The sequence below is a fragment of the Python bivittatus genome, unplaced genomic scaffold, assembly GCF_059951505.1.
Source record: "Python bivittatus isolate LINGU-HERP-01145 unplaced genomic scaffold, Pbiv_v1 ctg000610_np1212, whole genome shotgun sequence".
NCBI lineage: Eukaryota > Metazoa > Chordata > Lepidosauria > Squamata > Pythonidae > Python > Python bivittatus.
Genome location: NW_028277088.1, coordinates 60,534,370 through 60,678,548, shown reverse-complemented (window position 1 = coordinate 60,678,548; position 144,179 = coordinate 60,534,370). Strand labels below are relative to the sequence as shown.

The following is a 144,179-nucleotide window of genomic DNA, read 5'->3' as shown; positions in this document are numbered from 1 at the left end:
TGCCTGAAGAGTGATCCCAAGAAGTAAAATAGAAGAAACGGCCTATTACCGCAATTGCTCAAATGGCCTATTCTTGCAATGGCAAAACTGCCCTTTCACAACTCAGGTTCCCGGCTCAGACAAACACCAGATTTGGAAACGGGCTGATGATTCATGTTCTCCCGAGGTAGTAGAATCAGAAAAACATCGTGGTTTCATGAATCTCTCCTTGCCTGAAGAGTGATCCCAAGAAGTAAAATAGAAGAAACGGCCTATTACCGCAATTGCTCAAATGGCCTATTCTTGCAATGGCAAAACTGCCCTTTCACAACTCAGGTTCCCGGCTCAGACAAACACCAGATTTGAAAAGGGCTGATGATTCATGTTCTCCCGAGGTAGTAGAATCAGAAAAACATCGTGGTTTCATGAATCTCTCCTTGCCTGAAGAGTGATCCCAAGAAGTAAAATAGAAGAAACGGCCTATTACCGCAATTGCTCAAATGGCCTATTCTTGCAATGGCAAAACTGCCCTTTCACAACTCAGGTTCCCGGCTCAGACAAACACCAGATTTGAAAAAGAGCTGATGATTCATGTTCTCCCGAGGTAGTAGAATCAGAAAAACATCGTGGTTTCATGAATCTCTCCTTGCCTGAAGAGTGATCCCAAGAAGTAAAATAGAAGAAACGGCCTATTACCGCAATTGCTCAAATGGCCTATTCTTGCAATGGCAAAACTGCCCTTTCACAACTCAGGTTCCCGGCTCAGACAAACACCAGATTTGAAAAGAGCTGATGATTCATGTTCTCCCGAGGTAGTAGAATCAGAAAAACATCGTGGTTTCATGAATCTCTCCTTGCCTGAAGAGTGATCCCAAGAAGTAAAATAGAAGAAACGGCCTATTACCGCAATTGCTCAAATGGCCTATTCTTGCAATGGCAAAACTGCCCTTTCACAACTCAGGTTCCCGGCTCAGACAAACACCAGATTTGAAAAGAGCTGATGATTCATGTTCTCCCGAGGTAGTAGAATCAGAAAAACATCGTGGTTTCATGAATCTCTCCTTGCCTGAAGAGTGATCCCAAGAAGTAAAATAGAAGAAACGGCCTATTACCGCAATTGCTCAAATGGCCTATTCTTGCAATGGCAAAACTGCCCTTTCACAACTCAGGTTCCCGGCTCAGACAAACACCAGATTTGAAAAGAGCTGATGATTCATGTTCTCCCGAGGTAGTAGAATCAGAAAAACATCGTGGTTTCATGAATCTCTCCTTGCCTGAAGAGTGATCCCAAGAAGTAAAATAGAAGAAACGGCCTATTACCGCAATTGCTCAAATGGCCTATTCTTGCAATGGCAAAACTGCCCTTTCACAACTCAGGTTCCCGGCTCAGACAAACACCAGATTTGAAAAAGAGCTGATGATTCATGTTCTCCCGAGGTAGTAGAATCAGAAAAACATCGTGGTTTCATGAATCTCTCCTTGCCTGAAGAGTGATCCCAAGAAGTAAAATAGAAGAAACGGCCTATTACCGCAATTGCTCAAATGGCCTATTCTTGCAATGGCAAAACTGCCCTTTCACAACTCAGGTTCCCGGCTCAGACAAACACCAGATTTGAAAAAGAGCTGATGATTCATGTTCTCCCGAGGTAGTAGAATCAGAAAAACATCGTGGTTTCATGAATCTCTCCTTGCCTGAAGAGTGATCCCAAGAAGTAAAATAGAAGAAACGGCCTATTACCGCAATTGCTCAAATGGCCTATTCTTGCAATGGCAAAACTGCCCTTTCACAACTCAGGTTCCCGGCTCAGACAAACACCAGATTTGAAAAGAGCTGATGATTCATGTTCTCCCGAGGTAGTAGAATCAGAAAAACATCGTGGTTTCATGAATCTCTCCTTGCCTGAAGAGTGATCCCAAGAAGTAAAATAGAAGAAACGGCCTATTACCGCAATTGCTCAAATGGCCTATTCTTGCAATGGCAAAACTGCCCTTTCACAACTCAGGTTCCCGGCTCAGACAAACACCAGATTTGAAAAGAGCTGATGATTCATGTTCTCCCGAGGTAGTAGAATCAGAAAAACATCGTGGTTTCATGAATCTCTCCTTGCCTGAAGAGTGATCCCAAGAAGTAAAATAGAAGAAACGGCCTATTACCGCAATTGCTCAAATGGCCTATTCTTGCAATGGCAAAACTGCCCTTTCACAACTCAGGTTCCCGGCTCAGACAAACACCAGATTTGAAAAGAGCTGATGATTCATGTTCTCCCGAGGTAGTAGAATCAGAAAAACATCGTGGTTTCATGAATCTCTCCTTGCCTGAAGAGTGATCCCAAGAAGTAAAATAGAAGAAACGGCCTATTACCGCAATTGCTCAAATGGCCTATTCTTGCAATGGCAAAACTGCCCTTTCACAACTCAGGTTCCCGGCTCAGACAAACACCAGATTTGAAAAAGAGCTGATGATTCATGTTCTCCCGAGGTAGTAGAATCAGAAAAACATCGTGGTTTCATGAATCTCTCCTTGCCTGAAGAGTGATCCCAAGAAGTAAAATAGAAGAAACGGCCTATTACCGCAATTGCTCAAATGGCCTATTCTTGCAATGGCAAAACTGCCCTTTCACAACTCAGGTTCCCGGCTCAGACAAACACCAGATTTGAAAAAGAGCTGATGATTCATGTTCTCCCGAGGTAGTAGAATCAGAAAAACATCGTGGTTTCATGAATCTCTCCTTGCCTGAAGAGTGATCCCAAGAAGTAAAATAGAAGAAACGGCCTATTACCGCAATTGCTCAAATGGCCTATTCTTGCAATGGCAAAACTGCCCTTTCACAACTCAGGTTCCCGGCTCAGACAAACACCAGATTTGAAAAGAGCTGATGATTCATGTTCTCCCGAGGTAGTAGAATCAGAAAAACATCGTGGTTTCATGAATCTCTCCTTGCCTGAAGAGTGATCCCAAGAAGTAAAATAGAAGAAACGGCCTATTACCGCAATTGCTCAAATGGCCTATTCTTGCAATGGCAAAACTGCCCTTTCACAACTCAGGTTCCCGGCTCAGACAAACACCAGATTTGAAAAAGAGCTGATGATTCATGTTCTCCCGAGGTAGTAGAATCAGAAAAACATCGTGGTTTCATGAATCTCTCCTTGCCTGAAGAGTGATCCCAAGAAGTAAAATAGAAGAAACGGCCTATTACCGCAATTGCTCAAATGGCCTATTCTTGCAATGGCAAAACTGCCCTTTCACAACTCAGGTTCCCGGCTCAGACAAACACCAGATTTGAAAAGAGCTGATGATTCATGTTCTCCCGAGGTAGTAGAATCAGAAAAACATCGTGGTTTCATGAATCTCTCCTTGCCTGAAGAGTGATCCCAAGAAGTAAAATAGAAGAAACGGCCTATTACCGCAATTGCTCAAATGGCCTATTCTTGCAATGGCAAAACTGCCCTTTCACAACTCAGGTTCCCGGCTCAGACAAACACCAGATTTGAAAAGAGCTGATGATTCATGTTCTCCCGAGGTAGTAGAATCAGAAAAACATCGTGGTTTCATGAATCTCTCCTTGCCTGAAGAGTGATCCCAAGAAGTAAAATAGAAGAAACGGCCTATTACCGCAATTGCTCAAATGGCCTATTCTTGCAATGGCAAAACTGCCCTTTCACAACTCAGGTTCCCGGCTCAGACAAACACCAGATTTGAAAAAGAGCTGATGATTCATGTTCTCCCGAGGTAGTAGAATCAGAAAAACATCGTGGTTTCATGAATCTCTCCTTGCCTGAAGAGTGATCCCAAGAAGTAAAATAGAAGAAACGGCCTATTACCGCAATTGCTCAAATGGCCTATTCTTGCAATGGCAAAACTGCCCTTTCACAACTCAGGTTCCCGGCTCAGACAAACACCAGATTTGAAAAGAGCTGATGATTCATGTTCTCCCGAGGTAGTAGAATCAGAAAAACATCGTGGTTTCATGAATCTCTCCTTGCCTGAAGAGTGATCCCAAGAAGTAAAATAGAAGAAACGGCCTATTACCGCAATTGCTCAAATGGCCTATTCTTGCAATGGCAAAACTGCCCTTTCACAACTCAGGTTCCCGGCTCAGACAAACACCAGATTTGAAAAGAGCTGATGATTCATGTTCTCCCGAGGTAGTAGAATCAGAAAAACATCGTGGTTTCATGAATCTCTCCTTGCCTGAAGAGTGATCCCAAGAAGTAAAATAGAAGAAACGGCCTATTACCGCAATTGCTCAAATGGCCTATTCTTGCAATGGCAAAACTGCCCTTTCACAACTCAGGTTCCCGGCTCAGACAAACACCAGATTTGAAAAAGAGCTGATGATTCATGTTCTCCCGAGGTAGTAGAATCAGAAAAACATCGTGGTTTCATGAATCTCTCCTTGCCTGAAGAGTGATCCCAAGAAGTAAAATAGAAGAAACGGCCTATTACCGCAATTGCTCAAATGGCCTATTCTTGCAATGGCAAAACTGCCCTTTCACAACTCAGGTTCCCGGCTCAGACAAACACCAGATTTGAAAAAGAGCTGATGATTCATGTTCTCCCGAGGTAGTAGAATCAGAAAAACATCGTGGTTTCATGAATCTCTCCTTGCCTGAAGAGTGATCCCAAGAAGTAAAATAGAAGAAACGGCCTATTACCGCAATTGCTCAAATGGCCTATTCTTGCAATGGCAAAACTGCCCTTTCACAACTCAGGTTCCCGGCTCAGACAAACACCAGATTTGAAAAAGAGCTGATGATTCATGTTCTCCCGAGGTAGTAGAATCAGAAAAACATCGTGGTTTCATGAATCTCTCCTTGCCTGAAGAGTGATCCCAAGAAGTAAAATAGAAGAAACGGCCTATTACCGCAATTGCTCAAATGGCCTATTCTTGCAATGGCAAAACTGCCCTTTCACAACTCAGGTTCCCGGCTCAGACAAACACCAGATTTGAAAAGAGCTGATGATTCATGTTCTCCCGAGGTAGTAGAATCAGAAAAACATCGTGGTTTCATGAATCTCTCCTTGCCTGAAGAGTGATCCCAAGAAGTAAAATAGAAGAAACGGCCTATTACCGCAATTGCTCAAATGGCCTATTCTTGCAATGGCAAAACTGCCCTTTCACAACTCAGGTTCCCGGCTCAGACAAACACCAGATTTGAAAAAGAGCTGATGATTCATGTTCTCCCGAGGTAGTAGAATCAGAAAAACATCGTGGTTTCATGAATCTCTCCTTGCCTGAAGAGTGATCCCAAGAAGTAAAATAGAAGAAACGGCCTATTACCGCAATTGCTCAAATGGCCTATTCTTGCAATGGCAAAACTGCCCTTTCACAACTCAGGTTCCCGGCTCAGACAAACACCAGATTTGAAAAAGAGCTGATGATTCATGTTCTCCCGAGGTAGTAGAATCAGAAAAACATCGTGGTTTCATGAATCTCTCCTTGCCTGAAGAGTGATCCCAAGAAGTAAAATAGAAGAAACGGCCTATTACCGCAATTGCTCAAATGGCCTATTCTTGCAATGGCAAAACTGCCCTTTCACAACTCAGGTTCCCGGCTCAGACAAACACCAGATTTGAAAAGAGCTGATGATTCATGTTCTCCCGAGGTAGTAGAATCAGAAAAACATCGTGGTTTCATGAATCTCTCCTTGCCTGAAGAGTGATCCCAAGAAGTAAAATAGAAGAAACGGCCTATTACCGCAATTGCTCAAATGGCCTATTCTTGCAATGGCAAAACTGCCCTTTCACAACTCAGGTTCCCGGCTCAGACAAACACCAGATTTGAAAAAGAGCTGATGATTCATGTTCTCCCGAGGTAGTAGAATCAGAAAAACATCGTGGTTTCATGAATCTCTCCTTGCCTGAAGAGTGATCCCAAGAAGTAAAATAGAAGAAACGGCCTATTACCGCAATTGCTCAAATGGCCTATTCTTGCAATGGCAAAACTGCCCTTTCACAACTCAGGTTCCCGGCTCAGACAAACACCAGATTTGAAAAAGAGCTGATGATTCATGTTCTCCCGAGGTAGTAGAATCAGAAAAACATCGTGGTTTCATGAATCTCTCCTTGCCTGAAGAGTGATCCCAAGAAGTAAAATAGAAGAAACGGCCTATTACCGCAATTGCTCAAATGGCCTATTCTTGCAATGGCAAAACTGCCCTTTCACAACTCAGGTTCCCGGCTCAGACAAACACCAGATTTGAAAAGAGCTGATGATTCATGTTCTCCCGAGGTAGTAGAATCAGAAAAACATCGTGGTTTCATGAATCTCTCCTTGCCTGAAGAGTGATCCCAAGAAGTAAAATAGAAGAAACGGCCTATTACCGCAATTGCTCAAATGGCCTATTCTTGCAATGGCAAAACTGCCCTTTCACAACTCAGGTTCCCGGCTCAGACAAACACCAGATTTGAAAAGAGCTGATGATTCATGTTCTCCCGAGGTAGTAGAATCAGAAAAACATCGTGGTTTCATGAATCTCTCCTTGCCTGAAGAGTGATCCCAAGAAGTAAAATAGAAGAAACGGCCTATTACCGCAATTGCTCAAATGGCCTATTCTTGCAATGGCAAAACTGCCCTTTCACAACTCAGGTTCCCGGCTCAGACAAACACCAGATTTGAAAAGAGCTGATGATTCATGTTCTCCCGAGGTAGTAGAATCAGAAAAACATCGTGGTTTCATGAATCTCTCCTTGCCTGAAGAGTGATCCCAAGAAGTAAAATAGAAGAAACGGCCTATTACCGCAATTGCTCAAATGGCCTATTCTTGCAATGGCAAAACTGCCCTTTCACAACTCAGGTTCCCGGCTCAGACAAACACCAGATTTGAAAAGAGCTGATGATTCATGTTCTCCCGAGGTAGTAGAATCAGAAAAACATCGTGGTTTCATGAATCTCTCCTTGCCTGAAGAGTGATCCCAAGAAGTAAAATAGAAGAAACGGCCTATTACCGCAATTGCTCAAATGGCCTATTCTTGCAATGGCAAAACTGCCCTTTCACAACTCAGGTTCCCGGCTCAGACAAACACCAGATTTGAAAAAGAGCTGATGATTCATGTTCTCCCGAGGTAGTAGAATCAGAAAAACATCGTGGTTTCATGAATCTCTCCTTGCCTGAAGAGTGATCCCAAGAAGTAAAATAGAAGAAACGGCCTATTACCGCAATTGCTCAAATGGCCTATTCTTGCAATGGCAAAACTGCCCTTTCACAACTCAGGTTCCCGGCTCAGACAAACACCAGATTTGAAAAAGAGCTGATGATTCATGTTCTCCCGAGGTAGTAGAATCAGAAAAACATCGTGGTTTCATGAATCTCTCCTTGCCTGAAGAGTGATCCCAAGAAGTAAAATACAAGAAACGGCCTATTACCGCAATTGCTCAAATGGCCTATTCTTGCAATGGCAAAACTGCCCTTTCACAACTCAGGTTCCCGGCTCAGACAAACACCAGATTTGAAAAAGAGCTGATGATTCATGTTCTCCCGAGGTAGTAGAATCAGAAAAACATCGTGGTTTCATGAATCTCTCCTTGCCTGAAGAGTGATCCCAAGAAGTAAAATAGAAGAAACGGCCTATTACCGCAATTGCTCAAATGGCCTATTCTTGCAATGGCAAAACTGCCCTTTCACAACTCAGGTTCCCGGCTCAGACAAACACCAGATTTGAAAAAGAGCTGATGATTCATGTTCTCCCGAGGTAGTAGAATCAGAAAAACATCGTGGTTTCATGAATCTCTCCTTGCCTGAAGAGTGATCCCAAGAAGTAAAATAGAAGAAACGGCCTATTACCGCAATTGCTCAAATGGCCTATTCTTGCAATGGCAAAACTGCCCTTTCACAACTCAGGTTCCCGGCTCAGACAAACACCAGATTTGAAAAAGAGCTGATGATTCATGTTCTCCCGAGGTAGTAGAATCAGAAAAACATCGTGGTTTCATGAATCTCTCCTTGCCTGAAGAGTGATCCCAAGAAGTAAAATAGAAGAAACGGCCTATTACCGCAATTGCTCAAATGGCCTATTCTTGCAATGGCAAAACTGCCCTTTCACAACTCAGGTTCCCGGCTCAGACAAACACCAGATTTGAAAAAGAGCTGATGATTCATGTTCTCCCGAGGTAGTAGAATCAGAAAAACATCGTGGTTTCATGAATCTCTCCTTGCCTGAAGAGTGATCCCAAGAAGTAAAATAGAAGAAACGGCCTATTACCGCAATTGCTCAAATGGCCTATTCTTGCAATGGCAAAACTGCCCTTTCACAACTCAGGTTCCCGGCTCAGACAAACACCAGATTTGAAAAAGAGCTGATGATTCATGTTCTCCCGAGGTAGTAGAATCAGAAAAACATCGTGGTTTCATGAATCTCTCCTTGCCTGAAGAGTGATCCCAAGAAGTAAAATAGAAGAAACGGCCTATTACCGCAATTGCTCAAATGGCCTATTCTTGCAATGGCAAAACTGCCCTTTCACAACTCAGGTTCCCGGCTCAGACAAACACCAGATTTGAAAAGAGCTGATGATTCATGTTCTCCCGAGGTAGTAGAATCAGAAAAACATCGTGGTTTCATGAATCTCTCCTTGCCTGAAGAGTGATCCCAAGAAGTAAAATAGAAGAAACGGCCTATTACCGCAATTGCTCAAATGGCCTATTCTTGCAATGGCAAAACTGCCCTTTCACAACTCAGGTTCCCGGCTCAGACAAACACCAGATTTGAAAAGAGCTGATGATTCATGTTCTCCCGAGGTAGTAGAATCAGAAAAACATCGTGGTTTCATGAATCTCTCCTTGCCTGAAGAGTGATCCCAAGAAGTAAAATAGAAGAAACGGCCTATTACCGCAATTGCTCAAATGGCCTATTCTTGCAATGGCAAAACTGCCCTTTCACAACTCAGGTTCCCGGCTCAGACAAACACCAGATTTGAAAAGAGCTGATGATTCATGTTCTCCCGAGGTAGTAGAATCAGAAAAACATCGTGGTTTCATGAATCTCTCCTTGCCTGAAGAGTGATCCCAAGAAGTAAAATAGAAGAAACGGCCTATTACCGCAATTGCTCAAATGGCCTATTCTTGCAATGGCAAAACTGCCCTTTCACAACTCAGGTTCCCGGCTCAGACAAACACCAGATTTGAAAAAGAGCTGATGATTCATGTTCTCCCGAGGTAGTAGAATCAGAAAAACATCGTGGTTTCATGAATCTCTCCTTGCCTGAAGAGTGATCCCAAGAAGTAAAATAGAAGAAACGGCCTATTACCGCAATTGCTCAAATGGCCTATTCTTGCAATGGCAAAACTGCCCTTTCACAACTCAGGTTCCCGGCTCAGACAAACACCAGATTTGAAAAGAGCTGATGATTCATGTTCTCCCGAGGTAGTAGAATCAGAAAAACATCGTGGTTTCATGAATCTCTCCTTGCCTGAAGAGTGATCCCAAGAAGTAAAATAGAAGAAACGGCCTATTACCGCAATTGCTCAAATGGCCTATTCTTGCAATGGCAAAACTGCCCTTTCACAACTCAGGTTCCCGGCTCAGACAAACACCAGATTTGAAAAGAGCTGATGATTCATGTTCTCCCGAGGTAGTAGAATCAGAAAAACATCGTGGTTTCATGAATCTCTCCTTGCCTGAAGAGTGATCCCAAGAAGTAAAATAGAAGAAACGGCCTATTACCGCAATTGCTCAAATGGCCTATTCTTGCAATGGCAAAACTGCCCTTTCACAACTCAGGTTCCCGGCTCAGACAAACACCAGATTTGAAAAGAGCTGATGATTCATGTTCTCCCGAGGTAGTAGAATCAGAAAAACATCGTGGTTTCATGAATCTCTCCTTGCCTGAAGAGTGATCCCAAGAAGTAAAATAGAAGAAACGGCCTATTACCGCAATTGCTCAAATGGCCTATTCTTGCAATGGCAAAACTGCCCTTTCACAACTCAGGTTCCCGGCTCAGACAAACACCAGATTTGAAAAGAGCTGATGATTCATGTTCTCCCGAGGTAGTAGAATCAGAAAAACATCGTGGTTTCATGAATCTCTCCTTGCCTGAAGAGTGATCCCAAGAAGTAAAATAGAAGAAACGGCCTATTACCGCAATTGCTCAAATGGCCTATTCTTGCAATGGCAAAACTGCCCTTTCACAACTCAGGTTCCCGGCTCAGACAAACACCAGATTTGAAAAGAGCTGATGATTCATGTTCTCCCGAGGTAGTAGAATCAGAAAAACATCGTGGTTTCATGAATCTCTCCTTGCCTGAAGAGTGATCCCAAGAAGTAAAATAGAAGAAACGGCCTATTACCGCAATTGCTCAAATGGCCTATTCTTGCAATGGCAAAACTGCCCTTTCACAACTCAGGTTCCCGGCTCAGACAAACACCAGATTTGAAAAGAGCTGATGATTCATGTTCTCCCGAGGTAGTAGAATCAGAAAAACATCGTGGTTTCATGAATCTCTCCTTGCCTGAAGAGTGATCCCAAGAAGTAAAATAGAAGAAACGGCCTATTACCGCAATTGCTCAAATGGCCTATTCTTGCAATGGCAAAACTGCCCTTTCACAACTCAGGTTCCCGGCTCAGACAAACACCAGATTTGAAAAGAGCTGATGATTCATGTTCTCCCGAGGTAGTAGAATCAGAAAAACATCGTGGTTTCATGAATCTCTCCTTGCCTGAAGAGTGATCCCAAGAAGTAAAATAGAAGAAACGGCCTATTACCGCAATTGCTCAAATGGCCTATTCTTGCAATGGCAAAACTGCCCTTTCACAACTCAGGTTCCCGGCTCAGACAAACACCAGATTTGAAAAGAGCTGATGATTCATGTTCTCCCGAGGTAGTAGAATCAGAAAAACATCGTGGTTTCATGAATCTCTCCTTGCCTGAAGAGTGATCCCAAGAAGTAAAATAGAAGAAACGGCCTATTACCGCAATTGCTCAAATGGCCTATTCTTGCAATGGCAAAACTGCCCTTTCACAACTCAGGTTCCCGGCTCAGACAAACACCAGATTTGAAAAGAGCTGATGATTCATGTTCTCCCGAGGTAGTAGAATCAGAAAAACATCGTGGTTTCATGAATCTCTCCTTGCCTGAAGAGTGATCCCAAGAAGTAAAATAGAAGAAACGGCCTATTACCGCAATTGCTCAAATGGCCTATTCTTGCAATGGCAAAACTGCCCTTTCACAACTCAGGTTCCCGGCTCAGACAAACACCAGATTTGAAAAGAGCTGATGATTCATGTTCTCCCGAGGTAGTAGAATCAGAAAAACATCGTGGTTTCATGAATCTCTCCTTGCCTGAAGAGTGATCCCAAGAAGTAAAATAGAAGAAACGGCCTATTACCGCAATTGCTCAAATGGCCTATTCTTGCAATGGCAAAACTGCCCTTTCACAACTCAGGTTCCCGGCTCAGACAAACACCAGATTTGAAAAAGAGCTGATGATTCATGTTCTCCCGAGGTAGTAGAATCAGAAAAACATCGTGGTTTCATGAATCTCTCCTTGCCTGAAGAGTGATCCCAAGAAGTAAAATAGAAGAAACGGCCTATTACCGCAATTGCTCAAATGGCCTATTCTTGCAATGGCAAAACTGCCCTTTCACAACTCAGGTTCCCGGCTCAGACAAACACCAGATTTGAAAAAGAGCTGATGATTCATGTTCTCCCGAGGTAGTAGAATCAGAAAAACATCGTGGTTTCATGAATCTCTCCTTGCCTGAAGAGTGATCCCAAGAAGTAAAATAGAAGAAACGGCCTATTACCGCAATTGCTCAAATGGCCTATTCTTGCAATGGCAAAACTGCCCTTTCACAACTCAGGTTCCCGGCTCAGACAAACACCAGATTTGAAAAAGAGCTGATGATTCATGTTCTCCCGAGGTAGTAGAATCAGAAAAACATCGTGGTTTCATGAATCTCTCCTTGCCTGAAGAGTGATCCCAAGAAGTAAAATAGAAGAAACGGCCTATTACCGCAATTGCTCAAATGGCCTATTCTTGCAATGGCAAAACTGCCCTTTCACAACTCAGGTTCCCGGCTCAGACAAACACCAGATTTGAAAAAGAGCTGATGATTCATGTTCTCCCGAGGTAGTAGAATCAGAAAAACATCGTGGTTTCATGAATCTCTCCTTGCCTGAAGAGTGATCCCAAGAAGTAAAATAGAAGAAACGGCCTATTACCGCAATTGCTCAAATGGCCTATTCTTGCAATGGCAAAACTGCCCTTTCACAACTCAGGTTCCCGGCTCAGACAAACACCAGATTTGAAAAGAGCTGATGATTCATGTTCTCCCGAGGTAGTAGAATCAGAAAAACATCGTGGTTTCATGAATCTCTCCTTGCCTGAAGAGTGATCCCAAGAAGTAAAATAGAAGAAACGGCCTATTACCGCAATTGCTCAAATGGCCTATTCTTGCAATGGCAAAACTGCCCTTTCACAACTCAGGTTCCCGGCTCAGACAAACACCAGATTTGAAAAAGAGCTGATGATTCATGTTCTCCCGAGGTAGTAGAATCAGAAAAACATCGTGGTTTCATGAATCTCTCCTTGCCTGAAGAGTGATCCCAAGAAGTAAAATAGAAGAAACGGCCTATTACCGCAATTGCTCAAATGGCCTATTCTTGCAATGGCAAAACTGCCCTTTCACAACTCAGGTTCCCGGCTCAGACAAACACCAGATTTGAAAAGAGCTGATGATTCATGTTCTCCCGAGGTAGTAGAATCAGAAAAACATCGTGGTTTCATGAATCTCTCCTTGCCTGAAGAGTGATCCCAAGAAGTAAAATAGAAGAAACGGCCTATTACCGCAATTGCTCAAATGGCCTATTCTTGCAATGGCAAAACTGCCCTTTCACAACTCAGGTTCCCGGCTCAGACAAACACCAGATTTGAAAAAGAGCTGATGATTCATGTTCTCCCGAGGTAGTAGAATCAGAAAAACATCGTGGTTTCATGAATCTCTCCTTGCCTGAAGAGTGATCCCAAGAAGTAAAATAGAAGAAACGGCCTATTACCGCAATTGCTCAAATGGCCTATTCTTGCAATGGCAAAACTGCCCTTTCACAACTCAGGTTCCCGGCTCAGACAAACACCAGATTTGAAAAAGAGCTGATGATTCATGTTCTCCCGAGGTAGTAGAATCAGAAAAACATCGTGGTTTCATGAATCTCTCCTTGCCTGAAGAGTGATCCCAAGAAGTAAAATAGAAGAAACGGCCTATTACCGCAATTGCTCAAATGGCCTATTCTTGCAATGGCAAAACTGCCCTTTCACAACTCAGGTTCCCGGCTCAGACAAACACCAGATTTGAAAAGAGCTGATGATTCATGTTCTCCCGAGGTAGTAGAATCAGAAAAACATCGTGGTTTCATGAATCTCTCCTTGCCTGAAGAGTGATCCCAAGAAGTAAAATAGAAGAAACGGCCTATTACCGCAATTGCTCAAATGGCCTATTCTTGCAATGGCAAAACTGCCCTTTCACAACTCAGGTTCCCGGCTCAGACAAACACCAGATTTGAAAAAGAGCTGATGATTCATGTTCTCCCGAGGTAGTAGAATCAGAAAAACATCGTGGTTTCATGAATCTCTCCTTGCCTGAAGAGTGATCCCAAGAAGTAAAATAGAAGAAACGGCCTATTACCGCAATTGCTCAAATGGCCTATTCTTGCAATGGCAAAACTGCCCTTTCACAACTCAGGTTCCCGGCTCAGACAAACACCAGATTTGAAAAGAGCTGATGATTCATGTTCTCCCGAGGTAGTAGAATCAGAAAAACATCGTGGTTTCATGAATCTCTCCTTGCCTGAAGAGTGATCCCAAGAAGTAAAATAGAAGAAACGGCCTATTACCGCAATTGCTCAAATGGCCTATTCTTGCAATGGCAAAACTGCCCTTTCACAACTCAGGTTCCCGGCTCAGACAAACACCAGATTTGAAAAAGAGCTGATGATTCATGTTCTCCCGAGGTAGTAGAATCAGAAAAACATCGTGGTTTCATGAATCTCTCCTTGCCTGAAGAGTGATCCCAAGAAGTAAAATAGAAGAAACGGCCTATTACCGCAATTGCTCAAATGGCCTATTCTTGCAATGGCAAAACTGCCCTTTCACAACTCAGGTTCCCGGCTCAGACAAACACCAGATTTGAAAAGAGCTGATGATTCATGTTCTCCCGAGGTAGTAGAATCAGAAAAACATCGTGGTTTCATGAATCTCTCCTTGCCTGAAGAGTGATCCCAAGAAGTAAAATAGAAGAAACGGCCTATTACCGCAATTGCTCAAATGGCCTATTCTTGCAATGGCAAAACTGCCCTTTCACAACTCAGGTTCCCGGCTCAGACAAACACCAGATTTGAAAAGAGCTGATGATTCATGTTCTCCCGAGGTAGTAGAATCAGAAAAACATCGTGGTTTCATGAATCTCTCCTTGCCTGAAGAGTGATCCCAAGAAGTAAAATAGAAGAAACGGCCTATTACCGCAATTGCTCAAATGGCCTATTCTTGCAATGGCAAAACTGCCCTTTCACAACTCAGGTTCCCGGCTCAGACAAACACCAGATTTGAAAAGAGCTGATGATTCATGTTCTCCCGAGGTAGTAGAATCAGAAAAACATCGTGGTTTCATGAATCTCTCCTTGCCTGAAGAGTGATCCCAAGAAGTAAAATAGAAGAAACGGCCTATTACCGCAATTGCTCAAATGGCCTATTCTTGCAATGGCAAAACTGCCCTTTCACAACTCAGGTTCCCGGCTCAGACAAACACCAGATTTGAAAAGAGCTGATGATTCATGTTCTCCCGAGGTAGTAGAATCAGAAAAACATCGTGGTTTCATGAATCTCTCCTTGCCTGAAGAGTGATCCCAAGAAGTAAAATAGAAGAAACGGCCTATTACCGCAATTGCTCAAATGGCCTATTCTTGCAATGGCAAAACTGCCCTTTCACAACTCAGGTTCCCGGCTCAGACAAACACCAGATTTGAAAAGAGCTGATGATTCATGTTCTCCCGAGGTAGTAGAATCAGAAAAACATCGTGGTTTCATGAATCTCTCCTTGCCTGAAGAGTGATCCCAAGAAGTAAAATAGAAGAAACGGCCTATTACCGCAATTGCTCAAATGGCCTATTCTTGCAATGGCAAAACTGCCCTTTCACAACTCAGGTTCCCGGCTCAGACAAACACCAGATTTGAAAAAGAGCTGATGATTCATGTTCTCCCGAGGTAGTAGAATCAGAAAAACATCGTGGTTTCATGAATCTCTCCTTGCCTGAAGAGTGATCCCAAGAAGTAAAATACAAGAAACGGCCTATTACCGCAATTGCTCAAATGGCCTATTCTTGCAATGGCAAAACTGCCCTTTCACAACTCAGGTTCCCGGCTCAGACAAACACCAGATTTGAAAAGAGCTGATGATTCATGTTCTCCCGAGGTAGTAGAATCAGAAAAACATCGTGGTTTCATGAATCTCTCCTTGCCTGAAGAGTGATCCCAAGAAGTAAAATAGAAGAAACGGCCTATTACCGCAATTGCTCAAATGGCCTATTCTTGCAATGGCAAAACTGCCCTTTCACAACTCAGGTTCCCGGCTCAGACAAACACCAGATTTGAAAAGAGCTGATGATTCATGTTCTCCCGAGGTAGTAGAATCAGAAAAACATCGTGGTTTCATGAATCTCTCCTTGCCTGAAGAGTGATCCCAAGAAGTAAAATAGAAGAAACGGCCTATTACCGCAATTGCTCAAATGGCCTATTCTTGCAATGGCAAAACTGCCCTTTCACAACTCAGGTTCCCGGCTCAGACAAACACCAGATTTGAAAGAGCTGATGATTCATGTTCTCCCGAGGTAGTAGAATCAGAAAAACATCGTGGTTTCATGAATCTCTCCTTGCCTGAAGAGTGATCCCAAGAAGTAAAATAGAAGAAACGGCCTATTACCGCAATTGCTCAAATGGCCTATTCTTGCAATGGCAAAACTGCCCTTTCACAACTCAGGTTCCCGGCTCAGACAAACACCAGATTTGAAAAAGAGCTGATGATTCATGTTCTCCCGAGGTAGTAGAATCAGAAAAACATCGTGGTTTCATGAATCTCTCCTTGCCTGAAGAGTGATCCCAAGAAGTAAAATAGAAGAAACGGCCTATTACCGCAATTGCTCAAATGGCCTATTCTTGCAATGGCAAAACTGCCCTTTCACAACTCAGGTTCCCGGCTCAGACAAACACCAGATTTGAAAGAGCTGATGATTCATGTTCTCCCGAGGTAGTAGAATCAGAAAAACATCGTGGTTTCATGAATCTCTCCTTGCCTGAAGAGTGATCCCAAGAAGTAAAATAGAAGAAACGGCCTATTACCGCAATTGCTCAAATGGCCTATTCTTGCAATGGCAAAACTGCCCTTTCACAACTCAGGTTCCCGGCTCAGACAAACACCAGATTTGAAAAGAGCTGATGATTCATGTTCTCCCGAGGTAGTAGAATCAGAAAAACATCGTGGTTTCATGAATCTCTCCTTGCCTGAAGAGTGATCCCAAGAAGTAAAATAGAAGAAACGGCCTATTACCGCAATTGCTCAAATGGCCTATTCTTGCAATGGCAAAACTGCCCTTTCACAACTCAGGTTCCCGGCTCAGACAAACACCAGATTTGAAACGGAGATGATGATTCATGTTGTCCCGAGGTAGTAGAATCAGAAAAACATCGTGGTTTCATGAATCTCTCCTTGCCTGAAGAGTGATCCCAAGAAGTAAAATAGAAGAAACGGCCTATTACCGCAATTGCTCAAATGGCCTATTCTTGCAATGGCAAAACTGCCCTTTCACAACTCAGGTTCCCGGCTCAGACAAACACCAGATTTGAAAAAGAGCTGATGATTCATGTTCTCCCGAGGTAGTAGAATCAGAAAAACATCGTGGTTTCATGAATCTCTCCTTGCCTGAAGAGTGATCCCAAGAAGTAAAATAGAAGAAACGGCCTATTACCGCAATTGCTCAAATGGCCTATTCTTGCAATGGCAAAACTGCCCTTTCACAACTCAGGTTCCCGGCTCAGACAAACACCAGATTTGAAAAGAGCTGATGATTCATGTTCTCCCGAGGTAGTAGAATCAGAAAAACATCGTGGTTTCATGAATCTCTCCTTGCCTGAAGAGTGATCCCAAGAAGTAAAATACAAGAAACGGCCTATTACCGCAATTGCTCAAATGGCCTATTCTTGCAATGGCAAAACTGCCCTTTCACAACTCAGGTTCCCGGCTCAGACAAACACCAGATTTGAAAAGAGCTGATGATTCATGTTCTCCCGAGGTAGTAGAATCAGAAAAACATCGTGGTTTCATGAATCTCTCCTTGCCTGAAGAGTGATCCCAAGAAGTAAAATAGAAGAAACGGCCTATTACCGCAATTGCTCAAATGGCCTATTCTTGCAATGGCAAAACTGCCCTTTCACAACTCAGGTTCCCGGCTCAGACAAACACCAGATTTGAAAAGAGCTGATGATTCATGTTCTCCCGAGGTAGTAGAATCAGAAAAACATCGTGGTTTCATGAATCTCTCCTTGCCTGAAGAGTGATCCCAAGAAGTAAAATACAAGAAACGGCCTATTACCGCAATTGCTCAAATGGCCTATTCTTGCAATGGCAAAACTGCCCTTTCACAACTCAGGTTCCCGGCTCAGACAAACACCAGATTTGAAAAGAGCTGATGATTCATGTTCTCCCGAGGTAGTAGAATCAGAAAAACATCGTGGTTTCATGAATCTCTCCTTGCCTGAAGAGTGATCCCAAGAAGTAAAATAGAAGAAACGGCCTATTACCGCAATTGCTCAAATGGCCTATTCTTGCAATGGCAAAACTGCCCTTTCACAACTCAGGTTCCCGGCTCAGACAAACACCAGATTTGAAAAAGAGCTGATGATTCATGTTCTCCCGAGGTAGTAGAATCAGAAAAACATCGTGGTTTCATGAATCTCTCCTTGCCTGAAGAGTGATCCCAAGAAGTAAAATACAAGAAACGGCCTATTACCGCAATTGCTCAAATGGCCTATTCTTGCAATGGCAAAACTGCCCTTTCACAACTCAGGTTCCCGGCTCAGACAAACACCAGATTTGAAAAAGAGCTGATGATTCATGTTCTCCCGAGGTAGTAGAATCAGAAAAACATCGTGGTTTCATGAATCTCTCCTTGCCTGAAGAGTGATCCCAAGAAGTAAAATAGAAGAAACGGCCTATTACCGCAATTGCTCAAATGGCCTATTCTTGCAATGGCAAAACTGCCCTTTCACAACTCAGGTTCCCGGCTCAGACAAACACCAGATTTGAAAAAGAGCTGATGATTCATGTTCTCCCGAGGTAGTAGAATCAGAAAAACATCGTGGTTTCATGAATCTCTCCTTGCCTGAAGAGTGATCCCAAGAAGTAAAATAGAAGAAACGGCCTATTACCGCAATTGCTCAAATGGCCTATTCTTGCAATGGCAAAACTGCCCTTTCACAACTCAGGTTCCCGGCTCAGACAAACACCAGATTTGAAAAAGAGCTGATGATTCATGTTCTCCCGAGGTAGTAGAATCAGAAAAACATCGTGGTTTCATGAATCTCTCCTTGCCTGAAGAGTGATCCCAAGAAGTAAAATAGAAGAAACGGCCTATTACCGCAATTGCTCAAATGGCCTATTCTTGCAATGGCAAAACTGCCCTTTCACAACTCAGGTTCCCGGCTCAGACAAACACCAGATTTGAAAAAGAGCTGATGATTCATGTTCTCCCGAGGTAGTAGAATCAGAAAAACATCGTGGTTTCATGAATCTCTCCTTGCCTGAAGAGTGATCCCAAGAAGTAAAATACAAGAAACGGCCTATTACCGCAATTGCTCAAATGGCCTATTCTTGCAATGGCAAAACTGCCCTTTCACAACTCAGGTTCCCGGCTCAGACAAACACCAGATTTGAAAGAGCTGATGATTCATGTTCTCCCGAGGTAGTAGAATCAGAAAAACATCGTGGTTTCATGAATCTCTCCTTGCCTGAAGAGTGATCCCAAGAAGTAAAATAGAAGAAACGGCCTATTACCGCAATTGCTCAAATGGCCTATTCTTGCAATGGCAAAACTGCCCTTTCACAACTCAGGTTCCCGGCTCAGACAAACACCAGATTTGAAAGAGCTGATGATTCATGTTCTCCCGAGGTAGTAGAATCAGAAAAACATCGTGGTTTCATGAATCTCTCCTTGCCTGAAGAGTGATCCCAAGAAGTAAAATACAAGAAACGGCCTATTACCGCAATTGCTCAAATGGCCTATTCTTGCAATGGCAAAACTGCCCTTTCACAACTCAGGTTCCCGGCTCAGACAAACACCAGATTTGAAAAGAGCTGATGATTCATGTTCTCCCGAGGTAGTAGAATCAGAAAAACATCGTGGTTTCATGAATCTCTCCTTGCCTGAAGAGTGATCCCAAGAAGTAAAATAGAAGAAACGGCCTATTACCGCAATTGCTCAAATGGCCTATTCTTGCAATGGCAAAACTGCCCTTTCACAACTCAGGTTCCCGGCTCAGACAAACACCAGATTTGAAAAAGAGCTGATGATTCATGTTCTCCCGAGGTAGTAGAATCAGAAAAACATCGTGGTTTCATGAATCTCTCCTTGCCTGAAGAGTGATCCCAAGAAGTAAAATACAAGAAACGGCCTATTACCGCAATTGCTCAAATGGCCTATTCTTGCAATGGCAAAACTGCCCTTTCACAACTCAGGTTCCCGGCTCAGACAAACACCAGATTTGAAAGAGCTGATGATTCATGTTCTCCCGAGGTAGTAGAATCAGAAAAACATCGTGGTTTCATGAATCTCTCCTTGCCTGAAGAGTGATCCCAAGAAGTAAAATACAAGAAACGGCCTATTACCGCAATTGCTCAAATGGCCTATTCTTGCAATGGCAAAACTGCCCTTTCACAACTCAGGTTCCCGGCTCAGACAAACACCAGATTTGAAAAAGAGCTGATGATTCATGTTCTCCCGAGGTAGTAGAATCAGAAAAACATCGTGGTTTCATGAATCTCTCCTTGCCTGAAGAGTGATCCCAAGAAGTAAAATAGAAGAAACGGCCTATTACCGCAATTGCTCAAATGGCCTATTCTTGCAATGGCAAAACTGCCCTTTCACAACTCAGGTTCCCGGCTCAGACAAACACCAGATTTGAAAAGAGCTGATGATTCATGTTCTCCCGAGGTAGTAGAATCAGAAAAACATCGTGGTTTCATGAATCTCTCCTTGCCTGAAGAGTGATCCCAAGAAGTAAAATAGAAGAAACGGCCTATTACCGCAATTGCTCAAATGGCCTATTCTTGCAATGGCAAAACTGCCCTTTCACAACTCAGGTTCCCGGCTCAGACAAACACCAGATTTGAAAGAGCTGATGATTCATGTTCTCCCGAGGTAGTAGAATCAGAAAAACATCGTGGTTTCATGAATCTCTCCTTGCCTGAAGAGTGATCCCAAGAAGTAAAATAGAAGAAACGGCCTATTACCGCAATTGCTCAAATGGCCTATTCTTGCAATGGCAAAACTGCCCTTTCACAACTCAGGTTCCCGGCTCAGACAAACACCAGATTTGAAAAAGAGCTGATGATTCATGTTCTCCCGAGGTAGTAGAATCAGAAAAACATCGTGGTTTCATGAATCTCTCCTTGCCTGAAGAGTGATCCCAAGAAGTAAAATAGAAGAAACGGCCTATTACCGCAATTGCTCAAATGGCCTATTCTTGCAATGGCAAAACTGCCCTTTCACAACTCAGGTTCCCGGCTCAGACAAACACCAGATTTGAAAGAGCTGATGATTCATGTTCTCCCGAGGTAGTAGAATCAGAAAAACATCGTGGTTTCATGAATCTCTCCTTGCCTGAAGAGTGATCCCAAGAAGTAAAATAGAAGAAACGGCCTATTACCGCAATTGCTCAAATGGCCTATTCTTGCAATGGCAAAACTGCCCTTTCACAACTCAGGTTCCCGGCTCAGACAAACACCAGATTTGAAAAAGAGCTGATGATTCATGTTCTCCCGAGGTAGTAGAATCAGAAAAACATCGTGGTTTCATGAATCTCTCCTTGCCTGAAGAGTGATCCCAAGAAGTAAAATACAAGAAACGGCCTATTACCGCAATTGCTCAAATGGCCTATTCTTGCAATGGCAAAACTGCCCTTTCACAACTCAGGTTCCCGGCTCAGACAAACACCAGATTTGAAAAAGAGCTGATGATTCATGTTCTCCCGAGGTAGTAGAATCAGAAAAACATCGTGGTTTCATGAATCTCTCCTTGCCTGAAGAGTGATCCCAAGAAGTAAAATAGAAGAAACGGCCTATTACCGCAATTGCTCAAATGGCCTATTCTTGCAATGGCAAAACTGCCCTTTCACAACTCAGGTTCCCGGCTCAGACAAACACCAGATTTGAAAGAGCTGATGATTCATGTTCTCCCGAGGTAGTAGAATCAGAAAAACATCGTGGTTTCATGAATCTCTCCTTGCCTGAAGAGTGATCCCAAGAAGTAAAATAGAAGAAACGGCCTATTACCGCAATTGCTCAAATGGCCTATTCTTGCAATGGCAAAACTGCCCTTTCACAACTCAGGTTCCCGGCTCAGACAAACACCAGATTTGAAAAGAGCTGATGATTCATGTTCTCCCGAGGTAGTAGAATCAGAAAAACATCGTGGTTTCATGAATCTCTCCTTGCCTGAAGAGTGATCCCAAGAAGTAAAATAGAAGAAACGGCCTATTACCGCAATTGCTCAAATGGCCTATTCTTGCAATGGCAAAACTGCCCTTTCACAACTCAGGTTCCCGGCTCAGACAAACACCAGATTTGAAAGAGCTGATGATTCATGTTCTCCCGAGGTAGTAGAATCAGAAAAACATCGTGGTTTCATGAATCTCTCCTTGCCTGAAGAGTGATCCCAAGAAGTAAAATACAAGAAACGGCCTATTACCGCAATTGCTCAAATGGCCTATTCTTGCAATGGCAAAACTGCCCTTTCACAACTCAGGTTCCCGGCTCAGACAAACACCAGATTTGAAAAGAGCTGATGATTCATGTTCTCCCGAGGTAGTAGAATCAGAAAAACATCGTGGTTTCATGAATCTCTCCTTGCCTGAAGAGTGATCCCAAGAAGTAAAATAGAAGAAACGGCCTATTACCGCAATTGCTCAAATGGCCTATTCTTGCAATGGCAAAACTGCCCTTTCACAACTCAGGTTCCCGGCTCAGACAAACACCAGATTTGAAAAAGAGCTGATGATTCATGTTCTCCCGAGGTAGTAGAATCAGAAAAACATCGTGGTTTCATGAATCTCTCCTTGCCTGAAGAGTGATCCCAAGAAGTAAAATACAAGAAACGGCCTATTACCGCAATTGCTCAAATGGCCTATTCTTGCAATGGCAAAACTGCCCTTTCACAACTCAGGTTCCCGGCTCAGACAAACACCAGATTTGAAAAGAGCTGATGATTCATGTTCTCCCGAGGTAGTAGAATCAGAAAAACATCGTGGTTTCATGAATCTCTCCTTGCCTGAAGAGTGATCCCAAGAAGTAAAATAGAAGAAACGGCCTATTACCGCAATTGCTCAAATGGCCTATTCTTGCAATGGCAAAACTGCCCTTTCACAACTCAGGTTCCCGGCTCAGACAAACACCAGATTTGAAAAAGAGCTGATGATTCATGTTCTCCCGAGGTAGTAGAATCAGAAAAACATCGTGGTTTCATGAATCTCTCCTTGCCTGAAGAGTGATCCCAAGAAGTAAAATACAAGAAACGGCCTATTACCGCAATTGCTCAAATGGCCTATTCTTGCAATGGCAAAACTGCCCTTTCACAACTCAGGTTCCCGGCTCAGACAAACACCAGATTTGAAAGAGCTGATGATTCATGTTCTCCCGAGGTAGTAGAATCAGAAAAACATCGTGGTTTCATGAATCTCTCCTTGCCTGAAGAGTGATCCCAAGAAGTAAAATACAAGAAACGGCCTATTACCGCAATTGCTCAAATGGCCTATTCTTGCAATGGCAAAACTGCCCTTTCACAACTCAGGTTCCCGGCTCAGACAAACACCAGATTTGAAAGAGCTGATGATTCATGTTCTCCCGAGGTAGTAGAATCAGAAAAACATCGTGGTTTCATGAATCTCTCCTTGCCTGAAGAGTGATCCCAAGAAGTAAAATAGAAGAAACGGCCTATTACCGCAATTGCTCAAATGGCCTATTCTTGCAATGGCAAAACTGCCCTTTCACAACTCAGGTTCCCGGCTCAGACAAACACCAGATTTGAAAAGAGCTGATGATTCATGTTCTCCCGAGGTAGTAGAATCAGAAAAACATCGTGGTTTCATGAATCTCTCCTTGCCTGAAGAGTGATCCCAAGAAGTAAAATAGAAGAAACGGCCTATTACCGCAATTGCTCAAATGGCCTATTCTTGCAATGGCAAAACTGCCCTTTCACAACTCAGGTTCCCGGCTCAGACAAACACCAGATTTGAAAAAGAGCTGATGATTCATGTTCTCCCGAGGTAGTAGAATCAGAAAAACATCGTGGTTTCATGAATCTCTCCTTGCCTGAAGAGTGATCCCAAGAAGTAAAATAGAAGAAACGGCCTATTACCGCAATTGCTCAAATGGCCTATTCTTGCAATGGCAAAACTGCCCTTTCACAACTCAGGTTCCCGGCTCAGACAAACACCAGATTTGAAAGAGCTGATGATTCATGTTCTCCCGAGGTAGTAGAATCAGAAAAACATCGTGGTTTCATGAATCTCTCCTTGCCTGAAGAGTGATCCCAAGAAGTAAAATAGAAGAAACGGCCTATTACCGCAATTGCTCAAATGGCCTATTCTTGCAATGGCAAAACTGCCCTTTCACAACTCAGGTTCCCGGCTCAGACAAACACCAGATTTGAAAAGAGCTGATGATTCATGTTCTCCCGAGGTAGTAGAATCAGAAAAACATCGTGGTTTCATGAATCTCTCCTTGCCTGAAGAGTGATCCCAAGAAGTAAAATAGAAGAAACGGCCTATTACCGCAATTGCTCAAATGGCCTATTCTTGCAATGGCAAAACTGCCCTTTCACAACTCAGGTTCCCGGCTCAGACAAACACCAGATTTGAAAAAGAGCTGATGATTCATGTTCTCCCGAGGTAGTAGAATCAGAAAAACATCGTGGTTTCATGAATCTCTCCTTGCCTGAAGAGTGATCCCAAGAAGTAAAATAGAAGAAACGGCCTATTACCGCAATTGCTCAAATGGCCTATTCTTGCAATGGCAAAACTGCCCTTTCACAACTCAGGTTCCCGGCTCAGACAAACACCAGATTGGAAAAGAGCTGATGATTCATGTTCTCCCGAGGTAGTAGAATCAGAAAAACATCGTGGTTTCATGAATCTCTCCTTGCCTGAAGAGTGATCCCAAGAAGTAAAATAGAAGAAACGGCCTATTACCGCAATTGCTCAAATGGCCTATTCTTGCAATGGCAAAACTGCCCTTTCACAACTCAGGTTCCCGGCTCAGACAAACACCAGATTTGAAAAAGAGCTGATGATTCATGTTCTCCCGAGGTAGTAGAATCAGAAAAACATCGTGGTTTCATGAATCTCTCCTTGCCTGAAGAGTGATCCCAAGAAGTAAAATAGAAGAAACGGCCTATTACCGCAATTGCTCAAATGGCCTATTCTTGCAATGGCAAAACTGCCCTTTCACAACTCAGGTTCCCGGCTCAGACAAACACCAGATTTGAAAAGAGCTGATGATTCATGTTCTCCCGAGGTAGTAGAATCAGAAAAACATCGTGGTTTCATGAATCTCTCCTTGCCTGAAGAGTGATCCCAAGAAGTAAAATAGAAGAAACGGCCTATTACCGCAATTGCTCAAATGGCCTATTCTTGCAATGGCAAAACTGCCCTTTCACAACTCAGGTTCCCGGCTCAGACAAACACCAGATTTGAAAAAGAGCTGATGATTCATGTTCTCCCGAGGTAGTAGAATCAGAAAAACATCGTGGTTTCATGAATCTCTCCTTGCCTGAAGAGTGATCCCAAGAAGTAAAATAGAAGAAACGGCCTATTACCGCAATTGCTCAAATGGCCTATTCTTGCAATGGCAAAACTGCCCTTTCACAACTCAGGTTCCCGGCTCAGACAAACACCAGATTTGAAAAGAGCTGATGATTCATGTTCTCCTGAGGTAGTAGAATCAGAAAAACATCGTGGTTTCATGAATCTCTCCTTGCCTGAAGAGTGATCCCAAGAAGTAAAATAGAAGAAACGGCCTATTACCGCAATTGCTCAAATGGCCTATTCTTGCAATGGCAAAACTGCCCTTTCACAACTCAGGTTCCCGGCTCAGACAAACACCAGATTTGAAAAGAGCTGATGATTCATGTTCTCCCGAGGTAGTAGAATCAGAAAAACATCGTGGTTTCATGAATCTCTCCTTGCCTGAAGAGTGATCCCAAGAAGTAAAATAGAAGAAACGGCCTATTACCGCAATTGCTCAAATGGCCTATTCTTGCAATGGCAAAACTGCCCTTTCACAACTCAGGTTCCCGGCTCAGACAAACACCAGATTTGAAAAAGAGCTGATGATTCATGTTCTCCCGAGGTAGTAGAATCAGAAAAACATCGTGGTTTCATGAATCTCTCCTTGCCTGAAGAGTGATCCCAAGAAGTAAAATAGAAGAAACGGCCTATTACCGCAATTGCTCAAATGGCCTATTCTTGCAATGGCAAAACTGCCCTTTCACAACTCAGGTTCCCGGCTCAGACAAACACCAGATTTGAAAAGAGCTGATGATTCATGTTCTCCCGAGGTAGTAGAATCAGAAAAACATCGTGGTTTCATGAATCTCTCCTTGCCTGAAGAGTGATCCCAAGAAGTAAAATACAAGAAACGGCCTATTACCGCAATTGCTCAAATGGCCTATTCTTGCAATGGCAAAACTGCCCTTTCACAACTCAGGTTCCCGGCTCAGACAAACACCAGATTTGAAAAGAGCTGATGATTCATGTTCTCCCGAGGTAGTAGAATCAGAAAAACATCGTGGTTTCATGAATCTCTCCTTGCCTGAAGAGTGATCCCAAGAAGTAAAATACAAGAAACGGCCTATTACCGCAATTGCTCAAATGGCCTATTCTTGCAATGGCAAAACTGCCCTTTCACAACTCAGGTTCCCGGCTCAGACAAACACCAGATTTGAAAAGAGCTGATGATTCATGTTCTCCCGAGGTAGTAGAATCAGAAAAACATCGTGGTTTCATGAATCTCTCCTTGCCTGAAGAGTGATCCCAAGAAGTAAAATACAAGAAACGGCCTATTACCGCAATTGCTCAAATGGCCTATTCTTGCAATGGCAAAACTGCCCTTTCACAACTCAGGTTCCCGGCTCAGACAAACACCAGATTTGAAAAAGAGCTGATGATTCATGTTCTCCCGAGGTAGTAGAATCAGAAAAACATCGTGGTTTCATGAATCTCTCCTTGCCTGAAGAGTGATCCCAAGAAGTAAAATAGAAGAAACGGCCTATTACCGCAATTGCTCAAATGGCCTATTCTTGCAATGGCAAAACTGCCCTTTCACAACTCAGGTTCCCGGCTCAGACAAACACCAGATTTGAAAAAGAGCTGATGATTCATGTTCTCCCGAGGTAGTAGAATCAGAAAAACATCGCGGTTTCATGAATCACTCCTTGCCTGAAGAGTGATCCCAAGAAGTAAAATAGAAGAAACGGCCTATTACCGCAATTGCTCAAATGGCCTATTCTTGCAATGGCAAAACTGCCCTTTCACAACTCAGGTTCCCGGCTCAGACAAACACCAGATTTGAAAAAGAGCTGATGATTCATGTTCTCCCGAGGTAGTAGAATCAGAAAAACATCGTGGTTTCATGAATCTCTCCTTGCCTGAAGAGTGATCCCAAGAAGTAAAATACAAGAAACGGCCTATTACCGCAATTGCTCAAATGGCCTATTCTTGCAATGGCAAAACTGCCCTTTCACAACTCAGGTTCCCGGCTCAGACAAACACCAGATTTGAAAAAGAGCTGATGATTCATGTTCTCCCGAGGTAGTAGAATCAGAAAAACATCGTGGTTTCATGAATCTCTCCTTGCCTGAAGAGTGATCCCAAGAAGTAAAATAGAAGAAACGGCCTATTACCGCAATTGCTCAAATGGCCTATTCTTGCAATGGCAAAACTGCCCTTTCACAACTCAGGTTCCCGGCTCAGACAAACACCAGATTTGAAAAGAGCTGATGATTCATGTTCTCCCGAGGTAGTAGAATCAGAAAAACATCGTGGTTTCATGAATCTCTCCTTGCCTGAAGAGTGATCCCAAGAAGTAAAATAGAAGAAACGGCCTATTACCGCAATTGCTCAAATGGCCTATTCTTGCAATGGCAAAACTGCCCTTTCACAACTCAGGTTCCCGGCTCAGACAAACACCAGATTTGAAAAGAGCTGATGATTCATGTTCTCCCGAGGTAGTAGAATCAGAAAAACATCGTGGTTTCATGAATCTCTCCTTGCCTGAAGAGTGATCCCAAGAAGTAAAATACAAGAAACGGCCTATTACCGCAATTGCTCAAATGGCCTATTCTTGCAATGGCAAAACTGCCCTTTCACAACTCAGGTTCCCGGCTCAGACAAACACCAGATTTGAAAAGAGCTGATGATTCATGTTCTCCCGAGGTAGTAGAATCAGAAAAACATCGTGGTTTCATGAATCTCTCCTTGCCTGAAGAGTGATCCCAAGAAGTAAAATAGAAGAAACGGCCTATTACCGCAATTGCTCAAATGGCCTATTCTTGCAATGGCAAAACTGCCCTTTCACAACTCAGGTTCCCGGCTCAGACAAACACCAGATTTGAAAAGAGCTGATGATTCATGTTCTCCCGAGGTAGTAGAATCAGAAAAACATCGTGGTTTCATGAATCTCTCCTTGCCTGAAGAGTGATCCCAAGAAGTAAAATAGAAGAAACGGCCTATTACCGCAATTGCTCAAATGGCCTATTCTTGCAATGGCAAAACTGCCCTTTCACAACTCAGGTTCCCGGCTCAGACAAACACCAGATTTGAAAAGAGCTGATGATTCATGTTCTCCCGAGGTAGTAGAATCAGAAAAACATCGTGGTTTCATGAATCTCTCCTTGCCTGAAGAGTGATCCCAAGAAGTAAAATACAAGAAACGGCCTATTACCGCAATTGCTCAAATGGCCTATTCTTGCAATGGCAAAACTGCCCTTTCACAACTCAGGTTCCCGGCTCAGACAAACACCAGATTTGAAAAGAGCTGATGATTCATGTTCTCCCGAGGTAGTAGAATCAGAAAAACATCGTGGTTTCATGAATCTCTCCTTGCCTGAAGAGTGATCCCAAGAAGTAAAATAGAAGAAACGGCCTATTACCGCAATTGCTCAAATGGCCTATTCTTGCAATGGCAAAACTGCCCTTTCACAACTCAGGTTCCCGGCTCAGACAAACACCAGATTTGAAAAGAGCTGATGATTCATGTTCTCCCGAGGTAGTAGAATCAGAAAAACATCGTGGTTTCATGAATCTCTCCTTGCCTGAAGAGTGATCCCAAGAAGTAAAATAGAAGAAACGGCCTATTACCGCAATTGCTCAAATGGCCTATTCTTGCAATGGCAAAACTGCCCTTTCACAACTCAGGTTCCCGGCTCAGACAAACACCAGATTTGAAAAGAGCTGATGATTCATGTTCTCCCGAGGTAGTAGAATCAGAAAAACATCGTGGTTTCATGAATCTCTCCTTGCCTGAAGAGTGATCCCAAGAAGTAAAATAGAAGAAACGGCCTATTACCGCAATTGCTCAAATGGCCTATTCTTGCAATGGCAAAACTGCCCTTTCACAACTCAGGTTCCCGGCTCAGACAAACACCAGATTTGAAAAGAGCTGATGATTCATGTTCTCCCGAGGTAGTAGAATCAGAAAAACATCGTGGTTTCATGAATCTCTCCTTGCCTGAAGAGTGATCCCAAGAAGTAAAATAGAAGAAACGGCCTATTACCGCAATTGCTCAAATGGCCTATTCTTGCAATGGCAAAACTGCCCTTTCACAACTCAGGTTCCCGGCTCAGACAAACACCAGATTTGAAAAAGAGCTGATGATTCATGTTCTCCCGAGGTAGTAGAATCAGAAAAACATCGTGGTTTCATGAATCTCTCCTTGCCTGAAGAGTGATCCCAAGAAGTAAAATAGAAGAAACGGCCTATTACCGCAATTGCTCAAATGGCCTATTCTTGCAATGGCAAAACTGCCCTTTCACAACTCAGGTTCCCGGCTCAGACAAACACCAGATTTGAAAAAGAGCTGATGATTCATGTTCTCCCGAGGTAGTAGAATCAGAAAAACATCGTGGTTTCATGAATCTCTCCTTGCCTGAAGAGTGATCCCAAGAAGTAAAATAGAAGAAACGGCCTATTACCGCAATTGCTCAAATGGCCTATTCTTGCAATGGCAAAACTGCCCTTTCACAACTCAGGTTCCCGGCTCAGACAAACACCAGATTTGAAAAGAGCTGATGATTCATGTTCTCCCGAGGTAGTAGAATCAGAAAAACATCGTGGTTTCATGAATCTCTCCTTGCCTGAAGAGTGATCCCAAGAAGTAAAATAGAAGAAACGGCCTATTACCGCAATTGCTCAAATGGCCTATTCTTGCAATGGCAAAACTGCCCTTTCACAACTCAGGTTCCCGGCTCAGACAAACACCAGATTTGAAAAAGAGCTGATGATTCATGTTCTCCCGAGGTAGTAGAATCAGAAAAACATCGTGGTTTCATGAATCTCTCCTTGCCTGAAGAGTGATCCCAAGAAGTAAAATAGAAGAAACGGCCTATTACCGCAATTGCTCAAATGGCCTATTCTTGCAATGGCAAAACTGCCCTTTCACAACTCAGGTTCCCGGCTCAGACAAACACCAGATTTGAAAAGAGCTGATGATTCATGTTCTCCCGAGGTAGTAGAATCAGAAAAACATCGTGGTTTCATGAATCTCTCCTTGCCTGAAGAGTGATCCCAAGAAGTAAAATAGAAGAAACGGCCTATTACCGCAATTGCTCAAATGGCCTATTCTTGCAATGGCAAAACTGCCCTTTCACAACTCAGGTTCCCGGCTCAGACAAACACCAGATTTGAAAAAGAGCTGATGATTCATGTTCTCCCGAGGTAGTAGAATCAGAAAAACATCGTGGTTTCATGAATCTCTCCTTGCCTGAAGAGTGATCCCAAGAAGTAAAATAGAAGAAACGGCCTATTACCGCAATTGCTCAAATGGCCTATTCTTGCAATGGCAAAACTGCCCTTTCACAACTCAGGTTCCCGGCTCAGACAAACACCAGATTTGAAAAAGAGCTGATGATTCATGTTCTCCCGAGGTAGTAGAATCAGAAAAACATCGTGGTTTCATGAATCTCTCCTTGCCTGAAGAGTGATCCCAAGAAGTAAAATAGAAGAAACGGCCTATTACCGCAATTGCTCAAATGGCCTATTCTTGCAATGGCAAAACTGCCCTTTCACAACTCAGGTTCCCGGCTCAGACAAACACCAGATTTGAAAAAGAGCTGATGATTCATGTTCTCCCGAGGTAGTAGAATCAGAAAAACATCGTGGTTTCATGAATCTCTCCTTGCCTGAAGAGTGATCCCAAGAAGTAAAATAGAAGAAACGGCCTATTACCGCAATTGCTCAAATGGCCTATTCTTGCAATGGCAAAACTGCCCTTTCACAACTCAGGTTCCCGGCTCAGACAAACACCAGATTTGAAAAAGAGCTGATGATTCATGTTCTCCCGAGGTAGTAGAATCAGAAAAACATCGTGGTTTCATGAATCTCTCCTTGCCTGAAGAGTGATCCCAAGAAGTAAAATAGAAGAAACGGCCTATTACCGCAATTGCTCAAATGGCCTATTCTTGCAATGGCAAAACTGCCCTTTCACAACTCAGGTTCCCGGCTCAGACAAACACCAGATTTGAAAATAGCTGATGATTCATGTTCTCCCGAGGTAGTAGAATCAGAAAAACATCGTGGTTTCATGAATCTCTCCTTGCCTGAAGAGTGATCCCAAGAAGTAAAATAGAAGAAACGGCCTATTACCGCAATTGCTCAAATGGCCTATTCTTGCAATGGCAAAACTGCCCTTTCACAACTCAGGTTCCCGGCTCAGACAAACACCAGATTTGAAAAGAGCTGATGATTCATGTTCTCCCGAGGTAGTAGAATCAGAAAAACATCGTGGTTTCATGAATCTCTCCTTGCCTGAAGAGTGATCCCAAGAAGTAAAATAGAAGAAACGGCCTATTACCGCAATTGCTCAAATGGCCTATTCTTGCAATGGCAAAACTGCCCTTTCACAACTCAGGTTCCCGGCTCAGACAAACACCAGATTTGAAAAAGAGCTGATGATTCATGTTCTCCCGAGGTAGTAGAATCAGAAAAACATCGTGGTTTCATGAATCTGTCCTTGCCTGAAGAGTGATCCCAAGAAGTAAAATAGAAGAAACGGCCTATTACTGCAATTGCTCAAATGGCCTATTCTTGCAATGGCAAAACTGCCCTTTCACAACTCAGGTTCCCGGCTCAGACAAACACCAGATTTGAAAAAGAGCTGATGATTCATGTTCTCCCGAGGTAGTAGAATCAGAAAAACATCGTGGTTTCATGAATCTCTCCTTGCCTGAAGAGTGATCCCAAGAAGTAAAATAGAAGAAACGGCCTATTACCGCAATTGCTCAAATGGCCTATTCTTGCAATGGCAAAACTGCCCTTTCACAACTCAGGTTCCCGGCTCAGACAAACACCAGATTTGAAAAAGAGCTGATGATTCATGTTCTACTGAGGTAGTAGAATCAGAAAAACATCGTGGTTTCATGAATCTCTCCTTGCCTGAAGAGTGATCCCAAGAAATAAAATAGAAGAAACGGCCTATTACCGCAATTGCTCAAATGGCCTATTCTTGCAATGGCAAAACTGCCCTTTCACAACTCAGGTTCCCGGCTCAGACAAACACCAGATTTGAAAAGAGCTGATGATTCATGTTCTCCCGAGGTAGTAGAATCAGAAAAACATCGTGGTTTCATGAATCTCTCCTTGCCTGAAGAGTGATCCCAAGAAGTAAAATAGAAGAAACGGCCTATTACCGCAATTGCTCAAATGGCCTATTCTTGCAATGGCAAAACTGCCCTTTCACAACTCAGGTTCCCGGCTCAGACAAACACCAGATTTGAAAAAGAGCTGATGATTCATGTTCTCCCGAGGTAGTAGAATCAGAAAAACATCGTGGTTTCATGAATCTCTCCTTGCCTGAAGAGTGATCCCAAAAAGTAAAATAGAAGAAACGGCCTATTACCGCAATTGCTCAAATGGCCTATTCTTGCAATGGCAAAACTGCCCTTTCACAACTCAGGTTCCCGGCTCAGACAAACACCAGATTTGAAAAAGAGCTGATGATTCATGTTCTCCCGAGGTAGTAGAATCAGAAAAACATCGTGGTTTCATGAATCTCTCCTTGCCTGAAGAGTGATCCCAAGAAGTAAAATAGAAGAAACGGCCTATTACCGCAATTGCTCAAATGGCCTATTCTTGCAATGGCAAAACTGCCCTTTCACAACTCAGGTTCCCGGCTCAGACAAACACCAGATTTGAAAAAGAGCTGATGATTCATGTTCTCCCGAGGTAGTAGAATCAGAAAAACATCGTGGTTTCATGAATCTCTCCTTGCCTGAAGAGTGATCCCAAGAAGTAAAATAGAAGAAACGGCCTATTACCGCAATTGCTCAAATGGCCTATTCTTACAATGGGAAAACTGCCCTTTCACAACTCAGGTTCCCGGCTCAGACAAACACCAGATTTGAAAAAGAGCTGATGATTCATGTTCTCCCGAGGTAGTAGAATCAGAAAAACATCGTGGTTTCATGAATCTCTCCTTGCCTGAACAGTGATCCCAAGAAGTAAAATAGAAGAAACGGCCTATTACCGCAATTGCTCAAATGGCCTATTCTTGCAATGGCAAAACTGCCCTTTCACAACTCAGGTTCCCGGCTCCGACAAACACCAGATTTGAAAGAGAGGTGCTGATTCATGTTCTCCCGAGGTAGTAGAATCAGAAAAACATCGTGGTTTCATGAATCTCTCCTTGCCTGAAGAGTGATCCCAAGAAGTAAAATAGAAGAAACGGCCTATTACCGCAATTGCTCAAATGGCCTATTCTAGCAATGGCGAAACTGCCCTTTCACAACTGAGGTTCCCGGCTCAGACAAACACCAGGTAATAGGCTTTTTCTTCCAAATTACTTCTTGGGATCACCCTTCAGGCAAGGAGAGATTCATGAAACCACGATGTTTTTCTGATTCTACTACCTCGGGAGAACATGAATCACCAGCTCTTTTTCAAATCTGGTGTTTGTCTGAGCCGGGAACCTGAGTTGTGAAAGGGCAGTTTCGCCATTCCTAGAATTGGCCATTTGGACCATTGCGGTAATAGGCCGTTTCTTCCAAATTACTTCTTGGGATCACTCTTCAGGCAAGGAGAGATTCATGAAACCACGATGTTTTCCTGATTCTACTACCTCGGGAGAACATGAATCACCAGCTCTTTTTCAAATCTGGTGTTTGTCTGAGCCGGGAACCTGAGTTGTGAAAGGGCAGTTTTGTCATTGCGAGAAGAGACCATTTGATCCATTGCGGTAATAGGCCGTTTCTTCTATTTTACTTCTTGGGATCACTCTTCAGGCAAGGAGAGATTCATGAAACCACGATGTTTTTCTGATTCTACTACCTCGGGAGAACATGAATCATCAGCTCTTTTTCAAATCTGGTGTTTGTCTGAGCCGGGAACCTCAGTTGTGAAAGGGCAGTTTCGCCATTGCTAGAATAGCCCGTTTGAGCAATTGCGGTAATAGGCCGTTTCTTCCAAATTACTTCTTGGGATCACTCTTCAGGCAAGGAGAGATTCATGAAACCGTGATCTTTTTCTGATTCTACTACCTCGGGAGAACATGAATCACCAGCTCTTTTTCAAATCTGGTGTTTGTCTGAGCCGGGAACCTGAGTTGTGAAAGGGCAGTTTTGCCATTGCGAGAATAGGCCATTTGAGCAATTGCGGTAATAGGCCGTTTCTTCCAAATTACTTCTTGGGATCACTCTTCAGGCAAGGAGAGATTCATGAAACCATGATGTTTTTCTGATTCTAATACCTCGGGAGAACATGAATCATGAGGTCTTTTTCGAATCTGGTGTTTGTCTGATCTGGGAGCATCAGTTCTGAATGTGGATTTTTGCACTCACTGTAACAGGGATTAGATGGTTGGTGATATCCAGTATCTATTTCACGTTGCATGGAACCAGATAAGTGTCAGACCTTGTGGTTTCATGATAATTCCGAAGTCTTATTCCATTGGGAACCTAATGATGTAGTTTACTTTTCCCTCGTTTGCAGTTCCGTTGTGGAGAATATTTGAGGATAGTATTAGTATTAGGCCGTTTTTTCCAACTTTTTTCTTTGTATCACTCCTAAGGGAGGGAGAGATTGTTGAAAAATTATGTTTTCCTGATGCTGATACCTAGGGAGAACATGAATCATCAGTTCTTTTTTTTTTGAAATCTGGTGGTTGTCTGACCCGGGGACATCAGTTCTGAAAGTGGGTTTTTGCACTCACTATAATAAGTATTAGAGTGTTGGTGATATGAAGTGTGTATGTCATGTTGCATTGAAGTAGATAAGTTTCAAAGACTGCATTTGCATCATAATTCTTAAGCCTCATTCAACTGCAAACATAATGGTGTTGTTCCGTTTTTACTAATTTTCCCTTCACTTGTGGAATCTGTTTGAGCATATGCGATAATTGGTGATTTGTTCCGAAATTTATGCTTAGGATCACTATTTAAGGCAAGGAGGGATTCATGAAACCATGTTGTTTTTCTGATTCTACTACCTTAGGGAGGACTTGAATTATCAGCTCTTTTTGAAATCTGATGTTTGTGTAACCTGGAAAGATCAGTGCTGGAAGTGGAGTTCTGCCTTCAAATGCTTATTGGATTGCTGAAGAAATCGTGTAGATCAGTATCCATAGCTTTTCAGTTCTTTTTTGGATTCCAGTGGGTGACATATTGTAAGAAGCCTATGAAACTACCTGGTAGTCTTTATTTCCCTTACTAGGGAGAACAAGAATCACCAGTAGTTTTTTTAGATCTGGTTTTTTACTGGCCTGGGCACTTTCATTGTGAAAGTTGAGTTTGCCTTCATTTGAATGGAGATGATACAGATTGGTAATATGAGGGCACCCTCTGATATTCCCTCAAATTAGATAAGTGTGATACACTATTTTTACATGAAGATTCAAAATGCTCATTGGATTGCTAAAGGAATGATGTAGTTCCCTATCCCCAGCTTTGCAGTTGTGATGTGGGATGTATTGGGTGACATTTGGTAATAAATCAATGTTTCTCAAATTTGTTCTCTCTTAAGGCAAAAAGAGATTCATGAATCCATGTAGTATTCCTGATTCCCCTTGCTAGGGAGAACAGGAATGACCAGCAGTTTTTCATATTGGGTGTTTGGCTATCCTGGGAACTTTAGTTCTGAAGGTTGAATTTGAATTCACTTTAACAGACACAATACAGATTGCTAACATCAGGCCTCTCTGTGATGTTGCGTCAAACTAGACAAGTGTCATAGACTGAATTTATATGATGATTCTAAATGGTTATTGTATTGCTACAGGAATGCTGTAGTTCACTATCCCCAGCTTTGCAGTTGTGGTGTGCAGTCCATTGGGTGACATATGGTAATAAAGGAATGTTTCTCAAATTTATTCCTTAGATCACTCTTATGGCAAAGAGAGATTCATGAAACCACATGGTATTCCTGATTCCCCTTGCATGGGAAAACATGAATCACCAGCATTTTTTCAAATCTGGTGTTTGTCCTAGGAATTCTAGTACTGAAAGTTGAATTTGCAATCACTTTAATAGATATCATACAGATTGCTAAATGAGGCTTCCCCCTGACCTTTCATCAGACTAGGTAAGTGTCGTAGAGTGAATTTACATAACAATTCAGAACACCCATTGGATTGCTAAAGTAACGCTGTAGTTCACTATCCATAGGTTTGCAGTTGTGGTGTGCAGTCCATTGTGTGACATATGGTAATAAAGCGGTGTTTCTCAAATTTGTCCTTTGGATCACTTTTAAGGCAAAGAGATATTCATGAAACCATGTGGTATTCCTGATTCCCCTTGGTAGGGCGAACATGAATCACCAGGTGTTTTTCAAAGCTGGTGTTTGACTGATCTGGGACCTTTAGTGCTTAATGTTGTGTTTTCATTCAGTGTAATAGGCAGGATAGTGATTGCTAACATGAGGCCTCTCTGTGATAATTAAGAATCAGTGTCTCTTTTCAGCTCTTTAATAGTTGCGGAATAGCAATATGTTGTGGTCTGTATAGAACTATCATGAATTTCATTCTAAAATAAATATGAGCTGATATAATGTATTCTTTCTTTCTATTCTTTTTTTAAAAATAATTGGCATTTTAAGTGCTGTGTATGACACTTATGTAGTTTGACAGCATATTGTAGAGAGTTGTTATGTTAGCAATGCCTATGATGCCAATTATACCGAATGCAGAATTTAACTTTAAGCACTAAGATTTCCAAGTCAGTCAAACACCAGATTTGAAAAATTGGTGGTGATTCATGTTCTCTGTATCAAGGAGAATCAGGAATACCACGTGGTTTTGCCTTTAGAGTGATGAAAACAAAAAATCTCAGAAACATTAGTTTTTCTTTTTCTCCTTAATAAGCAGAATCTGTAAATCAACTCCTTTTCTATAAGAAAAGTGAAGGATATCATGGAAATTCTGTTTATCACAGTGTTTCACAAAATGGAGTCTTTCACATTCATCCATTGTATAGTATATATAACCTTAACACTCCTCAAACAATGTTTATACAGTTGAGATTTGACAGTTAAGATCTGTAAGTCTTACAGATATCTAAGCTGCATGAACATTGCTTAGTGGCTTATTCTAAACAATGACTGGCAATTTATGGCCAGGAAACTCTTACGATTTAATATTTATTTTTTGTTGGAAGGCTTGTAAAAGCCATATTATCTGTTTTTCTTATTTCTGTATGCAAATTAGTAATTCTGTGTAACCTCTTGCCTTTTTATTCCTAACACAATCTGTGTCTGAGAAGTTTTGTTTTTGTCTTTGTCTTATCTGTGAAATATAATTAAGAAGCAATTGGCTTTTCATCTCCTTAATAGTAGTAGAACAGCACCATCTTGTGGTCTGCATGGAACAATGCATGTAGTTTTGCACATTTCATTCTAAAATAAATACAGGCTCATATACTTTGTTTCCCCCCTTTTTGTTAAAATAATTGTCATCTGAATGCAGTGTATGACACTTATCTAGTTTGACACAATATCATAGAGAGGCCTCATGTTAGCAATCCCTATAATGCCTATTACAGTGAATGCAGAATTCAAATATAAGCACGAAACTGGATTGCGCCCCCGGCCGGCAAGGGAATGAGCAACTGGTTTTTGTGGTCTCTGTTTTTCAGCTTTTATTATCTAATTTTATAACTTTCTATTTTAATCTATTTTAATCTACATTTTTTTAACCATTTCTATAAATTTGTATGCCAGAAAGGCTACCTACCAGCTCCAGCCATTATCTGTTAATATTATAATCCAGGATTTAAGAATGGGGAAAAGGAAAAAGAGACAGTGTGTCCACTCTGCAACACAGACTTCATCTAAGCCACCAAAGCAGCAGAAAATGGACTACTATACAGTAAACAAGCAGACTGCTCCAGTAATTCGGCAATGGATTCTTTCTCAGATAGATCTAATTCTTATAACTCACTGGAATAGGACCTACAGTCAGAATTAGAAAGTCAACAGCTCATAGAGTTCTCTTCCTCCATCGCAGAGAATGTCGCCTCTCCCCGGTCTACAGCGGTATGCTTGGCAGCTGCTCTGCTTATGCAGGATGGGGATGCCACAAATTTTAAAAGGGAGAATGTAAAAGATTTTAAATCCAGACAATGTCTGCTTACAGCTCAGACAGTCATCTCAATCTTTGATCTTTTAACAACAGTCATAAAAAAGGTTGACTCCTTGAAGGAGTCCTTTGCAAAGTTTCTTAAGAGTCACCCAAACAAAACAGAAGAAATTAGGAAGGAATCAGCCATTCACATTGATGGACACTGGCTGGCTAGTACAAAGAGCAGAGCTGGCCCCACTCCCAAAAACATAAGGAGAGGAAAGAATATCTGCAAAGGAATTAACCCTCAAACACAAAATGGGCAGAGAGGAGACAAATGTAATTATCACTTACAGAATAATCAGATCACATTGGAGATTTATGACAACAGGGTGAATAGAAGGCGATGGGACGATAGAAGAGCTCTTATGCTGTCCTTGGGTCAGCTGCTCCGTTGTAAACGCTCTCTGATAGATTTAGAACATGCTGAATGAGAAGGGACTATACCTGAATTTTATTAACATTCAAGCAGCCTACAGTCTCTAGCATGCTTTTCAGAATGAAGCCCTTTCTGAGTACTTTCTCAATATTTCCAATAGGTGTTTTTCGCTCAGAGAAAGTGAGCCCACTTCTGGATCAGTCTCCTCAAGAAGATACTATCATCTTAAAACTTGATTCTAACAGCTCTCATACAGATAAACATGAAACGGTTGCATCAGCAATGACCCTGAGAAAGTAGAGTAATAATCTACAAAATGCGTTATCTATAGTTAGGGAGTCTGTTGAGGAAGTGCCAGAAGAAATGTTGATTGATTTATTTGGTGTGCTACCAGAACCAGAGCAAGCAGATATTATACAGAGACTGGACGAATTAAGAGAGGCACTAACAACAACACAATCCACAGAAAAGCCATTAATTAACCTGGCCCTACCAAGTACTCAGGCCTTTGTTAATATTCCCACTGAACAGAGTATTAAGAATTCTACAGTAAAGAAAAGTTCAGTTACATAGGCTGACAGTGGGGAAATTGTAGTGCTTAACCCAGTCCCCAATAATCTGCAGACTGTTAAAAGGTCTCAGTTTATAGAGACCTCCAAGTATGCAGTCCCCAAGGATACAGCTTACCTCCTGCCCCTACCAGAGTCAGATGTGCTCCTAACATCTTCCTAGAAGGTGGATCCCCAATCGTATTCCCCAGGAAATGGGTGCAAATCCTTGTGGGGGCCAGATGGGGATGCTGCAGAGACAACCGAGAAAGGTGAAGAATTTCCAGTTCAAAAACCAGCAGTTCCCCAGAGACAGAGACAGAGGCTTGCCTCGGAGCCCCGTATTTTTTCTGGGGCTATTTCTGCTGTTGCCGAGGATGATTTCTTAAATACCCAAAATAAACCTACTTCTCAGTCAACTGTATTTAATAATAATCAGTATAAAACAAGCTGCACTTCCACCATACCTCATAACCATCCCTTAACAACAGCCATCACTGAGAAGATATATTGACAGCATGAAGACCAGTGCAAGATAAACACTCTAAACATTTTAATGTGGAACATAGCAGGGTGGTATCGACTTAGAAGCCTTATTCATCTTGATCCTCTGAGCGGCAAAGACATTATTTTGGTGCAAGAAACATGGACTGATGAAGACCTCTTGCTTGACGGATACTAGTCATATAAATTAGAAGCAAGGCCAGGCAGAGGACCAGGGAGATTGAAAGGAGGGTTGGGTATATTCATCTCTACCTCCTTAAAAGTAGAGCCTAAGCTTATCCCCCCTCTAAAACAAATGGCTATGGCCCTTCTTTTTAAGATGGGCCTTGACTCACTGTTAATTATTAATGTTTACCTCCCTCCATTGCAAAGGAAATCAGAAATCACTGCCATATGGATGGAGTTGGAACACTATGTTAATAATCTCCTCCTGGAATACCCAAAAGATGGCAGTTAAGAGGCCCGCCTTCGCTTCGAAGTCATGGTTTGATAAGGTCTGTGTAGAAGCAAAGAACGCCCTCATCTTAGCATATAAGATGTATAGAACTGAGACCAAAGATAACAATACAGAGACTCTTAAATACCTGCTTATACTCAAAAAACAATATAAGCAATTAGTGACATTTAAGAAAAAACAAGACACAAGATCCACTTGGGAACAGCTTATTGAGGCAGCAAAGAAAAAGAACTTGTCCCTATTTTGGTGTTTAATAGCTTGCCAATCTGCTACTACTTATACCCCACTAGATTCGCATATCTCATCTGCAGTTTGGGAGCTACATTTTTAGAAGATGTATGAAGATCCCTCCAGTGAGACAAAAATGCAACCAATGAAGGACCTACCCCCAGTATCAGCGCTTGAAATTAAATCCCTTATTGATCAGCTTAGGATGGGGAAGGCCCCAGGAGCCGATTTTATTCCTGCAGAACTGCTGAAAAATAATGAGTGGTGGATCCCAGTCCTGGCATCATTATTTACCTATATTGACAGTACGGGATACATCCCAGATGACTGGGGTTGGGCGATTGTTGTTCCTATCTTCAAGAAGGGAAACAGGCATGACCCTGCAAATTATAGACCAATAAGTCTGCTAAATACAATTAGCAAACTTTATGCTAAACACCAACAACATGAGAACCTGATAGCAGAAGAACAAGCCAGGTTCAGAGAAGGGAGAGGCACTATTGGTCAGTATCTGGTCCTGCAGCATCTGATTGAAAAATATGTGACAAATAAATCAGTTTCACTATATGCTGCCTTTATAGACCTTAAGGCAGCTTTTGACTCTGTTACTAGGACCAAGCTATGGGAGAAGCTGGAAGCTGCTTCAATTGACCATAGGGTCCTCCATCTATTACGTGCCTTACATACCAACACGACCCTCAAGGTTAGGTGTAATATGCAAGGGTCTCTCTCGAAGCCGGTCCAAAAGGGGGTAAAACAGGGGTGCATCTTGGCCCCGCTGCTTTTCAATTTTTACATCAACAATATGGTAAAATGGATAAATAAACCAAATCATCACCCCCCAAAAATAGGAGATCGCAGCATCGCCCTGCTGCTTTATACAGATGACACAGTAATACTCTCTAGGACACCAGTTGGCCTAAAAAGATAAATTGGAAATAAACTACCAGAAAACCAAGGTTATGGTCTTTGCTAAAAGGTCAAGACTTCACTCATGGTATCTTAATGGTCATAATATAGAACAAGTGACCACCTTTAAGTACCTAGGTGTGGTCATACATGCCTCCAGTTCAAAGAAAGCGCATTGTGAATATGCAGCTGCTACTGGCCAAAGATCACCCAACGCCATTCTCAAATTCTTCCACTCACAGGGAGGACATTATGTTCCTGCTGCAATTAAGCTTTTTCAGGCCAAGTCGCTAGCACAGCTTCTATATGGGACCCAGCTTGGACCCCCAGGTTCCTGTTTTACACCCTTGGAAAGGGTACAATCAAAATTTATTAGAGCAATTCTCCAGATGCCCTATTGTGTTTCAAATGCACACCTACAGCTGGAGACTGGGCTGATAAAACTAGAATCAAGAATCTGTATAGCTTCCTTATACCTCTGGCTAAAGCTTAATTTCTTTCCCCAAGGCCTTGCACCATTAATCCTTCAAAACAAATTCTCCTCTTCATGTAATGAATTTAAGCCTTATATATATCTATATCTATATAATCATATAGCCATAGAACAGCCATGTTTATCCTATTCATGAACTTTACTAGGAAACTCACGTTGCTGGTATGTAAGAATGTTGGAATGTATGCCAGACCTGGTACGAATGAGTTCTCAACACTGATAGGGCTGGAACGCTGGTGGGTGTAAGGAATAAACTGACAGATCACGAATTTCTGAGATAACGGGACGAGAAGTACCATTCTACAAGTTGCCTTACCTAACTGAACAGACACGAAACGTTCCTGACATGTAACGTACCTGGATGATGACTTGGATGAATTCTAAGTAAACAAGTTGGGTATAAAAGAAAGGATGGAAACCATGCCCATTTGGAAGTGCGAGACGACTCTTGTTGGAGCAGGGGACACCCTGAGTCTGATTCCCAGCCCAGTCTAGCACAGCCTAATCAACTGTGTTGAGAGTGTATGTAAGTATTTTGTGTGAATGAGTAGCCTTGTTGGGCAGGAATATTTACAGCAACTTGGGTAGCCTAGTAGGGCAGAATTGTTTATTGATATACTGTTGTTAGCCTAGGTGGGCACTTAGATTTATTGATAGCCTTAATGAGCATATATTGTATTGTAATAAATATTACAGGAAATTAGAGAAATTGTATGTATTAATCAACTTTGGTTAAACACTGATTAAACACTTGCTTTGTTTTCTGTCCAAATAACACAAGAATAAAAGAACTAATTTTTAACTTCCATTTGGAGTGGATTCAATCAATCATTTTATAACATTCATGGTTCAAGGCTGTAGAGTCTGACCTTGTAAAACTAGGTTTTTCTCCTTCCTCAATACTTGAATTGGACTATGAACAGGCAAAACAAAATTTGAGATTAAGGGTAGAGGACATAGAGAGACAAACGGACTTAGAGAAAGTTCCATCATTCCTGTCTCCAGACTATTCTAGATATATTGTCAACCCTGCCAGATATCTTAGCCAGTTAGAGACAGCGAACCATCGGAAAGCCTTTTCGCTTGCATGATGCCATGCGCTCCTCTCAGCTGTTCTGGATGGCAAATACAAAAAGATACCATTGGCCAAAAGGCTCTGTTCCTGTGATTCCGGAGAGGTAGAAACCAATGGGCATGTCCTTCTTCAATGCTCATTCTATAGAGACATTCGAATAAAAATTATTCATCCGATGATTAATAGATATCCAGGCCGCTCCGATACCGACTATCTACAGATCCTGCTTAAAGACGAACAGACTACAGTCACAGAGCAGGTAGCTAGATTCTGTGCAGCAGCATTAAAGATTCGTTGGAATCTGATGAATATCTTATTGTAAATAGTTGTATATAACCAACACACTTCAATTTTAGATATTATCATTTTATCATCACCTTTATTATAGTTAACGACCAATAATTATAGGATATCATAATGTAAGGAGTAATAATTACACTACAGTACAAGCCGCTTGACTTCATGTATAAATGACATTTAGACGGCCAAATTATAATTATGATATAGATTTTACTTGTTATTATATCTAAGATTTTTAATTAGACATTTATGTGCATTTTTAGATATACTGGTCTATGACTGTAATAAACTAATTGATTGATTAAAATATAAGCACTAAAGTTTCCATGTCAAGCAAAGACCAGATTTCAAAAGCAGCTGTTGATTCATGCTCTCTCTAGCAAGGAAAATCAGGACAACCAGTTGGTTTCATGAACCCCTGTTTCTCTTCAGAATGATCAAAACAACAAATATGAGAAATATTGTTTTATTACCACATGCCACAAAATGGAGTCTATAGCAGAAGTGCAAACAAGGGGAAAGTTACACAGTGTTACTTTAGCAATCCAATGAGAATTCAGAACTGTCATCTAAATGCAGTTTATGACACAAGGCAGAAGGCTTTAAAATTTGTAATTGCTCTGGAAGGTTTGGCCAACAAGATCCAAAAAATAAACAGATAATTGGGATCAAAATTCAAAGAGAGGAATACAAGATGATATGTTATGTGGGTGATGTAGTATTAACCATCATGCAACCACAAAGCTCCATATGGTAGTTGATGAAAGTAATCAACGATTTTGGTTGCTTCTCTGGTAGAAAAACCAATGAAAAGAAAACAAAGATAAAAGCAACCCACATAAATTTTGAGGCAGAAAAAATTGTGAAAAAAAGAGACTGGCTTTGAGATAAGAAAATATCCAATGAAATATTTAGGACTTTATTTGACAGAATGCAATAAAGATATATTTCAAAACACTTACAGTAAACTATGGAAAGAAATAAAACAAGACCTTGAAAGGTTTGGAACTTTAAAACTTTCCTGGCTAGGATTTATGGTGACAGTAAAAATGAATGTATTACTCTATATAAATTTATTTCAAATGGCACCAATTCAAATCCCAGATAAAAAATTGCAAGATTGGCAAAGAACAATTATTAGATTTATATGGAATGGGAAAAAAACCAAGATGGAAATTCAAAATATTGCAAAATATGAAAGAGAGAAGTGGGTTAATTTTTCCCAGTCTCAGATTATATATTAGAGCAAGCTTTCTATCATGGAAAACAGAATGGATAAAAATTCCTAATAGTAAAATAGTAACTATAGCAGTAGCAGGCTTAGCCAATGGGCTGCACAGATATTTATTGTATAAAGAAACAAAAGAAGACATGTATCTGAAGGGACATAACAGAAAATCTGTTAAAAATTTGGAATTCTCTAAAAGCGAGGATAAGTCCAATGATTTCACCACTACCATCACCATCAAATGCTTTCAATTTCATAGAAAATTACAGTAAGAAAGATCTGATTACATATGCCAGCACAATACATCTGGACACAAAAACAGACTAAAGACACAACAAGAATTGCTTAATGAAGGAAGAAATCTACTATGATTAGTGTATTTGCAAATAACTGGAAAAATTAAAAAATGATCTTAAAGAAGGATGAACATTAATAAGGTGATTGTCGAGGATGATAATGCTTCTACTGGTGAAAAAAAAGTTATCAGAAATGTGTTCCGCATCTTTACTCCTACAGATGAAAGTGTTCTTCAGAAAATATTGGACTGTGCGGAGATGGATAGATTGACTTTGAAAATAAAAGATAAAGATGATACAGAATATTATCTGATATGGGATAGATTTTATCAATGGCTTGATAAAACAGGTGGAAGTTAGAAGTTAGAAGATGACTATTATACATGAGTAATACAGGAACTATCTTGATAGTTTAAGTCTTATTATTATTGTGGTTAAAAGATGGTAAATGATCTATATTGATAGATGAGCTAGTAGGATTATTAATTATAGAAGCATTACTAGACTATATTAATCTCATTATTATTGTTATGAGTTGATCAATGATTTATACGAAGAACTACTTTGACACTTTAAATATTGTAAGTAAAAGATGAACTGTTAAAAAACAACAGCATCTTATTCAGTAATGTGCATTTATTTTCTCTAAATGCAGAAATCTGATTTGTCTCTGTTAAATTTTATTCTGTTGTTGTCAGTCAACTTTTCTAAGGTTAGAAAACTTATTGATTGATTGATTGATTGATTATTGAATTATTTTTTATATATTTAAAATTTATATATTTTTAAAAATACAAAACTAAGAGACCTACAAACAAAAGAAAGAAAGAAAGCAATATAAAAGATGGCTTTCCCCTCCCTCCAAACAAGTATATGCATTAACAGTAATTTAACACCTTCTCTAATATTACTGAAAAAAAGCCCTCTTTATCCCCTTTCTCATCCCTAAACAATAACCAAATTATGAAAAATATTCAACAATCTAATCAGCAAAAGCATTAGAAGTGTCAGTAATAATAAAATATATATTTTAAGCTTAAACAAATAGGTTTATTTTGCATTTTAACTTCTAATTTTTTTTTGAAAAATAAAACCTAAAAGATCTCTCCCCTTAAGCATACAAAAGACCAATAATAATCACATATGTATTTTAAATTAAACCAAATAAATAATTTTTACAGGTATAAATCATCATCTTACAGTCCTGGTCAGAAAAAGAAAATTCAATATTAACAATCCAAGATCAAAACATAGATAATTTAACCTGATCTGATAAATCCACTTTGAATTCCTTTCTCTTCTTTTTGAAAGGTTCAGTTTTCAGTCTCTTCTCCAAATAAAATCCCAAATAGCAATCTCTTTCTATTTTCAGAAAAGGTTTCAGAGGTTTGGTGTTTCCCTTCTATTTTTAAAAAATAGTTCCTGGACACACTGATTCTAAACAGCTAAAAAATCTTCTTTGAAAGAAGGATACTCCTCCATTGTGTTAAAAGAGATATATTCCTTTAATTGCTCTCCGTTCCCTCTGACCTTGAAAGCTCAGTCTTATCTGGTGTTTATTTTCAGAAGCAAAACTTTCCCAGGACAGATTTTCTTGCAATTAAATCCAAATTCACTTACTATATTTTCTCAAACATTTAAAACAATCCTTTAAAAAGCTATTTCAAATCCATCTAGCCTCTTAATTGCCCCCAATCAACATTCTTAATTCCCTTTTGCTGTTTCCAAATGTTAAAATATTTCTTTTTGATCTTTAAACTTACTTTAGTCTTCTTTCTCCCAGGATAGTAGGAAATTCTCCCAGTGTACAGCTACTTGTCTTTCAGGAGGTTTTTAATTGGCAAATAAATCACAAATAGGCAGTTTACGATGTTAATTAAAAGAGGAAGTAAAGCAAATCTGGTGTTCTTTTGAAGGCTACACACCACAGCTTGGGCTCAATGTTTTCCCCTTGACTCCCAGAGTGCTCCAACTGGTAGAGATTGCTAGATTGCAATCTCTTCACAGGGATTCTCTGTAAGGAGTACCTGTGGGTGATCCTGTCAATCTCCTTTATCTGGAGATGATTCCAATGCCAGCCCCTCTAATTGCTGTGGGCGTCAGCTACACAAAAAACGGAGCCATGTTCAATCAGCCATTTCTTCCCCAGAAGCCTTTATTATTGAATTTATAAGGTTTCCTAACTTGAACAATGCAACTCTGAATGGATTATATGAAACCACCAAGATTAAAAACAACAAACAGTACTAAACAATAATCGTCAATAATAGGCAACCTAGCTCACATACATTCTCCTAATGGAAACTTATTCATCTCAGCCCCAACATGGGGATATAGCCATACTTTTAACATGTTTCTAAAGGCCAGCAGGGTTGGAGCGACCCACATTGGAGGGAGGGGAGGGAAGAGATCATTCTAAAGGGCAGACCCTGCAACTGAAAAGTCACACTGTCTAAATCCCATTAGGTGGCATGATTTCAAGGAGGGAACTCAAAGCATACCTACCCTATTAGAGTGAATGAGATAGGCAGATGTCCTGGGAGGGAGTGTTTACAAATAACACAGTGCTGTGCCATGGGCTTTAGAAGTGATAACTAGCACCTTGAATTGCAGCTTGAAGCTGACACAGAACCAATGCAACTTGTGAAGTAGTGGTGTTACATGATCCCACCAAAGTGCACCCATAACTACCCATGCTGCTACATTTTAGATCAATTGTAGCTTCTGGATGGTCTTCAAGGGCAGCCTCATGTAGAGTGTGTTGCAGTAGTCCAGTCAAGAGGTGACGACAGTGTGAGTGATAATAAGTAAGAGCTTTCAATGTAGGAACTGGTGGAACTGGCATACAAGATGAAGTTATGCAAAGGCTGTCCTGGCCACAGTTGCCACCTGTTCCTCTAGGACCCTCAGATTTTGCACTAGGTCTGAATAGGGAAGTACAAGCCTATCCAGAACCAAGGATGGAAAATCTTCAGTTCTCCTGGGGGCCCAAAACCCACAGCCACTCAGTCTGGCAGAAGAAAGCCTGTTCTTCCCCACTGTGAGAGGAAAATTATTAGTAGCCTTCTATATGTTTTAATGTAAGTTTTGAATGCATTTAATAAAGTCAAGATAGCTGAAATGTGACCTGTATGGCAATGACAGGAAATAAGAGGAACTTGCAAAATGAAAGAAATTGCAAATTTGTTGATGGGAACAGAAGTGCCAGGGACAGGGCACCGGAACGTGCTGAACTTTGTTCTGGGAATGTTCTGAGAATCATGATTGTGGTTTGCGGTTTAAAGGGATAAAAAGGATGGCATCCAAGTAAACGATGCCTCTTGATCAAGCTGTCATCCTGACGGCTCGATCAAGCAGGTCGACATTGCAATGTGTCTCTAAGTAAGTACCTTGTATATTTTGATTGCACTTTACTTTCTTGTTAAACTAATTTTCAATAAAGGTTTTAGAAGAACTTAGAACTTTGAGGTGACTTGTTTTATGGTGTGTCCGCCTCCCGTGTTTAACATGGTTTTTTCCCTGACACCACCCAGACCCTCATAGCCTCATAGCACTGGGATAGAACCTTGACAGCTTCTGTTGTTTGACTGGGGCTGAAAAATACAATTGATGATACTGCTCCCCATGCTGATGGATGACCAGTAACTTCATTGATGTTAAAAAGAAATGGGGAAAGGATACAAGTTTGAAACAACTCACAATGCAGGGGTCTCAGGCTAGACTACTTCCCCCCAACAGGAGGACAACTACTGTAACACAGTGCTTCTTGCTGCCAATTCCCTAAGATGATCCAGCTGGATAATATAGCTAATGGTATTGAAGGCTGCTGAGAGTTCAAAGCCAGAACAGATCTACTTCCCCATCCTGAGGTCACCAGTGGTCATAAACAAATGCAACCGAAGCTATTTCTGTACTATATCCTGACCTGAGTCCGAAATGAAAGGAATCCAAATAATCCACCTCCTCCAGGATTCTTTGTCCCATCATCTTCTCACCAATCTTCCCCAGATTGAAGGTTGCAATCAGGATGGAAGTCATCTAAATCCGTAGGATCCAGGAATGAGGGGGGTGGAATACCACTTTCAGAACTGCTGGAACCAACGCCTGTCTCAAACTTCACTGCTGCATGGATCCACTAACAACCTCACTCCCTGGAGGCTTTAACTAACCAAGAGGAGCATGGATTTAAAACATAGATGGTTGGCCAACAATGCCAAGGACCCTGTCCACTTCCTCAGGAATTACAGGTTCAAACTCTTCTCAGACAACAGCACAAGACCATGCTTCATCCCCTGCATAGGACTTGCAAACCTGGAATTCAACTCTGAGTGAAGCTGAGCAATTTTAACCAAGTAATCAGAATATTCCTTACAATGACCCTGTAGGTATTCCCCCAGTGCCTCCATACCTAGAAGGAACTGGGTCACCCTAAACAAAGCTGCCAGCTGACATTCAGGAAAATAAGTATGTTTTGCTGTTGTTATTGCTTCAAAGCAAGTCTGAAGAAAGGCTCTTGTATTCGTTCAAAATTGCGCCTTCTCTTTGAAAATGATTTCTTTTTTTAAATAAGAACTTTATTATATTGTATTTCAAAGTACAATTAAAATATAAAATAGACAGTACAACAAAGAGAGAAGATAGGGCTAAAAGAAAAAAGTCAAAAACTATAATAGTGAAGATAGACAGAAAATTGAAACAGAAAGTGACTTCTGACTATCTCCAATACAAATATAAATACAAATTAAGAAAAAATTAATCTCTTACCACTAATTAATCCAAGTTCACATTATTTCTATCAGCACAAACCATTTAATAATTAAAACCCACAATCAAAGCCTCATTTTTTTCCCACACAAGCACGTAATCTGAGAAGGGTTGTCATAAGGAGACAAATTTAGAAGCAGTATTATTTCGTATTAACGCTGTTAACTTCGCCTTTTGAGCCAAATCCATTTATTTAATGATCTATTCTTCCACTGTAGGTATTTGTGGATCCTTCCATCTTTGTGGATATAACAGTCTTGCAGCTGTGCAGAGTTCCATGTTGTTTCTCCAATCTGTTCTCCATCAAACCCAATAAGAATAGTTCTGTTTTTTTTTAAAATATTTACTTTAAGAATCTTTTGAATAACAATACATATCTGATCCCAAATTTTTTTAGCCTTTTCACAGGTCCACCAAAGATGACAAAAGGTACCTTCACCCTGCAAACATTTCCAGCAAACTACAAAACTGTACCAACACATCTCTTGGCTTACCATGTGCAATTGCATATTTAGAATTTATACGGAAATTTTTTTCTATTTCATCCAACATTTTATCTTCTTCCCAGTCAATTAATGTTGCCAAAGCTTATGTAATCATATTTGTTAAGTTTTCTTCTTTAACCTCAGGAATTCCCCTGAGCCTTAAACCGAACTCTTTATCTCTCAGCTTCAATAATGCAATTTTATCCAGCTCTTTCTCCCTTTCATTTTCCAGCAAATCAGCTCTATCATTAACTTTTTAAATCCCTCCTTCCAGTTTCTTTTCAATTTTATCAAGTTTTTGATCAAGCCTTTTCTCAAATTCAACAAATCTTAAGTCAAGTGATTGGTTAACACTTTGAGTGATCATTTGTGTGGTTTTGAGAGTATATTCTTCAAACATGCCTTTCATCCAGTCAAGTTCGCCAGACCCACACCTTGTTTGCTTTCTGGTAGCCATAATCTCTATTTCTTCTTCTTCTCCCCCGCCCTTGCTTAAAAAATAAAAAACTATTTCTTCCTTTCAATAGTTCAAATTTAATGCTTTCACTCCCTTTTGTGGCCTAAAATAATATTCCCCAAAGTCAAATGTAACCAGATATTCACAACAAACAACAAAATACAGGGCGGCCAAATCAACAACCAATCACAGCTTGAGAAAATCGCCAGACCAGAGCTTTCTCACAGTGCCTAAAAATAGATCGTTCTCAGCTCCACAAGAAGTCACTTATATAAAAATCTTTCTTTTAAAAACAAAGGTAAAATATAAATTGAAATAATCTCCTAAAATGCAGAAAAACTCCTACAGAACAGTAAAACTTCCAGATTGCATGCTCATATTATCAATCCTTCAAATCCAGTAAAAACACACTTAGAAGTCCCAAAAATAATGAAAAGCCAACCAAGAGAAGAAATATTTCTGTAGTGGGGATAGCCTCTTTAAATTCTTTGGTTAAAGTACAATAAAAGTGATTTTAGAAGTGGAGTGGCTGGAAGTATTGTCCCTTTAAGGAGGGTTTAGTCGTGGCTTCGACAAGATGTTCCACTCGCTTCCCAGCTGATTGCTCACTATTCAGTCACCATCCATGATCGTTCGATGAGTTACAGCCTCTTCTGAGACACAAGGTGCAGTTTGATAGTTTCTTCTTGCCTGGAGAGTGCTTCATGTCTCAGAATAAATCCGGAGACACCCAATATTCACCATGCTAAAGCCCTGACTTCGGCCAGAGCTAGACTTCCACCATTATTCCTCCACCGGAAGTCCCTCTTTGAAAATGATTTCAAATTTTGTTTTCTAGATAGTAGGCAGTGCAAATTTTCAAAACAGCAGTATGAAACATAGGTGCATCCCGTTCCAGCAGGTATAAAAGGAACAGCCACCCCATTTTGTTTTTGAGGCATAACAGCATTGTGTGGTATGGCATGCCCAGCCATAGTAGATATCCCACCCATTCATATTATGTACAAGGCTGTTAAATATAATCACTATTTGTTCATCCAAATTAAACAATTTAATTGGATATAGCCCTGAGTTATTAATAATTAATTAATACCAATTCATAACTTTCTCCTTTTGATAGTTTAAGCAAACTGTGGATATACTTAATAGGTGTCATGAAATAATCACACTCTTTGCTAAAACCAAAATATATTATGTATACAGAATTCTCACAATGTACTAAAGAGTTATCTGGTAAAAAAAAAAAAAAAGAAATTTGTCTAAGCAAGACTTGTTCATGATAAATTTATGCTGAAATGAAGTTGTCACTGAGTTGTTTTCTAACAGGTTTACTTGTTTTTCTAATGGGTTTACTTGTTTTATGATTTACTCTAGTTTCTTTTCAGCTATAATTACTAGACTATAGCTCTCTGGATCCTACTAGTTCTCATTTTTAAAAACAGGGTTCAGTTCTCTTCAGTTCTCTGGTACTTTACCAATTCTCCATGATTTCTTATATAGTGAATTGAAGCTTGGCCAGACCATTAAAAAGTATTCAGTCCCATAAGATGCTATGTATCACACTTTAGATGCAGCTGAATTCATTTCTCTGTATGCCCCAAAGCTGCTCCTCAGGTGAGTAGCATCTGGCTTGGCCTGTCATAGGAAGGGGCTTTCCTCTTACAATAGTCACTGAACCAACTTCACTCTGTGATTAACCCTACATACTAGAAAAGAAGGAGGTCCTGCACGTTCTTGAAGATGACCTACTCCATGAAATTCTTGGGCCTGGAACTATTCTAAGACCATGGAACTGCATCATCACCTCAGGTTTAATGGTAGTGGGCAGACTTGGCTGCAGCAATTCCTGACATTTTGGGTGTGGATGTCCTCTATGTGAGGGTTCCTCAGCCTGGTTAATCTCATGTTTAATATGAACGTGATTTTAAAATATCATCTTTTCTTGAAAGATATCCCCAAGGTCAAAGAAATGAGATGGTATTATTCTAAAAGCAGAGAGAGGAATAGTAATGCTTATTCTTTGTAAATGCAGCAGTCTTTAAAAAAGAATATATTAGAACTTCCTGGGCTAGATGGACTTACTGCAATTGAGGAAGATATTCTTACAATATTATATTATTATATTATATTATTTGTAGTATATTTATATTTTGTAATATACAATCCTGTTAAATAAACATTTTTTATTGGTTTGATAGTTATATAATTTATTGTTTAATGGTGCCTAGACAGCACAAAGAAATCTCAGGTGTAAAATTCACCGACAAAACACTTTAAGGCACATCATTATAAATACTTTGCAGCTTTCTCTGTACAGCTGATATATTCAAGCATGACACGTTTATCTTCATTGGTCAAAAAATCATTGTTTTTTCAAATTAAAATTTTAATAAAGATTTTGCATTTTCTGCATATTGCATTATTTATTGTAATAAAGCAATATTACAATATATATTATAGTATTCACTATGGTTTCATGTAAAAACATCTTCACTGTTTTGCATTTTTACTTTATAATGTGCCTTTAACTATGAGAATACATGTGCATATAAGAAAAGGTGAAATATCCATGAAATCGAGTTCATTAACACTTCAGTAATAAAAATTGCATAGCCCAGGTTGTGCGCGTGTTTACTACTTGACAGGTATAATGTATAAGTGAATACAAAATCAGAAAAGGTTTAAAATACTTAAGCTTGCAGTAAAAGACATAAAACATAATATTTTTCAAAGGAATTAGTACAAAGAACTTCATCATCATCAACATCATTCATTAGTTTTTTAAATCCTGCTCATCAGGATATAAAGCATATAAGTATGATAGGTTACAAGTAACAATTATGAAAATTAAGAAAAATTATTACAAAACATAGAAATAATAATGTAGATTAATTAGGCCAAGTCATGTATTTCATAAGAAAACTGGGGATGCTTACTGAAACAGAAAGATAGAAACAATTAGCTGGCTGTTGCTACCAACATTACTCAAAATGCAAGCACATAATTCAATATACTAAAACAAGCTAGTTAACCAACAGATAAACAAAATACATTTTTCTTCACCTAGTTCATTCCTAATACCCCTGTAATTTCTCAAGATGTTCTTTTTTCTAGATGCTTTGAAACATCATGAGGCTACTTTTATCCTAGTATTTTTCCCCCTAATTTGGATTGCTGCACTGAGATGGGGGTTAGATTTGTTTATCTAAACAGCGCCTTCAAATTCCCTGAGTCTATGATGGCTGGAGGGACTTTGGATACGTATTGGGATCTCCCCACTAAAGTAGTGCCAATGGAATAACCATAGTAGAAACCTTCATTACAAGAGTATCGGAGACATGTATAGTCACTTGAAGGCACCTTCCCCCTCCCCCACCCCCCAAAAGACCCTTGAAGGCACTGAATGTTGCTCATTCCCAAGGAGGAAACATTTCAGGAGAAGCACTGAAGAAATGACACCTGCTGTGGTAAACAGTTCTGAGTAAGAATATCTCTAAATCAATGATGCACCATCTGAGGCCCCAGGCCAACATACACTTTCCCAAAAATCTTGGTTGTGACTGAGACCTCCAGAAAATATCAGCAAGTTGTCATTCTTAACATGACAGAGAACATATTAAATAGATGGCTACAGAGTAATCATTTTAACTATATTTGATTTTAATTGAATTTAAATGTATGACATTAAATCTTTTGGCACCGCCCAATTTTTTTTTTGAGTGTGCACCTGACATAATATTAAAAGGCCAACTGGCAGCTCTGGCCTGAGAAAAAGTTGTGCACCCCAACTCTAAATGAAAGTCAACTACAGTTTGGATTACTTTGGGAATTTTCTATGATTACTGCAGTTTCTTTTAAAGCAGTGCTGCTTTAATGCAGCTGTTGGAGGGAGAAACATTAGAAATACTCAGTGGAATCAATACATTTGAGAGGATATCAATGCATAATAAAATGTACATTTAACCCATGTTATTTATATTATATAAATAAAGTACAGTTATTTTTATATATTCTGGTGGGTGGTGGTGAATAAGCCACAAATTCTCAGTTTCTCTGCTTTCCTGCCTGAGTACAGTGCAAAAGGTTATTAGTAGGACTAGGTTATTTGTGTTCTTAATATCTATATAGACTTCTCTTTAATAATTATGTTGCAGAACTGAAGTAATTTCCACTATGTGCTGAGGCGATGATTGGTAGAGATGTAGATTATTTGCACTGCATACTTTGCATTCACCTTGATGGTCTCTTCAGTCTATGCAGAGTGGGAAACAGGCTCTCATCCACATTTGAGATGCCTCTATTTGAGCAGATGGTATGGCTATAGGAAATATTTTATGTCTTCAGCTGATTTGATATTTAGAGAAAATTAGATGCAGGATGGCACTGGTAAACTAGATTTAGCTTTATTTCTAACTCCTTTTCTGAGCTTTGAATAATGTTACTCATCCAAAAGGGTTTGGTACCTTGGGTACTATGTATTATTTTTTACCACAGCATAGATTTGTATATAAAATAGGCATATCTCAGTTTAAAATACAGGTAGTCAATCAATATTTTATTATGGTCACAGACCGGAATTACAAATAAAATACAAGTTTGTATAAATACAAATAAAAATGCATTAAAATGAAATAAAACAAAACATGATAATATGAATAGTGGGATCATCACTGGGCAATCAAAGTCTGCCTAATTTTACAGATAGTATAACAAAATTTAGCTATGTTCAAAGAAACTGAATCATATTGATCAAGATAGCAACAACTGTACATAAAAAAGATCAGCATTTCCCGGGTATTTTATCAAATAGGGAGTTATAAAATGGGACTGTGAGTCCTTATAGAAGGTACAGAATAGCAGGACATGAGCTGTAGTTTCAATAGCCCCTTGTCCACAGGGGCACAATTGCAGCTCATATGGAACTTTTTTGTATTGGGCCTCAAAACTGCTGTGGGAAGAGCACTGCAACGGGCTAAAGTTAGTGCCCTTCGGAATTTCGAGACAGCTATATAATGTAAGTATCTTACTGGTTTATAAAAATGGCCTTGACTGCTCAGGAAAATGTTCTTACGTAGAACAGACTGGTCCTGTTGGACTCCCAGATCTTTGATACATTGTTTAAATGCACTAAGTGCACGCTTATAGGAACATCTCCCTGGAGAAGCCAAGATGTTGCAGTTTTTGTGAAATAGTCCTGAACTATACTGATTTATAATTGTCCTCAATAAGGAAAGAACTCAGTTGTGCTATTCTTGTGGGAAAGAATAGCAATTTCAGCCAATATAAGTCCATGCACCTGTTTCAACTTTAGACAACCCTGCCTCCCTCCATTTGGAACACAAGGGGCTACTTGGAATATAGCCCTTAGGAATTTGGATTGAACCCTTTCCAGAGGAGTAAAAGAAGGGTAAGGTCCTAGTTGGGCACCAAAGAATAGTAGTATATGAGCCCTAGCTGAATATAGCTTCAGTGCTGCTGGGATATGCTGCGTTCCTCTGGTAAAATGAAAGGATTGAATTGCTGCCACTGTTTTTTTAGCATTTTGTATAGCATAGTTTTGGTGTGCACTATGTTTAGTGGAGCTATGGAAAACCATGCCCAAGTATTTAAAAGATTTTACTTTTTCAATATCTCACTTAATGGCCATTTATTCAGTGACTGTTCAAAGTTATGGCAGCACTGAACAAATGATACTTACACCTGGTCCCTGAAGTTATGGCTGTTGCAGTGTCCCCATGGTCACTTGAACAAAATTTGGGCACTTGGCAGCCCGTTCATACTTAGGACTGCAGGGGTGCTTCAATTCCCCTCATCGGCATATCACCTCCCCATTTCTGCCTTTTTGGCCACCCTGCATAGTGGGACTCCTTGGCAGTGCCGGCACTGAAGTAGGAGTCTGGGGCCTTCAACAGGCTCAGCTAGCCGCCACTGCCTCCTGGCCTCTAGTTTAGCCCCAGTGCTGCCGCCACCATTGTCGAGTACCAAATCAAACCCCATGCTGTGGCCAGCCACCCCAGTGCCACAGTGCAAGCCCCAGCCACCTCCGCTGCCCTACGCTTTACAGGCCCTGCCGTGCCCAGCTGACCTTCGCTGTCTCCTTTCTCCCACTGATGAGGTGTGCCTAGCTTGACTCTATGTAAGGCAACTGCTGACTGTGCCCAAGGCTGTGTACACCCCTCCCCAAACCATGCATGCCCCTCTCCAAATCGCGTGCTGCCTTCTCATGGTACTTCAGAAGGCCTCAGCAGTGGGAAGAAGAAGACTGCAAAGGTTAGTTGGGTGCGGCAGGGCTTCTGGAGTGCAGGGTAGTGAGGGTGGGTGGGGCTTTGCGCTGTGGCACCGGGGTAGCTGGCCATAGCATGGGACTTGAGGTGGTACTCCTCGGTGGTGGTAGCACCAGGGCTGAAGTAGAAGCCTGGAGACAGTAGTGGCCAGCTGAGACTGCTGAAAGCTCCGGGCCTCTACTTCAGTGCTGGCACTGCCAAGGAGTGCCACTCTGCAGAGTGGCCAAAAGGGCAGAGATGGGGCTGGGACATGTAGGTGGGGAGAGTTGGAGGCGGCAGAGGAACCTTATTGAGACTTGGTGCTGGAAGGGACCAAGCCGGGAATGGCTTGGATTGGGATGGGTCCTCGCCCAACGACAAATGGGATTCGGTTAATGATGGCAACGGGGACTGCGGGGATTTCTGTCGCTAAGTAATGTGATGTTCTGCCTTACGACCACATTGCTTAGCGATGTAAATTCCAGTCCCAATTACTGTCGTAACCAAGGACTACCTGTAATAATGCCCATGTCCCATATGGTCCAATTCACTTTGTAGCTCTCAAGTGACTAGCACAGTGTTCATCATCCAAAGACTACTAAGCCCTACTTTAGGATCCTAGAATATATTTAACTGGTTTTAAAGTAGAAGTTTCCTACCAAGAAGAAAATAAAAGAGAAAAATGACTCCAAAGAAACTCCAAGCAAGAGAAAATGGCTATTTGCAAGTTAATTAAAGGATCACAGAAAGTCTGAGTGATTGAAAAGTAAGGACCTTAGGTATATTTAAATTACAAGTGGGTTGATTCTGGAAGAAAAGTTCTAGGATGTTCTTCAGCACCATCTAGTTGGAAAAAAGAATCTGTGGATCTGTTGCTGAGTCGAATGGGAGCAAGTCTTTGAAAGCTGTTTGGAGAATAAGGTATTTGCACTCTAGCTCTTTGGGAAGGTACCACTATCTCATCACTGGATAGCCAAGGTGGAATCTTCATGATGGCATTTTGTTCAACATCAGCTGAAAATACTGGATTATCAATGCCTGTAAAAAGTCCACCAAAAACAAAATCAATAATTAAGTAAACAGGCACATGACAACTTCCATGTTGACTTATTGGACTGCTTGCAAACCTGGAATTGAGCAGGGAACTTGGTTGAAATAGCATTTGCAATTTAAAAGAATAAAAACTACCTTAACAAAGCACTTCTCTCTCAGAAAAAAGATTTCCCTGCTGCCTGGACTCTATGACAACATAGTAGTTGAAAGTGAGCAATAATAGTTCTGAATGTCATCTGTGGGGTTTAAATCGCCTTTTCTTTCCCTTGTTTGCCCAAAAAGGAAGTTGCATCCTCTGGAAAGTGTGTGTTGATTACACAATCTGGTACCATACACAATACCTCCTGCTATCATTTGTTAGTGTTTTACAGGAGATTTATCTCTATTATTATCACTGAGTCTCATGATAGTTGTCAAAGCAAAGTATTTAGAATGTTTTGGGAATCTATTTGAAAAAACATATAGAAGATTTTTTCGGTTTGGCTCCTTTTCTTAATTTTTTGTGCCTTTCTTCACATTTGTCATTTTCCATGACACAGTCAAGGCTTAAAGGTTTTCCATTTTTGCAGTTGCTCAGATTCTTAATAATGACTAAGCCCCCATTCTGTCTTTCCATTACTGCTATGAGTAGGCCAGAACTACCTTTAAATATAGTATTCAGTGGCAGACCTTGGACAGTTTGAAACAGAAATGTGCCTAATCAACTTTTGGACTGAGAGTTCTGCAGTAGCTCTGTGTGCACAATATTTTTCTGATCAAGTAATTGAAGAGATTGTCCTTACTCTGGAGCTCAGTAATTATACTGTCATACACCATTTTCATTTCTTTAACCCTTGAAAGTTATCATCCCCCCCCGCCATGAGCAACAATTTTTATCATTACTTTATCATATTCTGTGATATGTATTTGTGCAGTTTTTAACACTTTGATTTGAATAAGTGAGCAATTTTCTCACAATGCTGAAACATGGTACATACATCTTCTGTTCCACATTTCTGGAAAATGAATTTTTGTTTCTGCATACCTGTGTATAGAGAGACATGCCAACACAGCACAATGCTTTTGGAATACTATGATACATACTAATTCCTTTACCATTTGTATCTGTGAAATTATCTTCGTTGACATAATCAAGGAAGTCTATTGCTTCACCTATCTGTGGATGGCTATAATCATTCTCCTCTGGTTCAGAAAACTCAATTTCTAGAATAAAATAATATTTATTTATATAATAACTGACTGAGGTCATTACGTTCTAAGAGAGTCTACTACTTTTAAAAATAAATTGATATTTTATTGAAAGAACATTATTGAATGTACATTCAAACTTGTAACATACAATTTCACACAATAACACACAATTTCAAATCTGATTTCTGTAGGAATAATAAAACAAACACACTAATTACAATTCCTCAATCAGTAGGTATTTGTATTGATTTCTGTTTTATTATTAAGTTTTTATCCTATTTTAAAACTCCTAATATATTTATATGTATAGCTCAGCACATAAATTTCTGGACAAATTGATCAAGTTTAGCTTTGAATGGTTTATTATTTATTTATTTATTTTTTGTGCTTTGACTCCTGGTAACTGCCTAGACAGGCCCCTGCAGTTCTCTTGGCAAGGTTTTTTGGAAGTTGTTTGCCACTGCCTTCTTCTTAGGACTGAGAGAGAGGGACTGGCCCAGCTGGCTTCATACTTAAAGTGGGATTAGAACTCATGGTCTTCCGGTTTCTAGCCTGACACTTTAACTACTACACCAAACTGGCTCTTGCTTTAAATTACAGATGCCTTTTAAAATGAGCCTATCTACTCTCTGAAGGCCTTTTTGTGCACCCCAATGACTTGACAACAAACTGAATGGGGCTAGAAAAATGGTCTTTTAGTATCATTTCACCTTTTAAAGTAAAAATTTGCTCCCAAGAATGCTGCTGGAGGTGGTTTGGTTTGGCTCTTATTTGGTTCTTAAGTATGGTTCTTATTTTGGTCTTCAGGTAGGATGTTCCAAAATTTTCATGAAAAATAGGTCTGCCAGGCCTAGCAGTTATTTTATTATTATTAATTAAAGTTGTCAATGTATTTTTTAAACTAAAAAATTACCAAAGTTTGCAGCTGAAAGTCAGCATGATCTTGGAAGATTTTATGGGCCACCCAACCCATAGACATTCAACCAGAGATAACCAATAAAATAAATACAATGGAAAATTGGGAAATATTTATTTAATATGATGTTAGCTGGCAACAGAAATAGAAAATATTAATTCATTTATTTTCAGATTTCTAGTCTGCTGAAATCCAGGAATTCTAGCCATCTAGTTATGTCACTCAATATTTGGCACTACTGTACTTATCTTTAAAAAAGTACATTTAACTTTTTTTTAAAAGTGCATTTACCTTTTTCTTTCATAGCACCTGTAGGTAGGTTTCCATTTGGTATGACATTACTATTTTTCTGAAAAAACAAGAAATGATCATACATATACAAATTATACATATGCAATTTAATATAGGTGCTATCTTTTTGCAGGTCCAACATGTGATACAAAGTTAATATTTTATTTCATAATTAAAATATTTAGTTAATGAAAATATATTGCCTGTTATATAAACATCTCCAATTCATTTTAACTTTACATAAATCAATTTATAAAACTACATTTCTGTGCAATTTTCTCAATCTTATAAAATAGAAATAGGATTTTACAAAGGATTACAGCCACTGCCATCTCATAAATAACACAGATTCAGGTGACTGATCTCAAGACAGTGGCATAAAAATAGTAAGGGGACACAGCCACCTTAGAGCCTGCAGGCCTTCCCTTTGCCACTCCCTTCCTGCCTTACACTCTCAACAAATCTGATCATTCAGAGGAGGGCTATCTTTTCCAGCAAGCTACAGCTGGAAAAAATAGATGATTAGATGGTAGAACTTTATGTATCTCTTTGCTGCGATGGGTAGTGGTTGTCCAGATTTTTACAACCCCAATAGGAGCCATAGTGAAAGAGTGGTGTGAAAGGTAAGAGAGAAGAACTGTTATTACTGCTGCTAGTATCTCTACCTTGCTGCCAAGTTAACTCTCACTTTAACAGCAGCTACAGTACTGCACTGGAAGTAGAGTCTCTGGAGGACCTGGCAACTTCCCAGGCAACCCCTGCTGTTTGTTCACTTTCACTTTTGTCTTCCCATTTGGGTAAAAACAAGGAGAAAGAGATATGCCACATTCAGGATGCAAAACTCCAAACAACCATTAGATGGCAGCAAATAGATGCAGTGTATATATAGTATGCCTAAGAGAGGCAGCTAAGTGGAGCAGTCTTTGAGGGGAGAGAGAATGAAAGCAGGATGCCAGCCATAGGGAGAAGGGGGTTGGTCACTGAAGTGAGGGAGAAGTTTGCCTGCCCTCACCTTTTGGTGCTAGGTGACTTCAAACTCCATACCTTTGGGGATTAATTAATTAATTAAATTTTTCAATCGTCCATCTCCCCCCAATGAGGGACCTCTGGGCAATTCACAACAAACAATGGGTTGTCTCTGGAATGGCTCAATATTACCATACCTCTAAGATAATAATATTTTTTGTTTAAGTAATTTCTGGTGGACCTTGTTTTTACTTTAGAGCATTTGAGTAGTGATCTGGAGGACATTACACTCAGCTGGTAGTAGTCAGATCACTTCTTGGTTTAGATGAGGTTGAGCACCTTCCTGGGGCAAACTGCTTATTAAGATGGTTCGCCTAAGATGCCTCATGGATTCAGATGGATTCTGACAGACACTTGGGAGTTTCTTGGCAGGCAGTTCCTTGATCGCCTGGTTGACCTCTGGTATCATACTGACTCAGTCTCTCAGTGTGATTGCTCCTTCCCCAACTGGTACCTGAATATACCATACCAGTATCTAAAGTACTGATAAAAAAACCAAGAAGTGAACCTAATCAAGCATGGGTAACAGCTAATATTTGAGACAACTTGGGGACAATAAGAGAGGCAAATTGCCTTTACTTTTCCTCCTTTATTGCACCAGCAAGATATTGGCTAGCAGTCTCATTTACAGTTGCTTGGCGAGAAGAACTAAATAGATTTCCTAACTGGCAGCTGTGCCCATTTGCTCAGTAGAGCATTTCATAAAATCATAGATTTGGAATGGACCTTAAAGATCACCAAGTCCAACTGAGCATAGGCTCGGTGCAGATGCATTAAAGCATCTTTGATAAATGACCATCTAGCCTCTGCCTGAAGACCTCCAGCAAAGGAGAATTAATCATGTCATGTGTCAGCTTATTCCACTGGTGTCCAGAATTGGAATTGGACACAGAATTTCAAGTGGGGTCTGAACAGGTTAGAAAGGAACAATTATTTCCTATGATCTGGAAGTAATCTGCCTTTTTAGCAACTGCATTACACTGCTGGCTCATGTTTAATCTGTGACAAGAGCATCCAGATCCATTTCACATCTAACGGATTAAACAGAGCAGAAAAGAGTAGTGCATGAAAATTACTAGTTTAATAAAGAAACAAAGGAAATAAGGGCATAACAAAAAAAGGGAAACTGAACACAGGGAGACTACCTTATCTTAAATGTCTCTACACCAATGCACAAAATATGGTAAACAAGTAGGGTAAGCTAGATATCATAAGGAAGCAAGGCAAGTATGACATAATAGATATTACTGAAACATGGTATATCTCCAGTGGATGGGTACACCTTGTTTCAGAGGGACAGGCAGCAAGAGAGGAGGTAGTGTAGTGTTGTATATCAGAAATGAATTTGCCTGCACAGAGGTCCACTGGCCTGGTGGTAACAATGCATCTGGATTAAAAGAGTGACAGGAATTCGCTGCAGACTGCCTAACCAATCAGAAGACACAGACGAAGATTAAAACAGATACTGTAACAAAGCCTCAAAAAATATGAAGTGGTAGTGATAGAAGATTTCAGCTACCCAGACAGTTATTATCAGCTAATTCTGCCACAAACAATATGTCAAAAAAATTATTGACTTGTGTTTGCAATAATTTTCTCTTTTAAAATGTGGATTTTAACCTTGGATTTGGTACTTACTGATAAGGAAGACCTAGTTGAAGATATTAAAATGGAGAGAACTTTGAGTGCAACTGACCACATACTGTACTGTTAGAATTCTTGATTTTAACAAATACACAAAAAATACACAATAAAATATAAACCATGGATTTTAGGATGGCCATTATTAATAAACTAAGAGAAATAATAAGAAAGAAACCATTGGAAAAAAACCATAAAACCAAAAGAGTTTTAGTTGGCTGGGATTTCTTGAAAAAGAAATTAAGAATAGTGTAGTCTCAAACAGTACCAATCAAGAAAAAAAGGAGATATCTAAAAAAGTCAATATGGTTGAACAAGCAGCTCATAAAGGGGTTGAGATTAAAGAAAGAAGCTTGTTGGAAATGGAAGGAAGGGCTTACAGACAAAGAGGTCTACAGAGTTTCAGCCTAGAAATATAGGAATGAGGTCATAAAGGCAAAGGCAGAAAATGAGCAAAGGCTAACAAAAGAGGCAAAATCCAGCAAGAAAGATATCTTCAAACATGTCAGTATTGGAGGACAACAGAGGTGATGGGGTACTGCTTAGTTCAGATGGAGAAATTTTAAGAGACAACCAAGAAAAAGTAGAAACTCCTATCTTGCCTCTGACTTCACAAAGGAACTGGTGATTTGACAGGTACAGGTCAGTGAAGATGCAGTAAAGGAACTTCTAGTTAATTTGAATGCCTTCATGTCCCAGGCCCTAAAGAAATACACTGTAGAATAATGAAGGAACTGCTGAACAGCTGTCAGGACCCCTGCCAATTATCTTTGAGGAGAATTGGGGAAGTGCCAGAGGATTGGAGAAGAACAGTGGTAGTCCCCCTATTCTTCAAGAAAGGAAAAAAAAAAAAAAGAAGATTCCAGTAATTATCAACCATTAAGACTGACACCAATACTCAAAAAGATGCCAGAACAGATGATAAAAGTGGTTATTTGTAAGCACCTTGAAGACAATGCTCTGTGATTGCTAAGAGTCAGCATGGCTTTGTCAAAAATAAAGTAGTAGTCTTTGACAGGGCAACTACTGTGGTGTAAAAAGGGAGTGCTGTAATATAATCTATCTTAATTTTAGCAAAGTTTTTGACAGGGTTCCACATGACGATCTCATTGACAAGGTGTTAAAGAGTGATTTGGATGGCACTACAATAAACTGAGTTCACAATTGGCTGGCTAACGGCACTCAAGAGAGTGAAGATTAATGGCTCTACATCAAACTGGAGAAGAGTAAACCAATGGGGTTCCATAGTCTTGGGGCCAGAATTACTCAACGTTTTTATTAATGAATAATGGGATGGATTGGCTGCTTGTCAAGTTTGCAGATGACAAAAAATTGGGAGGTCTGGCCAAAACCCAGGATGACAGACCAAGATTATAGTTTAATCTGGACAGCATGTGAGAGGAACAAGATGTTCCTTAACAGGGAGAAATGTAATGTATTTAGGGAGAAAAAATGTACGATATGCATACAGGATGACTTGGAAATACTATATCTGGGAAGGATTTGGGTGTGGTCAACTGAGACACCTGCTAGAAGGGCTAATGCAGTTCTGGGCTGCATTAGAAGACTGCATCAGAGACATGTGAAATCATTCCTCTCTACTCAAGCACTGGTGAGACCACGCCTGGAATACTGTGCATGATTCTGAGCACCACATTTCCAGAAGGATATTGACAGGTTAGAGAGAGTTCAGAAGAGGACAATGAAGTTGATATAGGGACTTTAGAACGTTTCTAGGACATGACTTTAGGATAGGCTGAAGGAGTTTGGGATGTTCAATCTGAAGAGAAGATTATTTAGAGAAGATGCAATAGTTGTATTCATGTACATGAAAGGAAGTTGCAGGAAGGTGATAAAAAGCTACTTTCCACAGCCACTGAAAGTAGGAACAGAAATAACAAGTATCAGTTGCAGCTTCCTAGATTTCATTTAAATGTAACAACAAACTTCCTGACTGTACAATCTATACAACAGTGGAATAGTCTACCTATGGAAGCTGTGAGTTCTCTATCTCTGAAAGTTTTTAAGAAAAGCATGGATGGCTTAATTTGCTTTCCTGCAGAGGGTTGCATTACATAATCCTTGTAGTCCCTTATATCTCTACAATTCTATAATTTTGAATCTCCCAGGTCTGTTATCAGCAACCCCCTCCCAGCTTTGTGTCATCTGTATATCTGAAAAGCAACCCCCAATTCCCTCATTCAAATAACTAACAACAACTCAAAGTCCATGATAAAGCCCTGTGGCATGCCATTCAATGCTTCTCTCCAAGCTGAAGTAGAGCCATGAATAAGCACTCTTTGGGTGCAGTCATTTAGCTAATAGTATCGTCTAGTCCATATTTTATTTTTTTTATTAAGGAAAATATCATAAGACTCTTTGTCAAAGGCTTTCTTGAGTTCTAGATATGCTATGTCTATGGCCTTCCCTAATATATTAAGATAATAACTCAATTAAAGAAACAGATAAGCCTTTGTGCTAATTAATGACCATAGTCGAGACTGAGATAAAATTAGCCTGGCATGATTTGTTTATGACAAATGCATGCTAGCTCCTCTTAATTGTAGCATGCCAATCTGTTTGAGGAACTTGCTCAATGTAGATGTGGAGCTGACATGTCTGTAGTTTCAGGGATCTTTTTCTTTTTGATGGTGGAGATATTAGCACACCTTTGGTTTTCTGGAACCTTGTGAATTTCCTGGAGTTCTCAAACACTACTGCAATCATCTCTATTACTTCCTTTGATACCCTAGGATATAATCTATCTGGCTCTTGGATTTCTTTGAACCATAGGGACACAATATCTTCAATGGTATTCTATGACAAGGTTTGCTCAGTGGGCTGTAGATTGTCCTTTAGAGAGACCCTGGTACCTATTCCTGAGTTCTTCTGGGACTGTTTTTCTGACTCTCTTGTTTCTTTTTGACACATGCTTCTATGTGTTTGCCTCTTCCAATGAGATTTCTGGTTCTCTGGTGCTCACTTCATCTGCCCTGTCCAAGAAATTCTCATGAGGCATCCCCAATCTTCTTCAAGGCACTTCACCTGTGTCTTCCAATAAGGACACAAGTTTACACTTCCAGCAGGTATAGTTTGGGTCCTCTTCAGACAGGAAGACAGATATTGCACACAACTTATAGATCATGACAATGGTTCCTGTGGTGTTCCTGTTGCCTGGAGCCTACCCTACCAATTTCCCTAGCCAAGTTCCCACGCAAACCTTTCCTGTTTGCTTGGTTTGCTCATAGTCTCCCAGAAGGTATCCCTCTGAGTGAGGAGTAGCCTGGACTGGAAGAAGGAAGAGGAAGAAGAAGAAGAAGAAAAGTGGAAAGCAAAAAGAAAGGGGGAAAAATTACCATGTTATCTAGGACTCCCCTTAGCCTACTGACTGTGATGAAGTGGATAGAGTGTTTTCAAGTATAACCTTTGGGTTTGATCCTTGCTGCTCCCTAAGGGGACTAGAGGATGTGTGACTACTGGGAGCTAGTCAATACCTCACTGGAGGAAGGGATGTTGTCTGTAGTCTTAAAAGAGCTTTTGTGTAATTTATTTATTTATTTATTTATTTATGTATTTATTTATTTATATTTATTTATTTATTTATTCAATTTCTATGGCCACCCATCTCAAACAAGTGACTCTGGGTGGCAAACAATCATAAAATCAATTAAAACCAAGTACAAAAAATAAATATATATATAGCATGTGAGAAAAATCATAACCATATATATTAATATAACCAGGAAATTAACACACACAGGCCCCAGGCCGGGCACATAATCAGGTCTTCAAGGCCTTACGAGAGGCCAACGGCGTCGGGGCCATCCTAATCTCTGGAGGGAGAATGTTCCAGAGGGCAGGTGCTACAGTAGAGAAGGCATGCCTTCTAGTCCCTTGCCCAATCTGATCTAATAATGGTTGGTGAAACTAAACAAGAAAAAGCCAAGCAGGAAATATTATTGCCTGAATAATCCTGACATCTGGGCATGTAATTTCTGTTCTTGTGCTATTATTTGCATATGATTTTATTATGAAAATATTCTGCAAGTAGCTTTGAGAATTGCTTAGGTGAGGAAAACAGGGAATAAGCATGCTAAACAAATATGTAAAGTTAATCCCATTAATAGACTTCCCTTTGTTTTTTAGGTGTCGCTTACCCTTTTTTGGCCACGGTCTTTCTTGTGAATTTTATTTAATTTCTTAGGGTGATTCAAACCAAGTTTTGTGCTCTTGAAAGATTCCAGCCTTTTCCTCATAGTTCTGTGGAAAATTTCTTTGTTTTGCTTCTCATCTTCATTCAGAGTTATTTCATGACGACTGTACAGAAATTTTTGCTATAACAAGGGAAAAAGATGACAAAAATATATATCTATGACACAGATGCTTAGCTACATAACTTTATTTTATATTGTCGCATTTATAATCTTTTCCTGTTTCACATCAATCCTGGACTTGAAGCATAAAGAAGATGATTAACATTTTGGTTGGTACATATATATGTTACTGCTTCATAAAAAATGGAAGTAACTCAGACATGATATCTGGAAAGGAAAGTCCTACTATCCTTTTTGGTATTTGTTTGATTTACACCCATCTTTCTGCTCTGATGGACACTCAAGGTGGCCAACAAAATCTAAAAACTAAAACAAGAATGCATACTAAAATCATTCCTAAACACTGAGAGAGTGGGGGCCAAATCAACTCAAGGGAGTGTAGCCTGTTAACAATACAGGAAAAAGCCCTCTCCTGTGTTCCAGAAAAATGGGCCTTTAACCAGTGGTGTGTTGAACTGGCTCACACTGGCTTGCGAAGCTGATTGTTAAACTTTCTGGTATATTGTGAGTTGGTTGAAAGCAGAGATGAGCCTCGACACCTAGTGTGCCAGCCAACTGTTCTGCAGCTAGTAGTATGGCACAGTGGTGGCAATGGAGCCAGCAGAGCCGCTTCTTAAACATTTAGCAGCACACCACTGCCTTTGACACAGGACATCTTCAGAAGGACGTCTCCTTCAGTTCTTAACTACCAGACAAGTTTGGAACAGAACAATGGTCCATTACAGACTCATGCCCCAAGCCCTTAGGGCTTTAAAGATCACTCCCAACACTTTAAATTGTACATGATAAGCAACTAGTAATCTCTGCAAATCTTTCAGTACAATTTTTAAGAGCAGTCCCAGGGAGAATGCATTGCAATAGTCAAGACAGGTTATAACAAAGGCATGGATAAATATCACTATAGTATCACAGAAGATATTTGTTATGGCTAGAAGGTAAAGAATTGGTGGAGGTATACCAATTCTTTCCTCTGTGCCTTGGTGTATAAAATACTATCCTTTAGGCCTTACACCTTCTTTTTCAAAGGAACGATATATTCTCCATTTTCTTATTAGCTGTCTATCTAGGCATGATTTATTTCCCAGCACAGTTCAGGCCAGATATGTCATTTATCTTTAAAATATGTTCTGCCCTGATTTCAAGGCCATTCACCTGAAGGAAGAAGTGAGTGAATGAAACTAGCACTAACTAAAACTATGTTTTTAACAATAGATAAACAAATCTGAGTCATAAGTGTACCTAATTAGAATTGTGAAGTGGTATACTATAAAAAGTAGGGGAATATTCTCAAAGATGGAACTTCAGACAAGACCTGGGAAGGTGCTGTGCACCAGCTAGCTTCAAGAGGTTAATTTGCTGTTGTCTCTAAGAAGGAGGAGAAGGAGGTTTCTGGCAGCACAACTCTGAACCTAAACCCTTTCACATGTTCTTAACTAAAAAAAAAATTGCCTTGGTTTATTAAAAAAAAATAACTTTTACCTCATTTGCATGTTCTTTGCTTCCAAATTTCAGAATACTGTGGCAAAACAAAATCTGATCAGGTCAGGAAAGGATGCAGCTGCACACCAGATGCTGTGCAAAGGCATTCCTCACCACAGATGCCACCTACAAATCCAGTGACAGCTGACAATCAAGGAGCACTTCTATACTATGAACTTGCTTTTTCACATGAAGGACTAACTTCATCCAAAACAGGCTAAACAAATCCAATTTTCCCCAACTTGCCTGGATATTAAAAGCTGTACTTCAAAGTATGCAAAACGAGGGTCCAAAATTGGAAATGCCACTTTTTATTTCTGTTATTTTTATATTGTTTTTACATTTTTAAAATATGTATCCAACACATAGATCTTCATCCAGTCATAAATAAATAATTACCTTTATAGCAAAATTCCCACTAAAAACAGTTACAGATAGTCCTCATTTAGCAACCACAATTGGGACCGGCAACTCGATCATGAAGCTAAGTGGCTGCTAAGTAAAACCACAACTGTGCTTATGACTTTACTTCAGCTTTCCTTTGCTTTACAGACCTGTGAAGGTCATAAACCCAAGGATTGGTTGCCAGGTTACTTTTTGATCACCGTTGTATCTGCCAACGGTTGTTAAACAAGGCAGTTACTAAATGAGGACTACCTGTATTTGATCATCAACAGATGGAGCTGTAGCACTGGAACTCAGTGCTGAGGAAAGAAAAAAGGTGAGCTTTGCTGAGGAAAATCAGAAGAAGGAGGAAAGGAAATTAAAAATAACAGAAACAGAGGAGGAAGGGAGACAGAAGGTGTGAGTGTAGGAAGCATAGTAGAAAGAGAGAGGGAGACAAAAAAAGACCTGGTGAAAAGAAAGTGTTGCCTTAGAGAGAGAAGAACAGAGAAATGGGGGACAGGGTGGAAATTGAATGAGTGGAAAGCAGCAAGGAAAGGGGGACACAGAGGAAAATAAAATGAAGGGTATAAGTAGAAGCGGGCTGGGAAAAAGCTGAAGAGAAAACCCGAGATTGGAATGTCTGAAAAGAGGAAGGAAGCTGCAGATAGGCAGAGAAATGTAGCATGTGGAAGAAGTTAATGAAGCAATATGCGGGAAAAGGTAGAAAAGTGGGAAGGTTCATGTGGGAAGAGTTGCAGCATCTTTTCTTCATGTGGGGAGAAGATGCAGCTGGGTAGAGAAGGCTGGAGAAATAAGTGGGGGAAGCCAGGAAATAGGGTTTGAAAGGAAGTGGGCAGGAAGGATTAGAGATGTAGGGAAGAGTCAGAGGAGCTATTGCATGCCAGTTGTGTACGCATGTTCTACACATGCTTTATGTCTCGTCTGAAGCTAGAGAAAATGCATATTTTTGCAATAAAATACACATTTCACAAATTTAGAGGACTTAAGAATTGATTATTGAAAGTACATTCAGCAATGTTGACAGACTCTACTTACCAAGAAGCATAGGTGGGCATGAAATGTTGCAAATACACCAGACAGTTGAAGAAGAAAAAAGGGCATTAAAAGAATATCTGAAGGATAATGAAGAAGATGCACTGAAGCCAGTATACCATGAAGGCTTACTAAATACTGAAGATTGGCCTATAAGAAAGACCAAATGAAGAACAGAAAAAGGACATGACAAGGCAAAGTATTACATCGCCAGTACACACAAAAAAAACCTAGCAGGTAAAACAGATAACAAGACCTGGCAATGGCTAGAGCAGGAAAGTTGAAGAAAGAGACAGAGGGGCTAATTCTGGCTGCACAAGACCAAGCCTTAAGAAGAAATGCATAAAGAGCTAGAACTGAGAAGACAGCAACAGACAGCAAATGTCGTCTCTGCAAAGAAGTTGAGGAAACAGTGGACCACCTAGTTAGCCGCTGCAAGAAGATTACACAGACTGACTACAAACAATGGCGTGACAAAGTAGCAACAATGGTGCATTGGAATATCTGCAAGAAATACCATTTGCCTGCAAGCAAGAACTGGTGGGACCACAAAACAGACAAAGTAATAGAAAATGAAAAAGCTAAAGTGCTCTGGGACTTTAGAATTCAAACAGACAAGCACCTGCCACATAACACCCCAGCTTTAACAATTGTTGATAAGAAAGACAAAAAAGTCTGGATAGTGGGTATTGCAATACCTGGAGACAGCAGAATAGAAGAGAAAGGACTGGAGAAAGACCTGCAAAAAGAAATAGAACGACTGTAGCAAAAGAAAGCAAAGATAGTACCAATAGTAATAAGTGCCATGGGTGCAATCCCAGAACATCTGCAGTACCACTTGAAAACCATCGGCATTGACAAAATCACCATCAGTCAGTTGCAAAAGGCAGCTTTACTTGGAACAGCTTATATCCTGCAACGATACCTTTAAATACCATCAAACAGCATCTGCCTATCCCAGGTCCTTGGAAAGAACTCAATAGGTGGATAAAAATGCCAAATCCAGTCTAAACATCTGATTGACTGTGCAACCAACAATAATAATTTATTAAATTTATATGTTGCCCAACTCCCAGTGACTCTGGACAGTTTACAGTTGTTAAAAGCATTTAAAAAGAAAGAATAGAAAAACACAAAAACAGCACAAAACAGAACAACAACAATGGCAAAGAAGACAAACCTGGAGGGAAACAACAAAGGAAGAAAGGGGCATTAGTCATCCTTGCCAAAGGCCAGGTCTTTAAGGGCCCTTCAAAATACTGGTAGGGTGGGTGGGGGGTCTATTGTTACATTTCTTCAACTGTAGCTTCTTACCTCTTGCCTAGGCTTATACAGATACTGCTGTAAAGTATGATGGGTAAACATATCCTCTGAATCTCGAATGCTTTTCCTTCTCTGTTCTAGTGCTTGCATATCAAGGCAGACAGAACTGGCAGTTTCTCTCCTAAAGTAAAATAAACATTTAACAATTGTTTTGTTACATTGGATTTAACAAACAAATGAAAAAAATTGACAATCTTAAAACAAACAAGCATTTTTATAAACAAAGAATAAACTCTACATCATGATTCTAATAAAAACTGAAACAAATCCCTGTCAGAAAGTATTTTCATAACAGAAAACCAGGACACCAGAAAAAACAAGAGGTCACTTGATTTATTTTCCTTGACTGTCTAGATTTTAGTGGACAGGCAGAATTTTTATTTTTTTAATATTATGGAGAGTTCAAACCAAAGTAATGCAAACATATGCTGTAAGTGTGAACAAACTATAAGTAAACTCCACTGACAACAGTCAGGAAATTAGGCATAGGACTGTGATACATGTCTCCTGTAATCACCTAGGGAAGTGAACTTTATTTAGAAATAACTTAAGCTAGTTTAAGTCCATGCAAGAATGTGAGACATAAACTTAATAGTACAATTTGGGTTGACTGGAATGGTGCACTTAACTGGCATATCTTGCAAAATCAAGCACTTTGAAATGAGTGGGTTTTTTAATTTGTTTGAATCTCTCCCATTAAAACCAACTGATCTTAAAGAGTTAACTGCAGTGTATCCAAAACTATATGTTCCTTCCCCTGACTTGACATTAAAAATGTACTTACAAAACTAGGCTCAAACCTTTACTCAACTTACAGCAGTTGGGTGACAGAAGTCTCTCCATTCATTTGGTTGATAATGCTGAAGTCCACATTGGCTGTGTGTTCAATACTTGGAGAGCGAATGAATGCCAATGAACCTCTTCGCTCTCCCTGTTCAATAAAAAAAAAAAATCCCATATATGCAAACTTCAGCCACTTGTTAATATGGTAACATGTACCTCAAGCTACAAAAAAGGCAGTAGTTTTATACACTGTTTCTCTAGACTCGTCCAACTCTCTGGAAACTACCCTGCCGTTTTATGCTCTGCAGCCATCACAATTATACTGTACTTCTTGTCAGTGAGCGGCAACGATGAGGTTAGAGCCGGAACCTAACCAGGCTTTCGTGGAAGCCGGCGAGAAGGACACCTGGCTGGAATTGAATAAAGATTCACTGACAGGGCAGGGAGGCTTGTGGTGGTGTGAGGGCAAGATCTATGTGCCGGAAGGGTGCTGGAGAGAGGTGCTGGAACGGGGCCATGATAATAAAAATGCGGGGTACTACGGGTTCGTAAAGACTCTCCACCTCCTCTGGAGGCAGTTTTGGTGGCCGACCCTGTGGAAGGACACAGAGGCATATGTCACAGGCTGTCCGACCTGCCCAATGGCCAAGGGACTCAAAGGGAAACCCCGGGGGCTCCTCCAACCCATGGCAAGCCCAGACGCCCCATGGCAGGAGATCGCGATGGACTTTATCGTGGAGCTACCTGAAAGCAGGGGAAAGAGGACCATTTGGGTAGTCACAGACTTGTTCCTGAAACAAGTGCACTTCGTGGCTTGCAAACAGGCCCCCATGGCAGAGAGGCTGGCCCAGCTGCTTGTCCAACACGTGTACTGGCTACATGGCGCCCCCTGGTGGATTGTGAGTGACCGTGGCGGGAACTTCATTGCCAAGATCTGGCGGGAATTCCTGAAATGGGTAGGGACTCAGCAAGCCTTGTCATTGGGGGCACACCCGGAGACGGACAGAGCGACGGAATGCCTTAATGGGGGGCTGGAACAGTACTTGCGGTACTGCATAGGCTACCAACAGGATGATTGGATGGAGCTATTACCCTTCACGGAGGTAGACTACAACAACGCGGTGCACAAAAGCACCAGATTTACACCCTTTAAGGTGGCCACCGAGCAAGAGTTTGTGGCCATGCTGGAGCTGCCCCAACAGCCTTCCCAAATAACCTCGCTGGACGAGTGGTTCAGTCGCATCAGCGCCATGCAGCAGGCGACCCAGATGGCGCTGGAGGCGGCCCAGGCAGAGTACAAGAAGCATGCTGACCGGAAACAGCTGTCAGAATGGGAATGGAAGGTGGGGGACAAGGTATATCTGTCCATGAAAAACCTGAGGATGCATCAGGCATCAAGGAAGCTGGGCCCGAAGTTCATGGGGCCTTTTCCCATCACCGACATAATCAATCCGGTGACCGTCAGGCTGGAGCTCCCCAAAGCGCTGGGGAAGGTGAACCCGGTGTTCCATTGCAGCCTGCTGAAGCCGCACCGACCTTCAGCTGACTGGCACAAGGAACAGCCAACGCCCGCGCCCCTCATGGTGGAGGGGGAACAACACTTCAAGGTGAAGGAGATCCTGGAAGCCCGGAAGGACAGGGGCCAGGTCCAACTGCTAGTGCAGTGGAAACATTTCCCGAAAGCCTACAGCAAATGGGTGAGCAAGAGACACATCAACGTGCCATAACTAATCAGGGACTTTTATGACTGGTACCCCGACAGGCCCAGATAGTGGAGGGAGGTCGATCTTCAGGGGGGCGGTATGTCAGGTTCAGCCCAGCTCAGCGCATGCCAGACAAGCTAGCCACCATTCTGTCCAGCTAGGTTCAAGTGCACCTGGTCAGCTTCCTTGCCTCAGGTAAAGGCAATCAAAAGAGGAAGTGCTAACCGCAAGTTAACTACCGGCAGGTGGTGGCAATCAGCCCACGGCAAGGATTCAATTACCTTGTAACAAGCGGGACCTCTCCTAGCTGCTCCAGGCAAGCAGCTGACAATAGCAACAAAAAGCTCTGTAGTTCAAGCTGCAATCAGCCACCCATCAAGCGCAATCGTGAGTCAGCCGCACAGGGCCTGCCTCGCAAGCAGGATGGCCAAGAAACAAAGGACCCTGACTGAACCTGCCATTGAACTGAGGTGGGGAGAGCCAGGGGCGAGAGGCGGGCAGGGGTGGTCTCAGGCGGGACTTGCAAAGTGCGGGAATGGGTTGTACGCTATATAATCTGTGCCAAGCCAACCTTGGCTTTGTTTGTAACCACCTGCATTACACCCGAGTAAACTTCTTTGACTGAACCTGTGTTTCACGAGAGTTTCATTCGGCGCTGAATGTGGCAACTCTTACACTTGTTATGATTTGGGTTCTAATTGAAGAAAATGTAAAAAGGATTTAAATTCCTTTTCATTCATTGCCACCCTATAGCACTTGGACTTAGCCATTTGAGATAATGGGGATTTCTTGCCTTGATGATGCATGTCATTTCTCTAAATTAGCATGCTGACACACCATCAACCTATCTCAGAGCTTGGGGGAAGAAATAAGTTTTTAAAGATCATCTAAAACTTGCAGGGTTGGGCAGTCTGAACTTCCAGGGGAATGCCATTCCAAAGGGCAGGCGCTTCAAACAGAGAAGTGCTACCTAGGACCCATTAGATGACATTGCTTAATGGATAGGACACAAAGCATACCTGCTTTGTCGAATCATGGGGGGAGGGGGGCAGAAATGATAAGAGGCGGTTGCTCATATAAGCAGGCCCTATGACATGAAGGCTTTACGGGTGAAAATCAGCATCTTGAATTACATCTGGAAGCTCACTGGTAACCAGAGCAACTCATATAGCTATAGTGTTACACAACCTATAATAGTTGGTGTCACTGCATTTTGGACTACCTGTAGCTTATGAGTGGTCTTAAAGGGCAACCTAATGTAGACTGTGTTGCAGTAGCCCAAGTATCAGGTGACTAAGGCATGTGTGATCATGAGAATGGACTCCTGCTCCAGGAAAGGACTCACTGGCATGAATCTGTTTGAAGGCCTTCCTAGCCAGAGTTGGCAGCTGCTCATTCAGCAGGAGCTGTGAGTCCAGGAAGACCCTCAAACTGCACACTAGCTCTAAATGGGGAAGTGGAACCCCATTCAGAACCAAAGATGATCTGTGGACCAGAAGAACCATGCATCCATAGCCACTTGATCTTTCCAGGGTTATGCTTGAGCCTGTTCTTCCCCATCCACATGTGAACTTTCTCCAAACACTGATGCATGACCTTGACAGCATTGCTTGGTCAACTAGGGGTTGAGATTTATAGATGAATGATGGTATCTAATCCCATGCCAATGGATAGTACCTGATCCCATGCTGATGGATGACTCTACCCAGCAGTTTCATGTAGATGTTAAATAGAAGAGGCAAGAGTGTTGAGCTGGACTTCTCCCCATCTGTCAGTACTGACTGGAACTAGCCGTAGAGAAAGGACAACCGCCTAAACACTGTACCTCCTATCAGACCCCACAATTGGTTCACAATTATACCATGACTGATGGTATTGAAAGCCACTGAGAGATCAGGAAGAATCAGGATAATCACACCATCCCTATCCTAGTACTCTCAGTGCAATCATTGTGGTCTCTGTACTATGCTCTGGCCAGAAAATTGACTGCAATAGGTCCAGATAATCTGCTTCTTCCTGGTCTCTTTGGAACTGATAGTGCAACCACCTTTTCACAACATTACCTAAAATGGGAAGGTTGAAGATGGGATTAAAATTGTCCAGAATTGTTGGCCCCTTCTTGAGGAAAAGGTGCATCACTGCCTCCTTCAAGGCAGACAGAGCCATCCCCTCTCTGAAGGAAGATTTTATCACCATATGGCTCCAACCACAAATCACCTCCCAAAAGGTCTTAGCCATCATGGATCTAAGATGCAGGTGGCCAAGAATCCTGTCCGATTCCCTGGGGGTCACAGGGTCAAACACTTTCTAAGTAACAAGGCATGCCTCAGTAACTCAGCAGGGCCAGCTCACTCAAAGTCAAACTCAGAGTAGATCCAAGCAAGTTTATCTGCCAGGTGCCTATAGTATATTCCCAATAATGGCCCTGTAGATATTCTTGTGATCTGAGAGTGGGTCAATTTAAACAAGGCTGCTAACTGGCTATCTATGGATTGATAAAGAATGGAATTCTAATGTTTTGCTGATCACACCACCACAATGAGCTCTTACACATGTTCAGTTGGGTTGGCTCTGTCTTAAATGGCATCTTAGGCATCTCTTTCATCATTTCATCTCCTGAAGTTCTTCAGAAAACCAAGGAGCACCGTGGGAACAATGAACAGGGATAGGGTTACATACTCATTCCAAGTGGATATCTAATGCCTTGGTCAAACCCCCCACCAGATTCAAGGGAAAGCCCCAATTCCATCATTTGGATTTATTAATCGTGTGGGGTGTCCTGATGTCCTACATCAGGGAGCTCTGGCGGATGGGACAACAGTACTAGCAAACCGAAAGCTAACCATGACTAATGGACTGATGGTCATATCTTCCACCTTCAGATCACACTGCACCTGCCTCTGAGACAAACACCAGATCAATTATGACTACCTCTGTTTGTTGGGCCCTCAATAGCTTGAGTTACCATAAACTCCTCGGCCACAATACTCTGATTCTACGTGGCATGATAGCAAGTTAAACTCTTCCAGAGTTATCAGTCTTGGAGAGTCCACTGCCAATTCAGTGATAGAGTCAAGAAGCTCAGGTAGAGATATTGCTGTGCAGCAGGGAGGCCAGTACAGAAACAACTAACCCAACTGCTCCCTGTGCCCAGCTTCAACCACAAGGTCTCAATCCGGTTATTTGTGGCACAGAGCCTCTGAAAGCCATTGAGACTTCTTGGATGACAATTATCCTCATCCATCTGCTTTGGAGTTGGCTGGTGCCAAACCCAAAACCCAGGCATGAATATCCATCTGAGCCCACCCAGGTCTTATTTATATGTGCAAAGTTGGCTGACTCATCTACTGTAAGATCATGGATGAAGGGAGCTTTATTACACACTGATTTGGTATTTAACAGCACCAGCTGGAGACCAGAATCACTAAGGATCCAGTGATCAGCTACAGATGAATACTGGGAGCCGGAAGATGAAGTCAGTATTAAATATTGCCTCTGCCTGATGGGGACATCAGTGGCGAGATCTCAGATTCCTACCATATCTCCCTTTGCCTCTCACCATTTGGATGTTACTGCCTACCTTATCATCTTGTTGAAAACATGAGAACAAAAAGGAGTGAGAAGCAAAATAATATTGTTGTACTGTAGAAATGGGCATCCCATGGGCTCTAGGCCTCATGCTACCCATTTCTGAGCCCCCATTTGTGCCCAAAGAGAGCCAGTTTGGTGTAGTGGTTAAGGCACCAGGCTAGAAACTGAGAGACTGCAAGTTCTAGTCCCGCCTTAGGCCAAAGCCAGCTGGATGACCTTGGGCCAGTCACTCTCTCTCAGCCCTAGGAAGTAGGCAATGGCAAACCACTTCTGAAATCTTGCCAAGAAAACTTCAGGGACTTGTCCAGGCAGTCACCAGGAGTCAAAACTGACTTGAAGGCACAGACACACATTTATGCCCAAAAGCTGTATGATTGCAGCCAGTTTTCCAAATTCTGGATGGTTTTCCAGAAAAGTCTCCTATCTCTATCATTATCCCATCTTAAAAGTTAGAAAAACTGGCTTTAAAAAATTGGCTACATCTCTTACAATGATATTCCACCATAATCTTATGATTTCTTGTGACCATTTAGAAGGTTGGAAGACTGAGTTGAGGCCCCCAACTCCCCAAAATAGTCCATCTCTGAAAGATATATTTTCTTGGGATAGGTAACAAAACTGCACAGAGAATAGTGATAATTGTAATGTGAGATTTTCACTATTCTGATATCTGCTGGAAGATCAAATCAATTAAAACTTGGACTTCCACAATAGCTTTACACACCTTGCTGATTATTTTTCTTCCCAAGATGTCATCTTTTCAATGGAAAGGTAAAAACAACAGAGCTGACCAGGGATTTGGATTTAATTCCAAAAAGGATGTTGTATACCAATGCACTCTGAAGCATGATTTTGGAATTAAATCTGAAGCATTGTGCAGCACTAAAAACCTCTGTCCTGGATCTTGTGTTGTTCAACATTTTTATTAATAACTTGGGTGAGGACATTGAGGAATACCTATCAGGTTTGCAGATGATACAGAGCTGGGTGGGGTGGCTAGTACTAAAGGAGGGAGAGATTTTAAAAAAACAAGACAAGCCAGCACTTCCCTATTCTATAGATCTGTCTTTCATTTTTCTGCTCAGATGAAAAGCTTTACATTTCTCACTGTCAAATTCCATCCTATTCATTTCAGCCCACTGCTCAAAACCTGTGTAGATGTCAACTCCTTCAGCCAATATAAAACACCACAGAGCCTAGGATAGAGTTCCCTCTAAGCTGAAGTGGAGGCACTTTCTGTGCAGTACTTTTTGAGTGCAGTCATTCAGCTAATTGTGAGTCCATCTAACAGTACCATCATATTTTTATTTATTTATTCATCTATTTATTTATTTATATTTCAAATTTAGCCACCACCCATCGCACTCATTCCGATAATCTACTAAGAGACTAAGCCTATCAAAGGAGGTAAGGTGACTCTAGTATGATTTGTCTTGCTAAGCCACTGTCTGTTTTCAGTACACCCTATGTACTGAAGTATGGTGTATAAATCTGCTGAATTTGCAGCCCAATTCTTTTTGTTTACTCAGAAGCAAGCCTCAGTGTTTCCAGTAGAATTGTAACCATAGTTAATATAATTTGCTATTTATCTTTCTCCTCCAGTAGGTAAAGGTGAGAGATGAAGAAACAGTAGTAAATATATGTAGTAGTCAGTAGTCCCTCCCGTGTGCAAATTTCATCAAACAAGGCAGTTAAAAAACAGGGGGAGGGGGAGAGAAGGCTGCTCAAAATGTGCATTTTGTTGTTGGTCTTAGAAGACCCTAATTATATCTGAACATATGCATTGTAAAAAGAGTATTTAGACAAGTTGACATAAAAGCAGTCCACTAGTGAGATGTTGTACAAGAGCAATGTTAATTTATGTTCCTTTGGCAACAGAGACTTGGACAAAGTAAAACAGAAATGAAAGTGAAAATGAGCCAATGAATAGAAAAAAGTGGCAGCTAAGTATCAGCCAGTTTTTAAATTGTGGAGAACCAAAAGAAGAGAATATGTGTAGCTCAGGGTTGAACTGTGGAGTCCTTGGAGTTCTCTGAGCTTGGCTGTTTTCTTGCAAATGTTTCGTTACCCAGCTAGGTAACTTATTCAGTGCTAGAATGGAATGAGGTTTGCTCTCTGTTTATATACAATGGCATGCCCTACCGGTGGAGGTGTGGGTTTTATTTTTTTTCCTCTGGTAGTCCTTTGATTAGGGTATTGTTTACTGCTGATTGTATGTCTGGTGATTAATCTCTGCTAATCTGGTTGATGATTGCTGAGGAGGAGGTGTTCTGGTCTTTTGTTTCTTTTTTATTGCCTCTTTTGAATAGTGTGTAGATGTTGTTTATCTCTCTGTGCCTCTTGATGGCTGCCTTGTCTGAATACCAAGCTTCCAGGAATTCCCTTGCATTTTTGAATTTAGCTTGGTCTAAGATGCTGACAGTTTCCCAGTTGAAACTATGGTTAAATCTGTCCATGTGTTGTGAGATTAAGGAGTTGTCATTGTGTCTTCTGACTGCTAGTTGGTGTTCATGGATGCGCTCTGCTAGCCTTCTGCCTGTCTGTCCTACATAGTGGTTATTACAGTCCTTAAATTGTATGTTTTTTGTATGTATGACTCCTGTTTTTTCTTCTTGGGCTACTGGGTCTTTTGGTTTACCTGAGATGTTTTTTAACATTTTTATACAACATTTTATACATTTGTATACAACATCTTCCACAAAATGGATATCCACACAACTTTATCAGAAAGTGTCTGACCACTTAACCTAATACAACACAACCAACACAAGCTATGAAAAAGATAACACTATGAAAAAGATAACATCAGAAACTTCTCAGAAACAACCAACAGACTATTACAACCACATGGCATCTTTGTAGCACACAGACCAACTAAAGCCCTCCAAAACAACTTAAGTAAACCAAAAGAGCCATGCTCAAGTGCTCCTGAGGCTGCAGGAGACCCTAGGGACTCAGGTTGTCTCCCTTTGGACTAAACAATCTCCATAATTCTTCTCATTGAATGATTCCTTTAAGTGTTCTTTGTGTTACTTATTTCAAACTGTAGTAAAGATTTATTACAAATTCATAAAGACAATCATCCAAATGTAAACAAAAAAAGACAATAAAGAGTGTATTTTCATATACTTACATTTTCCACTGAAATTAGTGGAATGAAAAATGCTAGAAGCAGGGGTGTTTGTGGAGAGGAAGGGTAAAAAAAGTCAAGATGGTGAGTGCAACAGTTTGATTGAAACTCTGACCCTTTTTATTTGCATACAATCCACATTAAAAATGGATAGAGCTTCAACACCTACCATCTTGACTTTCTTAACCTTCTGCATGTATATGTCCCTGGCTAGGAGTTTCATATCCAGTATCAATTTAGCATTTTGGGGGGGGGGGTGGAGGAAAAAGGAAATAGCATCTTTGTCATTATAAAATTACCTCAGCCACATAACTAATAGCATCCTTCATGTTGAGCTCACGGAAAACTTTAAGAATCCGGTCTCTAGTTTTCTGAGCAGATCTTCTCATAAGTACTTTGCTGAGGATCTGTCTGTCAAAATTGGACCATCTAATGATTTAAATAGATAACATACAATAGTCATATATTAAAAAGACATGTTGAATATTTTACTTGCATTACCAGGACTTGTATCTCATCCCAATGACATCCCAGTCAACATATTTATTATCTTTAAAACAGCTCTAGAACATTCAATGAAACTTTTAAAAATAATACTCAGTTGAGAATATAATATTCAAAAGAGTTTTCCTATATTGACAATGATTTGTAAATTGTAATTGGTAGGTGGTAAAGAACCTTTTTTCATGCCAAGGATCAGATGTGTATGATCTGTGGTCTATATTTGCAAATTGGGCAGGGCTAAGATTGAAAAATAGAAACATAAAATACAAATCCAAGTAATTAAAAAAATCCTGTATAAATCATTATCATGTTATGAAATATTTTGAAATGACAGGGATTTTGGTGGCAAAATTTGCCTTTAGGTTTGATAGCATACCTAAAGCATTCAGTTTTAGCATCAAGTCTATATAACAGAGCTATAGATAGAATAGACCTACCTGGCCAGTAATCTAAAGAGCAGACACTGAATATAGTTTTAAAAGCTTGTGAAAAGATCAAGATTTTTACTGTCATAATCAATATACAAAAACTACCTAAAGTAATATTATAATAGGATATTACATCTTGTAATTTGCATAATAACCAGGATAGATTTTTCAGGCAAATACTTATTCTATAATGGATAGATCTCATGTACTTTCCACCAGAAATGTGTGATTGTCCAGATCTGCCTTCTATTGCCATAACACCATCTACAGAGCATGAACAGGAAGAAGATGCAGAGGACCAGACTCCCAGCAGCAGCACCAGAAATGAAGAGGAATTGCCTGATGTGGAGATGCCTGCATTGGAAGATGATGAGGAAGCTGATGGACCACAGGTCAGACGCTCATTGAGATCCAACAAAGGTGTCCCACCACCATGACTGTCCTACCTTGCAGGGTTGGCACAATCCCTAGAGCCTCCCAACTGGGAAGTGGAGAAAAAGATGCCAGCCACCAAAGCATGTGTCTGGAAGGATGTTGCGCAGGAGGAAATCAATGCACTGCACCAGAACAAGACATGGACTCTTACCCAGCTACCTCCAGGCAAAAAAGCTATTGGAAGTAAGTGGGTCTTTAAAGTTAAACAAGATGTAGAAGGGAAAGTACAGCGCTACAAAGCGAGGCTTGTAGCACAGGGGTTCAGTCAACAGTATGGAGAAGACTATGATTCCACTTTTGCCCCAGTGGTCAGATATACCACTATCAGAATGCTTTTAAGCATAGCAGCTTCAAAGCAAATGCAAGTGAGACACATAGACATAAAAACTGCATTCTTACATGGCGAGATCTCAGAGGAGATTTATATGAAATAACCCAAAGGTTTCATCAAACCAAATGAAGCTCATTTAGTATGCAGACTTCAGAAGGGGCTTTATGGACTAAAACAAGCCGCTAGGGTGTGGAATGAAAAACTACACACCATGCTAACACAGTTAGGATACAAACAAGGCTATGCAGACAAGTGCTTATACACCAAATGCAATAATGGACAATTTTCTTACATTCTGGCATTTGTTGATGACCTCATAATTGCGACTGAAAATAACAGAAACTACTCCCAAATAGTAGAGCATCTAAGCAAAGATGTGGAAGTCAAAGAACTAGGAAAAGTGCAGGAATTCAGATGGAAAGAGAAGAAGGTGGTTCTTTTCTTCTAAACCAAAAACAGAAAGTCACTGAATTAATTAAGAGTCTGCAGATGCAAGAAGCGCACCCGGATGCCACACCTATGGCTACTGATTTTCTGAAGAGTCAAGAGGAATCAGAACTTTTACCTGACAACAACAAATACAGGTCAGTAATAGGGAAACTTTTGTACCTAGCCACAACCTGTAGGCCAGCCATAGTGAATGGAGTGGGGATTCTGAGCAGAAAAGTAAATGCTCCCACTGAACGTGACTGGACAGCTGTTAAGAGAGTTGTCAGATATCTAAGAGGTACCGCAAACTGTAAATTAAAATTGCTAGCTGACAGCGATCCAAAACTAATAGGTTACCCGAATGCTGACTGGGCAGGGGATGCAAAAGACCATAAATCCACAGGTGGTTATGTCTTTATGTTTGCAAATGGTCCCATTTCTTGGGGCAGTTATAAACAAAATTATGTAGCCCTGTCTTCCACAGAGTAGGAATACATTGCAGCTACAGAAGCTTGCAGAGAAATGGCCTGGCTCAACCAACTGACAAAAGACTTTGGATTAGTGCGCAAGAAGCCTGTTTGCCTCATGGAAGACAACCTGAGTTGCCTGAAGTTGTCACAGAGTGAGAAATTCCATGCAAGAACGAAGCACATTGGAGTGAAATATCACTTCGTGCGTGAGGCCATCCAGGATGGACTTGTGGACTTATTGCCATACGAAAGAGATGACTGCAGACATTCTCACCAAGCCTCTACCGAGAGACAGCTTCGAGAACCTTCGAGTCAAAATGGGACTCTGGGTGGTTTAGTTTAATTTTTAAAATTATAAATTATAAAATTTACATGAATTGGTTTTTGACTGAGAAGGGGTTTGTAGGATAATGCAGTCAAAACCCACAACTCCTGTATTCCTAGATAGGCACATGGAAGGAGGTGGAGAGTCTGTGAGGTCACTTCCTCTTCCTTCTTCACCATGCACTTGAGGTGAAGGCATATCTCTGAGCTCTTCAGCTCAGAGACAAATTATGGCCTAGTTTTGTAATTCAGTCAATAGTTTAAATTTGCCATTTATTTTTGCTACTGTAACTGCTGTTCCAAAAAAATACTTCATGTGAGTAAATGTTATTTCTGTTTTTCTTTACAAGAAAATGTGATCGTTATTTTGAGGGGGATAAAAGGGGTAATACCAGGTAAGATCCATCCCTTCAAAAATTACTGGGAAAAAATATATCAAAACATTTAAAAAACTAAAAATAATATTTGAATTAAAAATTTAATTTAATTAAATCCACAAATATTTTTATTAGGTATGATCCCAGAGAACATAAATGAAAGGTATCAAAATTTATTAAGATATATGCTAGCAGCAAGAATTAATCTGATACAGCATTGGAAAAGAGAAACCTTACCATCAATACAGGATTGGGAGACTAAAAATTGAAGAAACTGACTGAATGCTGTACATTCACAGCCTTAGTATTTTCTGATGATCTCCCATCCAAGTACTAGCCAGGTGTGACCCTACTTAGTTTTTCAAGATGAACCAAATTCAATTATCTCTTAACTGAGCTTAATAACACTAAAATCTACTAAAGAGAATTGCTATTCAGCAAATAAATATCTTATTCTCAGTAAATTTAAGTATTGGGAAGCCATATTTCAAATGTCATAACTTAGTAACCCTTTTATATTCATTTATTCCATTCCATTCCATTCTGAATCAACTTACTTGTCTCTTAAATAATTGTGTCCTATCTGACCAGATATATCTTCAATGGCTGAAAGAATGTGATCAAAGGCCTGTGAAGTAAAGAATATAACTTCATTGGATAATTAGAGAAAGTAATGTAAAACACTTTAAATGCAGACAGAGCCATGAAGAAATCAATTATCCTCAGAATAATTGGAATATTTTGCCTCAGTAGCTCACTATCTAGCCCAAATTTCCAGTTTTAAAACAACCAATCTCTAGACCATTATGTGACTCAATATGGAACACTAAATATTCAGGCACTATTATGGTCAATGGTTTTGTGAGAAAGAAGACTGCTTCACCTATTATGTGAAAACAGTAAAATCCAGATGCAGTGCCATCAATAAAGACAAAGTGACCTTTTATTTATAGAAGAACCTTCCCAGTTTATTTTGAACTCACTTTATTCTATCACCTTGGATTCTAAATCTAGAATTTTAATGTAACTGTTATTAGGCAATGGAATTTCTAGTCATAGCAGGACAGGAGTTTGTATTCTTTTAGGCTCAGGCCATATTTTATACCAAATGAAAATATTATTGTATGTAATTTGTAGTCCTTTACACAAACACTCTACCAACTTACATAGTTCATCTTTGCAACCATACATTAGGTGTTGACAGTACAGCAGCCCTGTAGGTGATAATGGATTATATGTGACTACTTTGCTATAAAGGAAAGAAGATGTATACAGGTAGTCCTTCCTTACCGACTGCCTCATTTAACCACCATTCAAAGTTACAATGGTGTAAAAAAAGGCTTTGCAAGCAATCCTCGCATTTATGACTGTCACAGTGTCCCGTGGTCACATGATCACCATTTGCATGCTTCACAACTGGCTCCCAACAAGCAGAGTTAATGGAGAACACAGAAATAAAATTGCAAGTCACGGTCATGTGATCTCACTTAACGACCATGGTGATTTGCTTAATGACCAAATGGGAAGTGACATCGTAAGCCCTTTGTGGTCACATGATGTTCTGTTTAGCAACAAAGTTGCCAGCCCCAATTGTGGTCACTAAGTGAGGACTACCTGTAATATATCCACAGAGAGTCAATATGGCATAGAACTTAGGGCGTTTTGGACTGGCACTATGGAATCCAGATTCTAGTTTGCCCTCAGCCCCAAAGCTCACCACTGGGTGGCTTTCTCTCAGTTCAACCTATCTCACAGGATTGTGGTTGTTGTAATGGGGAAAATGGGAAGTGGTAGTGCTATGTATGCCACTTTGTGGTCCTAAATAAAAGGTGAGATATACATCAATAATAACCAACCACCTGAACTCCAAATTACATTTTAGGAGATCTGGTGGGGCTTCAGCTACAGAGAATCCTAGAAGAAATTGATTTTCTGAACTCTTTCCAGTCTGGATTCAGACCCGAGCATGAAAATGGCATTGTAGATATTAGTATATCTACAGTATGTCCCTGGTAGGTATTAGGACCTGTGTGTCCCTTCTGATCCTATTAGAAGCTATGGTATCCAGTAGTGGGATCTGCTCCATTCCTTTATGAGTGGCTGGTTCTAGTTGATATGCAGGGGGGAGGAATGGTCATAACCATGTAGGATACCACAAGTCTCTCCCCCATTCTATCTATATATCACTACCTAGGCAATATTGGGGATGCTGCTGAAGTCCTGACTCAGTGCCTGAAGACTGTGAGAGCCTAGATGGATCAAAACAAGCTGAAATTAAATCCCCGCAAGATGGACCTAACATTTGTCACAGTTGGTCACAGCTCTGGATGTGGTTACATTCCTCCTAAAGAAGCAGGTCTATGATTTCAAGGACTTCTTGGACATTTGGTGCCTGCTAGAGCAGCAGGTGAAGGTCATGGCCAAAAGGGCATTTCTTCAGCTTTAGCTGCTGCATCAAGTAAAGATTTTTGGACTGGGGGGCCGTGATGACAATGACTCATGCCCCGATCTCCTCACAATTAATCTCCTGCATCACACTCCATGCCTTTGAAGATGACTCAGAAGCTAACATTGGGCCAAAATGCAGAAGCCCACTTTTTTGGTAGCAGATTTAGCAGTGTTAAATCAGGGAAACTGTGACATCAGTTATATATAAAGTGGTACCTCGGTTCACAAACTTAATTCGTTCTGCGACTCTGGTCGTGACCCGAATTGGTCGCGAACCGAATCAAATTTTACCATAAGGTTCAATGTAAATACGGTTAATCCATTCTTTTTTTTAAACCACAAAAATATGAAACAAAGTACAGTACAGTACAGTATGAAGAGAGAGAACACTAACCTTGCTTGAGGCGACTTCTGGCGTGGAGGACAGGAAGGCGGGTGGGGAGGAGGTTATTGTTTGGACGGAGAGTCCCTCCTCCCTACAGGAAGCCACGACCACATGTCACAGGAGGGAAAATGGCTGTGGATCCTGTTCGTCACCCGATGCAGAGTTCGTGAACGGAAGCAAAATTTTGCGAACAGTGCTGTTCGTGAACCGAATTGTTCGTGAACAGAAGCATTCGTGAACCAAGGTACCACTGTATTCTGGTAACTACTCCATTTTATCATTACAATGTGTTGTGAATATAAACACTCCCTCAAGTCCAGTTCAACTCCTGCTGATCACAGACACAAATCCATGAAGTTTTCTTAACAATATAGAAATGGTTTGTCATTGCCTTCTTATGACATGTTTTTTGACTTCTGAGATTTCCTGATAGTTTCCCATCCAAAAACCTAGTCTGGTTTTGCTTAGGTTTTTCAGTTGTAACTAAACTTGCTAGAAGATGCCACTTGCAGATTGTTTTGCAATATTAATGTGTTTGCACATATTTTAAGAAAGCCAGTTTGGTCTAGTGGTTAAGGCACCAGGCTAGAAAGTAGGAGACTGTGAGTTCTAGTCCCATCTTAGGCATGAAAACCAGCTGGGTGACTTTGGGCCAGTCACTCTCTCAGCCCAACTCACCTCACAGGGTTGTTGTTGGGAATATAGAAGGAGTATTAGGTATGTTTGCCACCGTTATTTATAAAATAATAAAGGCAGGATAAAAAAAAATCTTTAAAAAATGCAGTGCGCAGCTGGCCTTTTTACAAGCAATGTTTTGAACTATTAAAAAAGCATGGTAAATTATTTTTTCTCGAATATTTTAAAAACTTTATAAACTTTTACACTTTATTTGGTGGGCTACCAACATATTTTCAGGCATAAATTTACTTATGGACACCTCTTTTCATGTTGATTAGGTTTTCTGCACTATTGCTTTTAAATTAGGTCAATTACTGGTGGTTTAGCATGCTGCAAAGTGAAGTCCAATGCTATCTTTATTGTCAGGAATCTTTTGAGGAATGACCCAGTTCCACTCTAACCAGAAAATAAAAAGTAGATGTGGGGTAGAGAGTATTCTAGGTAGTGTTCAAGGGTGAGGAGAATAATGTGATATGGGGAATTTTTGCCTGTTTATTTTAATATACTGTAAATTGGTTTTATTTGTATCTATAATCTTATAAAAAATCCTCTTGTTAAATATTTGACAAATTTATTCCTGTCCTTTAGGATGATCAAGGAATGTGAGAAGAGGAGATAAGGAGCTAATAGTTATTCCAAATCTCTATAGTAAATGTATCAATAGTATTAAAATGTTTAGAAAAATCTAATACTAGTGCAAATTATATCCATTGAATTATTTCAGTTTCTAATATGGATGAATGCACTTAACTGGAAAATATCAAAGCAGTGTTTCAGATTTTGAATACTAAGTCTCCATCTCAGAATCAGAGTTGGCAGGTGCTATTTAAGCCATATCTCCACTTAGTTCAGGAATCCAGATCAAAGCATTCCGAACAGATGGCTCCTTCCTTTTGTTTAAAATGTATTATTTATCCAATCCAAAGTGTTTTTGTAATTATGTATTAGGTATGTGGGAAAACAGATTCACCCCTCCTCCAGATTGGCAGAGAAACAGAATGTTCTGGAGCTTACTGGAAATAACTGCAGTTGTAAAGATTTTGCCAGATCTTCCTTAAGTACTTTTTAATCATATATAAAAGGGGGGATAACTATGTTTTTTAAATTGGCAGCAATCTTTTCTAATCGTTACTTCTTAAGAACCTACCTGGAATAATGTAACTGATATGAAATGAAATTATTCTGATAACAAAGTTCTAGGAAATTCCCATTTTTTCCTATCAATTGTGCTAAAGAGGTTTAGAGCCTCATCAGTTTGCCTTCTGATAAAGTGGTGTTTTATGTTTACACCAGTGATCATTTGGTGAATGGGAAAACCTTGCATTATTTTTCATTTCCTTCACACAAGAATACGGTGAGAAGTATACACTAATCTATTGCAATTTTAGGGAAAAAACCCTCACATCAGTCATACTATCTAGTTTGACAGTTATGTCTGAGGCAGTGAATTTTCTTTTTGCAGCATGCATATTTACCACTAATTCTCTTACTCCTAATTCTCTCCATATTGCAAAGGAACAAGAAGCATAGGAATTCCTCAGCGTTTGAACATGAATATGAAATTGGAAGGTACATGGTGGTACTACAGCATTATTTAAAAGTAGCTGGTGGCAGGTTCTAGCTCCTTAATCTGTATTTCTTTAGAACATGAATTAGCTTACCCTGCCATGGAGCTTCTCATTCAGTTTGGGTTCTCTGTGTTCACTTTTTTTCACTTTCAACCACTGCACTAAAGGCTTGATTGTTAAACCCTTCGAAGGAAAATGGATAAATTACCTCAATTTTAATTAAAAGAAACAACATTACACACTTTAGATGCAAAAAGAAAGAACAAAACATACACACATCACTGAATGAAGATACTGATTTTAGGTATTTCTTTCACACATCATTAAAGTGGCTATGGTTAGGAAATAAATACATCCTGAACCCTGACTGATAAATGACTCTATTTGCTCCAACACACACTCCACCTGCTCCAATGAAGTTAATATTGTGTCCCTATATAATTACAACACATAGACATCTTCATTTATTTCTGGCTGGCTTTCTCTCAGTTCAACCTATCTCATAGGATTGTGGTTGTTGTAACAGGGAAAATGGGAAGTGGTAGTACTATGTATGCCACTTTGTGGTCCTAAATAAAAGGTGAGATATACATCAATAATAACTAACCACCTGAACTTCAAATTACTTTTTAGGGGAGCTGGTAGGGCTTCAGCTACAGAGAATCCTAGAAGAAATTGATTTTCTGAACTCTTTCCAGTCTGGATTCAGACCCCAGCATGAAAATGGCATTGTAGATATTAGTATATCTACAGTACATCCCTGGTAGATATTAGGACCTGTGTGTCCCTTCTGATCTTGTTAGATGTGTCACATCTACATAAACCATCTCTTATAGTATTCTGGAAACATTTTTAATGAGAGTTCTTTGCCCAGTTCCTTGTCCTATATATTTCCTTGTTGGCAAAACATATTTCATATAATTTTAGAACATATATTGTATTTGCAGACTAACATCAGTCTTCATAAAATTTGCTACAGGAATGTTGTAGTTTTTCTAAGTAAAATCAATGGTTCATTATCATTGAAATTATTGCTCAGAATCTAAGTACTATGAAAACTGTGTTTTCTGAATAGCAAATTTTATTATGCAAGTAAGCTTACCTTGGTTATATGGCTATCTCATGAAATATTTGCATTAAAAATAAATGTGTATAAATATATACATTTATATTTATTTAATTTTATTTATTTTGCGTATCCTAACTGACATTACAGAGTTGCTTTCATTTTTATTTTATTTATTATTTTATTATCTATTTATTTATATTTATTTATGTATAAATAAAAATATATAAATGTGTATAACTAAATATAAATATAAATAAATGTCTGACATAGAAACTGTAATTTTTATGTAGAAGAAATTGTAATTTGATTTACATGGTGTCGTGTAAAATAGGATCTCCTTATTTAAAATAGGAAGATAGTTCATGGTCTTTTATGGCCAGCTTTTCCCCCCAAATACTTTTTCTTTAAAATGGAAAGGTTATCTTCTGCTTTGGCAGTACAGAATCTATTTTTAGGAACTGTTTTGGATATATCACTGGTCTTTATCATAAAAGGCATGAGAAAGGATGTATCTCAAAAGTCCTTTATTTCCTACTCATTTGCTGTTTTTCTGTATAAACATGTATTATCTGACCTGTTTTTTATTCCTGAGACAGAAAACAGCATTCAAAGGGATCTTTCAAGTTTATTAGGCTAAAGACTACAAAAGGACATGAGGAGCAATGCATGTGTACAACCTCTCACCCATGACAAGCCCTTAATTTTTTCCTTCTAGGAAAAAACTGAATTGAATACCTGGAATATTACGGTGAAAAATACAACTATGATAGTTGTGCTGACAAATAGGTTTTTATCTTGGACTTTGTTTTCATCCAAAAGTACTACTAAAGCAAAGGCAACAGCACCACGGAGGCCACCATATGACATTACTACTTGGTCTATTATTCCCAGCTGGACCATTCGGTAGTGATTTAGAATCCAAGTCTGTAGAATTACACCTGCATAAACAAATGTATCAGAGTAACAAAAACAGTATCAGAGTAGAGCACGTTTCATTGGGAACTAGGACAGATATGATCCCCAAAAGATTATAATGCAAAATTATTGCCTGAACACAAAGTGATACTTCTTTACCATTTGCTTATCCTAATTGACATTACAGAGTTGTTTTCATCTGCATTAAACAATCTGTCACACTTAATAGAATTAGCTAGCTCATCCAAATCAATGGCAAAGAAACAACTTCTTTATAGTCTTTAAAGTACAGCAGCTAATTTAAAAGTTGTTAACTGTTCCCCACTGTAAATTTTTTGATGCTAATTCTGATACTGCAGAAAAAATGAACCAAACTTTAAAGATGCACTTGGCTAAGCTCTGCCAGGAAGCTAAACTCAAGTGGCCAAATGCCCTACCCTTGGCCCTGTTGAGGGTTACAATAGCCCCCCAGAAAGGTTGGGAGTTATTTCTTTTGAAATTTTATATGGGAAACCTTATCCAGTGGCTACCCCTTTGGCAAATGACACTCAGATGAATGTAATTGGAACTGAATTTGTGAAGCAGTATTTGGTTTGTCTGCTGTTTTGTCTTCTCTCCACAGATTTATATTAGCCCACTAGACCTTGCCCCTTGATGCTGATGTACATCCTTTCCAGCCTGGAGATTGGGTCTACCTGAGTACTTGGAAGAAGGAACTACTGCAACTCAAGTGGAAGGGGCCATATAAAGTGCTGTTGAAGACTCATTCTTCTCTTAAGCTTGCAGGTATGAAGCCATGGGTCTTTTTTCTAGAGTTAAGAAGGTGATACCCTGTCCAGCAAAATTACAGGAAAGGACACTGAATTCATCATGACATCCTAGTGGGTGAGGGTGTACCTCAAGAGTGGACTGTTGATCCCACAGAGGACTTGAAATTTTTGTTTAAGAGACAGAAATTGATTGATGGGCATAAGCCCTACACCAAGGATTCAAACTAGGGCACTGCTGGAAGACCCTCAAGCAAAAATCATAATATTTGGGCATAGTGGTAAAAATCATTCAGGGGATTCAAGAGAAAATATTTTTGTGTGTTTTATCTATTATTTTTTGTAAGGAATATGAGATTATTTGTTTTTGTTTTTTTTAATATGGGAGGAGTAGGTATGTGGGCCATAGAGCATAATCCTTTTATAACTTTTAGCATCTCCATGAGAAATTTGTTTCCAATATGGCAGAATAAGTCTTGTTGGGTATGTTCTTTGATGGTCCCAAGTAGTTCCACAGGATTTTTAATGGTGTCTATTTCTTTAACTGCAGCCAACATGACCTGGTCTCCCTCAACACACTCTAATCACACTTGGTCTGAAACTTTTAATAGAGACTCCTCTAGGTATATTTCTGTTATTTCCAGACCTGGTGAATGCTGTTTTCAATGCCCTGTCAAATCAGGGGAACCAAGGTTAGGTTCATGCAACACCACCATAATAATGGATGATAAAGAAAATAATTATTGGACAGTGCAGAATTCTGCCTTGAGTCCTACCTTCCAAGTTGGGAATGGTGCCAGGTATGTTTATTGCAGTTCCCCTTATTAGAAAAGTTATTGTGCAAAAAAACATGAATTTTAAAAACTGTACTTTTCAATATTCAATTTCAGGACATAGCTGAATCATGTATACTTGTTAACATACTAGAAATCTTACTGGCCTTTTAGGATTTACAGGATATTATAAATTGTAAATAGGATAATTAGGGGTAGGTCTCTGGCCTTTCTGTGATGAGGATAATAAAGCCTTTTTGGTTCTTATTGGGTTTGTGGTACCAAGGCTTATCAGAAACTGCCTGTTTGATGGTCTGGAACATGCTATTTAGCCTGGCTCATTCCTCCTACCACTATCAGGCACTCTTTACCAATTGGGAAAATTAGGCTTCATAAAAGGGATGCTATTGAGGATAATCAAAAGCATCCCATAACGTGGAAAACTCTAGATCACTTTTCTGGAGGCTGTGTGATTTTTGTGGCCTGTGTAGGCATGGGGTGGCGACTAGGAGAGGTGATTATTCACCTTCAAGGCCTCCTTGAATTATAACTAATGAAACTACCACAGCTATAGTTAAGCTTTCCACTGAAGTCAAACAATTGAGGCAGTTATTTATTTATTTATTTATTTATTTATTTATTCATTCATTCATTCATTCATTCATTCATTCATTTAATTTGTATGCCACCCATCTCCTCTGGAGGGTTAGCTAAGTTAACCTCCTCTGGAGGGTTAGCTCACCAATTACCCCTTGATTTTATTCTGGCAGCTCAGGGAGGGACCTGTGCCTTAATTACTCAAGAATGCTGTGTATTTGTTAACAATACACATATGGATATTGAGCAGCGAATGCAACACATCATGAAAACAGTTCATTCAGATGCTGGCAAACACACCGTCTGGCGCCTTGGGGACTGGATTTGGTCTCTATTGCCTGGGTTTGGCTGGATTAAGACTTTGTTTTTAGTTTTTGTTTTAGGACTAATATTATTAATGTGTTTATGTTGTATTCAATGTATCCCTAGCCTGTTCGCTTCGTGTTTCCCTTACTTTCGTTTAAAATCCCCTGCTTTAAAATACAGACCTTCTTCTATTCCCTTATACCTGGAGCTTCAAGATCTTTCCCCTAAATTAAAGTAAGGCATGTGACCCTATTTGATCATAGTGTCAAAGCCTCAAAGGGGGAAGTGAGGGACCAGCTGAACCAAAGTGACTCCATGTTTGTTCTCTGAATGACTCTGCCTGTTGTTGGGCAGGGAACAGCAGTTGATTAGCATATCTCACATGTAATTAGAAAACCATCAGAAACCAGCTGCCTTAACTGCAAGTGCTTTGAAGTGTAACAATAGGAAGTTTCAAAGACAATATAATAGATAAGACTGGAGCTTTCTGCGGGCATATTTGTTATCAGTCTTAGAGGTATGCAATACAAGCAGGTCTGTTATTGTCCAAAGCCCTGTAGCTCCCAGATGCTGGCTTTATGGGAATGTAACAGCTAGTTTTAGAATTTTAGAATTTATGGCTTTGTTTTTCTGTTGAAACTTTTTTTTTAACAACTACAAAAAGGAGCTCACCAAAGCCATATGCTGTGCTCGCTTTGGGAAATTATCCCCTTGCACCCTTTCTTTGTGCAATATTTTCATACTAGAAATGAGCAAGGTGCATTACTATTTTCTTATCCAGATCTCTTAAATAATAAAAATGCAATATTGGAAATCAGTTACACAGAAAATAAAGTCCTTGTGAAAGAGTGAACTCACCATCTGGAGCGAGCAGGCCCTTTTTTCCTTCCTGGGATCTAGCGTTTTGGTGCTATCCGGGAAGGAGGGTTAAAACAGTCCCACCCTCTCCTTAATTGGAGAGTTTATTTTATAAAAAGGGAACTGAAAGCACGCATGTGTGTGTTAAGAAAGGAGTTCTGAGGTGCTGCCAGGAAGACAGCAGAGAGTCAGGAAAGAGAAGACTCCAACCCAAAGGTAAGCATCTCAGCAGTAGTCTTCAGACAGCAAGAGAAAAATGTCAATTCTTGGAGCTGCAAGACCACTGAGAGGCAGAACTGAGAGATGGGGAGGAAGAGAGCCTGAAAACTAGACCAGAAACTGAAAACCCAAGCAAGTCTGTAAACCGAACCAAAGTGTGCAGCAGCCCAGATGCAGAGCTCTACAAACCTAATCCAGACACAGAGGACTGTGAGTGCTGCAGGGCGGGGGGAAGGGGGGAGGGAAAAGTCCAATTGCAAGTCTATAAAAGAGTGAAAAGAGTTTTCACATGCAAACAGACTGAGATTGGCTACAAGAGCTGAAGACCTGGGGGAAAGGGAAAGATTTAAAAAGCTAAGGGCTAAGAAATAGTTAAGATAAGAAAAAACCATAGTGTTACACACATAGGAATAAGAACATAGAAATAGAACATAGAGATAGAAATGTATAGATTAAATAGGAATAGAAATAGAAAATGGTTAAATAGTAGAATAAGACAGTTTACTTTTTGTACAAGCAAATAGTTTTGTGTGGACAAAACAAATGTATCTGTGTTCTGCACCATATTAAGAAAAATGCTAACAGTCCTATTTAATTAAGAATCGTAACAGGTAGAACCAATTCTCTTACCAATGATTCTGTAGATAGAGATGAAAACCAGTGTCAGGAGTATGAAAGCAGTGTTCCAAGTCCAGATTTTAGGATTAACAGCAGAAATTCCCAGGAACATAAAAATAATAGTTTCCGCACCACTTGCTAACATTTTCATAGAATATCTCACAGTGGTAGAAGACTGTTCTGAAATATTTGCTTTGACATATTTCTGACAGCAGATACCACAGAATGTTATCCTGGAAAAATACAACAAACATCTTAATCATGTATCCTTGTGATCCTTTTTTCTAAATTGTCATTTCTATTAAATTAGCATAAAGTATAAATAAATTAATGAGTAAATTAAATAAATACATCTGCTGAATAAAGTGTTTACCTGGCAACCCACACTGTGAAGGTCATAAGTTTTCTGTACTTGTGATTTTAAGTAACAGTATCATCTCAGGTGGTTTATTACATAAAATAGCTATTTCTGAAATCTCAGTTAGTGGTGTTTGAACTGGATATCTAAGTAAAACTTTCCTATGTGGCAGAAGCGATATTATGCAGGTATGTTCTCATAGCATTACAGAAATTGTTGCAGCTCAGCTTTGAGATCTTATATAGCTATGAGAGATAAGAAAAGCCCACTCATGCATCCTTTGTAACAATGGTCTTTGCAGTGCCATTGGATTACATGCTGTTTTATGTAAAAAGAACTAGCAGTAATGTGACATTGTAGTTAGGGCAGTTTGCAAGCAGAGAGAATTACGTATTACCTGTAGTTTTAGAGTATGTGAGAAGCCAAAAGCAACCTCTTAATTGACAACGTGAATCTGCTTCTTCATACCCTGCCTAACATACCATCTGATTTGTTACTGAACTATCAATTTATAATTAATCTACACAACAATGCCCCAATTCACAGACTCTCTGGTTGGATTCCTGACCTGGACTGCATATGCCACCAGCTAGTTAGTCTTGGATTCACAGAACAATTCATATAGACTCACATTATTTACTCACAAATAGGAATTATTTCCTTTTGTGTTCTGTAGCTAAATCTTTTTATCTGTATAATGTAAATACCAGGATAAACTGATTCTCAACATTAATATATTCATTTTTTAACTTTTAAATCCAGATAGATCACTTTCTCAGGTTAGTGAGAAACTGTAATTTAAATGACAACTTTCTCTAGTAACAAAATAATTAATTGAAACTTACGCAAGGATGGCAGATAGTGAGAGCATCTCTGCTGTCAAGTAAGACAGATAAGAAATGACAAATACAAATCCAGGCTCAATGATTCTGACATGCTTTGTGAAACGAGTGACAAGCGAGAGCAGAAATGCAAACATGATGCCAATAAAAGTACCTCCAAGGCTCACCACAAAGAAAGATACTGCAATAAAATCACACACAAATAGCACTTACTTTTTACAAGTAAATGGTCTTGTTTTTAGTTACTTTTGCTGTTTACTAGTATTCATACAAAAGTACAATACAGATAATTTATTTATGATACAGTGCTTTTTTTTATTACTCCAAATATTGTGAGGCATTTTTTATACTGTTTACACATGGCAAAACTAGCCAGAGCTAAAATAGAGGGCAATGTGTGACAGCTGAGGCCAGGGTTGTTATGCAATTAAGGAACAGAATCAGTTCATAAGATCAAACCACAGGTTGAGAACTGTGAACTCATGAATCTTGAGACAGGACCCTAAGAGAGAATTTCTCCAATGCCCTTGCCCCAATCTTGACTAAAGGCACAGTTGAGAAGCATAGATTTAGGACTTAATCTCCTTAGGAAGGTGGAAGGGTCATAAAGATCAAAAAAGAAAACATGTATAAAGGGACATCTTCCCAGCAAGTGTATCATAAAGGGATATTACACTCCTCACAACAATGCTGAAGAGATAAGTTGGACTGAGAAAGTCTGTGTACATATGAGGGTTGAATGAAAAGTTAGAAACATACAAAGCGTTATAATAATCAGAAGTCAATTTTACCCAGAGTTGCATGTAGTTGCAACTATATTTCCATCTTTGTCACCCAATTAAACTAAAATAAATGAAATAAATGAAATACCATTAAAGACAAAACACCATGGTCAGACACAACAATAACTATTATTCATTTTAAAAAACAAGGATCCTTTTAGTAAAGTTATACTGACCTATACCTCTTTTAACTTATATAGAACTATGGGTATCTTAGTAAAATATTATAGCTAAAGCTTTGTTATTATTGATTGAACTGCCTGTCCATTATTCTTATTTTTTAGCTACAAAAATTAAAAAAATCATTAGATGTATAACATAAAAATGTGAAGGGCAATGCATCTCTCTCACAGATCATATCATCTGAATATCTGAACAAGATTAAACTTTTTAAATTATATCATGAAGTAATATAAGTAATATTAAGTAATATTATATGCAGTCAAACAGGGATAGTTTGGAACACATCTTCAGGTAAAAATCAAGGGCAATTATGGCAAAAGCTAAGGATTTCATTCTTTTCTTTTGGAGCTATTGTTAGGGTTTTTAAAATGCAGAGTATGCATTTTATCTACTGCTCTGTGATGGAATGGACTTATGAAGGCCAGGCTCAGGGAGATAAGCGTGTTCTTAGCCCCCAACAGGACCGTGGGAAGTTCAAGAAGATGAAGCTGGCACCTCCCTAAGGAATTCATGGTCTTGTGGCTGGCTGGCTTGAGAACTAGGGTTCAGTCTGGTGAGATTTCTGTCTTGAGGTTGAAGCTAATAAATGCAACAGAACTATTTGCATTGTCTCTTGGAGTTTTTGGGCTGAACCTGACAGTTCTAAGCAATAACTTCCCTTTCTGGCTCTGGCTCAGTCTAATATCCTCTTTTGGTTTTTCTCATTTTTTAAAAGATGGGGCCCTTGAGTATACCACATGTACAGCATATAATCTTCAGCCCCCCAAAAGAATGCCCATCGGGGATTATGCAGGCCTCACTCTTTTAATATGTGCAATATACATTAAAAAATAGTGGGGGTTCTAGTGCATGGTTGGAGGAGGAGGCTTCACCAGGGCTCTCCTGAAGGTCGTAAAGGGAAGGCAAATGGTGCAAGCCTATATTATATGTGGGAAGGGAGGGAGGGAGGGAGGGAGGAAGGAAGGGGGGGGGATTTCTGAAGCTCCCTGCCAGCTTCCCACAAGCAAAGTCAACGGGGAAGCCGGCAGCAAGTTGCAAGTCGCTCACGCTCCCACTACTTTTTTGCCCTTGGTCATTCTCTTTCTCTGTTTAGGTAAGGAAATACCTCTGATACGATGACCCGATGGGTCACGGGTTGTCTAGTGATACGCTATTTTTTTCTCTTGCTTTTTAATCTCTTGCTTTTTAACAGAGCTCAGATATACAGTAAAGAAGAATTGTGGGTATTTTAGAATCAGATTCCTTTATACAGTACATCTTTTTGCTCCTAACTTGCAACTTAAATTCTTTTTAAATTCTGAACATTAAAAAGTTTAATAATTTTTTTTGAAAACCAGAATATAATATTTTATTCAGAAAGAAAGAAGCAAACATATTTCTCCCTTAGAATGGGGATTACAATGGTGTGATTAAGTGAGCTGGAGGATCATATCAAAATTACAATTCAAAATTCTGACAAATGATGAAAAAAGAATAGCAAACAATAAGATCCATTTCTTTTCTAAGACTGCAATCTTTTGTACAGAGGCAGTGGACTGACTTGGCTAAATTTCCTCCTCGGATTTCAGAGGAAGAAATTATTTTTTTCTTATCTCTCTACCAGCTTACTTCGGGAAAGTGAAAACAGAGGCATGGCTGCACTTGGATAGTGGCATGCCATGAGTTAGGGGTCACCCTCCACCATGCTTTCAGACTGATCAAATGCTGAGATCAGCCATAGGACTGGTTCACATGAATCCCCACCTATTGCTTGCAATATGAAAGATTAAAAAGAAATGGCCAGGGAGAAGACTTTCAGAAGCAGACATATGGTATGATAGAACTTTCCAGTGTGAAAGCAATCCAACTGAATTTCTGTGAATTGTATAAATTGCTTCTAAACTACTAAATGGAATTAGAGTAAATGAAAGATAAAACCTTGTACAAAACATAGGAAGATAGTTTGTGAAAATCTGAGCAGCAGTATTAGAGAAAATCTGTACAAAATAATAATAATTTATTAAATGTATCTGCGGCCTGACTCCCAGAGACTCTGGGCAGTTTACAAAATGTGAAAAACATTTAAAAATAAGAAACAAGAAAACACAAAACAAAAATGCACAAAGATGGCAAAGATAACAAACCCAGATGGGAACAAAGAAAAAGAAAAGGGGGGGGGGTCAATCACACTTGCCAAAGGCCTGAGCGAAGAACCAAGTCTTCAAAGTACTAGTAGGGTGGAGGGTGTTCAAATCTGGTAGGGGGGAACCTCATGATGAAATTATATTTAAATTTAGCCTTTATAATAAAATGAACAGAAATTATTCAATTAAGAATGCAATCACATATTTTTTTGAAAAGCGTTAAGCAAAATGGAATTCTCTCTGAGGCTAGAGAGAAGACTCTGAACTTGAAAGGGAGAAATCCAAACAGTGAATTTCCATGTTTATTTCAGAGAGTTTCTGTAGAGATTTTAACACCCATTCCTTCTATGATACTAGAGCTCAACGTTGAAAAAGGAAGAATAGGCAAAATAAGGATAGACTGAAGTAGGCACCAGATCTGGATCTAAGCCTCTTTTGCTCTTTTATCATCACCTCAACCTATGGAAAAATTTAGATCAGGCCTGGTTTTAATTTTAGTTTCCAGTCCAATAATTGCACAAGAACACTTTGCAAATTGTTAGTGATGAATCATGCAGTTGCAGAGTTGAAAGAGGCCATGTAGGCCAATCTCCTGCTCTATAGAGGAATTCAAATTAAAGAATCCATGACAGATGGCTGTCCAGTCTTAGCAGGAAACACATCTGTAAAGGGGAACTCACCTCTTGCTAACTAGTTTTATAGTTAAACTGTTCTTACTTTGAAAATTGGTTTCTAACATTCACCTAGAATCTATCTTTCTGCAATATAAATTTTTCTCTTGGACTTCTGTTGTGTAACATCCCTTCAAGTACTTGAAGAGTGTCATCAAATTCCTCTTCAGTCTCCTCCAGACTAAGCACTGTAGTTTTTCAATCTGGTTAAATGATTAAATAAATTATGGGACCTTCCTATTAAAGAAAATACATTTTAATAGAATGTTAAGTAAATAAACAAGCTATAATGTTGCAGTAAATTGGTTATTTTTAAACATTTTGTAGAAATAATACAGGTAGTCCTCATTTAGCTACCACAATTAAGACCGGCAACTCAATTGCTAAGTGATATGGGCGCTAAGTGAGAAATCAAGAGAGTAAGCAGGTACACAATGGGGAATACACATAGAAAGGAATGTGCTGATGCCAGCTGTTTGCCTAGAGCGCTTGGGGCTGGGAGGTCGGAGCGTGCTAGGCAAACAGCCAGTGTATTCCCCATTGTGTGTATGCTTACTCTCTTGTAATCCCTTTTTCTCCAAACTCTCTGCTCTATGAACGGGGGGGGGGGGGGGGGGGGAGAGAGAAAAAAGGCACAGGAGAGATTGCCTAAACAAGTGATCTTTTTAAGTAATCTCTCCTGTGCCTGATCCATTTTTTCTCCCTCCTGCCCAAAGCTGAGAAATTGGAGAGAAAGGGATTTCAAGAGAGTAAGCAGGCATACAGTGGGCAATAAACCAGCTGTTTGCCTAGCGTGCTCTGGCTTCCAGCCCCAAGTGCATTAGGCAAATCACTGGTGTCAACGCATTCCTTTTGATGTGTTTTCCCATTGTGTGCCTGCTTACTCTCTTGTAATCTCTTCCTCTGCAATCTCCAATCTGTGAGGAGGGGAAAGAAGAAAAACAAAGGGTCAGGCACAGAATAACAGTACCAACTGACTGTAATGTGAGCATGTGACTGAGAGAGAGAGAGACACTGTGAAGGTTGTAAATGCACGCCTTCATTGCAAAGTTATTTTTTCAGCACCATCGTAACTTTGAATGGTTGCTGCATGAGGCAGTCAGTAAACAAGGTCTACCTGTATATTATTTACATATTAATTTCTGTTTTTCAGTATATATTATTTGCAAGATATAGGAACATAATAAGCCTTGTATTTTCATATACACACGCACACACACAAAAAATGCTAAGTAAATAAATAGCTACCAACCTATGCCTTTTATGCAGTCCACACCAGTTACATTTTTAGCTCCTATTGAAACGAAAGACTCAAACACATTATATAGTACCTAAGAGGGAAATAAAATTGTGGTTTCATGAATAAATGAGACAAAATTAAAATACATTAATTAGAGTATAACATTTAAAATTTGTGAACAAACATTGATCAAATGCTTATGCAAAAAGCCAACATATATTTTACTGTATAAGGAATACAGTAAAACAAGGATGGGGAAACTCTATTTAATCTCTCTTCCTTCTGAAAAACTAAAATTCTTTTTTTTTTTCATCTTCCAAATTAAGTTGAAGAAAGTATTTAAATAGAGATGAATATGGGGGGGGGGGTAAGTTACACCTGAGAAGGAAAGGTCTACCTCCAATATCTACTATCTCCTATCATCTGAGATACCAGTTGGTTTTCTTAAACCCTTCCATATACTCCAGTTAGAAGTTTTTCCAAAGTATGAGAGTATCATATGTGGTACTATGGTTGAGTATATCGTATATGAATGTCTGTATGTGAATGCATCTTTTAGCTAGGAGATCATGTTGGTACTTAAGACCAACGCACATCAGCAAGATCCAACACCCTGGGAGATTATCACATTAGAGAGAAAGTGGAATACTGAATTATGTTGTAGAGTTCCTAGGCACCAGGCTGAAATATAGAGTATACAATGGGGACATTTTCAAACCCTACAATTTCAGGGTGTCCATGGTGTTTAACATCACTGGGGATGTGGTAGAGGGAATGAGTGTTCCAGATGACATTTCTTTGGGAGTTTACCAAGAAACAAAGTAGAACTCCCATGGGCTCTCACCCTGACACCCAAGTGAAAGGAGGGCAAGAATAGATTAGATAAATGTCAGAATAGATTAAATAAAATGTTTCTGGGAAAATGTAACAAAATATGGAATGACTGCATATAATATAATTTCAACCCTTCCAGCTCTGGCATGGAAATTCTAAAACAGAGGTCTGTAATTTCAGTCAGTGTGAAGGCCACACAAGATTTTGTTGACGGCTACACTCTAAAAGAGAGTGAGGCTAGGAGCCATTTTGTGTATGTGGGCAGAAGGGAAGAAGAAAGTTATGAGGTGAAAATAAATTGTCTTAAGCATTGAAAAAGCTTAAAATATCTGTTTTGCCCTTTAACACCCCCATACCAAAAAAGATTCAAAAAGGGCAATGGGAACCAGAAAATGGATTTCAGTTGGCCCTAAGTAGTGTCCAGATTCTATTTTTTGCACATGTGGAAAAAGTTTAGTTCTAAAAAAACTGTGATGTGCAGGCTGAAAATATTTTCCCAGCAGTGTAATACATTAATTTAAATTAATTGATTACTCTCCAGCTTAAGAAATTATTACTTTCATAATCATTTATTTGCAAATCTAAATTTCTCAATACATTTCTGATCAATCAGAATTCTACCAGAAACAAGATTTGAAAGACAATCTTACCACAGTTACAGCATCATTGAGCAACGATTCTCCAAAAACAATTATGAAGAGAACATCATTGACATGAACTTCTTCAAACACAGCCAGCACAGCAACAGGATCCACTGCAGCTATTAAACTGCCAAATAGGAGAAAATCAAGCAATCCACTATGAAGTTCTCCTAAAAGAAGAATGTAGATCATAAAAACACAGAATCACTGAGCCAGTTAAGTTGGAAAGTCCTATTTAGGTCACTGAATCTAATTCCTTGCTCAGTGCAAGGATCTAATTAAAGTGTCCCCAAATATGACAATCTAGACTCTGCTTGAACATCTGTAATGAAGAAGTATCCACCTTTCTGAGTAATTAGTTGCACTTGTGAATTGGACTTACTGTTAGAAAGAGGTAGGGTGATTTTTTTGTAAACATTCAGTCAAAATCTGCCTTCCTGTAATTTAAATCCATTATTCTGTGTTCTGTACTCATAAATGAGTACAGTTCTTGAGCTTCTTTATGCTTCAGATATTTGAAGAAATCTTCTCAGTCAAATGGTTGTAATTCCTTAGAGTTGAAAATTATACTTTTGTTGATGCAGCCAAAAATTGCATTTGCCTTTTTTTGCAGCTAAATCACATTGGTGGCTCACATTCCCTGTTTCAGAACTACTAAATGCATCCTTTATCCCATATATGTACATCTGTCTTTGTTTCCTGAATGAAGAACTTTGCTTCTGTCTGTGTTCAGTATATTTACATTACTTTTAGTTCATTTCTTTAAACGGGGATTTCCCAAACTGTGAGGTATACCTCCCTTGGGGAGGTGCAGACAGAGTCCAGGGGAGGTGCAAAGAACCTTTTAGTTGCATTGTTACAATAAATCCATCTTCCCCAAAGTTTCATTGTATTGTTTTCATTTTTCATTTGTGTTCATTTTTGCGTTTGGATTTTTAGGAGAGGTGTGTACATTAAGATTACACTAAAGGGAGGTTTGATAACAAAAATTTTAGGAACCCCTACTCTAAACTACAGGCAGTCCTCGACTTATGACCATTCGTTCAGCAACTGTTCGAAGTTATGAACGTGTTGAAAAAAGTGACTTAAGACCGGTGCCCAAAGTTATGGCCATTGCACCACCATGATCATGTGATCAAAATTTGGGTGCCTGGCAGCCCATTCATACTTATGACTGCAGGAGTGCTTCAACTCCCCCCACCAATCTCCCTCCCATCTATGCCCTTTTGCCGCCCTGCTGCCCTGCACTCTGCTGCCCCAGCTGATCTTCACCGTCTTCTTGTTCCTGCTGCTGATGAAGCATGACTAGCCTGGCTGCTGCGCTGGACTGGGCTGGGTTTCAGCTGGGAAAAGAAGAAGAAGAAGCCAAAAGCAGCCCCAGAGCCCTGGCACACCAAAAAGCCCCTTTGCAAAAAGCTTCTGGAGCCCAGTGTGCAAAGGGGGGTTTTGGTGCACTGCTGCTCAGGGATGCTTTTGGCTTTTTTTTCCACAGTGCGAAGCAAAAGCCCAGCCCCACCCCACCCAGGAGCAAGGCACAAAAGGGTGTTTTGGCTTCTTTTTTGCACCCAAAGTCCAACCCAGCCCAGTCGAGCAGGCAGGCCGAGCACACTTCATCAGCAGCAGAGCAAGAAGACAGTGAAGGTCAGCTGGGGCGGCAGAGTGCAGGGCAGCAGGGGTCTCAGAGTGCAGGGTGATGAGGGTGACTGTGGCTGGGACTGGGCTGTGGCAGCTGCAGCTTCCTGTGGTGTGGCAAGCAGCCCCAGACACATGCAGTTCTGGGGCTGCTTGCCGCCCTGCAAGGCAGGGTACACAACAGCCAGAAGGGCAGAGATGGGGGGGAGATAGGCAGGTGGGGAGAGTTAGAGGCAGTCCCTTACCTTACTGAGGCTCAGGGCTGGGAGGGACCAAGCCCGGAATGGCTTGGATTGGGGTGGGGTGGGTACTTGCTTAACAACCCATGATTCTCAGTTAATGATGGCAACTGGGACTGCCAGAATTGAAGTTGCTAAGTGATGCGGTCATGTAACATCTCACTTTACAACCACATTGCTTAGTGACAGAAATTCTGATCCCAACTGTGCTCGTAGGTCGACGACTACCTGTATTAAGATGATTTTGAAGTTCATTTTTGTCTTCCACTGTATTAATAATCTTTACCTCTAAAATCTTTGGTATATGAAAAATAAAATAAACGTCCAAGATATGAGATCCTATGATATAATTACAGGTAGTTTGAGCAAGTGAGATATATCATGGTTGGCCTATGTATTTAATAATTGTATTTTATATTTGTATTATTTATGTTTTTGCTGATTTTAAATTGTTTTGTTGTGAACTGCCCAGAGTCCCTCCTTGTGGGGGAGTTGGGCACTGATATAAATTTGATAAATAAATAAATAAATAAATAAATAAATAAATAAATGGTTCTAACCACACAAGCATGAAAAACACAACAGTGTTTATACAGTAAGGTCAGCTGAATGAATACAAGAAAGAGTCCATTTCAAATTCAATATACTGTGCTGGTTGAGAAAATAAAGTAGCAGGTATTTCAATATACATAGAAATAAAGTCTTTACTTCCAATTTACAGAAACGTGTCGATTTTCTTAAAAGAGCAGTGACTAAGAGATGAACTTAATTGTAATCCATATCTAATGCATTGATTAATTTAATTTTTTTTTGGCAATTACTTTGAAATCAACTAAAATTATAGATACTTGGTTTTCTATAATTATACTATTTAATAGGCACTTAATATATTTCAAAATATGCTCCTTTTATAAGGCAAATGCTGATGTGACCATTTATCATTTTCTAACTTGCCCATTAAAATCTATCAGTTATATTCCTCCATCCTGAAGAAACAAATAAGCTAATATTAATGGAAATGAAGCACTTCAGCACATCTATCTACTAAAGCATCACAAAATTTAACATCAAACATATTCACAAAAAGTCTCCATTATGAGAAATGAAAACACAATCGAAAACTACAAAAATATGCAAATCACTTTAATGTAGGAGGATTCCCCCCCCTTTTCCATCCAATATGATTAAGATGCTAAAAAAGAGTCATGTAGTTGAATTTTGCTTTGTAATGGGATAATAATTGAAATTCTCAAGATTAGATGAAGACAATACGTACCCATTCGCCTATCTTAGCAATTGGACATTTTCCTAGTTCAGAAGAAAAAGATTTTGCTGGCAGTGGTTAGAGTGCATATACAAGGAAAATAAAGTAATTTCCTCACAGATAAGTTCATAATTAATGAACCCAACAACACAACACTTGGAAAAACTAAATTCCACCAACATGGGCAGCCTAGCATTTAGTGTAACCTCAGAAGAAACAAGGCAAACCTTACACAGACTTAATTTTTTTAATACTTACACAATTAGATCGTGATAAAATACCTGACAAAATGTCTTTTAAATACAAAGATAATAATTTTCTTACAAGCTAAATTTTGTCACTTGTGTTGACTGACAAATCCACTGCCACAGCACCCTTTTTACCTTGACTGAAGAGCAGTCCACCATCTTCTGCAATACTCTGTCAAATAGTAACCACCAGGAACCTTAAAATCTTTTAATTCAGATCATATTTCTGTAGCAACCATAATGTTGCCCAGCAGAGCTGTTTAGGTAGAAAAGGATCTATTACACTGAAACAGCTTAATATGATAAATCTGTGAGACAAAACCTGATCATGTTAGTATAATTCCATTAGCAGAGGTTTCCAGACCATTTGTCTTGTGCTGGGAGCTCTAATTGTTAAGGCATGAGGATGCAGACAAGTTCCTTGGATGAGTTCAGCCAATTACCTGAATGCTCAATATTGCCAATGTTAACTTGTGAAATCCATTCTAGAAGGAATATGTAGAGAAAGTGGGTCCAGGAGACTATTAATTCTTCCTTGAGAGATGGAGTGTTACCAGCCTCTTTAAAATAATTATGCCGCTTCTGAACAAATCTACACTGGACCCAGAGATAGTGGATAAGTATTGGACAGATGATTTGGTACCATCTACATTTTGGGCAGTTTGGGTAGGATGAGCCAGTTTGGTGTACTGGTTAAGGCATCAGGCTAGAAACTGGGAGACCGTGAGTTCTAGTCCCACCTAGGTACAATGCCAGCTGGGTGACCCTGGGCCAGTCACATTCTCTCAGCCCTAGGAAGGAGGCAATGGCAATCCACTTCTGAAAAACCTTGCCAAGAAAACTGCAGGGAATTGTCCAGGCAGTCTCTGAGATTCGGACATGATTGAACAGATTAAAAAAAAATTAGTAAGGGGCTCTGGCAAAGCGGCTAGCCAATTCCAGGAACGTTGGATGTAGTTTGTTTTCTAGAACAAACCTTTATTTTATACCTCATGCTATTATCATCTACTTGAAATTGTCAGGAGAGATAATTGGGGCATGTGAAAATAAATAAAAAGTAGATAGCATCTAGATTTATCTCTCCTTTTTAACTAATTCACTTGAGGCAGTGGATGACCTGAACTTGTGCTTGGATAGGTTCTGAGGCAAACTCACCTAACTAACCAGGAATTGATATCCCGAGAGCCAAATGCAGTACTTCCAGGCCCTAACAACTATGCCAAGCCAACAACAGATTCCAATGTCTGCCCTGAGCCTAGCAGACTGTCTTAGACAAAGAGCTTCCTCTGCATAGAATGCTGAAAGTCAGAAGACAAAGAAGTGTAGGAATGCTCAGCTTTGTTAAGAAATTATCTCAATAAAGCAGGGCTACTTAGGAGTAACCTACTACTGGAAACCAGCCTTAATTAAGACCAGCTGTGCCTAGCAGGTCAAAGTCTTCTGCTATTTAGGGAGCAATCTGAGCATAGCAAAGCAGATAAGAGCAGTGTTGATTTATTAAGGTTATCCTTAACTTTCAGTCTGACAGTATATTTGCATATTTGGATTTAGCTTGCTCTAAAGGACTGTAACAAACACTACGTACGACAGACAGGCAGAAGACTAGCAGAGCACATCCATGAGCACCAACTAGCAGTCAGAAGACATGATGAAAATTCCTTAATCTCACAACACATGGACAGACTCAACCATAGTTTTAACTGGGAAACTGTCAGCATTTTAGACCAAGCTAAATCCAAATATGCAAGAGAATTCTTGGAAGCCTGGTATTCAGACAAGGCAGCAATTAACAGACACATAGAGATAAACAGCATCTACTTACTATTCAAAAGAGACAAAAGATCAGAAGATCACCTCACCAGCAATCATCACCCAGATAAGCAAAGGTTACAACCAGGCACACAATCAAGCAGTAAACACAGGATAATCAAGGAACTTCCAGAGGAGCAAAACAAAACCCCCACCCCCACAAGCACTGGCAAGGCAGGCCACAGCATATAGAGAGCAAACCCCATCCCATTTTAGCACTGAAGATGTTACCTAGCCAGGTAATGAAACATTTGCAAGAAAAGAACCAAGCTCAGAGAACCCCAAGGACTCCACAGAACTGAAGAATTTATGAGATTAACTTGATGGTCTTATTATAAGAAATAATCCAATAATGAACCCATTCATGCAGCCCGGACAGTTTATCCCAGCTGTTAAGCAAAGAAGACAATGGAAAATCTAGTTCAAGAAAATCAAGCTTTAAAAAACCAGTTGGCTCAGCTTGTAATAGCTATGAATAACATGCATACACAGCTGAATCACTTCTGGTCCTCAGGGTAGACAGCATAAATTCTCTTTGCCCTCATGGAAGAAGTTCAAAGGAAATTCTGGGGATTCCAGGCTAACATATCAAGATTTACTAATACAGGAAGATGGAGAAGTTAAGATCAACAGCTGACTGCAGAGGGACACAGTTTCATATGCACAATTCAAAGAAAGATTTAATATAGACAAAAGGGTAACTGGAATTGAAAAACATAAAATGGAATTTGAAAATGAACTATGTACAAATGATGAACATGTAATTGCAAAAATGTATAAACTTTTGTTAAGAACTGAAACAAGAGGAACAAGTTAAGGACTGTATGATAAAATAGGCTACCAATTTTGGTTATAATATGCAGAAGGATACATGGGAGCAAATGTGGGTAAATGGGATAAAATTTACACTGTGTTATAACTTAAGAGAAATTTTTTATAAAATAATGTCTCATTGGTACATGACACCAGAGAAACTATCAAAAATGTATAAAGGTATCTCAAGTCAATGTTGGAAATGTGAAAAACAGGAAGGGACATTTTATCTTGCATGGTGATAAAACTTGTGGAAAAAGCCAAGAATTTTTGGATACAAACACATAAAATGATACAGTACAAAGAATTTTAAAGATTAATACTGCAAAGAAACCAGAACTCTTTCTACTGGGACTTATGGATAATGAGTTAGAAAAGACTCATGGAAGAAGATTGATTTTGTATATGGTAACCGCAGCATGATTACTATACCCACAATGATGGAAGAGTACTGAAATTTCCATAATGGAGGAATGGATTGTGAAAATGTCAGAATTGGTGGAAATGGCAAAACTGACCTGTTCGGTCATGGAGAAAACAATAAGTACTTTTCTGAAAGACTAAAAATCTTTTATGGACTTTTTGCTAAACGAAAAAAAAGTGAAATGGATTTATGATTTAAAAAATATGAGGATTAAATAAGGGGCTGAAGGGATCTCTGGAATAGTTAAGAGGGAGGGAAGATGATGGGTTTGTTAATATCTGTTGAAAAGAAGGTTGGAAGTCATTAGTTTCTTTAGTGTTTGCTTTTTTTCTTTGCACTTTATTCTTTTTTCCCCCTTTTTTTCTCTTTTCTTTTTTTAGATTTGTCTTTTACTTATGAAAAAATCTTTAATAAAATTATTGTTTTAAAAAAGAGGAAATTCTGGGGATTTATGCTTTTTGGCTCAGAGGACCTTGCTCTGAGACAGAATTTTCCAGTAGGCTGCCTAATCATCATTTGCATCAACAGCAGTGGTTTTGTCGGGCCCAGCCCAAGAACAACAATGAAATAGTCCAGTTGAATATAGTTCCTTTATTTGCTTACACCTTACAGACAGAATCTTGCCAAACTAAATCTATACTACACCAACTAGTGGATATACCCTCGGAGATTCTAGGGAGTGGCTATCCTGAACCTCTTACTCTTCCCATGTTCCCCCTGGAGACTGTGTTGTCTTTTGTCTCCTTTCCCCTGCTGGAATGCACCCCCTCCTTCCTGATAGCCTTGATCTCCCACATCCCACATTTCCTCCTCATAGATACATTCCATCACAGGTTTATAGCTACTTGTATTAATGAATTCTGGCTATTGGTTCAGGACCTTGCTTGGAATAGCACAGCATTTATTAACTAATAGCAGAAGACTACCTGATGGGATACTGGATGAATTGGCTTTACTGCTGTATTTCATAATCTTTTTTTATTATTATTATTTATTGTTGTTAGTTCCCTTGACTGCATGTTTCAATGGTCTCCCAGGGTGAAGGGAGAAGAACAGGACTTCAAGCGACCTAACAGCAGTGATTCTGGGAGAGGACCCAATGTAGCTGTGGGAAGTTTGTCCTTGTTTATTTCAGAAGGAAAAAATAGGAACAATTTCAATATTATATATTTGATTATTTAGAGAAAGCGTATGTTAAAGTAGAGTCCCCCATTGCGGGGAGATGGGCGGGGATAAGTCTACTAAATAAATAAATAAATAAATAATAAATAAATAAATAAATAAATATAAATTGCCTTGAATTATTGAATGCTTTGCCACCTGTATGGAGTTAAAGGTTGATTTCTGAATTCTCTTAGCCCTAGGAAGGAGGCAATGGCAAACCACTTCTGAAAAACCTTGTCAAGAACACTGCAGGGACTTGTCCAGGCAGTCTCCAAGAATCAGACATGGTTGAATGGATTAAAAAAAAATGCTGGAAATACAACATGCATAAGAATAAATTGAAAGCTATTTAGCGCTGAATAGGGATGTGTGATGCAAGGGAGGGGGCCCTTGGGGACACACTGGAATAAGGAGTGGGGGTGCAGTTTTCCTCATAGTCCATGGCTCCATTTGTTCCACCTCCCCCCAGCAAAGTGGCAGACAGTTCTGCAGGTCAGCTGAGGAGGAGGAGGAGGAAGAAGAGGGGGAGGCTGCTTCATTGTGGCTCTCCTGAGGGTTGTGAGGGGAGGGTAAATGGCACAAGCCTATATTGTATGTGGGAAGGGAGGGAGGGAGGGAAGGAAGGAAGAAACACGGAGGGAGAGAAGGAAGGAAGGAATGGGAGAAGGAACGAGGAGGGAGGAAAGAAAGGAAGGGGAAGGAGGGCGGGAGAAAAGGAAGGAAGGGGAGGAAGGGAAGGAGGGAGGAAAGAAAAGGGAGGGAAGGAAGGAAGAGGAAGGAAGGAGGGAGGGAGGGAGAGAAGGAAGGGGAAGGAGGGAGGGAAGGAAGAGGGAGGAAAGAAGGAAGAGGGAGGGAGGGAGGAAAGAAGGAAGAAGGAGGGAGAGAGGGAGGAAGGAAGGAAGGGAGGGAGGAAGGAAGGAAGGAAGGAAGGAAGGAAGGAAGGAAGGAAGGAAGGAAGGAAGGAAGGAAGGAAGGAAGGAAGGAAGGTTTCTGATGCTCCCTGCCAGCTTCCCACAAACAAAGTCAGTGGGGAAGCTGGCAGCAAGTAGGAAGTCGCTCACACTCCCACTGCTTTTTTGTCATTCTGTTTCTCTGTTTAGGTAAGGAAATATCTCTGAAACGATGACCCAACAGGTCACAGATTGTCTAGTATTATTATAGTAGTAGTACTATTTCTATATAGAAATAGGATGGAGAAAAATAAGGAAAGTAGAATAAAGTTTAGAAGATTAAGACAGCTTACAGAAATGGGAAACAAAGGATAGAGAAACTGATTTTAAATCTAGACTATCTTTTGTAATACAAAGCCATATTTTTATAATAAAAGCACTTTCCAAAATAAATTGGCACATGTCTCCTGCCTGGGGTCTGTACCACCTCTGAACATGTACCAGTTGCTCATCAAATCTCCTGGAATAAAATTCAGAAGGATCTTGATTGACTAAAACTTATGGCTAAAACTAACACAGGTGAAATTCAACAAAAGTATTGATGTGTTCATAAAGTCACCAGGAGCCAAGTTTAACTCAAAGGTGATTTTACAATTACAGGGAGTCAAAGATAGAAAATTAGGAAGACTTACTCTGAGAATATGGGGAAAAGATTAACAACTGAATAGGGCTGTTAGAAAAGTAGATGCAGTCTTAGACTGAATTAACAAAAATGCAATGTACAATATAAATACATTTCCAGTCTAGTTTAAGGAAATAAGCTGAAGTAGAATAATATCTAATCCTGAGCATATTCACATTGCAAAGCATATTCAGGGAATAGTAATCAAAATGATGAGTTAGTTGGAAACCAAGTACTATGAGGAATGATTGAAAAGCTGGCCATGTTTAGCTTGGAGAAAGAAGAGGAAATGTGTACTAAAAAGATGTTGCGAAGAGGGAACAAAGTTTTGCTCCAAAAGGTCGGGCTAAAATTAATGGGTAGGTCTTTTATGCAAAACTTAAAATGCAACCAGTAATAACTACTTGTATAATTTTTTACTATTTATATGTATGAGAAAGAAAGCAAGAGTGTGGGACATATGTATGTCAGACACAATCTGTATGGAACTCAGAAAGTGGCCACATGTCAGATACAAGCAAAATGAAGAATTTAAGCCCTACATTCACAAATCATGATACTGGATAGTTAGTTCATTGCTTAACATTTCTAAAAGTGATGTTTTTAGGTCCAATATTTTTCCTAATCTCTAATTTTCTCTAACTCCAATAAGCAGAGATGTCAGTATATTTTATTTTAATCAGTTATAATTACAAGAAACACTTGAAAATAGTAATGTGTGTCCATTTGTGGTTGGTGCCGCAAATATTTAATGATCAAGGAAGTATCATTTATGTTATTTATATCATGTTTACTCCTTTGGAATCCAAATGCAAGCTGCCATTCCTTTGTGCAGCATTCTCTATCCTCTATTAAAGGGTACAAATTTCATTGTATTGCTAATAGTGAAATAATAATGTGTCTGAAAAATAAGTCTTACCCATTATTCCACTAAGATAGACTCCATAAAGGGAGAAGCCTGTTGTAGCAGCATTCCAGATGGTCCCAATCACAGCATATAGAAGAATTGTCCCTAAGTTGCCAAAGAATAGCCGGTTTGGCATGAAGTATCCTGCATCTAAGACGATGGGTGGCAACAGGTAGAAGAAAAAGACAGTTGGTGTAAGAGTGAAGGAGGCAATATGGTCAGCTGCATACACAATGCCACCCAGGAAGATGCCAAGGACAATGAGCAGAACACTTTCTGGAACCACAGTGGTAACTTTATGGGACAGGTGGAAAACTGTGAAAAAGAGATAAATTGCTTGAGTTAACAAAACCAATAAGAAAAATAATTAACATATGTACAGTTTATACTATGTGTGAAGCAGTATCTGTCTGAATAGAACAAATTGCCAATCCAGACTGCTTTCACTGGACAATTGTTTATGCCCCTTTAGTCCACTGCTAAATGTTACACTTTTGCCCTGCGGGTCACATCTTTTTGAAGAATACAGGTAGTCCTTATTTAGCAACAACAACTGGGACCGGCAACTCCATTGCTAAGCAAAGTGGTTGCTAAGTGGGAAATCACATGACTGCAGCTGTGCTTTCCTGTTCCCCAGTCCCTCACCCTTTGGAATGCTCACCCCAGCTGCACTGGGATAGCTGGCTTGAAACTGACAAAACTAATCAGTTTCACACCTTCCCTTTTTGTTTGCCTCCTAACCACTCCCCCACCCTTTGAATGCTCACCAAGTTGTTAATTATTACTGGGATAATTAACAAGAAGGGAATTAATGTTTGAATTTACATTCATTGGAGAGAAAGGGATTACAAGAGAGTAAGGCACACAATGGGAAATACACATCAAAAGCAATGTGCTGGCACTGGCAGCCATGAGCATGCTACACAAACAGCCTGGTGTATTCCCCATTGTGTGCCTGCTTATTCTCTTCTAATCCCTTCCTCTCCAATCTCTGCGGGGGGGGGGGTGAGGAGAAAAATAACAGGTCAGGCACAGGACAATGGGTATTGACTGTAATGGTGATCATATGACTGAGAGATGCTGAGAAGATCATAAATATGGGCATTAGTTGTAAAGTTATTTTTTCAGCACTGTCATAACTTCGAATGATCGCTGAATGAGGTAGTCAGTAAGTGAGGACTACCTGTATTTCCAAATAAGCCCAAATAAGGTTAGGGTTACAAACTTCTCTTCTATACAGCCGTGCTGTATAGAGAATTGGAATGGAATGTACAGTACTTAGTTAACAGATGGTGCTGCTGTGCATGATTTCTGAGATGCTGAGATACAATTAGCTAAACTGTAGTGAATGTTTTTTTTAAAAAGCATGTAATGCTTCCTCCTAGTTAAATAATTGAAGAAAGGGAAATATATACTTTTAATGCTTTAGCCACATAAATCAGAAAATGTTTATGCTTCTTCAACAACCAGACATTCTCCCATTCTCTAGATCAGCCTTTCTCAACCTTTTACTATGGAGGAACCCTTGAAATAATTTTCAGGCCTCAGGGAACCTCTGTATAAAAATATTAGATCTATAGCTAGCATTTTGTCATGCACCAAGTTAAAAAAAAAATGTTCATTTTTTTTCCAATCATGATCTCTCACAGAATCCTAAGGTTCCATGGAACCCCAGTTGAGAAAGATTGCTTTAGAGTATGAATAATATGTATCCTATTTATTATGGGTTTTCTCTGAATTCTTACTTCTATTCTTCTGAATAGGAATAGTAGGGAGCATATAAAGATATGTAATAAATAAAACGAAGGGATGTGGCTGCAGTGTATCTAGCAATTGAACTACAAATATCCCTCTTTCTTTAGTATTAGAACAGATGAGAGAACATACCTCTAAATGGGTTTAAAAAAACAACAACTGAAAATGAATATATTTAGCTACTCAAAATAGGTGGTATTTGGATATCTGTTACACAGATGACCAGCCTGCTCCAGCATTCTAGGTGTGCAATTCTCATCAGGTCAAGGACTGAACCAATCTTTGAATACCATGCTGGAGGACATACTGTGAAAAGGTGGTGTTACCTAAAAATATTTAAATGGGTAGGGCAGAAGAAAAATTAAACATTATTATGTGTAACAACCAGCAGGCCAGAGTGGGGTGACTAGATTTTTTAGTTTCCTTCACCAAAAGCTCTTCTGATTGGGCCTCACACTGGTTCCACTTACTGGCAGGGTTATCAGTTTTGTAGATGGTCTCCAGAAAGCTAAATGGTGGGCAGCCTATCTGACTACTGCCCCCCTCCCTTAGGGATTTCCTGTTTGAGGCATACAGAATTGCCCCAAACCCTCTCCCTACTCTATTCAATGAATCACCAGGAATAACCAATACAGGTAGTCCTCGCTTAATGACAATAGGGACTGGAAAATTGGTTGTTAAGCGGGGTGGTCACTAAGTGAGTCACCACATGACTGGACCTGATTTTATGACCATTTTTATGACAGTCAAACAAATCACCATGGTCATTAAGTGAATCATGTGATTATTAAGTGAAGCACATGGTTGTTAAGCGAATCCAGCTTCCCCAATGGACCTTTTTTTTTTCCTGGAATTTGCTTAATGACCACAGTGATTCACTTAATGACCATTGTAAAAAAGGTTGCACATTGTGATCATGTGACCGCAGGGGATGGTGTGATGGTTGTAAGTGCAAGTATAGGTCATAAAGCACTTTTTCTGAGGCTGTTGTAACTTCAAACCATTGTTAAACGAATGGTCATTAAGCAAGGACTACCTGTAAGCTGTACTGCTTGAAAGTACAGTGCTAGAAATGATCCCCTTCTCTCCCCTTTGAATATAGGAAGATTCTGAAACTGCCAAAATGGGTGTATTCCTATTTTAAGTTCCAAATAACTTAATTCTATGAATAAGACTGCAAATAATAAGACAGAACTTTTAAAAATACCCAATTGCAAAACATACAATAACAAGAACAAGAACATTAAACTAAACACAAATATCTGACTTTACCTCATTCTGAAATCCAGAAAGTGTGATCTCCTTAAACTTCAGGGCCTGCACTCCCAAAGGCTGGGACTACTAACTACCAGAGAGAAAGTATAATAAATTGCCTCAAAGTACTCTCACTGCCCCAAACTTAAGTGCTTTTTCCAAAAACAACCTCCCCTAAAAGAGGGAAAGACAACTTGAACCTTATTGGGCAAGCTGGAGACCCAGCAGGTCAATTACTGAGTTGTTACTATATCAGACTCTTGTAATTCCTGCTGCCCTCTACATTCTAAATTTAACTGAAATTATTTACCTATTAATAAACACACACTTATGATCCTCATCCCACACCACTTTAATACATTTCCAGTTTTAAAAGAAACATGTGAGCAAATATTAAAAAAAAAATCACCTGCCCACATACATCTCACTCCTTCTTGTCCTGATTAGTTTTAAAGAACCTTCCCTCTCTCTTCTTGCATCTCTCTCTATTTCTACAACTGTCAACCAGGAATTTGCAAGCACAGGAACTTATTCAATCACAGCAATCCCCAAACCTTTCACAGTAATAATGAACAATTAAATAGTGAAACAGCTGCCTTCTAGAGTCATGTGGCTCCATCACTGGAGGTTTTTAAGCAAAGGTTATGATTCAGTAATCATCCTATTTGTGATTGATTCCAGTGAAACAGGAGTCCTCTCAGTCACTCTCTTTAAATGATTGACCACTTAATGCAGTGTCCAAATGTCTGAATCAGGAACAGGAAGCCACTTAAAATCAAAGAAAGAAAAGAAAAAGAAAGACCATTAAAAGTTTATTATATGAAAGATGGCAACAGAGGAAAGAAAAGGTGATGCGGTAGTGTGAGGAGGATGCCGATGAGGTGATGAAAATAAAGGAAAGAAAAGGAAGGGAAGGGAATTGGTGCCGTGGAGCAGCTGCAGTGTTAGGCTGAATGGGGAAGAGGCAATGGGGAAAGGGAAGAAGAGGTGGGATGCAATGGCAGTGGTAGAACGGGACCAGTCAGCAGAATCTGGCACAGTTTTAGAGGCCACACCAGCTTCCCTGAAGAGCTGCATGTATCCTACAGGCTGCAAACTGGTGCCTTAAGATACTTAAAGCATTGGCAGCAACCCTTAAAAATATCAAACCCTCCAATTTTTTCCTGTTTTGAGGTGCTTATAGGTAAAATATTGTCACTTAAAAATGTTGGGAAATTACTGTGGGTAATTTCCAGTTTAGTTTACACCCACCACCATAGAGTTAAGCCTTATATCAGATCAGGGCAAGCACATACTGTATACTGCTCAGTTCAGCTAGCAAAAATATAGCTTGATGTTTATTTATTACACATCAGCAAAAGATTTAAAACATTTAACTGGCAAAAACAGGACAAAAACAAGCAAAAGCATGGAGACAGAGAGACATGAACACCCCCCTCTTGCATATGACAGCAAGATATTTGTAGATTGCTATTATGTCTAACACAAAGTCAGGAGAGGATTCAAAGAGCAAAATATTCAGAGCTTGTTCTAAAAAGCTAAGAACATACGTGGTACAAATGTTAAAAGGGGAGAAAAATGTGCCTGCCTTCAATTCAGTTGACACTGAATGAGTTTTTGAGATGCCCATAAATACTTCAGGTTCTTGTGGTCTATTTGGCCTTTGATGGGATGCAAAGCTTCTTCCAAGAAGTGGCAATATTATTGGAAAGCATATGTGATTGCTAAGAATTCCTAGTGAAAAGCATGATGTAGTTGCTTTCTGCTGGCAGCAAAAATTTAGAACACAAAGCACAAGTCAAAAGACTTTGTCTCAAATCCTCAGCCATCTGGAGAGAGATTATGCTTAAAGCAAACTTTGTCATACTTTGTTAGGCAAGGAACTGGGGGTTTGTAACAGCACAGTGGCAAAAAGTTCTGATTGGTGGTTGCTGGACCTTGCCCCCTGTTGTACTGGCTGGTTCATTTCTATAACCAATCTGGGCCACTATGTGGTTCTAATACTGAAGCAAGGTATTAGAGACCTGACCAGCAGTCATCAGAACGAGGGGTGGTCACAAGAGCCTGGCCTGGCAACTCAAAATAATTTTTTCTTTCTGTAAAAGTGGAAGTAGTGTTACCCACAAAGTAGTTGCAACTTACAAGAAGTTATTGATAAATATGCTAATTTATGAGACAAAGATAACATAAACAGCTTATCAAACCCATCAGAGGATCCAGAAATGATGGATGCACTGGTAATGGTAGGATGGGATCTTGGAACCTGCTATCAGTGAGGATCAAGATGGAGAAAAAGGACCCAAGAACCTTTATCGGGATGGATTAGCTTCTACTCCTGGATGACATGAGTGAGATCAGCCAATTAATAGCCAGGGTCAGCATAATGGACAGTTTACCATGTGGTTTCTGGCCAATCAAGGTGCCAGCACACTTTGAGCTCTGTACCAATTAAGAGTAAGAAGACAGGATCACGAGAGCCTGAAAAAAGTATAAAATTGGCAGCCCAAGAGGTAGCAGTTTTTAGAAGAACTCTTTTTTCTCACTGTGCAAATCTGGTGTTACAGTCTTTTATCTGCTTGTTGGACTGGCCAGCAAACACTTCTTGTTTGTGTGCATGGCTTTTATGCTTATGAAGAAGTTTTGTTCAATTCTCTGTATCCACTTTGTTAGCTAACTTGATTTTTTGAATAAATCAACCTGATATTTATCTTGGAAAGTTGTGGTTTTTTCTGTTTTCTGCAGATCATCAAAGACAAAATCATAATTTATGAGATGAACTGGGAAGTCTCTGAAAGTTTAAATCAGTTATTGAAAGAAGTAGAGTTTGTGGTTTCTAAAAGATAAGGCTATCACCAGAGAGAAATTGTTTCTTCAGGATAAAACTTCCAGCTCCCCAAGCAGCAGGTTCTAGGAATGCCCCCCAGATTGAAGTAAGAAGTTCCTGACCTTCTGGAAAACATCTTCCCAGAAATAAAATAAATTAATGGGTAATAGACCCTGGAAGGCAATTTTTGAGGAACAGTGTATGTAATTCCTTGAATACAATTAATTTGTGGCCACTAGATGTCAGTATTGCATTGACCATCCTACCTGGTGAGGCAAAAGGTATTAAAGATGAATTAGATGCTAGAAATTGTGGCATTCAAGCAATGTATATAAACAATTTGTGCCCAGTCTCTTAAGCTTCCATCGAGAACTGAGTTCCAGACACAGGCATAAAGAGAACTTCTCTTTAGTAGAAGTCACTGGAATTGTTGTCAGGCTTCTCCTGACAACACTAAACAGAAAACAAGTGCAAGCAGGCATTCAAAGATACAAAGCTCTGCTCAATAGGTTTACTGTAGAAAGGTTAATGAAGCCATTACAAAAGAATTGTAATGAGGGGACACGGTGGCATAGTGGCTTAATGACGCTGGAGTTGCCAGCCAGAAATGGTCGACACTCCAGCAGTTCAAGCCCAGCTCCATGTGACAGGGTGAGTTTCCATCATTTGTCCCTAGCTCCTGCCCACCTAGTTCACCTAGCAGTTCAAAAGCATACCATTTGTGAGTAGATAAATAGGTACTCCCATTTCGGTGGGAGGAAATACTGGCGGCGCTTTGCACGGGGAACAGGAACTGTTGCTGGACCTGCCTAGATGCAATCGGCGAAAATGCAACACGATCGGCGGAATATTGGTAGAGGAAGAAAGTCCAGATGATCTGACTTCCCTGCATGATCTGACTTCCCTGCGACCGCTGCTGGCCAAGTAGAGAAGATTAGTAATTGTAGAGAAATTAGTAATTGTTAATATATAAATAATGTTGTATGCCGCCCAGAGTTGCTTGTGTGAGATGGGCTGCCATATAAATATGATGTATAAATATAAATAAATAAATAAATATAAATTCTAGTGACTGTTAAAAAAAAAAAAACCCAGCTGACACATTGATCAGGAGGAGGAGAAGTGTAGGGTAGAGCTTCTAATCTTCCTGTCATTTGGGTTTCCAGACCAAAGGAAGACCTGTGTTCAGAAATTGTCAAGTGCAAAGAACCATCAGTGAGCAACCTGCTACTGGTTGCAGGCGTTTCCAGGAGAGAGACTGGTGATTTTTTTTTCTGCTAACAGCTGACACTGGGTAGGAGACAAAATAAGGTAAAGAGAATCTACCAGTTGCTGCTCTTTAATTGTCTTGTCCATGGAGCAGTAAAGTAAAAGTAGTAAAGCTCCATGAACAGGATCATTAACAAGCCTTGTTAGTAAGTCAGATTAATGCTCTTTTGTTGTTGTTGTTCAGTTGTTAAGTTATGTCCGACTCTTCGTGACCCCATGAGCCATATTGCGCCAGGCCTTCCTGTCCTTCACTGCCTCTCGGAGTTTGCTCAATTTCATGTTGCTTCAGTGATGCTATCTAACCATCTCATCCTCTGCTGTCCCCTTCTCCTTTTGCCTTCTATCTTTCCCAGCATCAGGTTCTTTTCCAAAGAGTCCTCTCTTCACATTAGGTGGCCAAAGTATCTGAGCTTGAGCTTCAGTATCAATCCTTCCAATGAGCAGTCAGGGTTGATTTCCTTTAGGATTGACTGGTTTGACCTTCTAGCAGACCAAGGGACTCCTAAGAGTCTTCTCCAGCACCACAATTCAAAGGCATCAATTCTTCGGCACTCAGCCTTCCTTATGGTCCAGCTCTCACAGCCATACATTGCTACTGGAAAAACCATAGCTTTAATTATGTGGATCTTTGTTGGCAAGGTGACATCTCTGCTTTTTAATATGCTGTCTAGGTTTGCCATTGCTTTCCTCCCAAGGAGCAAACATCTTTTAATTTCATGGCTGCAGTCTTTGTCTGCAGTGATCTTGGAGCCCAAATAAATGAAGTCTGTTACTGCTTCCATTTCTACCCCTTCTATTTGCCAGGAATTGATGGGTCCAGATGCCATGATCTTTGTTTTTTTAATGTTGAGTTTCAAGCCAGCTTTTGCGGTCTCCTCTTTCACCCTCATCAAGAGGCTCTTTACTTCTTCTTCACTTTCTGCCATTAGGGTGGCATTGTCTTCATATCTGAAGTTGTTGATATTTCTCCCTGCAATCTTAATTCCGGCTTGTGATTCTTCCAGCCCAGCATTTCTCATGATGTACTCTGCATATAAATTAAATAAGCAGGGTGACAGTATACGCCTTATCATACTCCTTTCCCTATTTTGAACCAATCAGTTGTTCCATGACCAGTTCTAACTGTTGCTTCTTGGCCCACATACAGATTTCTCAGGAGATAGGTAAGGTGGTCTGGTACCCCCATCTCTTTAAGAATTTGCCACAGTTTAATGCTCAGGGCAGTACAAATTATGCCAGCATATTTTTCAGCCAACCCAAGGATGAAAAAAATCGATGTTCATGTGGTGTGAGGGAGAGCCCCTAGGCAGCACTGTACACAACCAAAGACAACAGCTAACTGCCTGAAATCCTTGGTGTGAGGGGAGATTCCCCAAACTAAAAAAGACAGTGTATTAAAAGATAAGTGTCAGAACCTGCATCACCCAACTGTTGTTGTTTTCCATTGTATTGCATTCGTTGGGAGTTGGATTGATTTGTTTCTGCCACTTGTAACTAAGGAGGGGGGGTGGGTTGCTGTTAATGGTTGTAATGGGAGCTGGGAAGCAGCTTAGCCATATATGGGCATTTTAGACTGACTTGATTGCTGGCAAAGCAGCTGGGGCTCAAAGAGCCAGGAAGGAGCTCGGGTAGGAGGGGGATGAAGGAAAGAAGTCACCACCAGGTGGAGAAGAATGGAGATGCCAGGCAATAAGGGGAGGGGGGATAAATAGAGGGAAGTTTACCCAAGGATTTAGTTTTAGCAGTGTTCTGTTTACAAGCTACATGTACCACGTAATAAAGAAGTATTTTTCTGAACCAAGCCTGGTTGCGTGAGAATGCTTCAGAACTGGGAGTTAGACATTGTGGACTTGACAATAAGAGTCAAAGCACCCTAGCTTTGCACAGTGGGGGAATGATAATGATAATCAATGGTTGCTTGGACACCAATGATATATTTCTCATTCCTCCTTGATGCATATTGCCTTCAAACTCAAGGAACACAAGGAAAACATCAACAAACATAAGCAGCAATCAGTATGTTTTCAGCAATCTAATAATGGAATTATTAATTACAATAATTGAATCTGGATAAATAATGCAAGTACTGAACACCAAAGCTTGGTCTGAGTTTTGGTATTTATTTCTTACATTGATGAAAATTCACCTATAATAGAAACATTTTTCTGCATAATAAAAGAGGAATTTGATTTGTATTACAGGTAATCCTTGTTTAGCTACCCACAACTGGGACTGGCAACTTGGTTGTTAAGTGAAGCATTTGCTTAGTGAAACCATGACTGTGCTTATGATCTTACTTCAGCTTTCCTTTGTTTTACAGATGGTTGTTGTACAAGGCAGTTGCTAAACAAGGACTACCTGTATTTGTGGTTTGCATCTGTCTCCCAGTCTCTGTCTCTGCCTCTGTTTCTATCCATCCATCCTTTTGAGGGGGTGGGGGGAGAAATCAAGGCAGTTTACATAGATTTCCCCCTAATTTTAATCCCATAATTACACCCCTGTAAAGTAACTGCAAGAAAGTAATTGGACCCAAATTGCCCTGTGAACTTTATGAATGGAATTTTGAACTTATGTCTTATTAGCCTTAGTCTAAGGCTTAGTCTAAGGCCTTAATTACCATGGTACATATGTTCTTATCAGTGTAATTTTATTTGTTGAATAAAGCAAAACCAACAGTTTTTTTTAAAAAATCTGGTTAATATTTGATTTACTCTAACCTCTCTCAAAGATTTATTCTTTGTCACACATGTTTAATGATAATCTGGAATTCTTACAGCATTGTAATAAGTTCATTAAATTAATGATTTAAGTTGTTGTTCTCTCTGAGTGAACAAATTAACAAACTTACATTAGCATTTTAAAAGGAGACTACCATTTTTGGATCAGCAGGTCAATGTTTCTCATTCTTCATTAGATCTTAAAGGCTAACCATAGACTTAACCTCTAAAAGTCACATGTCAATATGTAGAGTAAATGGAAGGACCAATCTAGATTCTGCAACCTATATATTGAGCATATATTCACTTTTATTATTGAGAAACATACTGGTGTCAAATATTATGTTAACCTGATATTCTAAGCAGTACAATATTTGCACTGTTCTATTTTTCAGTTTTCTCAGGTAAAGCATATAAGATTGGGTTACAATCAACTAAAGAATAACCAAGACATTGGTTTGTACAAGGCCAGCATAGAGAGTACCAGCTGTAGGTAGCAGAATTTGGCTGATTTATTTATTTATTTGGCTAACTCTACTTTGATTTTAGGGGGCACCATTTGCTGCTCCATATCAGGCAGCAAATAATCTTGGATCAGTCTTAGACTTACATTAAACCTGAATAGTTCTGGTGCTTCAATTCTTGTCCAGGATTACTGACTCTTGTGCATGAATCTCCGAAGCTTTGAGTAAGACCCACAAAGCCCTATCCCCAGTTAAAATGGTCTGACACAGATGACAGATCTGGATGATATCCTTGGGGAAGTGCTTGGGGAAGTGCCTCATCTATCAGCAAGTTCTGCACTGTGGAATGTGGAGATGGCCCAAGTGGTTCATGCTGTCTCTCTTAAGCATCTCCTTCCCTCAAGCAGAACTCAATGAACATTTTGGTTTACCAGGGAGTAAGAACAATGAAATGAATAAAATAAAAAAAAAAAGACTGGAGCACAAAAGGAGGAATTTCCAGGATGTATCACAATGAACAGGGAGTTCATCTTACTCTGTGGCAGTGGATGCAATGAAGTGGCCTTACTTTTCTGTGTCCACAGACTGACAGCACTTTTCTGTTTTGTGAGGTATCTCCTCCACCATATGAATATAAGTTTTCCTAAATTTACTGAGACATGATGCATTTATCTAAATTAGTTTTACTGTGAGTCATTTGACTAACCATCTTATCCACACATATTTCTTCTGTTATATCTATATAGCTAGAGACAAAGATTGCATATTTATCAGGAAACATCTTTTTTACATGTAAATCCAAACATACATAAAGGATGAATAAACTTAATCCTACTTCTTGAGGATTGGTGGTAGACAAAGCATAATTTCACAGAAGGGAGGAAAGGAATGTAGGTAGCTCTTATCAAGAGCTTCTCATCAAAAGTTTTTGGATAAATCAGTTCAGCATTTCCTTGGCTTCCTGAAGTCAAGGTTCTCCTGGAAGTGGAGACTCAAATGGTTCAAGGATGGCATTGATATACCACTCCTTTGTCTGATCTGGACTCAGCTGATCAGGCAAAACTGGCTGGTTGTTCTACACTGTAAATCCCAGTTCAACAAGGGGCTGTTCCAGGTTGCAGGAAGAATGCACTTCTGAGATCTAAGGAGGCACCATACCAGATGTGCAAACTTCAGTTCCTGGAAGGCCTAGCAGGTTTCTTGGGGCTGTAACTCAGTTCAACTCAGTGGAGGACCGTAATAGACTTCTGTCTGCTTTGGGGTTGCAGAGGTAAGTCCTGTCCATTAAGAAAATCTGGCTTCAGAGATTCTCTTAGGATAAACAAACAGTTGCAAAGAGGGGGAAGCTCAGAGCTGACTACTCAGCCCTGCAGTCTCCTTGGATGATTTAAGCTTGAGAGAGCAGCTTAAATTCAGTTTTGTCTTTTCTCTCTCTGGCTGGTCAAAGGTAACTTTTTAATACTGTGTCTGTTCAAAACAGGCGGGCCTGGGGAGGGAGGGGGGCAGGGGAAGAGCTGCAGAGTCATCTCCTCACCTAGAGTCCGGTTCACAAAAGGCATCCTAATTTTGATTTTTCTTACAGTGGTGATTAACATTGACAGGATTTGCAATCCATTTAGCCTTCTAACAGGATATTGTAGACTTGCTTTATCTTTCCACAATAGTTGAAAGATAAGTTTTATCCTATAAGCAGCACTGGCACAAAATCTGAGTACAAGGTCATATCTCTGTGTGTGTGTGCATGCGTGTAAGGGAACTACTATGCCACATTTTCTTGGAGCAACTTAGAAATGAAGTTTCATGCTCTTAATTATTTTAGTTGCATATGTGGGAAATTTCTCAAGTGTAGCACCACAGGCTACAAATAACATTTAGTTTTATTAGGTGCTTTTTCAAAACAAATGTTAAGAGGTCAGCAATAACAATAAGTGGAATTAGCAGAACAAAATTAAAAATAGTTGCCTTGGGTATTCATAAACTCATGTCAGCTGATGCTGCAGTTCAAAGTAAAATAGCACTGAAAGAACATTAAGTCAAGAATGAATGTGTTTTACATTTAATTCTCTATTAAAATGCACTTATTATGAATTTACAATTTTAAAGTAAAACTAATGATAAATAAAGTTAGATATGACTTTTTTAAAGTGTTTAAATTGTGCTTTGTGGGAGGGGAAAATCACTATGAAAGAAATGCAGAAGAGTTAGGAGAATTGAGTCTACAATAAAATGGTTAGGTTTAATTCATGTACAGCAAAAATCCACAAGGATAGCTATCTTATTTTCTATTTTACCTCAGAAAACAAATAATATATCTGCAACTGATGAGAACCATAGAAGAAATGGTGATTTAACTTGTTGATGACCTGTGGCAGAGCCAGGATGACAGTGGTGCATCCATCCTTGTGCTCTTTGATTTCTCAGTGGCTTTTGATACTGTTGACCATGATGTCCTTATGAGATGGCTCCATGGGTTGAGGATTGGGGGCCCTGTTTTATGGTGGTTCTCTTGCTTTCTCCAGGCCCAGTTCCCATCAGTGTTAGTTGCGGGGAGAGATCACTCCCTAGGCCCCTCCTGTATGGGGTGCTGCAGGGTTCTACTCTCTCTCCTCTCCTTTTTAACATCTACATGAAACCACTGGGTGAGGTCATCTGCCAGTTTGGAGTTCAGTATCATCAGTATGTTGATGATACCCAATTATATCTTTTGACCCCTGGCCAGCCAAGTGAGGCTGTCAAGTTTCTGTCCCAGTGCCTGGAGGCTGTGGGGGTTTAATTGGGGAGGAACCATCTTCGACTCAATCCTACCAAGACTGAGTGATTGTGGGTGTTTGGACTACCCGGATTTGGGGATATTTCATCTTTGATCTTGAATGGGGTAGCACTTCTCCCTTCAAGGATGGTATGCAATCTGGGAGTCTTCCTAGACTTGCTGCTCTTGCTTGAAGAGCAGGTGTCAGCTGTGGCCAGGAAGGTCTTTGTACAACTCTATCTGGTACACCAGTTATGCCCTTTCCTAGATTGGGGGGCCCTTCAGACAGTCACTTATGCCTTAGTCATCTCCTGGCTTGACTACTGCAATATACTCTATATGAGGCTGCCCTTGAAGACTACCTGGAAGCTTCAGCTGGTCCACAATGCAGTAGGGTGAGCAGTAATGGGCATGCCTCAGAGGGGTTCCTCTGCTTGGTGAACTGCACTGGTTGAGAGTTGGGTGACACACAAATTTAATAACAACAGCAACAACAACAACAACTATTATTATTATAGAGCAGGTTATATAGTTGTACAAGAAACAATGGGCTCAAATTGCAAGGAAGTAAAGTATTGAACCAATCAGAAAACTTAGCAAGTTTGTTCATATCTGGTGACTTTGAAGGTTCTGCCATTGGAAGAGTAAAGGGGATAAGGGGGACTAAATCTCTATACACCCTTTTGTTGGACAGTTTGAGAGAAACTCTGCTTCTCCATTCTGTATCACGCTGGTTGGGATGGGCTACTCCAGATGCAGCAGTAATGTGAGCAGGAAGGAACTAGGAACTATATGCAAAGTAGACATTTGCAGTTTGGTTTAGGCTATTAAAACGGAGCATGTATAGATTGAATGCAGCAGATTCTAGTTAAACATTAAGGAAAAATGGTAATTGTTAACCATAGCTTCAAGAAGTGACAGGTGCTTTCTACCCTAGATTATGTAAATGAAAACTGGGTAGGCATTGCCATGGATGTTGTAGTTATATCTTGCACTAAGCAGGCAGTTGCACTAGATTGAAGCAGGTATTAGGGCTGTGTGTGGCCTCTGCCTTTTTTGTGAAGTCTGTTGAGCCTATATCTAACCACAATTACAGAAAATCAGCAGTCTGTTTTCTTACCTTTTTGGGGTGGAAAATTCACACATGATTGGAGTGGGAAACTCACACTGTCCTGTATACCATGAAATAGTTTAATATTGTAAAACAAAACAAATTCCCACCAACCAAAGAAAAACTTCAGAAAATCCTGACCCTACTTGTGAATTACATGGATTAGTCCAATTTGCATCACTGCCCCAGTCATTAAAGCCATGTGTTATGTGTGGTCACAAGCCATATGAAAGCTGCCCATTCCCACACTAAACGTTCTCTTCCTTTATGATTTTAGTGGGACTTACACAAGATAATTCCCTACTGGCTTGTTTTTACTGATGTTAGCAGTTAGCTAGAGATGGAGTTTTCTGTTTCCATTTTTATCTATTTCCAAAGATTATTAACTAGGAATATTCTTTTAGTTTATTATTCTTATAAAGTAATATATTAACATAATTATTATGTCTTTTTCATTGTCTTGTAGATTGGACAAAGAATCTCTTGCAAAGACAATAACAGGAAGGGCTGAAAGTCAAACTTCAAGATAGTAACAAGTACAGGTATAAGTTAAACTATCACCATAAAAAAACAAGGGAAAGCTTGTGTAACATTTATTCTGTATTGTTATTGTGAGTTGAAAGGTGGCAGGCAGGCAGACATTTTAGATGTATGTACTTAGCACTTGTTAAGATACACAGATTAAAAGAAAAAAGAAAAAGATTAGTTTGCTGAAGTGCAGCAAATGAAATATAAGGGGCAAATAACTGATTCTAGAATAGCTAATGGAAATTTCTGAATAGATGACTGAGGTAAAAACAGGCCGTGATTGCTCTGAAAGGGAAGCAGTAACACAAACCAGTGTTACTAACCAGTAACTAAAAAGCTGGTTTTGTCTAATTTAACGTTTAAACTCAGTAGTAAGAGAAAAGATCAAGGCAAAACCCCCCAAAACAAACAAACAAACAAACAAACAAAAAACAAATATGGCCTGTATCACATCACATTAAAGCCAGAGCAAGACCCTGATATGCATGTTATAGACCAATATCATTGCTTAACATGCCAAAATATTAACTGCAACATTAGCCATGAGATTACAGAAGGAAGGAAGGAGAGAAAACAATGTCTCTCACATAGAACTAAGTATCATTCCCAGATAAATGGGGTTAATGCAGCCTCATAGTACAATCATATCCACATGTGCTTTGAAAAAACTTCAGCTGTGTTGCTTAGGCATTGTGGTTAACTGTAGGCACTGCCTCTGTGGGCATTGTGGCTAACCACAGATAAGAGGGGAAGGGCACCGGAAGGCAACATGAGGTATCCATGCTGGGAGAGAGCATGAACAGATGGATGAGTATGTGATAGGCTAATGCCTTACATCCTCACTGTTGATGATTAGCTTAAACTTTTGGATTAGAAATCTCTAAGAGAGGTGGCTAGGAATGATCATGTGCAGCCTCCACCCATCTCTGCCTACTTGCTGATTTGGGCCCTTCTACAATAAACAGGTTTCTGATCTTCCTCGAGTATTGCTTGCTTTCTGGTTTGGGAACAAACTTCTTAACTTCCAACACTGTCATTCAAAATGCATCTCGATGGTTAACATTCCTTGTAAACTGATAGTAACCAAAAGGTGGAATTTCTCACAAAATAATGTGGCAAAAATATTTGCATATTTTTCTGTACTGCAGATACTACACTGATAAAAGTTTAGTTACTTTCTTATTTGAAAGTGGGACTCTAACTAATGGCCCCCTATAACATTCCCTGTGGATCTGCAGCCTCTAGCTAACAATTACAGGTAGTCCTTGGGTTATGATGGCAATTGGGACTAGGATTGCCACTGCTAAGCAATGCGGTCATAAAGCATGATGTCACATGACCACATCACTTAGCAACAACAATCCAGGCAGTCCCAGTTGCCGTCATAACCCCAAGACAGATGGGTTGTTAAGTGGAAAGTGGCGGGAGTCCCAGGTAAGGAGCGTGGGAGTGCCACATGGGGGTGGGAGAGGCCCTGGGAGCCCCAGTGCAGGTTGTGCGCAAGTTGGGGAAGGGAGGTGCTGTGGTGCAGCAGCCAAGGAGGGCGCAGTGTGGTACAAGAACAGGGAGGCCCAAGGAAGGAGTGTGCAGTGTGAATGAAGGGAGGCCGAGGGAAGAGGACGCAGTGTGGTGTGGTGTGAGTGCAGGGAGGCTGAGGGAAGAAGGTGCAGCATAGTGCGGGTACAGGGAGGCCGAGGGAAGGAGGGCATGGTGTGGTGCGCAGGAAGATCAGGGAGAGACTTACCATAGCGACTTGTGACTTTCTCTACTGGCTTCTCCATTGATTTTGCTTGTGGGAAGCTAGCAGGGAAGGTCGCAAATGGTGATCACATGACTGTGGGACGCCGCAATCACCATAAGTGTGAGCTGGTTGCCAAGTGCCCGAATCGCAATCATGTGATCATGGGGATGCTGGGACGGCCGGAACTTTGAGGACTGCTCATAAGTACCATTTGTTCAGCACTGTCGCAACTTTGAACAGTCACTGAATGAGTGGTCAGTAAGCAAGGACTATCTGTAATCCAAAAACAGGCTGCTGGGTGGTAGTTCTTTGCTTTCCCAACATCTGTATGAGACAGCAATACAATAAAACCAATATTTCTATGTGCCATAGTTATAGTTCCTTGTAACTTAAACTATTAATAAATTGTTTACCACAATTTGATAATGCCATCATGGTGTATTTAGGGGGGTATCTGTCTGCTGGTAAGCAGTTCTTCACTTAAATTCTTTGGAGGAAAATTCACCATAAAGTCTATATTAGGGCTGTGAACGCTTTGAAAATGATTTAGAAAAAGTGCTTTGGATCCTAACCCTTCTGCTATTCATTAGGCAGATTGTCTTCTTTTAGTTTTCTGTATGGGCGTAAAAAAGTTACATTAGGTTCCTTTAAAGCAGTGGAATCTTGTGAAAATAGATAGACTGCTTTAATGAATAGCAACCCTCACTATGTTCATGCAAGGTCCAAAGCTCTTTTTCTGAATTATCTTGGAAGTGTGCATAGCCCATATCTACATACTAGTGACAATAATACCTCAGATAAAATCAACTTTGTATATTAATTAATTAAAAAAATTGTTATGACTTCCTGCAGTTAAATCATTAATTGTATGGGATATATAGGTAATCCTCATTTAACATCCACTAATTCAGTGACTGTTCGAAGTTATGATGGTGCTGAACAAGAGGGACTTACGATAGGATCTTGTAGTTGCGGCTGTCACAGCATCCTTGCAGTCACATGATCACAATTTGGGCACTCGGTGACCGGTTCGCAATTACAATGTTGCAGCATCCCACAGTCACATGAGCACCATTTGCAATGTTCACTGCCGGCTTCCAGAAGCAAAGTCAATGGGTAAGATGGCAGGAGGTCACAAATGGCAATCACATGACCACGTGACACTGTGACCATGTGGGATTCATGTAATGACAGCAACTGGGACTGCTGGAACTGCCATCATAAGTCAGTGTAGTCACGTGGCGTTGCACCTTATGATTGCATTGCTTAGCAACAGAGTTCCTGGTCCCAATTACCATTGGTAAGTGAGGACTACCTGTACAATGAAAATGCATTTCATTGGGAGTTGCACTCAGCTCCAACACTTTCTACTTTCAGGAAAGGAGTTTTCAGCCATGATTTTTCAGTTTTAATAGTACTTTTAATTGTTTTATAAGTTGTTAAGGATTTGTTTTATTTTTATAAGTAAGAAAGAAAGAAAGAAAGAAAGAAAGAAAGAAAGAAAGAAAGAAAGAAAGAAAGAAAGAAAGAAAGGCATTTCACGGTCTTGTTCTTTTATTCCATAAAGCATTAGTTATTTGATCTTTAAGCTTGTGTATTTACATTACTGAATTATGTAAGCAGCTCAGTGTTTTTTGAAGCAAAAGCCAAGGAATTATCTTGATTGTTATGTGCTCAGAAGGAATAGTTGAACTAATAAACAAGCAAACAAATAAATGTGATAGCTTTTCATCTAATTGTTTTTATCTTAGTACAAAAATTCAAGGCCTGAAAACAAAAGTATTCGATTCTTGAGAACAAGTTGTAAATGAAGTACAATTTGTTTATTGCAGATTAGAGGAAAGTCATCACAATGTTTTAGAAAATATGAATACTACATGAAAGTGCAAATTATTTACTACTGAGACAGAAAAAATATTTCAGAAGTTAAGATCTAATTTCTAGATGTGCAGATGATTTGGCTTTTTAATTTAACACATAATATTCTGTGTTTGCTATGGGAATGTCTATCAAACCCCTGCAGTCTCCAGTCTCCAAACTTCTGTAATATTTGACTGCTCTTACTAAAAGAATAAGGGCATTATATAGTATTTCTGTACAACAACCAGTTGTGTTCACAAGCTGTCCCTAATGGAGAGTTCACCCAGCCTGATTTTTCTCCATGTTGTTCTCACCTACTGCCATTTATAATTCATGAGGCCATGGTGGTAAGTCAGTCTCTAAATGGAAAAACAAAGGCCAGGAGATACAGATAGTCCTTGTTTAGCAACTGCCTCATACAGTGACCATTTGTGGTTAGACAGTGATGAAAATGTAACTTTGCAACCAATCCTTGCATTTACAACCTTTGCTGGTCTGTAAGGCAAAGGAAAGCTGAAGTAAGATCATAAGCACAATCACAGTTTCACTTAGTGACTGCTTCGCTTAACAACCAAGTTACTGGTCCCAATTATAGTTGCTAAACAAGGATTACCTATACAAACAAAACAATGCACACCAGCAGAAAGTTTTCTTTTAGACATATGCTTAGCATCTGACTTTTTTTTACCTAGAATCAAGTAATTAAAAGATATTTAGATATTATCTAATCCATCCCACTGCTCAGTACAGGATATACTAGAGCATCTCTGACAGATGACTATCCAGACCCTCTCTGAAGACCCCTAGTGAAGGAAATCTCAATACTTTATGTGGCAATCTCTTCCACTGGCTAACAGCCTGCAATGTCAAGAAGTTCCTGAAGTCTAACCTAAACCTGATTTGTTGTAGTTTTAACCTATTAGTTGTCGTCTTGTCCTATAGAATAGAAATAGAATATAGAAAATAACTTTATTCCCTCTTCTGTGTAAGAACTCTCTGCTATGCTGTCTTTTCTGCAGCATATACATATTCAGACCCTATGTCTCATAGGGCTTGATTGCCAAACTCTTCACCATTTTCATAACTCTCCTCTGAAGTTGCTCTAATTTGTCACTGTCTTTCTGAACTGTGATGCCCAAAAGTAGACACAGTACTCCAAATGGATCTGACCAGGGCAGAATAGAGTGGACAATTACTTTACTTGATCTGGGCTCATTGCATTCCAATATAGCAGATATCTTTTTTGTAAATGCATCACACTGTTAGCTCATATTTAACTTGTGGTCAAGAAAAACACCCAGATTCTTTGCATGTGTATTACTGCCAATACTGCCATATTACATCCTATACTTGTGCCTTATATTTTTCCTACCCACATATAGACTTGTATTCCTTTTAAATTCTGTTCTACTCATTTCAGTCCACTGCTCAACCCTGAATAGTTCTTTTTGAATCTTCTTTCTTTCATCTAAAGTATTAGCCATCTCTTTCAGCTTTGTGTCATCTGCAAACTTTGTAAGTGTCCTCGCAACATTCTCATCCAAGCCATTGATAAAGATGTTGGTCAGCTCAGGGACCAGGACAGGGCCCTGGGGACTCCACTCAATACTGCGTTCCAAGCTGAAGTGGTACCATAAATTTACACTCTTTGAGTTCTGTCATTTTGCAGGAATATAAATAATTCAAAGGTTCATACTAGTAATTAGTAGTACCTTTATGTACTATGTGCTTATAACTAAGTACAATAACAGTATTATTGTAAATAAAATAATAAAAATAATATCAATAAATAAAACAATATATAAATTATATAATAAATCAATATATGAGAGTTCCTAATACAACAGAATAATCAGTATAAAAGATTTCCTAATATTAGTCCAACCATAATATAAATCTGCAACAAATAATGACACAGAAGGTTCTTCTGGCTTTATAAAGATCCTGTGAAAGAAACATTATGTATAATTCATTTTGCAATGTTATGATTGACCTAATTTATTCTATTTTTCTAATCGTAACAAGAAATAAGGAGCCCTTTATTGCAACCATGTCTGCGTCTTCCCTGGTAGGCAGTTCAATAGCATTTTCTATCCTAACAAGTTGAATCTATGGAGTGAAGTCAGACTAATCTCATGCATTAAAATAGATGAAGCATTCAAGCAGAACATTATTTTAGAAAAGAAGCCGACTTAAATCCTGAAACAAAGGATGAACAGGAGCATAAAATCAAGATTGGCTCCCAAACAATAAAAAGCATGCTTTAAAAATCTTAGAACAAGATTAATAATAATTTGCTTTCCTAGTCAGTTAGCAGTATTTCTTCTCCAAGGAGTGGACATCTGATCCAACCTGACCTCCTTTTATTTTTATTTTTTTAATAGTTTGTATTAAAAGAAGATTTTGCAAAGATTTAAAAAACTACAGAAACATAGATGAAGAATGTGCCTAATCTCCTTTTATGATAAAGTAATTGACTGTTTTAGCTGACCATGCACATCCCCATTCTTGCCCTAGAATTGCTACATGTGAAATCCAGCAGGGTTTGTCACTTCCCAGGAAGCTTAACCAGCCAGGAGGGATATACATCTAAAATACAGGTGGTCAGATTCATGGTTCCAAGGGCCCTTTTCACTTCATCAGGACCAGAAGGCTTAAACTCTTCCCAGGTCATATACAGCCTTGTTTTACATCCTTAGCTATTGGAATGACTGCTGTTAGATGCAGTATAAAAGAAGTATGTGGTTTGGTAATAAAGAGAGAATTAATGGAGACCAAATTGCAGAACAAATATATTAAGGAAGAAGGGAGAAGAAGGGAAAGACTGAGAAAGCTGCAATTGGATAAAGTTGAAGAGATCCTCAAAAAAAAAAAAAGATAAATTTAAAAACAAAAGGCAACCTATCAGTCAGTGAATGGATGTAGCAGAAGCAAGGATAGAAAACTATGGAAAGATATAGTGAATAGTATTTGGGTAAAGTAGATATAATTAGATTTCCTTTTGTCTCCTGCCTTTATTTCTTTTACTTACTATTTCTTATTCTGCGCTTTACATGGCTCTGCTTACTCTGAAATTGAATAACCTGATGGGTTATACAGTATATGTATGCAGATAATCTGTAGCATCTGGAGTTGAGTTACCACCATACACTTTATGAACAGTGGAGTCCTTGGGGCTCTCTGAGCTTGATTGTTTTCTTGCAGGCATTTCATTACCCATCTAGGTAACATCTTCAGCGCTAGAAGGAAGTGAGGTTTGCTCTCTGTTTAGATACAGTAGCTTGCCCTGTCAGTTTGGTGGGGGGGTTGTTTTTTCCTTGGTAGTTCCTAGATTAGGCTGTTGTTTACTGCTTGATTGTTTGTCTGAGTTCCTTGATTAGGGTATTAACAACAGCCTTCTGATTTGGTAATGACTGGAGTACCCATTTAACTTCATGGGCCTTTTGGCCATAAATAAACTGAAACTGAATTTAACTTCATCTTCTAGTACTAGAAGTTCTGGTAAATTTTAATTGATTTTAACTGTTTTGTAAACTGCCCAGAGTCGTTTTAATGAGATGGGTAGTGACAAATTTGATATATAAATAAAAATAATTAAATAAATAGGGAATATCTTCTAAGGTATTTTGGATGTTGACATCTCTACTGTACAGAATTTCAATATATTCCTTCAGTCTAATTTCTTTGAATCAGTTACTATCTGATCATTGGCATCTTTTAGCATACCAATTCAAGGTTGGAACTTTTGAGTCAACACACCTTTGAAAGAGTTTCCTTGTTTTTCCATGTGTGTTTCCATCTTTGATGTCCTTACAGATGTCATTGTAATATTGCTTCTTGTCTCTTTTAACAGTTCCCAGAAAATTTTGGTAAACTTCCTTCCTGAGATCTTTGTCTTTCTTGGCTTTGGCTTTTCTTTTTGGCAATTTCCATCATATGCTCTACTTTACTTTCTTCTGTTTCTTGGTCTTTGGCAGTTTCCTCTCTCATCCTTAACAACTTCTTTGACTTCATTCCATAGTTCCTCAGTTTCTTGTCAATGAAGTTCAGGACTTCAAAGTGATTCCTGATCTTCTTCTTGAAAATAGTGGGCATATGATGATCATATTGTGGAACTGGCTGGCTTTGTTCTTCCATTTTAGCTTGATTTGAAATCTGCATATGAGCAACCTTGAAAAACATCTGATCACCTGCATTCCTTACAACTTTGTAGAACTTCAGCCTCTTCTTCCACATCAGATGAGAGCCCCCTCTATCTCATAGTAGTTTGAGCCTGAAACTGCATCATACATTCATGCCCAAATATGCGGCACACAATCTTTGAAATTAAAATTAGTAAATTAAAGAAGCTGAACTCTAAAACCTTCCTTCATGAGCTTCACTGAAACAAATGAAAAGCCATGCCTTGATATTAGCAAAGTGGAATAATCTGTATCAATTAAAGATTTTGGATTACTATTAAATGGTAACAAATTGCTAATTAGTTTATTTATTTCTTTATTTGTCTGCCTTTTCTCCTCAAGTTCAAGGTACCTCACATGTAGATCTTCCCTCATTTTATCTCCACAACATCTATCATATGAGGTAGGCTGGGCTGAAAGAATTATCATATTAGCTCTTATATCACTTCATCCATAGACAATGTTGTTTGGCTATCTTATTGTAGACATTACTATCTATTGGATGCTCTCTGCTTCCTTGGAAGTATTTCAGATTAGAGCACTCTATGCTATATATTGTTATACAGGTACTGTATATCATTACAACCCAAGGAAGTAGGGTTCACTTGTAGGGACTATGAACTGCATTTTATCTGCACTGTGAGAAAAGCATTTTTATGGGCTCCACGTGGACAAGATACCCTGCAATGCCCAGCCTAAGAGCTTAATTTAGTCTATACCTGATTGGCTGCCAGTGTCTCCCCAAAAAAGTTGAGGCTGTCATAATCCAACAAAGAAAGTGCAATTTCTATCCACTCTGAGTTACTCACCCTTCAAACTCAGAACAATGTTTGCCAATCCTAGCTCTTCTCTTGTTTGGAACAAATAATCCAGATTCCAAGTCTTGAGTGAAAACAGACTCATAGACAGATTTTTGGGCCATAATGAGTGTCTTGCAGGTTAAAAATAGCAACAAATATTTTGAAGTTACTGTAAGCCTAAGTAATTGATTACAATTGGCACACTGAAATTACCAGATGAATGTTTAAACATATAACAAACCTTAGGGGAAATAGGGGGCTTGCTTGCCTCAGAGCCAAGGAAACATTGAAGTAAGATTGCTAAATATTCAGTTATAGCTTTATCCAGCACGTATCAGATACGTAGATATGGCAATAATAATTATGAACAAGAGCTTCTCTCTTGTTCAGAACAAACCAGGTTCCGAGGGACCAGAGTTGTGGTGGCTGTTGTACTAATGTTTAAGAAAGGAAATACAGCATATGGCCTCCTAAACACCATGAGCAAACTGTATGCAAAACTGAAAATGACAGGAATGGATTGAGTGCGAAAAGCTAATTGCCAAAGAACAGGCAGGATTTTGAAAAGATTATAGATTACTGTATTATCCTCCAACATATAATTGTGAAATGTACCATAATTCCAAGCAACAACCTTTAAACTGTGTTTATTGACTTTAAAACTGCCTTTGATTCAATTCCAAGGCCTAAATTCTAGACAAAGTTTACAACTTGACTATGGATTGACACTGGGTAGCACTGGCACCTTTATCACAACACCTCTCTCACAGCAGCAGTGGGAAACTGCCTGTCCTTATACCGACATGGAGAGGTGTACAACTCTATATTAACTCCTTAGTTGAATAACTTAATGGTGAGACTCTCCAGTCAGCTAAAATTACTGACAATCACTGAGTGGTTTTATTCTATGCAGATGAGGTAGCTCTCTATTGCAGGACAGAAATTGGTCTGAGTGAGCATTGCAGGCCCTTGTCAAGTGAAAGATTCCATTCAAGATGAAGATCAATTATCAGAAAATAAAAATAATGGCTTTTGCAAAAAGAAGTAAAAATCTTTGTTGATTCAATAGTGGAGTTGAGAATGAACAGATTTGAAACTATAAGTATCTATTTTTGTTTTCCACATTTCTGGATCTTACAAAGAGTACACTAAGTTCATAAACCAAAGTTCCCATCATAGTGTGGTGGTTATTCTTGCCTTCTTTCACTCCAGAAGTTATTAATTGCAGCAACCTTAAATATTTTGAGGCAAAAACTCTAGCACAATTTTACAGAGTTCAACTTGAATCATCCCCCAACCTTACACACTAACCCTTACATTGTTAAGGGCAATCTTTCAAATTCCCAGTGTTATTTTGTGACCAAGACTGGTCTTTTGAAGTTAGAATAAGTTATCTTCATTACAATATTTAAATATTGGCTCATGCCCCTTGGGCTTGGCTACCCTTATACTGATAGATTCCTATCAATTGTTGCTAGGCTCCATATTTATGGATTTTCTCTGGGGGGATTAAAGCCATTATTAAGCAACAGATAAGGAACATAGACCACCAACTGGATGTCATTTGTTTCAAGTTTCTATAATTTGAATAGAATTAAATGTTTTCTGAAGCTAGCAGATTATTTATTTAATATATAAATTCCCAAATATAGAAAGGACTTCATCCTGAGAGTTTTCTTTGTGGCTTTAGGGAGGTTGAACCAATAGAATACATCCTGCTAAATTGTGCAGTTTTATAAAGATAAAAAGTACTCTCTCATTGCCCTGTTTTTAAAACCTTCCTATTGTTACTTTACCAATGTATTACAAAAACATTTTGCTTACAAGTTCAAACCCAGATACATACATATGAAGGTAGCCAAATATTGTATGGTGGTCTGCAGGATCAGAGAAGATATATTGCTGCCCCTTAACAGTTTCCCTTATGTTTTTTAAACTGTGGATCAGTTTGTGATTTTAAATTTATATGATCTGGTTATTGACCATAATAAAATAAACTAACCATAAGTTGGGTAAAGGCATTAATCCATTCAGACTAGAGGCAAGCAACCATTTTCACAATTAGAGCCCATGCTTTTTCTTTTCCTTCCTTCCCTTTTTTTTTCATTTTTAAGTTTTGGGGTATGTGTGTGTGGAAAGGCAGTGATATCATATGACTAAACATTTCACCTTATAAAGAATGTTTTAGGGTAGATTTAAATGTAAACAGGTATATTAGATTTAGCACAGGCTATAATACACCTATTTTCATGATATGGGAAATTCACAAACGAAAAGAGAAATCAAGCTGACAAATACTGGTGTTTTTCTGCTAATTTTAAGCAGTGTTTCTTGAGAAGTTTTAGGGTATGCAAAAATGTACTTAGGGGTGCATTTGGCCTAATGGATATAGGATGCTGACTTCTGGCATAGCCCAATAATCTCTATTCTGCTTGGTGATGACTTTTTTAGATCATGACATTTTTGTCTAATTTAAAATCACAAACTGATCCACGGTTTAAAAAACATAAGGGAAACTGTCAAGGGGCAGCAATATCTCTTCTCTGATCCTGCAGACCACCATGCAGTATTTGGCTACCTTCATATATATGTATCTGGGTTTGTTAGATCATGATATTTTTGTCTCATTACCCCTTCTTTTGAGTAGGGATGACTTTATTGAACCTGGGACACATATAAAAAGAATGTACTTTAAATCTGCTTTCCTTTGTCCCATACCTTTCTCCATCTATTAGAGGAATAGACAGAAGATAGATCAGGGACACTCTGCTGACTCCCAATTCTTTAAGAGTACCAGTAATAAATGTTTTGCTCAGCTGCAATAAAGAAAGCTTGTGAATTAAGCACTGAGATTTAAAATTAATCTGGAACCTCAGAATACACTTAGAGGTTCCCCTTTTTTGCACTTTTTTGCATTCTTTGAATTCTAATAAACAAAGTAGACCTGCAAAGGTAGAAATCCCTTCCCTGATGTAATTGTGTTATCAATGTATATAAAAATATCCTCCACCCGTCTCACTACATAAGTTTTGATGCCTATAAATCATGTGATCTATCATGGTTTCAGCCTTTTTTAAAAAGGAAATGTTCCTTGAAAGTGCCAGATTTCATCCTTCTCCAAATTTTAGTTTGGAGGTATGTCTTTAATTTCAGACTACTACAGTTTTGGAAGAGATGCTTTATAGAGTAGAAAAAATGCTTCTAAGTAATTGCAAAATAGGCCCATATATAGAAAAATACATATTTGCACTTCCCAACATCTCTAGTTTAGATACCTTTGATCTCTCAATCCTAATAATAACCATACACTGATTTACAGTATAGCTATCTTTGTTTCTAAGATCTTTTCAGAAGTACAGTACAGCAAGGGAAGAACAAGCTGGAAGCACAGAGGATGCTTCCAGACAGATGGTTCCTAATGCTGCTGATCAAAGGAAATTATGCAGCTAATCCAGCCTTTTCTCCTTAACTAATTAATTGTCAGAAAAAAATACACCCCATTTGTGGAAAAAATTATCACAAACAAGCCAGGATACTAGGGAAGTATAATATAGAACCAATCCTAGGCTTAGCACCAGAAAGAACTACCTGAGCAACAGCAGAATTGTATTTTTAGTTAAGATAAATGACAGGTAAAAGGGAACCAAATTCAATACAATAATCCATTATAGCCAAAAACGATACAAAAGACTAATCTGTGTAGGTAAAAGGTATATAAAGAAGAATCTCAGACTTACAAATTTTGGCCAGACTGGCCACAAGAATCCATAGAGCAATGATAAAAGGATCCTGGACATGATGCCATTTGAAAGTGACAATCTGGTAAGCCTCGTTTGTGTGTCCTAGAGTGTTCTCTTCCATCTGTGCTGTAACAGGGAAAAGGAGAAATCCCAAGAAAATCCCCCAAAGTTGCACCATGCCCATCATGGCAGAGTCCTTAACAAGTAGGCTTTCAAATTACTGGATCTCTGTAAAAATTGCCTGCTGCCTTTGTTGGCTGAAGTGGATCTCTGGGCATGGAAAGCTGGATGGGAGGCTACTTGAAGTATCAGATAAACTTCAAGGGTAAAAGGCTGCTGCTGTTATTAGGTATCAGCATATTACATGTACTTGCTCAGCTGCGCACAACCAGCAGGGGTCAGTCATATCATAGTTGCAGCTGGCTTTATGTATTAGCCTGGCTCACCTGAGCTCTGGGGCGGAGCTTTCTTGACAAATCTGTTCTGACCAAGATGCCCAACTCCGACTGTAATTTTTCCATTTGGACAAAGTGGAGCAGCAGCAACAAAACTTGGAAAATTACAGTAATGTGAATGTGAGAAAGCTTACAGATGTCTGATGGTTCCACTATATTCTGGTGTTTTATATGCATTGAGAGAAACACAACTACAAACCATTTGCCTCCAAAAAACAGTACACTTAGAGCAGCAGCAAAATCACTTGGGCTTAGAGAATATAAGACAGAAGGGATATTGGTTCAATTCAAAAACTTCTCCGGTATCAGAGCAAAGTAATGGTCAGTAGGTGTAAAGAGAAACCAGTGGATTTGATCCCTTAAAACTAGACTCCTCTGTTTATACATAAGACTTGTAAAGAGCTCAGTATCTCTTACTGGAAAAACAGCCTGCCTGAGACCATTATTAAGACTAACAACCTCCTGCAGAAGCAATTCAGATTTGCGTTGGAGTTCAAACATCTACTAGGTGATAAGGGAGAAAAGGCTTGAGGGAAAACAGACTCATAGACAGATTTTTGGGCCATAATAGGTGCCTTGCAGGCTTAAAATAGCAACAAATACTTTGAAGTTACTGTAACAAGTAATTGATTACAATTGGCACACTGAAATTATCAGATGAATGTTTAAACATATAACAAACCTTAGGGGAAATAGGGGGCTTGCTTGCCTCATAGTTACGGAAACATTGAAGTAAAATTGCTAAATATTCAGTTGTAGCTTTATCCAGCACATATCAGATACATAGATATGTCAATAATTATACTCAACAAGGGCATTTAGTTTACAGGCATTTGGAAATCCCTTTGTTTCAAAATTAGCCTTCTAACGGCTCATGTGTGTGGCCTGCTTGCCACAGCACAGAGACCCCGTGACCGTTTGTTGAGAACATGAATGCACAACATCTTCAACGGACTTCCAGGTCACCATGGAGGAAGCCTCCACCTGCAGTTTCTTCCTCCACTGCAAAGGGGACATTTTCCACTTCTGGCAGGACAAGCTGTGCTAAGTGGTCAGCTTGTGACAAATCATCCTGAGGCAAGAGTGCCCTATTCCTATTGCTGCTTGAGGCTACTGCAGCTGTACCCTTCTTGGTCCTTGGCCACTGAGTTCTGGCTGTTCCCCTTTTTGGCAGCGGTAGAGTCAGAGGGCATTTAAAAACATGTACAGTGCTGTACTGCTACACTACTAGACACATCAGGAATCAGCACCTCCCACACAACAATTACCAACACCCATCCCCCATGGCTTTGGCACAACTTGCCAGCCCAGGAGCATTCCTGACAAGTTTCAGTGCTGTACTGGCACACCATTGGACATACAGTTTAAATGCATTTCTACAGCTTCAGTGCTGCAGTGCCAAAATCATGGGGGTACAGCAGCCGTTCCCCTCAGCTTCAGCACTGTCACCTGTGACCAGAGAAATAGGGGGAGAGAAATATGTAGCGGACAGAAGTGGCCGTGAATTCTACTGCACTCTGGGAAAAGCATTTCTAGGAGCCACACTTGGATTTGCAATTCCCAGCTAAAGAGCTTAATTTAGCCCTTACCTGATTGGCTGCCATTATCTCATAGGGAAATTGTGGACCTCATAATCCAACTAAGGGGGTGCAAGGTACCAAGTCACAATGTGTATCTTCCCTGAGTTCATCCTCAGAAAGTGCTTCTCTCTTGTTCAGAACAAACCAGGTTCCAAGGGACCAGAGTTGTGGTGGCCGTTGTACTAATGCTTAAGAAAGGAAATACAGCATATGGCTTCCTAAACAAAGCTGTATGTAAAGCAAGCTGTATGTAAAACTGGAAATGACAGGAATGTGTTGAGTGCAAAAAGCTAATTGCCAAAGAACAGGCAGGATTTTGAAAAGGGAAATCAATTACAGTCATGTGAAAAAGAAAGTACACCCTCTTTGAGTTCTATGGTTTTATGTATCAGGACATAATAAAAATCATCTGGTCCTTAGCAGTTCTCAAAAGTAGGTAAATACAACCTCAGATGAACCACAACACATTGACATATTACACCATGTCATCATTTATTTTACAAAAGGAAAGCCAAAATGGAGAAGCCATGTGTGAAAAACTAAGTACACCTTATGATTCAATAGCTTGTAGAACCACCTTTAGCTGCAATAACTTGAAGTAATCGTTTTCTGTATGACTTTATCAGTCTCTCACATCGTTGTGGAGGAATTTTGGACCACTCTTCTTTACAACATTGCTTTGGTTCATTGAGGTTTGCAGAGATTTGTTTATGCACAGCTCTCTTGAGGTCCCGCCACAGCATTTCAATCATGTGGAGGTCTGGACTTTGACTGGGCCATTGCAACACCTTGATTCTTTTCTTTTTCAGCCATTCTGTTGTAGATTCGCTGGTGCGCTTGAGATCATTGTCCTGTTGCATGACACAACGTCAGCCAAGCTTTAGCTGTTGGACAGATGGCCTCACATTTGACTGTAGAATACTTTGGTATACAGAGGAGTTCATGGCCAACTCCATGACTGCAAGGTGCCCAGGTCCTGTGGCTGCAAAACAAGCCCAAGTCATCAACCCTCCACCACCCTGCTTGACAGCTGGTATGAGATGTTTGTGGTGATATGCTGCATTTGGTTTTCGCCAAACATGGTGCTGTGCATTATGGCCAAACATCTCCACTTTGGTCTCATCTGTCCAAAGGACAGTGTTCCAGAAGTCTTGTGATTTGTTCAGATGCAACTTTGCAAACCTAAGCCATGCTGCCATGTTCTTTTTAGAGAGAAGAGGCTTTCTCCTGGCAACCCTTCCAAACAAACCATACTTGCTCAGTCTTTTTCTAATTGTACTGTCATGAACTTTAACATTTAACATGCTAACTGAGGCCTGTAGAGTCTGAGATGTAACTCTTGGATTTTTTGCAATTTCTCTGAGCATTGCAAAATGACCTTGGGGTGATTTTGCTGGGACGTCCACTCCTGGGAAGATTGGCAACTGTCTTGAATGTTTTCCACTTGTGAATCATCTTCCTCACTGTAGAATGATGGACTTTCAGTTGTTTGGAAATGGCCTTATAACCCTTGCCAGATTGATGGGCAGCAACAATCTCTAGGATCATTGCTGATGTCTTTACTCTTTAGCAGTGTGTTAACACACACCTCAGTACTCAAGACCAGCAAACTCCTAAAACTTTGGCTTTTATAGAGGTAGTCACACTTGCTGATGATCAACTGATCAAGGGCATTTGATTAGCAGCATGTGGCTGCTACGTAGCCTCTTCATACCTATGGAAGCAGTAAGGGTGTACTTAGTTTTTCACACATGGCTTCTCCATTTTGGCTTTCTTTTTGTAAAATAAATGATGACATGGTGTAATATGTCATGTGTTGTTGTTCATGTGAGGTTGTATTTACCTACTTTTGAGAACTGCTAAGGACCAGATGATTTTTATTATGTCCTGATACGTAAAACCATAAAACTCAAAGAGGGTGTACTTTGTTTTTTACATTACTGTATAGATTACTGTATTATCCTCCAACATATAATTGTGAAATGTACCATAATTCCAAGCAACAATCTTTAAACTGTGTTTATTGACTTTAAATCTGCTGAAAATAATAGGAATGGATTGAGTACAAAAAGCCAATTGCCAAAGAACAAGCAGGATTCTTTGGCAAAAAGGTACACATTCTTTTTTGGAAAAAAAAAATCATGAATCAGACAGGATATAATGAAAGCATCGTTTGATACAGTCAATAACATCGACAGTGATTGGCAGAAGGAGATATGAAGGAAATTGAGGGGTGGACCTCTCTCAGGGAAGATGGTCTTAACATGTTATTATATCATTTCTGCATTCCAGCCCCTTCTGTTCAGTCCCAGTGTCCAGTCATTCAGCTCCCATTAGTCTGGGCTTTGGGTTGCTGCTACTGAATGTGAAGTTAGCCTGTAATAAGGGCCTTTTCATCCAGGATCTAATTGTAGATGAGAAGGCCAATCTGGCATATATTTCCAAGATCTGGCTGGGTGTGTGTGTGTGTGTGGGGATTTTGCATGTAGGACCAGCTGTGCTCACAGGGCAGGAATGATGGGATGGCTAGTTATCCATGAGACCCTGATGGCCTTCCGAGGCGCTGCC

The 144,179-nt window shown here is 39.8% G+C and overlaps 1 protein-coding gene across 3 annotated transcripts; it reads right to left on the bottom strand.

The window, feature by feature from the left end:
- Positions 1 to 56,101: 56,101 nt before the first annotated feature.
- On the bottom strand, positions 56,102 to 139,912 carry SLC9A3 (solute carrier family 9 member A3). Of its 3 annotated transcripts, XM_025172540.2 has the most exons (16): positions 139,574 to 139,912; positions 112,596 to 112,898; positions 102,521 to 102,681; positions 101,049 to 101,127; positions 96,041 to 96,218; positions 94,850 to 95,070; positions 90,520 to 90,722; positions 88,809 to 88,898; positions 84,194 to 84,264; positions 80,638 to 80,767; positions 71,947 to 72,062; positions 71,123 to 71,252; positions 66,713 to 66,889; positions 59,889 to 59,946; positions 58,586 to 58,693; positions 56,102 to 57,475 (listed from the first exon to the last, which is right to left on the bottom strand). In XM_025172540.2, the coding sequence occupies exons 1-16, from the start codon at positions 139,761 to 139,763 to the stop codon at positions 57,228 to 57,230; spliced, it is 2,463 nt and encodes an 820-aa protein (XP_025028308.1). In that variant the 5' UTR covers positions 139,764 to 139,912; the 3' UTR covers positions 56,102 to 57,227. The 3 variants fall into 3 exon arrangements, with proteins under 3 accessions (XP_025028308.1, XP_025028309.1, XP_088006346.1); XM_025172541.2 differs by lacking the exon at positions 58,586 to 58,693; XM_088150220.1 differs by lacking the exons at positions 112,596 to 112,898; positions 139,574 to 139,912 and having other exon boundaries at positions 102,521 to 102,838.
- Positions 139,913 to 144,179: the final 4,267 nt, after the last annotated feature.

Coding starts and splice junctions, on each gene's coding strand:
- SLC9A3 (XM_025172540.2), bottom strand. CDS start 139,763: ATGATGGGCATGGTGCAACTTTGGGGGATTTTCTTGGGATTTCTCCTT. Junction 102,682..112,595: donor CTATCTTAGTGGAATAATGG/GTAAGACTTATT, acceptor TTCTTCTTTTAG/GAGAACTTCATAGTGGATTG. Junction 66,890..71,122: donor TGTATAAGCCTAGGCAAGAG/GTAAGAAGCTAC, acceptor CCCTTGTTATAG/CAAAAATTTCTGTACAGTCG.